This window comes from Rhamphochromis longiceps, linkage group LG17, assembly GCF_057381845.1.
Source record: "Rhamphochromis longiceps isolate RC_006_pf linkage group LG17, R_longiceps_female_GT1.1, whole genome shotgun sequence".
Taxonomy (NCBI): domain Eukaryota; kingdom Metazoa; phylum Chordata; class Actinopteri; order Cichliformes; family Cichlidae; genus Rhamphochromis; species Rhamphochromis longiceps.
This window is the reverse complement of record NC_140573.1, coordinates 7,533,546-7,677,724: the sequence shown is the minus strand read 5'-3', so window position 1 is coordinate 7,677,724 and position 144,179 is coordinate 7,533,546. Positions and strand designations below refer to the sequence as shown.

The 144,179-nt window shown below is 40.4% G+C and overlaps 4 protein-coding genes and 1 long non-coding RNA gene across 24 annotated transcripts; 2 read left to right on the top strand and 3 right to left on the bottom strand.

Annotated features, from left to right (window-relative positions):
* Window positions 1-38,422: 38,422 nt before the first annotated feature.
* On the bottom strand, window positions 38,423-48,635 carry atg4c (autophagy related 4C, cysteine peptidase). 2 transcript variants are annotated; one of them, XM_085387060.1, is made up of 10 exons: window positions 48,248-48,350; window positions 47,768-47,851; window positions 47,008-47,232; window positions 44,876-45,215; window positions 44,009-44,079; window positions 42,043-42,245; window positions 41,780-41,858; window positions 40,932-41,008; window positions 40,331-40,450; window positions 38,423-39,949 (listed from the first exon to the last, which is right to left on the bottom strand). In XM_085387060.1, exons 1-10 carry the CDS (start codon window positions 48,321-48,323, stop codon window positions 39,782-39,784), a joined length of 1,443 nt encoding a protein of 480 aa, XP_085243186.1. In that variant the 5' UTR covers window positions 48,324-48,350; the 3' UTR covers window positions 38,423-39,781. The 2 variants fall into 2 exon arrangements, with proteins under 2 accessions (XP_085243186.1, XP_085243185.1); XM_085387059.1 differs by lacking the exon at window positions 47,768-47,851 and having other exon boundaries at window positions 48,248-48,635.
* A 1,399-nt stretch (window positions 48,636-50,034) lies between these two features.
* On the top strand, window positions 50,035-102,973 carry dock7 (dedicator of cytokinesis 7). 17 transcript variants are annotated; one of them, XM_085386544.1, is made up of 52 exons: window positions 50,035-50,191; window positions 54,331-54,430; window positions 61,091-61,266; window positions 63,629-63,697; window positions 63,802-63,931; window positions 64,072-64,284; window positions 64,433-64,518; window positions 64,624-64,690; window positions 65,192-65,341; window positions 65,741-65,821; window positions 66,081-66,243; window positions 66,683-66,825; window positions 66,933-67,026; window positions 67,149-67,311; window positions 75,984-76,101; window positions 76,279-76,349; window positions 78,976-79,114; window positions 79,413-79,514; window positions 79,773-79,859; window positions 80,617-80,848; window positions 80,936-81,100; window positions 82,596-82,765; window positions 83,893-83,985; window positions 85,556-85,645; window positions 86,913-87,008; window positions 87,149-87,289; window positions 87,549-87,662; window positions 87,944-88,111; window positions 88,217-88,356; window positions 88,499-88,668; window positions 88,919-89,097; window positions 89,201-89,383; window positions 89,860-90,019; window positions 90,293-90,389; window positions 91,439-91,456; window positions 92,430-92,526; window positions 92,637-92,771; window positions 92,865-93,017; window positions 93,306-93,464; window positions 93,623-93,723; window positions 93,872-94,064; window positions 94,190-94,333; window positions 94,422-94,553; window positions 95,911-95,925; window positions 98,975-99,109; window positions 99,201-99,290; window positions 99,387-99,623; window positions 99,708-99,851; window positions 99,953-100,059; window positions 100,309-100,476; window positions 100,623-100,642; window positions 102,137-102,973. In XM_085386544.1, exons 1-51 carry the CDS (start codon window positions 50,154-50,156, stop codon window positions 100,636-100,638), a joined length of 6,432 nt encoding a protein of 2,143 aa, XP_085242670.1. In that variant the 5' UTR covers window positions 50,035-50,153; the 3' UTR covers window positions 100,639-100,642; window positions 102,137-102,973. The 17 variants fall into 17 exon arrangements, with proteins under 17 accessions (XP_085242670.1, XP_085242667.1, XP_085242664.1 ...); XM_085386541.1 differs by lacking the exon at window positions 100,623-100,642 and having other exon boundaries at window positions 89,884-90,019; XM_085386538.1 differs by lacking the exon at window positions 100,623-100,642 and having other exon boundaries at window positions 98,984-99,109.
* Window positions 55,155-56,984, top strand: LOC146649239 (uncharacterized). The gene is made up of 3 exons (XR_014908128.1): window positions 55,155-55,534; window positions 55,840-55,873; window positions 55,981-56,984. It is a non-coding gene; the product is annotated as an uncharacterized LOC146649239 (long non-coding RNA).
* angptl3 (angiopoietin-like 3) lies at window positions 68,109-72,480 on the bottom strand. Of its 2 annotated transcripts, none has more exons than XM_085386558.1 (7): window positions 71,828-72,480; window positions 71,501-71,611; window positions 71,239-71,350; window positions 71,020-71,133; window positions 70,702-70,794; window positions 69,770-70,042; window positions 68,109-69,612 (listed from the first exon to the last, which is right to left on the bottom strand). In XM_085386558.1, exons 1-7 carry the CDS (start codon window positions 72,353-72,355, stop codon window positions 69,428-69,430), a joined length of 1,416 nt encoding a protein of 471 aa, XP_085242684.1. In that variant the 5' UTR covers window positions 72,356-72,480; the 3' UTR covers window positions 68,109-69,427. The 2 variants fall into 2 exon arrangements, with proteins under 2 accessions (XP_085242684.1, XP_085242685.1); XM_085386559.1 differs by having other exon boundaries at window positions 68,113-69,612; window positions 70,702-70,797; window positions 71,828-72,374.
* A 105-nt stretch (window positions 102,974-103,078) lies between the features above and the next one.
* usp1 (ubiquitin specific peptidase 1) lies at window positions 103,079-112,980 on the bottom strand. Of its 2 annotated transcripts, none has more exons than XM_085386556.1 (9): window positions 112,628-112,980; window positions 111,908-112,148; window positions 111,435-111,579; window positions 108,692-108,793; window positions 108,126-108,307; window positions 106,950-107,674; window positions 106,489-106,647; window positions 106,139-106,340; window positions 103,079-105,916 (listed from the first exon to the last, which is right to left on the bottom strand). In XM_085386556.1, the coding sequence occupies exons 2-9, from the start codon at window positions 112,078-112,080 to the stop codon at window positions 105,118-105,120; spliced, it is 2,487 nt and encodes an 828-aa protein (XP_085242682.1). In that variant the 5' UTR covers window positions 112,081-112,148; window positions 112,628-112,980; the 3' UTR covers window positions 103,079-105,117. The 2 variants fall into 2 exon arrangements, with proteins under 2 accessions (XP_085242682.1, XP_085242683.1); XM_085386557.1 differs by having other exon boundaries at window positions 111,435-111,576.
* Between the last annotated feature and the right edge of the window lie 31,199 nt (window positions 112,981-144,179).

Genomic DNA, 144,179 nt, shown 5'->3' with positions numbered 1-144,179 from the left:
GTCAACTTTATTTGTATAGCACATTTAAACAACATAATATATATCAATATATACACACCTATGTACAAATGCATATATATACACACATTTAGACACATACAGACATGCCTACATCATTCAGTAACGTTAAGCCACAATAAATATAGACAGAACTCAAAAGCCTGTGAAAAATGGCAGGTCTTCAAGAAGAGCTGTTTGATGTGTCGCACAGACCTTTCTTGACTTGTTTTGTAAAAGCTTTATTGAAAATAACTTGTGACCTCTATATCGGCCTTATATATTCAAGCCAGAGCAATTCAGAGCCAAGCAGCTTGTTCTCACTGAGTTGTTTATTCCAGCATAAAGACACACGCATATGTAACTACTGCTGTCCGCCTGATCTAAGGTGCATGCAAAGAAGCTGGGATAAGGCGAAACATGGCTGCCTCAGAGTGAAAAAAAGACACAAAAATGAAAGCTAGATTAACGAGCTAAAAGAAGATAAAACCACAGCAGAAGAGAAGGAGATGAGAGAGTGCAAGCAAATGAGAGAAACATGAAGTAAAAGAAAGAAAGAGCAGAATGGCTCCTGTCAGCTGAGGCCCGCTGCAGTGAAACACTAACTGTAGCGACAGGCTGATGAGTCAGTGTCTCTTTAAATGGCAGCTTGTCGGGCCTTCAGCTCTGAGGTGGGCTGCCGACCTGTCAGGGCCCTCACCACATTAACCAGCTGACCCTATCATCCTTAACATTGCTCCACCGCTCAGCCGTCTGTCACTAACTCTGCCATTTGGCTTTCCAGAGATTTGCCAGAGAGGGCAGGCACAGCCACCTCTTAGTGTTGTTTATTGATTTCTGACCTGCCGCTTAATAGTTTTCCCAGTCCCCCTGAATGGCTTTTGTAAGCAATAGGGTTTGTACATCTCACAGATCAATACCTTTTATATTTACAATAAAATTGAAACGGCTTCTTGGTGGGGCTCCTAGCGCTTCGGCATTTGTCATCCTTCTGCAAGGGAAAACTATGTCATTGTCTGAATTAAAACATTTATTTCTGATTAAGAGAGTGTCCTATCTCATTAATTTTCCCCTTTCCAATACAAGGGGAATGGAATCCTATTGATTTTTGTACTTTTTACACGTCTCCACTACTGGGAAGATAATTGAGAAGTTAGCCAGAATAAATGAAGTTTCTAGTCTTGCAGGGCAGCCAATACCTTGGAAATGTGAGGTGTTTTTGTGGGAGCAGGCCTTTAATTTTGTGCCAGCAGAAGACAGGGGGACTGAACAAATTGGATTAAGGCTGGGGATGGGGTGAGTTTGGGGTTCTGGCAGGTTGGTGGGTGGGTGGCCGCTGGTGTACCAACACTGTGAGTGTGTGTGTTGAGGTGGGGTAAACTTGATATTACAGCAATAATAAGACCGAACACCCACCCCACGCGCGTGCATAAGCACATGCCGGTGTTTACGCCATGAATATGCCCCAGAAAACGCAGATTAAAGCATCTTAAGGCCATTGACGGTACGTTGCCTCCCCCAGCTTATTGTTGAGGTAGAATTGAAAGGCAGTAATCGATGTTTGAACTAGACCTTTTTAACACAGCGGGCTCATTGATTAAGCGTTATCAAATTAATGAGACTGAATTAAGTTGTGGCTGTTTTCTTGTTCAGGGCTGCAGGGAAACCTTATTGTCTGAAGACATTTGAATTTTCTCATACATTTCAAGTTGTTTTCTAATTCGACCAAATATTTACCATGTCGCTCATCTTGAAAGAGTCCAAAGAATTAAGCTGATATTAGTGAATTTGTTAATAATGAAAATGCATGCATTGTTATACGAATTGTTAAGAGGCTTATAAAAATCTTTGTGGATTTGTTTGCATACTGAGAGGGAAAACCTTCTGACAGGGCTTGATGACTTCATATGTAAGCTTTGTTGTTGTTTATGATCTCATAAAACTGTTTTGCGCCCTGTGACAAAGAGAAAGAGAGAAAAGTCACAGGGCTGAAATGTGGTTAAATGTTGCCCGCTCGCTGTGGCATAGCCACTGTGCAGATTTTGAGAAGCAGGGCCGTGTGGTCAGCTCCAGTTTGCACAAGCCCCGTGCAGCTGATATGGGGGTCGTGAGAGGGGTGACTGAACACAGCAATTGGACCTCACAAACACTGAAAGAGGCCAGCGTTGGCCTGCGTCTCATACTGCCTGATCTTGCTTCAGGGACTGAGAGAAAATGTTGTCGGACTCGGAGAGGGCATCGTCCATCATGGCCCCGGTCCGCCTGTCAGCTGCCTGAGTATGGAAGAAAAGAGAAGGTGAAAGAGAGAGAAGAGAGATAGAAGCCCAGGAGTCCACCAAGAAGGCAATTGTAAGGGAAACAGGAGGAGAGCAAGAAAGTGAAAAAAAAAAAAAAAGAGGAAGACAAGGAGACTATAGCCTCTGCAACCACTGACTCACTTGCCTGGCTTTCGGCCACAGAGCCCCCGAGCCGATTCACTCCTTTGCTTCATCCCTCCATTCTTTAGCCACACCAATTTCTGCTCTTTCTTTCCATCAAGTGTGCCCCTCTCTCCCTTCTCCATCACCACATCTTCCCATCTTTCCATCCTTTGGCCCTCTGAAGCCTTACCTCGCTCTTTCCATCCAATGATGCTTCTGTCCTTCCATCCCTCCTTCATGGACAGCTGAATGTGAGGCTGATAGGCTGTGGAGTGAGTGGGGCAGGTGCCAGCGCCCTGCAGCAGAACCATCTCTGACAGGCCACTAATTCAACCAACAGAAGAGAAACCACAACCAAACACTAAGATTATAGGTCCAAAGAGAGGGGAAGAAAAGTTTAGAAAATGTGGAAATGAACTAGGAAAGACAGGCATGGTGGTGGGTTTAAGACCTGGAGATCTTACTGTTACTCCAATGATGGACTTTTAATGAAAGTCTGAAAGAGTACAGATGAGAAGATGGATACCTGGGAAATCTGCTGTTCAGTTAAATTCAATACAAGAAGAAGCTCGATTAAATTACAAAGTTAGTGAACAAGCTTCTTTAAAGAGGAATCTAATAATGATTAGATATCTCTTTAAAAAGCATTTTAGTATATACTATGACACTCAAAAATGTATCTCATCCATAACAGTGCTTCTCCTTAAAATAACCCTTTAGGTAAAACTGCCAATGATTTTAGCTGATATGTACACAAAGACATGAAACTTTATTCTCACGGATTTCCCGATGTATAAATAAAGAAACTATGAGTGACATAAAAACACAGCATGCCTCTTCTGCAATAGGCCAGGCATTAAAAAAACACCACACCACCTCTTCCCATTTGTTTATCTGTATAAACGTACTCATGGCCGGCCAGGAACAGTGTTCAATGAACAGCTTAATTTGTGGATGCATTTCTATGCCTAAAGTAATCTAAGGAGGGATGCAGAAAGGTTGGGTACATTCATCACAAACACAAGCTTAACATAAGTGAAAAATTACAGGATTCCCAATGACCTTCCAACCAATCAGGCCTGGTAATTACACTCATTCATTACAAAGGAAGGGGGAGATGGAAGAATACAGAGATGACCCTTCAGGACAACAAAAATGTTTATAGATGGGAACAAAGAGGAAAATGCTAATGGCGCAGCTATCTGGCTGGATGGCCCTGAGACGATGCAGAATAATAATTTCCTATCACAGGCCAACTATAACCTTTGAGATTTCTACACGAGAATTTCTATTTATATGTCAGCAGCCATTGTTGCTGTAGGATGGAAGCCCGGCATTATACACCTGAAACAGATGATAATATATTCTGTTGTAATAGCATATTATTCCTAATAGAAAACAACCGATGTAGGATTTTAAAATGTGATATTCTGATATATCGCCTGGGATTTTTTTCTTTCAGAGCTCCTTAACTTTTTTTATGTGGAGTTATTTATTTAGTCATTTACTACTTGGATCAGCTGATTGCTCTTTGAGGCATTCCAAACAGGTATGTTACCAACAGGGAAATTGCAGAGTGCCTGCTGGTGGGCAAACGATGTAACGACAACACTCATAACGGGATTGAAGAGACTTTATCCTGTTTCGTCTTTACACGTTTAATTTTCATTAATCGACAGTTTTAAATGACAGTAGCAATGGATCAGCAAATAGCTAATATCAGCCCATACTAGAGCTCAACTGTGTCTGCTCACTTTTTTTAAAGGCTTTGGTTCTGGAAATAAGCTGCAAGGTGACCATAAAGGGGTTTTATTTGGATTTTGTTTTCTTTTTAATAAAGGGAAGTGGGGGGGAAAAATGCAAAGGTACAAGACTGCACACATGATTACTACTCAGCCCAAAACCCATACCCACTGACTTTATTCCTTCTTGAATTTAACTCTTTCATTATGTTAGTATTCTATAATAAATGTTTTGGAGAAAAGAAAATATATGTTGTGTTGTGTCTCTGTGTATTGTGTAGCTTATCCATATAGTTCAGCTCTTGGCTTGTAACTGCAAGCACCATTCAGGGTGTTTCTGAGGTTTCATGTTCACTAAGTGACCTGAAGTTTGCAGGTATTTCCAATGACCTCCACCAATTAGAGTTGTCACTGATTTTGTGGGTAGAGTAGTTATTTTCCCTCAACAATGCACATAAAACATGTTTTTGTTAAAACATGTCATGCTGAATTGTTGTCTCTGCCAAAGCACATACCATCATTCCACAATGTCAGCTCAAAGTAAGTCTGCCTTAGATACAACATCATGACTCATAATCAAAATTCCTATGGAGAATATGAATCTGATTTTTAATTACAGAATCATATTGTTGAGCTTTACATCAGCCAGCCAATAAACTGGCCAGGCTTTAATTATTATATTTTGTATCACTAAACTTACTACTTTGTTTCTGGATTTTTTTCTCAAATAATACCAGAGTTTGTTTTTTTCTTGGTTATTTAGGACACATTAATTAGTTTAAAGCTTTAAAACTCATTCATTAATGTGACTCATCACTCGAGCCAACAATTTTCTCAAAGCATGCATGTCTTTTGAACACATTTTGGTAAAAAAAAAAAAAAAAAAAAAAAAAAGGTCTGGGTTTTTTTATATTTCTTGTAGTAGCATGAGTAAAAATGTGCAGTATCTGTAATTTTGTGATAAAATAGCCTCTTTGCATTGGTTTGAAGATTAAACATAGCGTCAGATGGAGTTCAATTTGGGAAAAATTAGGATTACAGGATTACACCATCACTGCATTCTATGTCAAAATGACACTTTATTAAGCATCAACTTCTTGCTACCTGAGGGATGGCTAGAGTATCTGCACTCGACTAAATAAAGTATGTAATCTTGAAGTAATTGCAGTGTTTCTTGCTTTAGTGGATTATGGTTATGTGTTATGTGTCACTTCCAATTCCCCTTGAACTACATATGCATCCAGCACTCAATAGGTTTTGTGAATTTTGCTTGGCTAATAGCTAAAGCGCCCACAGCATGCTTATTTCCCACGCAGTAACAACATGGAGATTCCTGGCGGACTTTAAATCGAATCACCGTCGTGCATAAATAGCACGACGCTCCGGCGCTGAACTTTTTGATTCATTCCATTTCCCAGACGATGGTAGCTGACTGCTTTTTCTCTGATTATGCAGATGATATTACTTTCTTTTTTCTTTTTCTTTTTTTCCTTTGTTGATATGTGTTTAGGTGTCATTTGCGCCCGATGATGTTCTCATTGCTCAGTTTACCGCGCCCATAATAAGATCACCTGTGGTATGAATACATTTCCCCTACTCTGCTGGTGTATTTGGATTTGCAGGATAAATGAGTTTCTCTCAGCCTCAAAGAGTGAGAGAGACAGAAAGAGCGGGAGCGGGAGAGAGAGAACACATCAAGCACGTTCTTAGATTCACTTTAGAGCTTGACACTTCGGCGCTCGGTCAGTAAATGGCTTTTCTACAGGAGGAGGTGGGATAGGGGTTTGGGTTTGCATATGTGTGTGCGTGTGTGTGTTTTTTTGCATCAACATCTGTGGACTCTTTGAGTCTTTTGGTGTGACTGCAAGACTGTATGTGTATTTTCTCATGTATTAATGTGTGTGTGTGCCAGAGAGAAGCTGAATTTCGCAGCCACATCTACATCCATTCGCCCTCTTTGTATTCCACCCTGCTGCCAAAGCACAGGCCTCAGCTGTCATTATTCCCTGTCCATCCACAGAGAAGTTATAGTTGGCAAAAAACCCATCAGGTGGGCAGGACAACGGATAATTGAGGTGATGATCGGAGCTGTTCAAAGACAATTGATAGTGATGGAGCCAGTGGGAGCGGGGGAGCTGAGCCGGCTGCCCGGGCTCTCAGGGGGCTCGGGGAGAGCTAGAACAGAATGTGGAATAACACATAGCATAGACGCTGTTGTTTATTATTTTCCTTCTTCACATATAATGAAATATTACACCTTACACCAAATATATTTGTAATTTATTCACTGAGAAATCATGATGGGGTGTTTTTTTCTTGACAACAGCAGAGGAGTATGTAGAGGCCCCCGAACCACCTTGTGCTTTATTAATATACCAAATCCCCCTTTTGCCAAGCCTACCTCCATCGCACAGCAACATATTGAACTAGCAGAGAAAGGCATGACCTGAACATCATATTTCCACCTGCTGCAATCCTAGTGACAAGTTGCCAAACTTCAAAATCCCCCAGAAAACCCAGTTAAGGCAAAGCAAGTTGTAAAGGCGTTTTTCATAAGCCGAGGGACAAGGGGGAACAAATGGAGGTTATTACTTTCCTCCTCCATTCCAAATAGCCCCCTACTGTCTGGCTGAAATAGGCCTGGCAGAAAAAATGTCTTAATATCTCACATCCATACCTGACATCATACTCTGGATTTTTCTATTACCCACTGGCATCTTTTTTATTCTTTTTTTTCCTCCATTTTTCTTTGCCCACACGCAAATGTTATCACCCAAATGTCATCAATTGTGTACATATAAAACCAGCCCCATAATGTTAACACATCTACAGATTGGCTAGTTTCAGGAACATGTATCTTTGAAGTCCTTGGATGTCTTTGCTGAAAACTTTAGTCTCTAAACCTGAAGCATGCCGGCTTTACCTGACTTGCATGCAGGTGTCGTGTTTCTAGGAATCGATAGGTGGTTTGACTCCAAGTGTGCAATATCAATAACTCCATCGCACGTATGGTGACACTTCACACACTTAGAAAAAAAAGTCATAGACGCACACATAAATGCACACAACGCTCTTACGTTAAGCAGGCATTGTATCAATAGCTCACTCGGTTGTACGAGGAGGTGCACATGCTGTCACACACTCACGCTGTCACGCAGAGACACTGTATCGATAACTCAATATTTCAGGTGTCAGTCTTGTGTGGCGTGCCATGCCCCCTGAGTGGCGGGAGGAGAAAGGAGGTTGGCAGCAGAGGACAGGGAGGGACACTCCCTGATAAGGCCGTCACGCCTTTCAATACCTCCACTCGGCCTGTCATTAGCTTCTCTGTGAGTGTGTGTGAACTTCTGATTTGAGCTGGCATCGTCAGCAACTATCACTTGTACCTCCCTCCCCCTAATATTTACCACATACACACACCAGAATGAATACATGCATATACGCCTTGTCTTTTCAACATTCTGCAGACTCCACCTTAAAGCTAGCGTATCTAGGAGGACTACCTACACTAAAACCCAACTGCACAATCCTCCACCGGTTCCCGAGTATTGACCCAAGCTGTCACCCTGTCCGGCACCCCTGACCCCACTCAGCGACAGGGGATCTATGATGGGGACGTAGGTTCAAATGATTTTCCTATAGCTTTAGCTGTCCTGTTTTCCCAGTGAGCTGATTGCTAATGGCAACATTAGAAAGGAGCATAATGGAGATTCCAAAAACAATTTGCTCCTTGGATTTGCAAACCCCAACTGTCTGCAGAAGTTACAAAAGGGCGATGAATGATTGATTTGTTTGTCTATCCACATACAGTAATGTTAAAACAAGGGCAAGAAAGTATCAGTTGCTCGAGGACTATGGGATTCTGTAGACGTTAAAGCTTGGAGCATGTGTCTGTATTTTGTTTTGGAGCTGTCCATCTATCCTTCTATTAATCTCAGGAATCCCCTGATAAATTTGGCCTAAAGGTTCACTTGGATTGAGTATTACACAACAAGGATTTACAAGTCAAACATCAAGTTCACTCTGACCTCACAAAACATGTTTTGGCCTCAACTTAAGAACACATAGGCTTATTATAACAACTGCTTAACAGGATAAAGAACAAAGTGATAGTATTTTATATCTAAAAAGTGAAAAATTGTGACTATTGTGACATAATTACTGGACATTGTGATTCATTCACAATAGAAATGCTTTTATGATCCCAGAGGCATCAAGGTCCCAGGAATCTGGACTGTCTTTTGTCATGCTGTGTCTGCTGTTTACAATCAGAGAAAACACGGAAAACATTTTTTTAAAAAGCACTTTAACTGCTGCAATGAAAAAAAAAAAGCTGGAACTCTGAAACGGGGTCAAAAATACACCCGAAGAACAATTTTTGCTTTAAAACTCCACCGAAAACAAATGGAACACGCAGAGGCTGAAGCACAAAGCCTGTCTGATGATAATAAAACAGCCACTGCGGTCTTTTATCTTGCACCTTGAGGATTAATGCTAATGTAAGTTTCTCTCTCGGCGCAACCAATAACATCCTGCCAAATATCCTAAAAAAGGATCCCCAGAGCACCCCTGATGCACCTCCATTACAGGCCTTATAATACCTGCCTGAGATATATGTATTTATGTGGCAGGAAATAACATTAGAGTGAATTGCCATAACAACTTTATAAATCAGGCAGGCAGAGGGATGGCAGGTGCAGGAGAGAGAGGGGGAGAGGCAGTGCCAAGGTGGCAGTAATGCTGATGAGAAGAATCTGAGATGGCATTCATCACTTCTGTGGCGCTTGACATAACACTGTCAAGAAAATGGGTTAAACCCTGCTTTGCTGAACTGAAGGCAACACCCTTCCCCAGAACATGGCATTTTCACCACCTGAACAGTGATTCTAAAGACACCAGCATAACCTTTGCTGAACTTACTGGTCCTGCAGGTCGTCCCACTTCCCCATTCATCCAGTCAAACAACGACGTGTTCCCCATTAATCAAAAGTTGCAAACAGACTTCTCTGTGTCATAACTCTCACGATGGGCTTTTCTGTTGATTGATTCCTATACACACATACCGTCTGATTACCATAATGTGTTCTTGTGGTAAAAATTCTGGCAGCGGCGGCGGGTAGTGAGGGTGGGGGCTGATGAGGTGGTGATGTTGGTGAGGGGTTTTGGGGGGGTGGGGGGCTGTTTCGAAGCGAGCGAGAAGTAAATAACAAATGGCCCGGACCCCACCTCATCCGGGGTGATTTCAATCCAATGTTCCATCATTGCTAGTGGAGAGAGGCGAGTGTTTGGGGTTTGGGCTATCAATTACAGATATGTGTAGGCAGGCAGACACTATCATTTCACTGATTGTCACCAGTCCACCGCCGTGACATCAGGAAGTGATTCATCAGTCTATTTTCTGTGACATTAGGAGAAAGATGACATGCTAGGGTCTGTGAAATTATGGGGCATCCTGAAAGAAGGGCTCTTTAACATGCTTGGGGGGCAAACACATTCTAATGCAGACATTTAACCTCTCTTCAGCTGCAATTGCTCTTAAATGACTTGGACCATTCATTCATTTTAGCCAAAGAGACTGGCTGCAGATGAAACTATGAGTATTATTTGTTCACCAGCATGTCAGAAAGTTGACAACAGACTGAATCAGTGACACTGAAAACTCTGAAATATATTTCATAGTTTTTCATATTTCATATATTAGTATTAGAGCCAGACTGATATATTGGGTGGGTCGATATATCGGCTGGAATGAGATATTGGACGACATATCTGCATCGGAATCTATAATAAATGGAAATGAATTAAATGAAGACAGGAGAAACACCCTTAAATCACTTTATGAGTGTTAACGCAGCATAGTTCATTCAACTGAGGGAACAACTTCAACAACTTCCCTGTGGGCAAACATGTTGAAACATCACAAAAACAAAAAGCCAAATTGAACACAGCTTGTGACAGTTAAATTATTATTATTGGGTTTTTTAACTACATTGTCATATTATCTTAGTGACGACTCATAAATAACTACACATTTAAAATGTGAGCAGAATTTACGTTTCACAAACAGATTTGTTTCATGTTTCAAAAAATATCGGCAGGTGTTATTAGAGATTTTTAAATCACCAAATATCGGCCTTAAAAAATCCTCCTCCTATGGAGTTATCGTCATCATCATCATTATTATTATTAATATAATTATTATTAATAGTTGTAGTAGTAGTAGTAGTAGTATCATTATTGCAATAATAGTCATTATGATTAGAGCTACTACTAAATGGAACTGTTTTTGTGCAATACAAGCAAAAGTAAGGCACATGCAGAGTAATACTAAAGTTGACAACATATACTGTAATTACAGGGTAATTATAAAAAATTATAGGGTATGAATTCAAAGTAATTAAAGTAATTCCATGGTAATACTGACCAATAATTTTTTTTGAAAAGTCAAATTTAATAAATAAGATGGGACGCACAGGTTTTTATTGACTTTATATTCCCTCCAAAAATGCATAGCTGGCTGAAATTATTTGTCAGCCCTATATTATGAAAAGCAAGGATATCATTTTAATATCCATATTTGCAGATGTTTAAACCTCTGATTTCCACCACCTTGTCATTTACACTTTTAAGTTGCTTTACACAAATGATAGAATAGAATGAACAAGAACAAGGACAGACAGGAGCTCCAAATAACATAATCAGTTTTCCTTATCTGCCACGCTGTCAGTTTTTTTTCTTGATAAATCCACAAAAATGTATGAAAAAATGTAAAATAAATTCCAGAGTGCAAATAGTTAGTTTTTATCCGACCTAAAGCTATCCCCTTTAATATTTATATTGAATAGTCTAATAACCAAGTAGATAAGAACAATGTGATTTGTTCTTTGGCAGACACAGTAATCTTTTCACTGTGGTGAGCCACACAGCTGCACAGACACAAAGGAAACTGAGGAATATGTCCCATGCCTCACCCCTCACAGGTCATCCTTCCTCAGAGATTCATACCAAGTTGGTGGTAAGCACAGATGATACCAGCAGGCCAAACTTTAGTCCTCCCTATTGCAATTGTGTCTGTGAGCAGTGACTCTATCAATCTGCTGGCGGCTGGGAAGATTGCCTAATCCGGTAGCCAAGGGACTCTCATCATCAGTCTGCCTCTTCATTGTATGTGTGTGTGTGTGTGTGTTTATGTGAGTTTGTATGTGTGTGACCATCCAGAGCTTCATTGGTGGGAAATTTATGTAGTGCAGTTCTGCTTAACATTATCACCCTCATTTGTAAACACAGTCATCCATCAGGTGCCGGCCCCCCACTTATCCAAACAGATGAAGAAGGTGTATGTTCTTATAATTTGCTCTCATCTCAGAGAGAGACAGAATAATAATAATCTCTCCCTGATGTACAGTTGCCCCCTTTTCCTCCTCCTCCTTTCTTTTTTTCCATCGACTTTCATTCTCTCCTCTTTCTCTCTGGGTTGTGGATGGTGTATTAATGAAGCGGCCTAATTTGACACCCTGCCGCAGTGTAATGGATTAAAATGCAACAGTGCCATCCGTCTGCCAGCCACAAATAAAGCATGCAGTATAAATATTGTAATTCGTACCTATGATAGGAATCATGGTGCCACCTCTCGCCTATGCGATAATAATCTTAACTTGCTGATGTATTGCAGATTAGAAAACTCTGACTATGTGCATGTTTATGTGTGTGTTAGAATTTATGCTTGCTCTGCAAATAATGTCCATAAGTGAATGAACATCCACCTCTTATGGAAATATGGAACTTTTTTGTTTTCTAATCTTCTTCTGCATATCATTTATATTGAGTCATTTAATAAACACGTGCAGCAAAGTGTTTATTTGTCATTAATATTTTATTTACATGTTTATAGAATTCTTTATCAACATTTTTAAAACAATATTACTTAAAATAGGGCTCTCACAGTCTCAGTGTTGTGTGAGATTGTGTATGTTGATGCACAATTTTAATTATTTCACCTTTTTGTGTAGGACACAAGATTTTGATGATTAGTTTGGCAGAGAGTCCTGTTCTAAACACTAAAATAGCCACAAGCACATGCAATGAAATCACACTCGTTGTTGAATGGAAGAGGAAAGCAACATATAAATCTAAAATGAACCCAGAGTGTTTAGAGTGAATAGATTTTTCCACATGGAACAATGTACTTTATGTACATGGGGTTACATTTTTTTAACCAAAGAATACGATGCTTTGTACCACAGTTGTTCATCTTTTGAGTCACTCATTTAACTTGGGGATTTTTCCACGCCTGTTTACTTAGGCAAGTCTTTTCTTTTCTTTTCATCCATCATCTTCATGTTCATCATCATCACCATCCACCCTTTCTCTTTAACAGCAGGTGCCTTGACTTTAACAACTCATCTTTATAAGCCTCTCAGCCTGTCAGCACTTTAGTCACGCTCTTGCAAGGAGCTTTAGTCCTCGCTCCTGATAAGAGCCGAGCCATTGTGCTCCCCAGCTTTGTCTGCTGCCAAACATGGGTGACGCACTGAGATAGTCATCTGTAACAACTTCATGAATGGACATGACACGTGGCGAGCTGCATGGGAAAAAGATCAGGCTGGCAGTTGTGGTTAGAGATGTTGTTGCCATCTGTTCAGATTCCTAGAGACCCTCGGATATTTAGACTACCTTTTTTTTTCAAATTTCAACTTAGAAGCAATTGTAAAATAATTAAAATGTGCGGCATTGCTCTTTCAAAATCCTCAGGTCTTACAGGCTGGGTTTTTTATTGCAGTGTAGTTTGCCTTATTATCTCATAATATTCAATTCTTCTCTCATCATTAATGAATTACTGTTTATTGGACTTATTGAATGGAGTCCTTCACCAGATCTATGGTATTGGTTATGCATGGTGACCTAAAATCAGTCAGCCTCTCAGCAGTATCGTGTCAGACTGTTGTATTCAGGAGTGAACCTCTTGTATAAGCACTCTTGCAAAGAGGGCCTATCCCAACCGATGCTTTCTGAATAGCAAACATCCCAGTTTCTCCATTTGCAATGTAGATGCGCGTGTGTGTTCTTACTCTCTATTGAATTGTTTTCTTAATCGTTTCCTTTGTGCCAAGAAGTAAAGAAAACAGATTGTGTTTGAAGAGCATTGGAAGTGCCAATGACCCCCGGTCACGACAGCAACACTAGGACTGCCAGAACAGCAGATAAAGAGCCAGATGGGTCAGCTGCTCTGTCCTTCCATGATTGCTAGCACCAACATTTTCTTAAAGGAGACAAATTGTGTTTTGTTTCTTTCCTTTTAAAGAATCATTAATCTAGATAAAGAAAGAGCCCAGTGTTTTGATATAATCTTATTTATCAAAGGATTTGAATTCATTAAAGCAGTCTGACATGCTCTGACTGAAGTTTAAATGCATTAATAACACTTGTTTTAATACAACCACTGAGCTTCCCACCCTGTGAGCACGAGATGTTATTCAAATAGGATCAAGTAGCTTAGTATGCGCTTCTCTTCTCTTAAAAAAATAGTCAAATTCTCAACTTATAAATGTACCAAGTTCTAGACCAATCTAAAGGCCAAAACAGTGTGTGATTGGAAAGTAATCTAATTGCCTTTCAAACCTCCGTGGCACTTTCTATTTATTAAATCTCTTTTATAAATATGTATGCAGTGAAGTCACAACATAATAGGGGCCCTGGTGAAAAACAGGAGGCAGCAATGCAGCTGAAGGATGAGGCACAGGCCCTGCAGAAAAGAATGTTCCCCCAGCAGAAATTGGTTTAATTAATAGGACATTTTACATAATGATTACAGTGTAATTGCACCGACTAGCAGAGTGTCATTAAATATATCCTTGCTCCTTTACAACACCCTCCAGCTAAAAATAATGAGTTACATTGAAAATCACTGTGCAACAGGTTCATAAATAACATTTAAGCCCATACAAGGCAAGTACTTATAAATAATAAATATTTGCCTTTTGTAATTGAAGAAAAAATGACTGCCTTTTTTTTTTTTTTACACCGCTGCACACTGCTTTGTCCTGTTGCAGCTGTGGAAAGGAGATTTTTCCCATTTTTCCCCCTCTTGTAAGTGCTGAATAATTTATTTGCTGGCTAATAGTCAACACTGTCAACACCCGGTGGTTAAAATATACCTGTGTCCAGATAAATGCGGCAGCAGGCTACAAAGCGATTATTCCCTGCTTCCAGATATTTTGTTGGATGCAGTCCCTGTATACACTGCAGTAAATCACCGACTTCCAATTACCTTCCTCCATAAAATAAGGCACATATTCAAATCAGGCCCCCGAAGAGAGACAGGGACGAGGATAACTGAACCCGTGCCTGGGGGTGCTGACTGAATGTGTGCATTTATAAGGGTGAGTGTATGCGTGTGCATCTGCGTGGAGGGGGCCCAATTTGTTTCACTGTGTAATGCTAATTCCATTTAACTACAGAATGACACTGCTCACGATCCCCTTTAATGGCTCTTTTATTCTGGCTGGGTTTTTATGGGTTTAAAAAGTTGGCTACTGAAATATTTTCATTAGTTGTTCTTCAACAGAAGGGAAAGACAAAAGTTTCTCCTGAATATTGCCCAAACCAGAATGAATGAGTTATGATCAAGTGCCATGATTGCAGAATTATTAAAGAGGTGGTAATTGTTCTCAGGGGGTTGTTGCGCTGGAAGTGGATCTATCAATCATTTTATCTTGGAGCTTGGTGGATGTTGGCCCTGTTTAACCCTCCTGCCTTCTTGGGACCTTTTTGTGCCACTGCTATGTGTTAAATGGCTGCCATTTCCACTGTGTTCAGTGGAATATAACCAAACTTGCCACAGGATAGTTTTTACCTGTCAATGTTAATATTCCAGTGTGAATTCCTTAAATCAGCCTAAAATGGCTGAGCAGCAGAAATCCCCACACCCATCACCCTGGGGACCATTTTCTGCCCATTGACTTCCATTATAAACGCTATTTTTCAACCCCAAATTATCATCATATGATTTTATTTTTTCTTCTTTTCTTGGATGTCAATGAAGACTCAGGGCCTTGAAGTTTTAATTTTTAAATTGCAAAAAAAATGCAAAAAAAATAATGGCAGGTCAAAATGTATGTTGGTGCCAATCTTTGGTCCATCTAAAGGCCTACTTATAATGACAATCACATATTACTTCAACTGGTTTTTTGTGGAAATATTTAGTTTCGTTTTTTGGTTTTTGGGGCTTATAACACAGGGCGCTCATGTAATAACACTGGGATTTGAAGGGTTAAAACAACGAAAATATAATTAAAACTTTACATGAATATTTCAGGGAGAAGTAGTTTTACAAGGTTGGCTAATTTAAAGTGGAATAAAATATGGATATATGGTCTTTTTATGGCGTGGCTGAGAATGGTCCCTAGGGTGATGGGTGTGAGTTTTTTAAAGGATGGCAGGAGGGTTAAGTCCTTGATGCTGTTAGATAATTATTTTTCATCATCAAAAGTCAGCCTTTTTGGAATAAGTGAAAAAAACACGAGTCACTTTTGAGTTTTTTTCAAGTTTACCAAATTTAGGCTCAAATGGAAACAAAAGTTATAACTAGTAGATTTTGTCTTATGATTAGAGCTGTGAGATTAGCAACAAAATCCAATTTGTTTTCTCTGTATCCTCTATGTGAATGATATGCTGCAGGTATTTGTAAAAATGAAAAAACAAAAACAAAGATGTGCAGTTTAATTGGTGTGTTCTTGTAGGGTTATGCTTAGGCTTTATGAACTGTTCAGTAGCTCGCTTTCCATCAGAAAAGCTTTCAGGAATGGTGGTGGCTCAGGAATTTTATATAGCACCCACAGTAACACATGTAATATAGATGGAAGAGTGGGACCGAGCAGGTATATCCGTAGTTCTCTGTACAGACATGCTGTTGCTGATGAGAGAAGAAAGAAAGAGGCACACAAAAGCATGTGTTTATTTTCATCTTCCAGCAAAAAGAAGAGGTTTCCCAGTGATTTAGCCTACCCCTGTTTTCTAATCTTTTAAAGTTAGGTATAAAAGTGCATACTGTTGTGCTTACAAAACACATTAGCTTACTTAATAACTACAGCTTATGTCTAAAAAAGAAATAATAACACATAAAAAATGAATGAAAAAGTCACTGACTTTGAACACTTAAAATATGGTACACTACTTAGAACTTAGGGACACATATTGAAAGTTTTATTTAGCTATGTTAAATAACATACATTTAAAATGTAATATGTAAGGTGTAAGACCATTATTCCCAATGCACTGAAAAGAACCATTTCCCAGGCTTTTCACTTCCAGATATAAACTTCCTGATATGAAGGGTTGTCAGCTGACATTAGCTTGTTTTGAGTAGTCACTGACCAGATATCTTTACCCAGTTTATGTCATTTGATTTCTGCTCTTATAGATAATTATCTCTCACATGGGTGCTTCTCCCTTGGCCTGATTCTGCTGGAGGTATTTTCTATCAAAAAGGGGTTCTTCCTTCCCACAGCTGCCAAGTGCTTGCTTGAGATGAGTGTTGCTGTGAATTGGTGCTGTATAAATAAAACTGAGTTGAATGAAATGAACTCAATTATGTAAAATTACAGCTGTAGTTATGTAGTAAAAACTAGAATTTTTAATTTGGAACAAGACTGCAGTTGCCTGACTGAATGCGCTTAGTTAGATTAAACATTTACATTAAAGCTTCTGGGAATTTATGTAAGTCAACGCAGTGTTTTTTACAGAACCACTTTTCTGTATACGTGAACCTTTTATTTCGACGACCTCCCGCGCATCTTTTCATTACCAATCACTCTTGTCTCGGTTTCTCACCTCCACATCATGCTATCCTTCTTATTCCTATTGAACTAGCGCAGGGACTCTGATAAATGCCTGCCCAGGTATCATCATCGTACATGCAGATTCCCCTCCGACGTGATTCACTTTTGATCAGCTCCTCTCTACGCTGCTGGATAAAGAACATTTAGGATGCTTTCCTCGCTGCTCGCCTCCTTGCCTCTGACTCTAATAAATATCCCGCTTTCACTCCACTCACACACACATACACACACAACTAAATGTTACAGTTTCTTACCTATATTCTGCAGGAGACGCTATCAATGGATTGTATTTATGCAGAATGCATCAATAACTGGGGAAACTAAGAGGCCTTGTCAGGGATGGGGAGTTGTCACAGGCGCAGGGAAAATGGCGCGCGGTGCTCGTCTGAGCGGCAATCAGCCCATAATCTGAGTATACATCAGGCTTCTGTGACATGGAAATTTCCTGCTCCTCTGATCTCATTTTCAGATGCAGTAATCACAGGAAGAGGCACTCAACCTCACCGAAATGTATAAATAATTTTCATTCAAACATATTAACAGTCAAAATACCAGAATCCATCACGGCATGGGGAGAGCTTCTTAAGAAGCAATCAGGGCCTCTGCATGTGTTCTTTGTCTTTGGCAGCTTAGAGACAGGGCACAGATTACTTGAGCGAGCCCTGTTTTAGATAATGGCCTACCCCCTTGGTGCTTTTAAACTTTCCTGCCGATCCATTACGTTTACCGAACCCAGTTCCCTGCCCCTCTTTAATATCATGCTTCCTTGGGAAGAAGATCTGGACAAGGGTTTAAAGACCTTTTTATTAAGGCAGGCATGTGGGCCTCCATCCATCTTCCCCAACCAGCAGACACGTTTATGTTCCATGGACAGGTTATGTACCGCCATCTTAAAGAGCAAAAACTTGCCCTTTTTACTTCATTGAGGGAAAAGGGAATTTTGGAGACAAGCTGGTAGTTTTCAAGGTTATAAGGCCAGATTTGTCTTAAGGAGCCGACTAAAATGCTTCTTGTTGTGTGCCACCTAACCGTGTTGTCTTTTTTTCCCAGCAAATTTAAATGAAAGACAACCGTGAACCTGAATAGAGACCCCCTTTTTCTACCCAACATAGTGTCATAGGTTCAACACATTTATGTCTAAAGCTGTAAAATGGCATAAACCAGGCATAACACCATCTCATTAAAGCAGAGCAAAATATCCCCTTTTTCATGCTAGAGGAGAAAGAGGATGTTAGCGCTATTCACAGGAGGTGAAAATTAAGGCAGTTTGAGCTTGGAAGCCACCCGAGCTTGACAGGACATGGGCTGCAGTTTTATGTCACATCGTTTATCTGCAGTTTATATTTTCTATGACCGCATTGTCTCTTTCAAGAACCTTTGGAAAATACACAAGCTGTAAAAACGGCCACCTTTTTTGTCTGCATTGTACCTCACAAATGCTAATGTTTTTGTAACAGTTGCAGCCTCCTAATGATCCACACGCACTTTTGTGCAAGATATTTCTCTCCAATATTGGTTTAAATGCTTTTTCCTGAGCAGCAGATGTTGGGTCAGTGAAGGTGGAAAAAGGAGGAAAATAGGAGAGTAATGAAACATTCTGAAAATGGCATAAAGCTAGTGAGGGATGCCCTCATCATCAACGATAAAGCATACTGAACCGCGGCAAACACCCATGGATCACAACCCTTTTCATTACAACAGTAAGAGGATCCATACTTTCCATTTCTCACCATCGGCTTTAAACGTTAAAACCAAAACTTTGATGTAAAGTTCTATAATAAAAAGAATAATAATGGTTCTCTGTGTACTTACTGATTAATGGGTTGGATCTTAGCAGTGTGCAGACAGACAAGAGAATATATTTTCAGAATTCTTTCAGGTAGAATTAAACTGAAAGAGAAACACATTTCCTGAGCCTAGTTTTTTGGTAGATAAACGCTAGAGGCCAAAATCTTCCAATTGCACATTTTTAATCATTTGATTATAATTTAATCTAACACACATCATCTGAAGTTATCTAAAGCTTACTAAATATATTTTAAAATTGACTTAATACTTATATATAAATGAATATGATACAGAAAATAATGGTTTCCCTACGTGTGCAAGTAAAATAGAATAACAGTGACAGTATTAACATATAGTTTTTTGCTATAAATGCTCCTATGCTTGGATGTTTATGATGTCAGAGATGTAAGAGGATATCCTAATATGGTCATTACAGGCACAGTTTTCCTTGTGAGAACAGCCCACCTATTGTTCAAGTCCTACGGCAGCCAATGGGAAGAATATTGGAGAGGGAAAGGTGCTAGAAATGCTTGTTTCATAAGGGGAAGAACTGAGGTGCTGAATCAAGGTCTGACATGAGATAAATGAAATTATGAGAAGTGAATCATGCAAAGTGAATCTATTAGAATCCGAGAATTAAAAATATAGAGCTTGTCGTGAGTGCAAAAGATGCTTCTTTAAGTAGTAAGAAACAGGGACTGTGATGGGTGACAATCATCGAAGCCAGAGGCAGAAATTAGTGTAGGCCAACTTTTGCTATTACTATTTAATACGTTTGATTTCTGGAGCTCAGCACTGAATGGAGCACTCCGCCAACAGCAACCCCTAACTGGGCAGAAGGCCCTTATATGCTGATCCTGACGAACCACACTGTGTTTATAACATGTTTCGTAAAAGGAAATAAAGCGCCATGAAACAATTTTCCATATTATAAATCATAATAAAAACTGCCATCAACACCACCTACATGTACTGCATTGACATTAACACAATATAGCCCTTAAAAAAAGAGCTAAAAACACCTTAAAACACCAAGCAGCTCCTCCACACTATTTCATCTTCAGTCTTTCCTGGAACTTTGAATTTGTGTTCAAAATCCCAGGGACACATTTGCCTCGATGCTTTGGAAAGGACAAAGATGAAAAATGGGTGTGTGAGTACCTCACCGTGATTAGTACTCGTATTTGCAAAAGATTTACCCACATTTTTTTTGCCTCACTAATTCCATTTGTGTGTCTAATATTGTCTTTGTCTTACAGACATTGTCCACCTGCTCATGCATCTGTTTGACAGAATCACAAACAAAATGTTCAACAAATAACCAGTAATACCAAAGAGTTCTCATGTCCAAGTTTGTGCCTCTTAATGTGCAAATGTTTTTGTTTTTGTTTTTTGTTAAAGTGCACAGTGTTAACTAAACATTGCAGAATTGGTAGTCACATTTAAAATGCTAAAATGGTACAAGCCGCTTATTCTCACAAAGTGAACAAGGCTGGCTGTCATATCTGTTTTTCCTTTTCTCTTTCTTCTCTTCCTCTCCTCTCTCTGGCCCTCTAGACTTTAAGGGCAACAAGGAATTATGACTCAGTGGAGTGCAGTGGCAAAGCCCGAGAGATTCATAGACAGTCTCAATGATAAAGTCCAGTTCAGGAAAATCGCTACTAGTGCAATAACAGCAAGAGAGGGTCACAATAAAGTTTAGTTTAATGACAAGAACAAATAACTTTAACATTTGGCTGGGGCGCTGAACTCCTTCTCTAGGATCGCATCTGATATATCAGCAAGCAACTGGCCGTGACTGCTGGGCGATTGTGCTCGCCACTCTGGCACTAGTGATGCATGCGGGGTCTCGTGGCAGGTGTCCATTTTATAAAGTTATTCAGTTGGAAATGTTGGACTCTGGCTGAGGCGTAGGATGGGGCGGAGAGGCCTGGCTAGATTATTGTTACAGCACAGCTGACATCTCCCAGTATCCTCTCTGTGCTGCTACCTGGCCCTGGGACCCTACATAGCTGTTAGCCTCAGAGCATCCCACAGCCAGAGGTGATATCAAGGCTATTTCTGCAGAGCTTGGAGCGACAGGGCCACTTAGACACTAATCGCTGCACAAACGACACAGAGCAAAAGAGGAATTACAGGTGACCAGCTGTTGGTCAGTTTATTCGTCTGTAACTGTCAGCCATTAGAATTATATTAGTTCAATTCATGTTTCACATTAAATGAATTTACAGCTGAAAGTTGTTTTCTTGATTTCCTGATTAATTGTTTAGTCTATAAAATGTACCAGGTACTAGTTAAAATCCAGATTACAAAATCTGAAAGGTTTATGTGGCCTGTTTTATCCAGCCAACGGTCCTAAGACCACAAAATATTCAGATTTTGGGAACATATTTGCTACGTGCAGAAACTAGGCTAAGTTATTGAAATGTTGTGATGCGATTATGAAAACAATTTGCTAATTGTTTCATCTGTTAATAAGCCAACTCTTTTACTTTTAAAATTTAGTTACTTGAGGTAGTAACAAATTAACTAGACATGAGCAGTTTTCTACCATTAATGGGTTTTCAAATTTTTGCTTTGCAAGCTGTTCTGTCTTCTATCAGCTTGTTAACAACAAGTGTATGCATGGGTGCAATGATGAGAAAATTCTATGGATGATAACAATATTTAATTTGCAGTCACAGCAACCTTTGACAGGCTACTTAGCCCCAGTGAGTGATGAGCACTGATGGCCCCGAGGTGTTGCAGCGTGGGTCTGCGGGGCAGCTGCTGGCCTGTGGCTGGATCAGGGGTCCAGACTGGCTGCAATATTGTCAGAACCAGCAGGAGAGGCCATGCATGGACACTGCTTCGCATACTTTAAGTAATATGGCTGGTTGCTAGAAAACATGTCTATGATCAATTTAATCCAAGTATTGGAATGGACAGCAAGCTATCAAAAGTCTTTTTAAGGAACTTTTACCTGAACTCCCTCAGAGGCTATCTCTCTCTATTTGCCCTCTGAAAACCCCCCCTGTGTGCGATATGTTGTCACATTTTTAGTTTACATGGCCTGAAAAGACCCATTTGTGACAGCTATTGTTGAACGCGGGCCTCATATGCAGATCTGCTTGAAGGGCCATTATCCAAAGAGAATGTGGGAGACAAAGTGAAGACAGGCTAGTGACAAATGATCAACCTGATAATAGGCTGTAAGACACACTTACCATGCTAGCAACACGGTGCACAGAACGGACGCGCCCCCTGTCGAAAACAAACAATGTGCTTCCAATCTATCATCGTTGATCCGTGTCATCACTATCCCTCTATGGCCATGCGGGCATCAACATGACAATGCAACATGCAGGGGCGGCATTAGCACAATAGATTATTATCACAGAGAATGTGGCACAAATCTCTTATGAAGCATTATAGCTGGTGTGGAGAGTAGCAAACAAACAGATTGATGTTGTGCTCCCTCTAAGGAGGCAACTTGGCTGAGCAGAGACTGTGTGTGCACGTGTGCCTTTGCATGCATGTGCGCGTGTGTGTTCGTGTGTTAGACGGCATCGCAGGTGAAGTGTTGTGCGAATTATGTACAGGTTGGGCTAATGTCGAGCCCCCGGGTCCTGTTCTGTTGGCAAGCTGATTGGTGATTAGAGATATAATTAAGAGCAGCTTTGACACAGACACAGTCCTCCACCTCCTCAAGCTCCTTTGTCACCCCCCACCCCGAACACACACATACACACTCTGACTAGCCCCAGCCACCCAACCCGCAAAGCCCCCCGGGCCACTTCCCATCGCTGTTTATGGTGCTTCGTCCATTATCCGCCAACAAAAGGAGCCCTCAGCACACAAAAACCCCAGCCAGCTGTGTGCCTGACATGGTGGGGAATACACAGCCGCTCTCTGGCGACAATAAAAAGAAACTTGAGTTTAAACAAAAAAAGTTACACCATATTTGCTCAGACTAACTATGATGAAAGGCAATGAAGACAAGGGATCCTCATGTAGGTATCAATATAAATATTACTGGAAGGTCAATTAATATGTAAATTAACTCCTCCATTTAATTAGCTATTTAACTATTTTCCAAGGCATGGACATATTAAATCATGCTTAAAGACCCCTCTAACTAGCCTCCTGACAATAGTGCCAGGGAGTCGTGGGCTCATAAACTACCGGCTTGACCTATAAAGAGCCCCGAGTCTGCTAATTCCATCTCAGCCTAATTTTATGACTTGCATAAAATAACCATAGTGCAGCTTTGTAGCTGTAAAGAGGATATGGGTAATAAAACGGAGCTGGGGAAAGCATCAGAAATCTCCTCTTCACTAGTGTCCTCATTTATTATTCTATTATTCTTTGCAGGGTACCGGGCTCATGTGAAAGACAAATGACCTTATTATATTAAATAATTTGTGAGGATATTAACCGTTAATCACACATAAACAGCATTTAAAAGGTATTGATTTTCCAGTGCTCTCAACAGCTTGTTAAATTTACGTCCAATAACATGATAATAGATAATCAGGTGAGCGATACTCATTTAGGGGACAGAGGAAGGGTGATGGGTACTGGTGACCGTGACTCTACCATATTTCTTTATTTTGTTCTTTCATGACCTTGCAAAAGGTGTTTGACCTTGAGCTTGTCTCAGCACAGGCCTACGGTAAATGATTGACAGTCAGCAGGGGAGTTCAATTCCAGATAAAAAACTTGTGCTTTTGGCCAAAGTTTCACAGGATGCTTTTGACTTTTAACCAAAATTCTGATAGTAAAAGCATCTGCTTCTCTAAACGTATAGAGAAAAACAAATAAAAAAACAAAACATATACAAAACCATGTAGATAAATAATGTTGCTCTTCTCTACTTTTGTTGAACACAACCATTTCACCTGAATTGAATGTTAAATTTTAACAATTTTATTTTTGACCTCGAATGCTTTAACTTATAGTGTGTATAAGTTACTGCTAGATGTCAGAACATATTTGAGTCAGCCAAGAAAAAAACAATAACATTAAATCTAGACCGTAGCCTCTAACAGCCGGGCCGGTAAGCACGTTTCTACACTGTTTGTATGAAAAAGAACATTTTTTGTAAACATTACATTTTAACATATTTTAATAATATTAACACTTAGCAATAAATTAGGAAACAAAAAAGGAATATGTGTATAAATATTTTGCAGTATTCTACATTTTTAACCCTGAGAGCAGAGTAACTCTATGTTTTCTTTTTACTGTTTACTTCAGCTGTCAATGCCGGGTGAGAAGTGTGCTTGTCTGTGTACTCTTGAGGAAACTTTAAAATTTAGTGAGAAATTGATGAATTAGTGACATTCGCGTCTGTTCGATGTAAGTGATACAGAGGTGAGTTTTTAAAGATATGCTGAACTTTTCTGAGGGTAAATGCTGGTGTTTTGCCCTGTTAGCCTCTGTTAGCTGCTGTTTATTAGTGAAACTTTCTTTCAAGTTTTGCTAGAAGACATGATTACACACGATTTATGTGTTTATGTTTTTATCTATGTATTCTTGAGCAAAATATTAAATAAAATTAAAAAAAAATACCTTTAATCAGTTCATTGTAAAATCTGTTGTTACAGCTATTTTGCTAGCCCAATAATTTTCTCAAGTAATTTCAGTTAAAAGATGCCCAAAAAAAAAATTTCCACTGTGAGGATTTGCTCTTTTTTATGGAAGCCCGTTTCCGCCACTAAATAAAAACAAAAAAGCTAGTATCCATAACTCGAAATTTCGAGAAAAGTAACTCAAAATTTTGAGAAATATAACTCAAAATTTCGAGTTACTTTTCTCAAAATTTCGAGTTACCTCTGCCAATCAAAAATATACGTGAATGAGGTCGCTTTCATGTTACCCGGAAGCATATGGCGCAGAGGAACGTGAACTCAAAAACGGATCCCAACAAATTGGCGCTTTCGCCATGTGATTCAGCTAATAACACGGGGATTTCATCATTTGTGAAGCCAGGCTGAAAACACTCAGCAATCTGTGCATTCACGACTGGATGTAATACCGGTAGCTTAGCTGTAGCGTTTGTAGCTGAGGGCTTCAGCTTCCGGGTAACAAGGAAATGACGTCATTCACATAGATTACTGATTGGCAGCGCTAACTCGAAATTTCAAGTTACTTTTCTCAAAATTTTGAGTTAATAAATTGAAATTTCGAGAAAATAACTCAAAATTTTGAGTTATGGGTCCTTTTTTTTTTTAGTGGCGGAAACGGGCTTCCATAGTTTTTTACTGTCTTAGTTTTACATGACTGTGAATTTTATCTGAATGCCCCTATCCCTCCTGTGTCGAAGTAATCACAGAGTATGAGTAAAGGGACAAAAAAATGCAGACAACACGAAACATGTCTAAGGGTGAGTTAAAGCACAAAATTACACATACTGTATGTAACATGTTTTGTCCTGCTGAGCCACAGTGATGACCCTTCTGTACAGACGTATGAGAGGCAACAAACTTGGTCCTAAAAGTTGATAGCTGCTTCTAAAACAGCCCAACACTTCATCAGAGGCATCACTTTGAGTTTGCCACCGTTGACAGCTGTATTCTGATTTCCATGATTACTTTCTGATGTAGCTTTTCCATTCCCCTGCGTCTGTGTGTGTCACAGAGAGAGAGAGAGAGACAGACAGTGTGTGTATGTGATTTCTTTGTGTCTCCTGACCGCCTGCAGATACCATTTAGGTTTGAAAAGTCCTCCAAGTTGCTGTTGGGGAAGCTGACTTGCCACAATAATAAATTTGCAGCAGGTAGCAGAGAATAGCGAGTGGCATGCAAATCTGTCTTGGTGTCCCTCTGGGGCCTCGGTGCTCACTGCGGGAGAAAATGAAGCCATGCTGCTCCAAACACTGTCTCTCTTTCTCTTCTAGGCCTAAAGTTAATTTCAGTGGAGAGAGCCAAATAGGGTGTCAACTGGTCTCTTTTCTCCAGCCATATAGGCACACCGGGGCTTGTTCCAGAGATGGATATGTGAGAGGATAGACTCACACTACCTACCTGACACTGGCCCTCTTGATTCATTATGACAGGCCAATCTTTTATTAGCCTGGCCTTCGCATTCAAACCCTATCAAGAAAAAAAAGGGAAGAAGTTGAATTTTCTCTGGATGAATACAGCAGATTTATTATGCAGCGCCTCCTCCCAGCCCCCCCACATGGAGGCAGATAATTATTAGCCTCATGTTTTTGACAGATCTGGTTAGCAGGCTGTTATTTGATATCCACGTTAACTGCAGCACCTAGACTGACTGACATAACTACACGTCACAATACCACTTTGCAAATGATTATTTTAAAAGAAATATACAGTGAAGAAACTTCTTTAGTGTCCTCTCTGCGTCCCAGAAGGATGAGACTGAAAATGTACCATTTTACTATTACTAGCAGACATCAGAACAGTAAATGAATGCGAGGCTGGATGGTAGAGTAATTCAATTACTGTGTGGCAGTGCAGACCTAGTTTTATAGCTTGCTCTCTGCACTGTGAACACATCCACAGGTAAATGAACATGGCAGGCAATGGTCATCTCCCCCTGTTGTTACAAGATAGCTGTTAGGCTGCCTCAGTAATAATATAAACCAGGCCTTGGATTCCTGCAATATTTATGAGGCATAAAACAATATTTTAATTTGGTCAAAGGATTCGATTTTTTTTTTATGTCTGAGCACGTATGAGCTCATGAAAACTTCATCTCCTATAATTAACAGTCTTATAAAAATGTACTTTTAAAGAGTTTTTCAAGTCAGGACTACACAGTAAATACTCTCAGCCCGATAAATGCATGTAAATGTATTTATAACGTCTCTGCAAGTTTACAGTTTACCCCTTTGTCATATACACAGACAGCCTGTGTATCCACTTCAAACAGTTCCAGAAAAGCACATAATTGATCATCTAAGGGGGACAGCGCTCACAATAAATCGAACTCACCAAAAAAATTTGTGAATCAGCTTTGTGTCCCATCCCAGGCTTTCAAAAGCAATGCTCCTGTTAAATAAGCCCGCACTCTATATGACAGCGAGCTGGCTAGCCATAGAGTCTGTACTTGAAGTGCAACTGATTCTGAGGCTTGTCTGTGACGCTTCTGGTGGATGGATGGGCTCTGGTGTTGGGCAACAGGGGTAAACTGTATTGATCCTTATCCAGTCTCGTTTTTGTAAGCAGACGGCTTTTCACGCTGTGTTTGGGTACCTTTTTGATGGCCCTGACAGCTTCTGCAGAATGCTGTCGGAGACTATTTGACAGGCTGGACCAGGTTGGGAGGAGGGGGAATACAGGGAGAAGGACAAGAAGGAGGAGAAGGAGGAATGGAGTGAGGCAAAAAAAGGAAGGTGGAGGGTCACCTCGGTGCAGGTCGGTGACAATCGCTTTATCCTTGGAATCAATTCCCTCTGTTTACAGACCATTTCACAGTCCTTTACCTGTAACATCACTTGTGTCAGTCCCATTAATACCCCCAGATATATAATGGTTGAATTAGCATAATGGCTAAAGCTAGACTCTGGACTGTAAGCACATAGCAAATGTCAACATCTTCTCCTTACTAACCCAATTAGAGGCCATTAAGACGCCTGCTTGGCCGCAAACATCATTGAACTATGCTAAACTCCATCCTTCCAACCATTTTTTAAAATTTATTTTTTATTTTTACAGTCAATTACCTATTTGCACAGAGTCTTGAGACAACTGGTAAATCTTGCAAGACCAATTAAACTAATCTAAATAATGAAAGGTTTCAGAAAATGTTGTTTTCCAATGCACAGACAAATAGTCCCAGTATTATGTAAACGCCTTCAACCTATAGTCTCAAACTCCAAAAAAGTCGATAGATAGATAGATAGATAGATAGATAGATAGATAGATAGATAGATAGATAGATAGATAGATAGATAGATAGATAGATAGATAGATAGATAGATAGATAGATAGATAGATAGATAGATAGATAGATAGATAGATAGATAGATAGATAGATAGATAGATAGAAAGAATGTATTTATCTTCAAAGTAACTTGAACAGGAAGATTAAGAACTATTCAGTGGAAAATTAAGTCTATAAAAGCCTATAAAATAAAGAATCTGCTATTTGGACTCAGTATTTTTTTCTCCTTCTACAAGCTTATAATAATTCTTGGAATTGATTCTCTATTTTTTATTTTGTTCCACTCTAACGACTGCATGATAGTGTTGAGTCTTCCAAAATGACCACATAATTACACTTTAATTTGTGGACTATAGTGAAAAACGTTAGCCTATGAACAGAAGTGCACACTGTACTTCGAGAAGTAGAAAAGTTTTGGGCGGGGTGGGGGGTGGGTTCTCCAGAAACATAAAAATGTAAGATCATGCCACTGTTTTGATTACATTCATGCAGCAGATTCTCTCTAGTTCCATAAACAGTAGATTTGTATGCACTGCCTGCGTGATCCGTCCCTATCTTTCTCAAAACTACCTCATAACAAATTGATCATTGCCTGGCATGCGGGTCACTGATGCAGCCACCAGGCCAAGGCTCACGTCTGCATCAGGATGCAGCCCGCTGTCTGCAGCCCCGTTCAGTTCAGCTTCGCAACCAAGCCGCAATGATAAGTCACCCAGCCAGCCAGTATTGATTGGGGGTCCTCGAGCCTTAGACAAAGGCAGGGAAGGAGGTGACTGATTGTGTTTTACAGAGAACATTATCACTCCGCTCAACGCAGGAGGGCCGACAGAATTTCCTCGCCCAAGAAATGGAGACGACCACCCAGCCTGGGAGTATATGACTTGACTCAGTGAAGCGCTAAGTCCAATTTGAAAGCCAAATTGTGAGGCTTAGAACAAAGGAGCGAAAAAGAGAAATGGTCACAGTGCGCGTGGTGATTTTTCTCCCTTTAGCATTGACCAGTCCATACAATGGTACCCATTCTATAAAACCATAAAAGCATTTTAAAAAATTGCATTCCCTACGTGGTCTGCATACTCTTAGTCCACAAAGAGGACTGTGAAACCAGTGTTTGTCCAATTTGTACAAATCTATTTTTTTTTACTTGTGTTAAGTGCTTAAAGCTTGCTCATTTAGACCTGGACTTTCTCAAGCATAGGCTAAAAGGAGCTTTTACAATAACTTGTTTTTGCAAACAGGATTTAAATAACTCTGTTTGCAGATTAACTGTGGTGCAGGTTAGGAGCCGCTCAAAAGAAAAGTCATAGGCCTACTACACAGCAGAAGAATACTACTAAACTACTTAGAATATAACTGCTCTAAGATGATGCTGCTTCTTCTCCTCACCTCACCTCACCTCTCCTGTCCTGTCCTGTCCTGTCCTGTCCTGTCCTCTCCTCTCCTCTCCTCTCCTCTCCTCTCCTCTCCTCTCGATCATCTTCCGCCTAAATAAAGCTTGCACTCTCCCTGAGTAATCAAGGCAAGAGTATCAGGATCTAATTGACTCACACAAGCTCCCTTATCAGCCAGGTGCAATCTGAGGCTGCTGCCGCTTAACAAGGAATTAAACATTTTTCCATGTTGCTGCCAGCACTTTAATTGATTGATGCTAAAAGCTTGGAAAATAAAAGCCTGGTACGTTGTGAGCGTTGTGAGCGGCCCCGCTTTCCAGGTTCCTGCCGGACCCCACAGAGAGACGAGCTCTGGATTAGAAGTGGCAGTTCACATTTTCACCATCAGCCGGCCCTGTCATCTCGGCCCAAGCAAGGATGCGAGTGTAGGTGTGAGCGTGCATTAGTGTGTGTGTGTGTGTGTGTGTGTGTGTGTGTGTGTGTGTGTGTGTGTGTGTGTGTGTGTGTGTGTGTGTGTGTGTGTGTGTGTGCGAGGCATGCGTGTCTGCCACGCACAGAGAGCAGCGCCTGAAAGACACATGTACTTGAAATAAGGGAATCAATAGAACACTTAATGAACAATTAGGAGAACAGCTGTAGGCCTGTCAGACACCCATCTGCACACAGATCTGCTCTGAGAGAGCAAGAGAGAGTGAGGCCTTGCTACAACTCTCAGGCTATTGCTTCAGGGCATGTGCAACCCCCTCCTCTTTAGCCTATCTACATCCATTTACACCTTGCATCGCTCCCTCTGCTCCAAGCTGTTAAAGCCAGGCCCAATTTAGCCAAGCAGACCTCCATCTCCTTCCATCCCTCACCTCACATTAGCAGGAGAAGACGCTAAAGATATGGAAATGGCACAGGACATCCTTCAGGCTCGTGTCAGGGCAGGGGGGATCGATAAATTTGACAATCCATGGCATTTAATTAAAACGGCTGCCGGAAGCTAGGCAGTTTGTTTTTCTGTGTGGGACCCAGCCCGGCGTTTATTGCTCAAATGAATACATAAGTGTATTCATAAGCACCCTGTACATTAAATCCACCTCAGTCTTTGAGATGAGTTCATGGCGGTAGGGTGTGTGTGTGCGTGTGTGTGTGCGCGTGTGTGTGCTCGTGTGGGGGGCTTTTCAACTTTCAATGCTAAACGAGCACCCGGACAGATGAAATTAATATCTCCACCTTCCCCCCCAGTGACTTTTAACATATTCTTGATGCATAAAGAGATATCCTTCTCAACGAGGGCACTGACAAATGAACGGCGACCATAGTCAGCTCTCCTGATTTGCCTGTCTGTGACAGTGGCGACCTTATGTGCCAGTCAGGACGAAAAATAGTCAACAATAAGCGCGCGCTGACAGAGGTGTTGGATAGATAGGTTCAGCCTTCGTCTGGGTGTCTGACGTTTTTACGTGTAGATCAGCAAGTTATGACTGACAGCTCTTATGGTTAAGCAAGCGCAGGGATCGGAGGACAGCATCAGAGAATCGGCAAAGTCTGATAATTGACCTTGTACAGCCTCTCAGTCGTTCTTTATTAAAACTTCATTTAAAGAAGAACAACCCCGGGTGGCTGCTGCTGAAGACTCTTTATCTCCCACTCCCTCAGCAGCTATAATGGATTACATAGGAATCCATTATGCATTCCACACAAGAAAGAAGTAGGGCCCAAGACCTGCTTAAAACTATATTTTTAGTACTGAAAATTAATGTGTTCACACCAGCCACTGAATCATTTTAAATGTTCTTTTTTAGTATATTAGGTATATGTGTTGAAAAGACCTATATTTCAATGAGGCTGTGGGGCCAGCGGTGTGAGAGTAATGAGTGTGCTAATTTATTCATGATTTTAGCCGTATCATTATCTGTGTTGTTCCTTGTGGTTTTATTGTTTAATAGTATGTGTTGTGTGTTTTCGAGTCTATGAGGTTGTGGAACAAAAGCTCACATAAACTTCTAAACACTTAAAAAGAGACGATCTGTGTGTGTGTATTCTTTTTAAATCGCTGACTCTCTCGTGGCTTTATGCACACCTGCTCTGCACACATCATATGCTCGAGACTATATTTAGGTCAGGATTTTTTTTTATTTTTAAGACTGTGGTGCATAGAATAACTTTTACATTTATCTGCTTTCATCTGCTCAGTCATATTTCAAAAAGTTCCACAATGCATCTGTAATTTTATTAATTACAGATGCATGGTGGCTGTACTGTGCTTTCTGGACCATTTATTAGTGATGTTTACCAGAAAATGTCCAAGAGAAGCCCGTTTCTGCAACTTGGAAAAAAAAATTCTGGTCACCATCTATTTGTTTTTTCTCTACATCATTGTGTCACTTTTATTGATAGTACACTGTAAAATTTGTCCTGTGAAATTTTGCTTTGCTGCTGATTGCAAGCCACAGCAGCCACTGAAAATGATTCAGTGGCTGCTGTGAACACATTAACTTTTTTGAGCTGTTTTTGTAAGACACTGAAGGGTTTGACCGTAGACCTTTGTAATGAAATAATTAGACACATCGCAGTGAGTAAAGCACAGGTTTAATTGATATTAGCTCAGTTCTTTGTCCTGCTAAGCCTTTTCAGTAAGCTAACATGCACAACACTTAAAGTGAAATTAAAATAATAATTATTTTTATTTATAGCCACCTCTCAAAACCCTCAGGGTTACCTTACATCAGCACAGCAATATATAAACATAGACAAATCACAGAACTATAAAAACTGATCAAGGTAACAACAGACTAAAACCTTGTTACATGAAGGATATGCAAGCCCGAACAGATCGGTCTTGAGATGAGAGATCTGCTGGAAGTGCATCCAGAGTTTTGGGACAGAGCAGGTAAAGGCTGCAAGATCAGATTCATATTGGCGGAACAAGGTTGCCAAGGCCTTTGAAGGTGAGAAGGAGGATCTTGAAGGCAACGCTTGGGTGAACTGGAAGCCAATGGAGCTTTTTAAGAACAGGTGTTATTTGTTCATCTGGTTCTGGATATGATCTGGGCAGCTTCTGAACCAACTGAAGTTCATGGAGAAATTTGTGAAGAGAATTAGCTTAATCAGGTGAGTTGTGACAAGAACATTGACAAGTATGGTGGTAATATGAAGGTAAGTTAAGAACAAAGGTGCTTAATATTGCAAAGATGAAGGTAGGCCGATTGGATGTATGTTCCGTAAAGGACAGAGTACTCCTGAGGATTTTGCCCAGAATCTTAACCTGAGAGAAAGGTTTAGCAGAGTTATCAGTAGATAATGAGAAACTGTAGATTTGATGCCAGTAAGAATGAGCTCAATTTTATTACCAGTACGTTGAAGACAATTATGAATAAACCAAACTTTAATTTCATTTAAACAGTCAGAAACAAATGTGGGTGAGAGAGCAACAGGTGCTGGTTCACCGTGTCTATTTCACGCGCATGCAGAAGTGGCAGTAAGTTGCAGTAACAGCAGAGGGAGGAATTTTATTTCAAACCAACATAAAAGTAATCACGGGAAAGTGTTTAAACAGACATTATTAACTCGTTTGCATGTATATACATATTAGCTGCCTAGCTTAATCGTTTTGACGATAAAGGAATGTACTTCAAACGCTTTTTTGCTTACTACTTTGTGGCTTTAAACATATTGTCTCCCCCTGCTGGTAATGCCATTTCTGCACGTATACTTTGCAGTAATATCAGGTTGCATCACCTGCTCGTTCGTTTTGTTAACACTTTATTACACAGCCTGTGACTAAGGGCATACTTCCCCAGTAATTAAATGGATTTGCAATGTATTTTGTATGACATTAGAATGTAATAATATTTACATACAAATGCGTAAAGGTCGGTGCACTAGAATAAGTTGGTATAAGTCAGATTTTTAAAGGAAACAAAGAAATAATTGTAAGTAAGTAAATGCAAGTACCTTTAAGTAGTGCATAAGTCATTTTAAATACTTCATAATTTCATGTAGTGAAAGTAATGTAGTGGAAAAGCTAACAATAATTTCCCATCTTGCACCTTTAGTCCAGTATACTTCCTGGGGCACAGGCTGTTATGGAGTAGCTTAAAGTTGCCAGACTTCTGGGTATTTTACTAGGAATGAGACACACATTGTACTAAAAAAAATGTTGGCTTGAATAATAGAAAATCCATCGTGCACATCAACGTAATGAATATTAAATAACAATGTGAAAGAAAATAAAAATGTAAAAAAGGCAAGGTAAAGTCACTTCATAATATGGCCGCGAAAATTACAGCGTACATACAAGGTTGGACAGGAAAATACGTTTCTTTTGCCACAAATTACTAGGTAATTACACACGATTTAAAATTAGCAATGCAACTTTTGAAATTAAAAAAAGCACTACTTAAATTTACTAACAGTAATTTTTTGTTTGTTAGTTTGTTTCCTGTATAAACTTTTTACCTCCTTCTTCTAATGAAACTACTTTGAGGTATTTGTAAGTAAATATAATTCCATGGTAATTTCAAATAAAATACACTAAAATTCAATTTAATTAGAAGGAAATTACACTCTAAGTGGCCGTATTATATAGTCTTACCTTTTTCTTCTTGTGTACATTGTTGTCAGCTGTTTTACTTTATTTGTCCTTTTATTAGCCTGTAAGTCAGATGCAGCAAAACACAATGAATTTCACCAAGGTGTATTAAAGGTACTAAAGACATTAGGAAACTCACTGAGTGATGTCACCACCCTGAACTTATTGCATCTGACTCTTTCCTCTCTTTCTCGCTCTCTCACTCTCACTCACACCCACAAATGCCCACTCAGCAGACTGCAGCTTTAATATTTGCCTTGGACAATGGTCCACTCATTGTCCACTCAAGAGTTTCAAAATACAGAATGATTATCATGTGTATAATTTTTTACAATTCTAATTTCTGGGGTATTAAAAGGTTAGATTGCACCATTAGGTTGACTGTGAGCACAGGTGCTGATTAAGTTGATTCACTGAGGCAATTACCGCCAGATCCCCTTTAATTACTGTGGGTTTTATTGCAACTGCGTGATAATGGTGCACGGGGCCTGCAGGAGTTTTAGATGGAGATGAGATTGCAAAGTATCACACAAAGACACAAATCTACAGGATGGAGGATGGAGAGTCGCACACATACACGCAACAGGGGTGGGGGGTGGACTGACCTGTTCGCCCACAAAAAATGAAGAAAAAAAAGCCCAAAAGGTTAAAAAAAAACACCCTCATTTTGCTTTCTTTCCATTTTTCTCAGGATTCATCACTCTTAGTCACACACATTCACTCTACTGTATGTCATCAAGCAGAGGAGTTGGAGAATACTAACAGAACAAAACTTTAAGGCTACACTGTAGCAGAGACAGATGCTAGCTACAATCCAAAAATCTGGTAGAGCTAAGACAGATGGAGTGTGTGTGTGTGTGTGCGCGCGTGTGTGTTATGCACTCCCCTAAATTCATAGCATGTCCTGCCACACACATTTCACACGCACAGACAGCCTGACAACCTCCTAAACTCCACTCCACCCCATTCCACTCGTACACACAACACACTTGCCACCCTGCTCGACACAAGCATGCAATAAGAAACAAGTCGACAGCTACACAGCAGGCAATATCCCCTCCCTTCAGCCTCGGTGCCTGTTTCGGATGCATCTGGTTAGTAAAAGCTGACAGAGGGCTGGCCATGCCTCAAAGGAGAGCAGAATGAGGAATTTCGGCGTTCCCCCACATCACCCCTGAGATGCAGGAAACACAGGAGCGCCCCCGCTCCTCCCACCCCGAGCAGCCGCTCACACACAAACACAACTGGTGTACTCCTAAGATGCCCTGTCACCAGGAATGGAAATGGAAAGCGGCACACACATCCGTTATCTAAATGTTAACTCCAGTGCCCTTCTTGTTGTCACAGGCGGGCAAGGTTAGCCAACACTAGGTGAGAAGCTTTGCTTTGGGCCTCTGCCACAGAAACCCTTCCCTGTTGGAAGACAGGCACAGTCTGATACAAAGCCACTGCAGCTTGCTGCAATATCATGTGTACATAGTGTTACTTTGCCTCCATCATGAACACCATGGAGGTGCAGAGAAGCACAGAGAGTATTTCTACGTAGATCTTTTGTGCCACTCACTCAAGTTCTACTTTATTTGTTAATAGTTTAAAGATTTGAAAAGAAGAAATGTGTGAGCTCCTCACCAAGCTTTGTTATTTTCAAATGTTTGAATTTATGTAGTAGATTTATGCAAGCAGATTTTTTTCCCCAAAAGTTCCCTACTGACTTTGTCGCAAAGAAAATTTATGGTGCTAAAAAGGTGTCACTTCAAGGAGTTATGTCAAAAGGATTTACATTTGATTGATTCAAAGCAGAGGACTCCTGCTGACAGAGAGCGCTAAATTTGCCTCTCTACAGTATCTTCGGATGTCATAGTTGCTAAAAGACCCATACCTAAGATTTGCAATATTTGCATTTACTGTGATTTCTATTGTCCTTTTGTTAGATCCATCCATCCATCCATCATGTTTAAAGTGGAAGTGGGATTTATAATAGACTGACAAATAATTACTTAGGTCCATGTAATAATCGATAACCCAGTGTTTATAAGATTAACTTTCTGGCACTGAAATAAGTCAAAATGTGTGCAAAATTACATATTAATAATATCACGACTTTTTTCTTTTGTTTTGCATGCATAAAAGATGTTCTCTTTAATTCATTACTGTAAGTCAGTTTTAAATGATATAGAAAATAGCACTGTTGGTAGGTATGCTTTCACTCTTTGCACTGAGTGAAAGCTGGCTGTTTATGTTGTTTTTAATAATTAATCACTGACAATTTCCGATCTATTTCTGCCGAATTTGCGACATCTAACTAAAATAGAGAACGAACCTTTTTTAAAACCACTTTAGAGCCTCACCAATACAAAAAATATCAGTATTCATAATTACTAAAGCTCTCTACCCCACACGGTAACCAGTTTCTGTAATTTGAACAGTATTATACTGGAATATGCATTATAGCGGAAGATAGTTTGGAATATTTCATACAATTTCTTATGTATGAAAGAAAAACATTCCAAACTGGGAGAATTAAATAACGGTGACAAACATTTGACCTAGTATATAGTTAGGTCATGTTCACGGGGTGGAGTGCTCTTAAAACTTCTGCCCTGTTTGGTGCTGATTAATCACAGCACCATGACATCTCTTTGGCTTCAGCCCAGAAGAGATGTGTTAGACATGCAGTGCTTCAGCACTTCTCCAGGAGCTCCTGTGAACAGGATAGATTAGGGGTTGAGGGTTTAAGGAGGAGAAGGGCGGAGACAAGTGGACAGTTGCAATGGACAGACTTGTGACTCTGAATACGGTCTGATGCAGCGCAGGCGGTATTTACGCTCTGACGGCTGCGGGAGCCGGGTATATTTAGCCGCCTTGAGATATCGCGCTGAGATGAGATTTCAAAGTGAAGTACCTGTTTGAAGATGCATGGCATTCCACAAGGGTGGGCAAGGGCTACTGGGTATAAATCTAGCACCCCTGCACCTGGCGTTAAGACAGGGAGGGAGTATGACACCTAAGATTTAGAATGTCTAACACACAAGCCGTACATGTGTAAACTACAGATTCATCCATATAAATTTACACACTTACGAATGAAAAGCACCAGACACATCACTTTTCATTATTAATGTCCAGACAGCTACACAGACTGTGGATATTAGAGGTTCACCTGTGTCTTTCCCTCTTTGCTAAATGTAATTCCCATGAACGCTCCCAGTGTCATTCGTCATGGCCTGATTTTGGTTGGAGGACATCCTGGGAAAGTGAAGTTAGAAGGAAAAAAAAGAATGGCGAGCGAGAGACTTAAGATTGCTTACGACACCCACCCAGTACTGTGATCACATGGCCGTCTTGTAATTGGACAGGTTGAGCATTTTACTAACTTTTACGGTTTTGCCAAACTATATCACATCCAATGAACATGAGACAATCTTCTAGTTTATTTAGTCTCGCTTTAATTTTCTTTTGAGGAAATGGTTCAAGAATTTAATGAAAATTGTTTTAACAGCTCATCTTGCAATCATGATCCAGCTTTCTGTTCTCACATCCTAATGTTGGAGTGAGTGCCAAATCTGAAAGGTTTCCTCGTCCCTTGGGTCACTGTAGGACGAGACCTAATCAGGGGTTTACTCTAAAGTCAAGCACGATCTTAAGATATGATACCAATCCCTCCTAAGAGTTTCACACCACAGGTCATTTCCTCCTGCCGATCACACCAAAATAAAATCTTCATGGGGAGTCGCCATGTCTTTGTGTTGACCCCCCAATCCCCCTGACACACACATCCATCCATCTGCGTAACAGAGGAATAACTCATAGACTCCCCTGTTTGTGAGGAATTTGCTCGGCTGCAGATTAGATTTTCAGGAATCTGCAATATGAGTGACACTTTAGACAGCTGTGTTAAACAGTAAGGCACAGTGTATGTGATCAGCTTGCTTTGTAAAGCCACCGCTTGCTTATTGCATTTCCCCTGAGCCTCAGGGGAATATTAATCAAATATTCATACGTCCCCTGTAAATACTTGGAGAACACAGTCAGCCCTCAGACCGCTGTGCTCTGCGACACAAATGCTCTTTCATGTCTGTGAAAAAAAAAAAAAATCCCAAATGTCCCATCATCCCTCCTGCCCATTCAACCCTTCCTCTTCACCGTACAAAGATCTTTTTGCTCTTGCATATTTGATGTTCCTGCTCTGTCCAAACAGTCAGTTGCCCAGCCACTAAAAAAAAAAAAAAGAAACTTGCCACACAGATCAGACAGTGGATCTAAATGATGCCTTTATGCACTTTGCCATTGCTTCAGCATGGCAGAGAACAGATGGATTCTTCTTTCTGTCCCTCCATCCTAACCCTTGCCCTGTCTCCAACACAGAAGGGACAGTTTCCTCCTTAAAAAGCATGCCTCATCATGATACAAGAATTTGTATTGTACAGGAAAACAGTCCGGCATAGCTCAAACTAAAGGGGCAACAGACAGATTATCCATGGTAACAGAGCTTTGCACACAAGGATATTTTCTTTTCCTCCGCAGAGGAACACAATTGCTGCCAGTGTCACTGGGTCACATTTTTTCCGGTTCCTGGTTAATGGGCTGTAGAGATGGTTAGCACGTACGATTAGTTTTAATCTACTACATTTGACTGGGAGAGAAAGGAACTGAATACATTTCAACACACCACTGAGGTTTGCATGTAGCACTGATTTTTTTTTTCCTTTTTGTCCTAGGATGGCTCAGGATTCTTAAAGTGAACAAAAAACAAACTAAACAAAAGAAAGAAAAAAAGATTTCAAGTTTATTTAACTTTTTTTTGCTTGGCAGTGGTTAAACATTGTAATTTTATAAGTCAATTTATCCAAGCAGACAAAGCATGTGTTTAACAGACGGAATACTTCCTTCATCATGTATAGTTACTATGAAACTGTGTCACACCTGGTTCTTACTCACTCAGTGCTGGAGAACAGAATGAAGAAAACTGAAATATGGCAAGGTGCATGGCATGAAATGTTACAAAACCCTCTTTGTATGAAAAATATCTCTCAAAAATGTGGAAATAATGGAGTAAAGTAGTATAACAGTGCTTATAGTGTTGACTTGAATCTCTATTGTCAATCCCAAAAAACTTTTAGCAGCCTCTAGATTACAATTCCCTGAATCAGATTTAAAAGAGTCTTTTTTAACTCTTTGATTCATTTGCTGTTATAAACGTGTTAGCTATAAAGAGGTGATATCCTACAGAGAATCTTATTGTTAACATTACATTTATAACAGATAGTGCTTTGTGCTTTACAGAACATGGCACAGTTAACCCCTTAGCAAATCCTAGTCCCTTTCACTGTGATGCAAGCAGGCAAAAATGCACATAGGCAAGCAAATACACCACACCATGTTGCAAAGACAAAGAAGTTAATTATAAAAAAGATATTAACAGTGTTTTTAAAACACTCCTTCAAAGCATATGCTTCTGCAGTCTGCTGCTGAGATGCTCTTCATTCTTGTTTTTTGGCAGAGATGTTTGAAAAAATTACTTGCTCTGCCCATCTTCATAGACTGCCTAGCTTATACTAATGAAGACGTTTACCATACCTGTTAGGCTACTGCTACCTACACTTAAGAGTTCTCTAGTTGCAACCCTATGCTTTTAAAAAATAATCTAACACTGATCTTAGTTTATAATTACTACTTCGACATGGCATTCTCAGTCCTAAATTCACAAAACTGAGGTGTGAACTTGACCTGGCGATCATTATAAGCTTCTGATTTAAGGTGCAAAATCTCAAGTCCTCTGAAATCTGATGAGTTCACAAAATCTCTATCAAAAATATGATAATGGTGTAAAATGAACAGTGCTCTCCCAAATGCTCCCCTTTGCTAAAATACCATTTCAAAACACCACCAAAAAAAATGTTGGGTCACTGAATTCAGTAGAGCACAAAAAGATGTTCCAAGGCTTCCTGGCATATTATTCAACATGTTCACATTACCTACAAACATAAGTCTCACCAGTTAATTACAAATTCATCAGTAAAGTGTCCGGGATGCATAAACTGTATTCGTGTAGTTCCATAAACCTTTATATCACTTACATGAGGCTCTGGACTTTAACAAATTAGATTAATCAGAAGAGGACTTTAAAAAAGGGCTGTCAAAGCAGCACAAAGTCTCCGACGGTGGTGACCGTCCTCCGCGGGTCACGGATGAAGGGCCACTCTCTCTTTTCAGGTGTCAGGCCTGCCGACAGGTTGTAATCTCTGCCATGACCTTGCACGAAAGTGAATGCGGGGTATTTCTCCTTCGCTGATGGCTGCAGCAGCTGGAACAATAAAGCAGTGTTTCATGGCTTTGCTTTTAAAGGCTTAAGATAACAAGGCTTAGGATCTTCTTTTCGAAGATGCAAATCACATTCATTTCACTTAAACAGAAAGGTTTTTTTTTTCCAAATTTGAGGACGGATTTTGGTTTACAACAACAAAACGACTGGTGTGAGAAGTAAGAATTGAGACAGATTTATGGCTAAATGGTGCCACCTGCTGTCCAACTCAGGTTACCTGACGGATATATTTGCCAGGACAGGAAACAATGAATATACAGCAGTATTACAACAACAATAACAGCATGTAAAATAAGGAAAGAAATTGTGAGGAATTGTGTAGAGTCACAGTAACTATCAAGGTATCCTTTGCTGTGGTCTCACCTTAGACAGCTCCTGACTGATCCTCTCGTAGTCTTGAACACTTCTGGAGTAGAAACCAACGGTACAGCTCGGGTCCATCTTGCTGAAAGGCATCTTCTTTGGCGAGGGGCAATGATACGACTAGACAAAGAGAGACAAAATACATGAAAATATTCATCAAGCTGAAGGGCCAGGTGACTGCGGGGCATACATACACACCATGACAGCATCGACACCAAATAAGATGTATTCTGCGTCACATGATGAATGCAATCCTATTTATCTGCTGTCACAGCATCTGAAATTTAACACCTTGTCACACTGTATACCACGGCGTGCAAAAAGCATAAAACAAAGTTTCGGCACAGTGCTGTGTGCCGATTTGTACGTACGGGCCCTGAAATATTAAGGCTCACGGCGGCTGAGCCCGTATTTGCCGTATTTCTCTTAAGTGGCAGCTTCAGTTATCCGAGCAGCAAATAAATCAGCAGATGGGGACTCTGTAATTGGACCGAGTGCTGCTTTAAGATTCATACCCTTAAGTACTAACAGCAACTATTAAATTCACATTACCGGGCCCCCCCCCCCCCCAAGTCAGCTCGTCTGTGTAATTTCACATTACCTGAAGAGGGAAATCGCTGGTGCTGACATCCACAAAAGACTGACAGTAATGAGGGTCCATGTAAATCAAGCTGTCATCTGCAAGGACAAAACAAAAGACAAGTTATTCAAAAACATCCGATTATTACAAAAATGCGTTTCTCCCCCAATTTCTATGCAGAGCAGCTCAAAGTCACCACGCTTAGCCTACTGTTAGGCTTGTGGTGCGTCAAATATGCCTCCCAGAAGGTTGTTGCTTTTTAATATCCACCGGGGTGGATTAAATTCTACATAATCAGATGCGTTTGTACAAGCCCATCCTTTACACCCACAAAAAGAGGTTGTCATTTAATTTTTGTGTGGGGGAATTACTTTTACAAACACACAATTATATTCGACCATTTGCATATGATAAATGCCGCGCCGAGGTGCGCCTTGGCAGGGAGAATGTATTGCTTGTCATTTAGACATCATCCACCACTGTATTTCAAATTGGTAAAATGTAAATGCGTAAATATTGACTGCCAAGATGTACAACTGAAGGTTCCTCCTGGCTCCTGAAGGTGATGAAGAGTGGCTCACTTTGGGGCTCAGATGAAATTTAATGCATGCCTCCTATGGAAATCAATTACGGCTCACAACTTGGGAGGTTTACTTGTGATAAATGGGCAAGGTTTTGATGGGTCAGAGAGAATAAAGTAAGCCCTGCTTCACTTGCTTCCATCTCCACTCCTCTCCGTTTTCCTCGCGCAAACAGGAATACATTAACTCACTTTGTCTCTTCACATAAGAAGGGTATATTATGCAAAGTAATTTGCTATTCGCACCAACCTCTCTGTGCGTCTTCTTTCCCTCGTTTCCATTACTAACCTTGAAATCCCACGAAGTAGCAGGCCTGTTTGGGCTTCCCTCCGATGATGCCTATGCAGTACTCCAGACTCAAAATGCTCTAAATGGACACAGAAGGACAGAACGGAGATGCGCGGTTAAGTTTCCCACCATCCCAGTGGCAAAATCCAGTTATTTTGACTTTCTTTAATCTCCAAACATCTTCGTTCTTATTAATATGAATCTAATATTTGTTTTGTAGGGTTTTTGTTTTTTAACCACTCAAATCTAGATGCATTTTTCACCTTTGCAAAGTCAAAATACTCTGGGTTTGTCTTCTCCCCTCCGAGCCTAACAGGGACGAGGATGATTACAGCTCGGCTCTCCGGTAAGGTGGAAGCATGCACTGGATGGTCGTTCTGTGGCAGAGTAGGGGCGTCTGGTGTCTCATCAGAGGTCCGCTCTGCTCTCGGTGCCCTGTGGCAATCGACGACATCAGCGCTATATACTACAAAGGATCAATAACACATAAGGTCAGATCGAGGTCATTCAGTCTGCTGTGTTTTTCACCAAAATCTATTTGGATGAACAGTCAGCAGTAAGTAGTTGGTAAACATTGTTTTTTGTCACATTCCTGTTTTCTTTTTTTAATTTAAAAAAAAAAAGTTTTTGTTTTTTTAAATAAAAAAAAATAAAAAAACAAACCCCAAAACAAAAACAGTTTTGCCACAGAATGGTGACCTTATACAGTTATGCCACTATACTGAATTTAAAAAGGAGGGTGGCTTTTGCTTTTTCTCTTATGGTGAAGTCTCTGCCTTAGAAAGATCATTTTGTTATTTGATTATGACTTTGACTATACAACTAAACAAAACTTTTTCTTTTAAAGGGTAAACCGTGTACCATCTTCTCTTGTTATGATATCGCCCCCTGCTGCTGCCACAGTAGAGCTCATTACTTTCAAAGTAGCGTCCACGTGTTGTAGATACTTTATTTACATTCATGTAACCAGGGGAACTACATGATGGGAGAGATACTCAAAGATCACATCATCACTGTAGCTAAACTACTATCTATCAGGGGCTGGTCAGATTTTGTGGTTAAGAACACTGAGCACCTCTTTAGCCTTTTTAAAATCTACTCTACAGGCCTCAGTGCAGCATGTTAAATGTTAAAATTCATGACAGTATAGTTAAAGACTGAACAAGTATGACTGGTTTGGAAGGGTTGTCAGGTAGAAAGCCTCTTTTTTTTTTTCTAAAAAGAGGCAGCATGGCTCCGGTTTGCGGAGTCGCTCCTGAACAAACTATTTGTTTGTTCAGGTGCGTCTGTCCATTTGACAGACGAGACCAAACAGAAGGTGTCTGACCATCATGCATAACTCCACTTTTTCACAGATGACTTCTATACTATGGTCTCACGGTATGGTTTCATTTGTCAAGTGTTCATTTGAGACTATGCTTAAGGAATTTTAAGATCTTCAAAGGATCAGGTAATTTTTATGTCATGACACATACAATCTTAGAAGTAAAAATGGTTGTGCTTTCTTTATCACATGACTTTCACTTGTGTGTGTGTATGTATGTGTGTGTGTATATATATATATATATATATATATATATATATAATGCTAATCTGCTAATTGTGCTAGTTAGCATGTGGCACTTATTAAGTCTGGTGCATGCTAGTGTGTGCTATGGTAATTTTTTAAATCCCTTTTTTACTTAATAATAACTAAAAATAGTAGCAATAATTATTTTTTTAATTACTCAAACTATGAACCAGAAAAAAAATCTACTCTATTAACGAGACTGTGAATTTAAAGAGCTGTTTTATCTGTGGAATAAACTGATTGTTTAATATCTCATTCTCAAGAAAATATTTTTTAAAATGGCAAAGTTAAAAATGCTCAAGGTAATGTTCCTGGATTTCACTTTCTGTCCATATGAAACAAGAGAGGATACACAAATTCTCATAGTATGAAAAGCAGGAAACAGTCAAAGTTTGCATTTAGATAAATACATCACCAATAACTGTCTGTCTTTGACTTTAGAATCAGCTCTCAAGTTATTGAGGTTAAGAAGAGCCCGGAGTAGGAGGTTATAGTTTTGGAATGGATGTGTTTGTTGGGTAATAGACACAGCGAGACTACTGTCACTGCTTTACGCAGCTCCGATCTCACGGCAGCAAAAAGATGGCGGAAAACGCAAGGTCCGCCTGGGCGCTGTGCCCAGTCTCCTGTTTTATCAACAGCAGGCTCATCTTTCATACCTGTGCAGTCTTGGGAGACATAGGCAGTTATACACGCCAAACCAGGGTCCATCGCTTCCTCGACAGCTTTCCTAAGAGAAAGAGAAGGAAGACAAGAAGAAGAAGAAGCAGAGAGGAAATGGATGAGAAATGGAAGTTTGTATCTGGAGGTTATGCTAACCCGACATCGAGGCTTTGTTCATCATCACATTGCAAAGTTAAATAGCAAGAGATGGGTGTTTTAAACAAGTTAAAATATAAGAAGATATTTCCAGATAATTACACAGTTGTTGATAAACACATATGGTCACTAGATTGTATACATTATAATTATTTCATGATGATTAATAAAAAATTAAGTCTCCATCATTTAATGTAAACATGGTTGCATTAGATGATGATTCATTGGCACAAATGAATTTTGTGGAACAGCTATGCGGAGGCTTTATAATGGGTATAATGGGTATAATGATTTTAATACAGGCAATTTACATATGCACAATTAAACATACATTAAGCAGGTTATTATTTTTGTTTTTTTATTTTTCAGCAGTACAAATGTTTTGGTGTAGTCTCCCTCCTCGGGCTAAAATGATTTACTGACCTCAAGAAAATGTTTATTTTGTTGAATTACTTTTATTTTATGAAAAAATTTTTTTATGTCAAGACAAAGATGCATTTGTACATTTTCTTTCCTGTTACATGTTTTAAATCGTAGATATATATATAAAAAAAAAAAGGCTAACATGGCAACTAATATAAACTTCAATCAGTAACAAAACCCTGTTATTTTTGTCCTAAACAAAACTAAACCATCACATAGTCATGATTAAATCAATCAAATCAAATGGAAACAATTGTAAGTTCAGGCCAAAACGTTAAACCTACTTGAGGATGTGTGCCACCACAGCTGGTCCGTACCAGTCCCCGGCCTGTTTTCCCATTGTCAGGCCTAAGCGGACGAGTCTGTGGAGGCCCAGTGGAGTCGAAGGGCTATCTCCAAACCAAGACACCAGAGTGCGGTGGTACATTTCCTTTAAATGTGCATCTGCCTCCTCTGCAGATCCAAGGGAAAGTGCTTGGGCCTGTGGTGATGAGTTACGTACAGAGGGTCCAGGAGCACCTTGCAGGGAAGCCTCCAGAGAGGCCACCAGACGTTTGGCTGCAGTTGTAGTCCACGTCTCTGTGTCTAAAGGCTGGAGTGTCAGTGCTTCTGACCAAGTCCAGTCTTTGGACAAATATAACATGTGAGCAACAATTAACATTTCCTCTGTGAACACAAATGCTACTTAAGTTTGTTTGGAAAAAAAATCTCAGAATATTTAAATTCCAAGTTCTGTAGACTGATAGAAATTTTTCAGCATTTACCAAAATCTCAGCAAAGTGGAGGGACCTTTGTGGCTTGGGGCTTTATTGCTGCCTCAGAACCTTGACGCCTTGCAGCCATTGAGAGAACAATGACAGCAAAACTGTATCAAGGATTTTCCAGGAGACTATGCTACATGGCAATGACCCAAACCACACAAAGAGTTTAACGGAGACAATTTTTTCGCAAGCAGCTACAGCGAACGTCTAATGGTGCCAGTTGCTGATAAGAGAAGCTCTAAAAGCTACTAAATTCAAGAGATTGCTTACTTTTCCAACCCCTACTGGGGTTTCTCTGCAATCTCTCAAAAGCAGGGTAAAATAAACTACAAAATGTTACTTCAAAGGTGTTACATAAGTAATCTGCACCATTCTAGCAGGACAGAAAATAGTTAGAGAATTCATACACGACACAGTACTTGCAGTGCAAGGACAGGCTGTAGGTTTTTAAAGCCTGATATGAGAAGTAGAAAATAATAGAGTCAACTCCTTTGACCAACTCTTTATGAGGATCTTTGAACCTGATCATTCAACATATCAAACTTCCATTTAGAACATTAAGAACAAAAAGTCATTCAGACCTTGAAATTAAAGGTTTTTGCCCTAAAGACTCTGAACCATGTGTGCTTCTGTAAAGGAATAGGTGTCATTCTGTTCAATTACAAGTTTGAGTGTCCCAGTATTTCATTTTAACTGTGCCTCAGCCTTACAAACAGGGAGGGAGCTGAAGGCGGGGAGAATGGGAGTGGCCCAGTCCATAAAATGGACCAGAATAGAGTCTAAGGCATTAACTAAATGACCTTGATTCAAAGTGAATCAAAGCGAAAATTGATCAATAAATATCCTAAAGTGGCCATTAGTCATTTTATAGAGAAATATTTCATTAGTGACATATTTTAGATTTGACAGAAGAACAAGTTTTAAATATTGTTTTCTAAATGACTGCTTTAAACCGGCAGTCATTCATTATGTAGACTAGAGCTGTTGAGAGACAATGGATCTTACAAAGATATTAAGAGTTCGCTCATTTGGATGCCTTGGACCAACTAAAAACTTACAAATTAAGGAAACTCTTCAAACTTCAAACGAGTTTTTCAAAAATAAGCATTAAACAAAAAATAAATTTAAGCTTAATTAAAGTGACAAAAGATGTTATCTCACAGTTGATGTCTTTGGAAAACAAAGAGAAACACTCAGCAGTTTACACTGCAGAGATCTTAGGAGAATAGAGTTTGTCTGAAACACAAACAGGTGAAAACACCAGACTAGTACACCTAAACTGCCAGGGCTGTCATCGGGTGAGACATCAGGTACATGGTGCACAAGGTCACAAGCCTATCTCATGGATAACACATTCACACCTACAGTCAATTTAGAATCACCAATTATCCTAACATGCCTGTCTTTGTACTGTGGGAGGAACCCACACATGGACAGGGAGAACATGCTCCACACAGAAAAGCCCCACATAGCCAATGGATTCAAAGGCAGGTGCGCTAACCACTGCAACACTGTGCCGCTTGGGACCAAAGACATTTGGACAATGAACTAATTTGAATATTTAAACTTAGAATGATATATGATTTTTATTTTTCATAGATCTTGTTGTAAGGGGTTATACTGTAGCACAGCTGCAGTACCATCATTTTCCTCACCTCTTCCCAAGAAGTGCAACATAAGTCCTTGAGCCAGCATCATCTGACCAGCCCTCAGCATGCAGCCCCAGCCACAGTCAGAGGTCAGCGTGCTGCCTGGCAGAGGGGAAAACTCTTCCCTGTAGGTGAGCCAGACACGGGATGCAAAATCCCTCCGGAAAGCATCCACATCCCCCATAACAAGGTCCTCAACAGAGGCTTCAGTAGGACTCTCTTCATCTGTGGCTAAAAAAAGATAAAAAGGGATTTGCAGTTACTTTTTAATTGTGTCAATTATAATAAAATGATCATTTTAACTTTCTTATTGCCATTTCTTACTTGTGGCTCATACTAATTGGCGTAACTGCTTAGCGCAATTTATCTACAAATTCAATGGATGGATCAAAGACACAATCCTGCTATTTCACTAACCACAGATATGAGAATGATCTAAACAATATCTACTTAGATGTTGATTTGTAAAAATTACACAAGTTAATAATGGTGCTTAAGTTATTTGTTACATACTGTACGTACATATATACTGTATACAATTTTTTTCAATAAAGTTGGGTGCTGGGTCAAGTGTACATAAAATAATTAAAAGTGAGCCTATAATTGTGTGGGGTATAATGATGTGTGATTCTGTTTTTTGTTTTTGTTTCTCACACAGTTTCCCATCTTTTGGGGAACCAGTATTGTATGTGACTTTTTATTACAGGGAATTCAATCAGCATAAAAGTGTCCATTTATTAATGTACCTGCATGTGTTCATGCATACCTTCAGCCTTAAAATGGTAACATTTTCCCAGAAGCAGCACGGGAGAATTTCTACTGAATGACGTCTTTGGTTTGAGAGCCCAACCTAAGACAGAGTAAACAGACAATATGTCACAGCTTCATCGATGGCGAGATTTAACTGACACACCTATCCTAGGAAACTAATCAGTAAGTGTACTGGGTCAGTTCCGTGACTCCTGACTTCTTGTTAATAAGACGAAGAGCGTTCGCCATTGGACAAAAGTAGGCCAGTAGAGGGAAAACATACAATACAATGTGGAAAAGTTTGATGAAGAACTATTTTAAGGAGTGACTAAGCAGCATAAGACTGTGTGAGTGCGTGTTCTGTTGTACAGAACATGGACAAGTCAAAGCAACACATCAGTGACGCGTGCATTGAAAACAAAGCAGGCACTCAGGGCTAAACATTGGTGTGTGTGTGTGTGTGTGTGTGTGTGTAAGCCTGCAGCCAATTACTTACTGTACTTCACATTGTGCCACACGGACAAGAACTTTGTCTTCAATTTTTCCACCTCGTCGCTCCCTTTATTCTCCATTTGAAACAGTGAGGGAGGAAACCCATTCCCATTCAGCCTACAACCATTTTACGTGACGGACACACAGTGTTAACTAACTATGACTTCGAGGTACAAAAATGACATGACATTAAAGCTTGCAGTGAGAACATCGCTTCATTTTAGTTTCCTCCATCCGTTCGTGTTTCCCTCACAGACGCGTTGCAGCTCCGTGTTGAAACATGTCAAAAAGATCATTTAAAACACAGTTTGTCGTCCAGTAGTTGCGATATGAACTCACACTCCAAACACGAACGCCAATATTTACATTTTGAGGAAGTAGAAACAGTGAAGTCAGGTGATCTCGCGGTGCTTCCGCTGGGAACCGCGAGGGTTAGCCTGAAAAAGAAATCCAGACAACCCGACAGGGAGGCGTTAAAAGCGGTTTCCCATTATTAACTGCCTTTAACTCCACTCTGCTTTGTTTGGGTAGTTCTTTTAATAAGAACAAGCGCTCTCTGTCGTACAAATGGGCAGGGCGTGGTATAAAAAAATATTTTAATCACATCGCAACAACGGCTGATGTTCATTTTCATCGTATTTATTTATTCATTCAGTCCTTTATTTTTTATGGATCTAGTGTACCGTTACAGTAATATACAGTAGAGACTTAACCTATCAATGTTATACAGTTATCCTGATAATATTCATTTTTCTCTTTCTCTTACAGAAATTCGACTATTTAGTTTAACTCCTATTACTGTTGACACTTGTTAAGTCTTAACAGTGTTAAGACGGTTGCGACTTAATTATTTTAATAATGTTGACAAATGGTTCTCTAAATTTGCGTGTTTGATTTTACTACAGCGTACTGCAGTCTATTTAAACATTTACTGTAAACCGATTTTCAGGAAATAAAAACTTTATTGAAATTGTCATTTTTAAAAAACAAAAACTTTATTCTATTATTTCACAAAACCTGAAGACAACATTACTCAGTGGCTTCTAAAGTAATCCGTATAAAAGAAAAAGATGATAAAATGTAGTCTCTTTTCTTTTGAATGTGTTTCATTTGCATTATCTACAATTGACAAAGTCTTTATGCTATTTGTTTTCATTTCTACGGTATTATGATTATTGTTTAAGGTTGTTAAGGACGACAATGAAGTAGTTCTTTTTTCATATATATATTTTATTCTCAGTTATGTCGCACAAACTTCCAGCAAACTTCCAGTCCTTTTTAAAAAATACTCCTTTGTTTAACTCATGCATACAAATCGGCATACAAAGTAACTTTTACTCAAGTATCAAATGTTGAAGTTTAGTACAAATGTGAAGCACTATACATCAATATTTTACTTCTACTTATTTCTACTCCAATATATATTGAGAAACAAATATTTTAACTTACAACTTAATTTATAAATTATTATTATCCATTAACAAATACTGCTGCTTTACCCGTGAAGACAAAAAATGCAAGTAAAAATATTTGACATGTATAATCATGCAAAATTTACATATTTCAGCTTCTTATAGGTCCTGCACCTGGTTTTACTATAATTTCGTGATAACTGCTTTTCCCGATAATTCTCAAGTGTCTTTAGTTTTGAAAGATGTTCATGTTCGCTATTCATTAATAGTATTTTATCCGTAATCCTTCTTCCTTAACCCACCCGAGTTCTTTTTGAAATGAGAATGCGCAAGTACTTTTCATTGGGTGTGTTCTGTGGCACAGCGTTACGTTCATTACGGTAATGATCCATTCTCCTGTTTTCCCGTTTTTCCCTGTGGTCGTATTGAGTGGAAAACGGAGTCTGCCTGCTGCCTGCCTGCCTGGGAATTTGCTTAAGCACATCAGCGGCCACTGCCATGGCTGAACGCCGCGCCTTCGCCCAAAAAATTAGCAGGTAAAGACTTAACATACCGCAACGTGCTCGCAAAATGCCCACCGAGGACTTCCATGTAGGTCGCCCTCAGACCAATGCTGAGGGAACCCTATGAAGGAGGCCCAGCCGCCAGCGCAGCCTTGCTGCTCTGAGCTAGCCGCTTGTTAGCTGTGACTGCAAAGATGCTCAGACCCACCCAGACAGACAGCGACACTGCTAGCTGCTACTGTCCTTTACCAGTGAATACTAACAAAGGGGTGATATCATATTTATGTATGTCTCCGGGGTGGAGAGGAAACAGACTTTCAATAATTATAATTACCGAAATGAACGTAGCTACTGTAAATTGATAACCGTTAATTTTGGACAAGTAGCTATCTCGCTTACAGTAGCTAACGATGGGCAGCTAGGTACTACTGGCACTGGGAGAGATGTGCCTGAACTTTGTTATGTTTAAAGATTTACCTAACTGAAACGAGATTGCACATTTATTACTTGGAACAAAAGCCTCCCTCCGCTGATATCAAATACTGATATTATAATCTCTTCCCCGCCCCTCAGACAGATCAAAGTAATCTCTTTAACAAAGGGCTTTGTGCAAGCTGTCAAATGCCATCTTCCCAGTCAGTGTTCAGATAGCTGTACAGTACAGATCAACATAGACGTATTTAATCACTGTTATTGCTGATCAATTAATGTCCGAACAATGAAGGCGTTTTAAAAATTGTTGAGCAAGTATATGCATGCGTGCCTGCTGGTTGACCTGTTCTCTATGTGGTGCTGTTAGATGAGATAAGAATTTACATCTCTCTGGAGAGCGTTTCACTGTGATCCACAGTGAAGGGAAAGATGATTACATAAGACCACAGACATGCTCCTGAGTGTTGTCTATTTTAAAATCGATAATCTATTTGAAGCAAATGTGTTTTCATTATTGAACTGTAGTAAGTTCACTATCATCTTGACATTTTCCCGTAGAAGTTGTTTATGTCCCGACTGAAAGAATATGAATCTACCATATATTAACTTTCCATCGTATTATTGGGACTTCACATTATTATTAAATTACTGACAGGATGATTCTGAGATGCCTTTTGGATGGCATGCACATGAGCATGCAGAGTAATATAAGTCGCGGCCCTCATTAAGAAACCTGTGGCATTTAATGACATTTTTCTGGCTCAGTTTAAGTAGACAAAGTAGATTTGTTATTGAATTTGGCTGCTTTATATTGCAGTTGTGATATTATATCTGTATTATGGGCATAACAGGCCTCAATAAAAGTTGAAATGGTTCCCTGTTAATCTTCTCACAGCCTGTTGGAATGCTTTTTAACATGCTAAAATTATTCACGTAACAAAGGACAAGAGTTCTCTGCTGAACTTGTTTAGCTACACTCTTTCTTTTTAATGAAAGCTATTATCACATATTTTTTGGCCTTTTGAAAGGGTACAGTGAAGAGTGACAGGAAAGCAGAGGTAGAGAGAGAGGGGAAGACAGGCGGCAAAGAGCTGTGGGTCGGATTCGAATCGAGGCTTGCCACTCTCAGCCACGGGCATACGGTTGCCTGCTCATCCCAGCGACCTAAACCGGTGCCCGCTATCACATATTTTAAGTCAAATTTCCTCCTACTCAGAAGGCACAGTCCTGCCTCAGGATTGTTAAGCTATGATTCTTCTTTTGCTTCCACTTTCTATTTTGCGCCTGGGAAGAGAAGTTGTTGTTTTTACCATCTTTGTCAGATATCCTGTTTGCTTAATCAAGTTATTCCTCTGTGCAGTGACCAGTGCTAAGTAAAGGTCTGGCAGGAGGGCTCGGGGAGCAGTGTGGAATGTGTTTGTCAGTGCAGCCTTGTGCTTTTTCCCCAGCTGTGACAGCACGGCTCTGCAGAGACCTCCTGATCTCTCCCACAGAACATAATCTTGTTCATCTTAAGCTGGAAAGTTGGATCATGCTGCTTTTGTTTTGTTTTCCTGCTTAAAATGATAACTGTGACATTTTGTTTGTAGTCTTGTCTGATGCTCATGCATTACAGGAGTGGAGATGATCTTAGCCGATTTAGAAAATTGGAAAGGGATGTGACTTTTGTAATGATCTCACAGACTCAATCACAAGTGATCTGTACTCACAATTGCTGTAATTATGGGCCAGAGTCTAAAGTCACCTTCAAGCTAGTCGTTATGATACAACCTTTAGAATGAGAGTGGAGAGAAACAGACACATTAGAGAGTTTGTTGCTTATGAGGAAAAATATTACAAAAAAACATCATAACACTCTGCATTAGCAGTGTAACATAACCTTGGCCCTTTAGTTTGTAGCTTTTTTCCTTGGCATTAATTTGTTTGTGTCGCTTTGGGCCTCTTGCTGCATTGTTTTTCTGTTCAAGGCAAAAATCTTTAAGTGGTTTTGGTGGTTGCTGTGATTTAAAGGACCTTCGAATGTGCGTGGCTACAGCCACAATTGAAGACTGAGAGCTTTGTGCTGACCACTGGGGTCCAGGGATTTTTTTTTAAATTATTTTTTTTCTGCTGTGTATTGGTGTAATACACGATGCTGTCTGAGCTAACACAGTGAAGCTCAGCAGAGACAGAAGGAGAGTTAAAATACAAAAAAATGTGATCCTCTGTGTTTGTTAGTTTTACATATCCCAGTGAGTTGCTTGAAGTAGCAACTGCATTTAGGTAGTTAGTTGGACATAGCCAAAATCCTTCAGCATGCCTTTTAAAAAAAATCTTTGTATGTTATGAGATAACCCAAATGATTCAATAAAAAATCCTACATTTTTAGCTTCTCAAGGAATTTAAAGTAAATAAATATGCCATTTTTGCAATCATGCAGTTTTTTGGGTTTTTTTTAATTCACCAAACTTTGACTTTTGTCAGTACTCCATATCATTGACTGAGACAAATATCATACTGGATACTATAGTTAATCTTGTGTTACATAGCTGATATAGTGGTACCAGTGTTGTTAGTGTAAATTTTTATATACTGGAGGCAGAGCGAAGTATGTTTTCCACATAAATACGACTGGTGCTAGAATTGCATTATGAAATTGAGAAAAAGATAATGCAATCTTATTACCTAATGTTGTATAGGGGAAATGATATTTTGTGATAGATCCAACCCTCTTTATTGCACTTCGACCGCGTGGGACATTTTTTTTTAATGTAGAACACTGACTGTACCAGGGACAGTCACATACCATACATTACTGGAAAGGTCTCACTGTACAATAAACCTTTGTTGTTGTTTCTGGGACAGTCCCAGCAAAAACCTCTGAAAGGATATAAATACATTCACCACATAGTGTCATATTTGAGATTACTACTTATAATACTTCTGTGGTTGTAGCGCTGTATTTTCCCAGTGCAACCACTGTTGTTCACAGTTTTGGATGAATCAGAGCTTGCACACGAGTTCAAATGTAGCTTCTGTCATTCATCTTGGCATTATTTTGCCAAGATGGGTTAAATTGGTGGGTTAAATTTATGGGTTATTCCACTAAATCTACAATAATCCATTTCATATGTTGGAGAATATGAAAATATTCATGCTTTGTAGTTACATCACTGTCCTTGGATGTTTTTTTTATTCTTAAGCTGTATACATAGTTGAAGCTATTCGCTTGTGGCACATCACTTTGAAATTGCCGTCTGGTTGCTTGTGGACATTGCAGGGTTCGGTTGCCCAGCTGACCTTCTAATGATTTTAGTAGCAGGTCATATGTCAATCAGTGGTATTTTTCACTTTCATTAGGAGTCTCTTCAGTTGCTTGCCTGAAAGTTTATCACAGGTCTTGCCCACTTCATGCTGCTAGCAGTTATTTTGCCCATAGTTGCTTGAAGTTACCAAATATCATTCGCTTTCTGTAATCTCTGGCTGTCACGTTGCTGTGAATTGCTTGCAGTGTGTATGCAGCTTTACACAGACACATTTCCATCACTGGTTTGTTCTGTTGTTCTGTTTTAATCACACCAGTACTGGGATCCGTCATTCATGGCCGTCATTCGTCCATACTGTGAGAAATATACTGGGATGGTCTTAATATGATTCTAAATACTAATAAGCCTGCAATATCCACTTAATGGATGTCTAGAGAGACTTTTTGCATAAGCTGACTTATTTCTTGTCCTCTCTACCTGTTACTCTGTTTGCAGGACTGTGGCAGCAGAGGTTAGGAAACAGATAGCTGGACAGTATGGAGGCTCCCCACAGCTCTTCAAAAACCTCAACGTCGGAACAACAACAAGTAACACAGTGAGTAGTCTGAAAGGCCGCTGATCATTCATTGTGTTTACATGTAAACAGTTGTAGTAGTTGGTTTTCTTCAAATGAGATTGATGTTTTCTCTAATTGGGGTCAGGGGTGTTTTGCTTTGGGTTTTTGGTACATGTGAAAAGCTGCACAACTGTCTAGCAGAGTGCCATGAGGGACAACTATTGATTGTCCTGTTCACCACATTAAGCCTTTTTACACAGACATTTGAAGGTGTTGGTGTATGGAACGCCAGGACTGCCATAATGAATTAATTAAATACACCATTAAATAATTAATTAAATGTGGCAATAATTAATTAAAATTGGAATTAATTAATTAAATAAATAGTTATGACACATGTAATTAATTAATTATTGACACATTTAATTAATTATTTATGTATTTCACATTTTAATTAATTATTGACACATGTAATTAATTAATTATTGACACATTTAATTAATTATTTAATGATATATTTATTTATTTCATTTTGGCAGTCCTGACGCCTGGCTCTCGTCATGAAATAATTTTATCTGTCAGCCTCACCCATCAAACTCAGGGGGCGGGGTTAACGCTGCCCATGCAGCTTCTCTAACATTTGATTGGTTGCCGTGCAAAGTAAGTCAAAACAGGTCGATCCTAGAAAATCGATTGCTTGTGTAGACTTGGGGCAGCCAGTTATCCCAGAATGCAGATCAAATCACAAGCTGGGGCCCGTTCTTCGTACGTCGCTTACTACATCCAAGATCAAATGACACATCCAAGATCAAATCATCGCGCTAACCGTGAGCTCGCTAATCCGGTTCCCCGAACACACCTGCTGTTGACGATTAGTACAGCTGGACGCAGTAATGTGACATCACTGGGTGTCGTAAAAGGGGCCACGCATCGATAGTAGAAACATTGATCGGCAACCCTCTGATTGGTCGGCGAAAATGTCGACGGAGCGCGCTCGGCTCGGTATTTTTCGGCAGCAGAGCAAGAACTCTTGAGTGAGGGATTTCAGGAGTTTCAGAGTTTAATCAGAACGCAAGGGAACACTGCAAAGGCTGCAAAAGCAAGGAGCGAGGGCTGGCAGAAAGTTGCTGACAAATTAAACTCGTAAGTAATTTAATAATAACAATAATAATGGAGTGGATTGATATAGCGCTTTTCAAGGCACCCAAAGCGCTTTACAATGCCACTATTCAGTCACTCTCACATTCACACACTGGTGGAGGCAGCTACAGTTGTAGCCACAGCTGCCCTGGGGCAGACTGACAGAAGCCAGGCTGCCATATCGCGCCATCGGCCCCTCTGGCCAACACCAGTAGGCGGTAGGGTAGATTTATTATATTACACTATATTATCCAATATTATATTACATTATATTATAATATGTTATATTTTATCCTCTTTCACATTAGAGCCACGACAGGACCCACTAGAACATGGGAACAGGTAAAAGTGAAATATAAGAATATCCTACAGAATGGTAATATTTATCACTTATATTGCTTTTAGTCTCTTGGAAAGAGACCCTGGAATAATCTGTTTGTTTATAACAGCAACCAAGAAAAGGGCAGAGGAAAAAAAGACAGGTGGTGGTCCTGCACCCCCTCGTCAACAAGTTGGTTAAGTGAATAATACCCTCACGGGAAAATCGATATCTCTCTATGAGCACACTGTCGCGCTGAGCTAAAGGATCCTGTCTATCCCGCAATATACGCTGAATTCTGAGGACTCTCCTTATCAATCTTGCACCTTCCGCAATGGGTGGCTCGCGTATACGGACAGGACATGGCTGCGACAGGCTTCCCAAATCCACCTTCGCTTTTATAGCCGTGGTCTCTCATCTTGATTACACGAAGTAATTTACAATTGCTACTCTGAAATATGAATTAAATCTGTAATAATCACATACATGTAATAGAATGTTAATAGTACATTTCCCTTTTTTAGGAAATGACCTGTGTGAAATCAATAAATGGATCAGGTGCTGCATTGTCTTTAGTTACATTGATGTTATTTATTTATGGTGAAACAGTGGTGGAATATCGCTGTTGCTTTCGTATGATGACGCGGACATACCTGCGTGGCCGCGATCTAATCCTGTTTACATAAAGTAAACCTGCTCCCGAGCAGGTTTACGCTTACGGCTCTGTTGCTATGACAGCAAGTCCCGGATGAGCTTCGGGGAACCGACTGATCCAGGATCACGCGAAATCGTCAACAATCTAATCCGGCTAACCTACTTAGCGAGGTACGAAGAACGGGCCCCTGGTCTGGTCAGGTTGTCAACATAGAACATGTTTGCAAAAGTGCTCAGATGTTTTCAGAGATTTCACTAGCTCTGCTAACAGTTAGCATGCAGAGTGCACCGAGGGGGTTACGTTAACCGGTTTGTTTACATATTCCACTCTCCGTGTTCCACATGTTGCATTCGCAGATTCTCATTTTCACCGAACGATCGTCTCTTTCCGCCTGGTCTTGTGTCTCTGTGCTTCTGTAACATAAAGAACGAGCTGACATTTTTCTCACGAAACCAGCGATCAGCTCAACAGACCCTCAGTTTACCTGCATGCATCCTCCTCCTCATCTGTCAGCTGTTTAACACCTGCTGCTAATTCAAGAAACACGCCTAGTTACCTGGTGATAGTCACAGTTTAACTGGGCAGCCGGTGCTCGATATAACGCAATGTCAGCGCATTTTTCTGCACAAGATAAGTAAATATAGTGTTTTCCCCGAGCGCAGAGCTGCTGGAGCTCGTTTCCTTACAGAGCACTTTATAGGCGAACAGCTTTATCAGCGGCTGATGTCCAATCACCGGCACACAGCTTTCAAACCTCAGCTGAGTTTTAGCTCTCAGTGGTTAAACGCTGGACTTCATTCACTCAGGTTCTGTCTGTCGGGTCACGTTTACTTCGCTGTTTTATTTACAACTGAGCAAATCGGTTTGGCTGAGGTTAAAGTTACGTTTCATAACTGCATAGTTTCACAGACGTTTAATGGTTCACTGGCACATGTGTTAGACTGAACTATCATCTAAATATCATCTGTTTTTTAATAGTTATTCAACTGTATTCTAAGCACCAGCTGTCTGTTAGAATGTGATTTTTTTTTCTCTCTCTGTTGGCAGAGGTATAAAAATGCGCAGGAAAATCTGACATGCATGGCGAACTTCACCGACGATATTTAGGGAGGAATAAACACACATCAAACATAAATGAACCATTTGTCTGTCTCCATAATTGAGAGAATTTTCTCTTCTTATGTCAACACTCTCTCTCTCTCTTTTTTTTTTCTTTTTTTTGCTTTTTCGGTCATAATTTCCCCCAGGGATCAATAAAGTATTCTGATTCTGATTCTGATTCTGATTTACCTGTCAAAGGCTTGTTACAAACTATGAAACACATTGTGCAGACTTCTGGATGTTAGAAGAAAACTAATACTGCTCATGAAGGAGACTAAAGGCAGGAAGGTGTCCTTTAAAACTAAACATGTTAATAGGACCTCCCTGTTTATATCATAGTTTATGATATAGCACGTGTATTTCAGTAATAGCCTGCTGAGGCCACTATACGTGCTGGCCTCATATCAAATGTGAAGGCAGACTGAGTCTATGTTTGACGTTTGTTTATATCTAATCTTCCTTTTCAAACATTTAAACAGCAGCGAGTCTGCAGCTGAGGGAATACAAACTCAAATTGTCGGAACAGGTTTGCTCGTTTCTTGGATTCATTTGGTGATTTATTAAATGTATAACTGTTATTCTAATCTGCTGCTGAGTCTCTTACACTTTTCTTTATGCTGTATATTTTCACGTCTCTGGAATAGTTGGCAGTTAGATAGTCAGCTGGGAAACTTTGTGTTAACTCATGGAGCTGAGGATATTGTGGATATGCTGACCTCGCTGCGTGGTGTACAGAGCGAGGTCAGCATGATTAATATTCACAATAAAAATATTAGCCGAACATCATGAAGTCTGTATGTGTTTCATAGTGTCGAACAACCTTTGTACAGTTAAAGCCAGCAGTTACTACATGACGGAAACACCAACGTTATCTCTTTTATGTGTTTATACACAGGTCACGCTGATTACTGAACAAAAACCCAAAGATCAGATGTTAAACAGATTTATTTGCTCTCTCTCCTCCTTAAACATGTTTTTAATGTTAGTTATAATTCAGAATTGGCGACTGAAACACGTAGGACACATAAGAACATCAGGAAATAAAACATCGATAAATATAACCTCAGTAAAAGAAGTCAGCGGGGGTTACTACAGCTGTGTACCGGGGCCTGCGCTTTGTCGGTGGGATTGCTTGCGAGGCGAGCGGGTCTATCCCACGCTTTGCCGTGAGACTGGGCAGACATCTCCGAAATCATCGAAACACTTTTGCAAAGAGGCTGTATCTTGACAAACCGACCAGACACATGAAGATTAAACCACTACATTCTCGGCTAAAAAAATATTAAAACGGTATTTGGTAACACACAAACAGGGTTTTTCAAAGCTCAGTTCTGTTAGCTTCCACATGCCGGTTGTTGTGTGCTAGAAACAATGGCCACCAGGCCAAAGCAATGGTTTTGACTCGATCAGCGTTAACCCCGCCCCCTGAGTTTGATGGGTGAGGCTGACAGATAAAATTATTTCATGATGAGAGCCAGGCGCCAGGACTGCCAAAATGAAATAAATAAATATATCATTAAATAATTAATTAAATGTGTCAATAATTAATGAAATGTGTCAATAATTAATTAAAATGTGAAATACATAAATAATTAATTAAATGTGTCAATAATTAATTAATTAATTAAATGTGTCAATAATTAATTAAAATGTGAAATACATAAATAATTAATTAAATGTGTCAATAATTAATTAATTACATGTGTCATAACTATTTATTTAATTAATTAATTCCAATTTTAATTAATTATTGCCACATTTAATTAATTATTTAATGGTGTATTTAATTAATTCATTATGGCAGTCCTGGCGTTCCATATTGGTGCAGCTCCATCATTATTATCCCTTTCTGTTTTGTATCGTTATTGTTCTGACTTTGAGCTTTGAGCGTGACAATCGTTGATTGTAGAAAAGATTAGCAGGTAAGGCATGATAATATTACAATGGTAGTATTGATGTATAAACTGTTGTGCCTTCAATTCCACAACAAGGTCATGGTATCTAAAATCACATGCTGTAGGCAGTATCATGCTACCTTTATTTGGCTTAGCATCTGTGTAAAAATGGCTCATGTTTGTTAAAGGAGTAGTGTCAATTGACCCTGAGTACTCCTGAGCCGAAACACCAACACGTGGTCCCACCTTCACTACTTAATTAGGCTGCATTTGGTCTCTAATTAAAACTGTGAAAGATATTCATGTTCAAATTCCTCAAGAGGAAGAAGAACAAACATGCATGCACACACCCACACACAGACAAACACAGACACGCACAGACAGACCCTTAAAATGAAGCTGCTAAAACAGATTCTCCCTGGGTTCCACTTGTAGAAGCAGGCAAACGCTGCGTCCACACTAGCACATTTTCATTTCAGAATGTTTCAGAAGAGTCTTCATCCACATTAAAATGCTGAAAAGCATATGACACCACTTTTCACATAAAATGTTAACATAGAAACAGAGGACTGGTTGCTTAGCTATAGAAAATATTATGGTGGAAGAATACAATAAGAACAGCACTAACAGAAAGACCAGCGAGTTGTTTGTTTTTGCTAGGACGAATGGCAAGGTGGAAACTCAGAATTAATAAGCATAAAAGCTTCTAGCTTAGACAACAATGTTAGCAACACATGTGCAAATCAGAGAAGCAGACAAAGTGACTTATAATTAGCATATAAAGTAATTCTAGAGTTGATTATATTATCAGACATTTGAAACTGAAATGGAGTTGGAAGCCCTTTCAGGCAAGATATCTGTTTTAGAGGCCCTGAATGGTGTAGAGATGCGGGCATTAGAAAGAAACCCAAGTAGAGGATGCAGCCATAAGTTTTATTCAGATATATAGTGATTGGCTTATTTTGCATTGCTTTGCAGTTAACTGTAGGTCTGTGTTAGCTCCGGTTGTGTATATTTTTATCAACTCCTTCGTATGTCCATCACCAGTATTCTTTGCTTCTACAGGTCGTTGCTTTTCATCGCCACAAGTTACAAAATGAATTTCATTGACATAAACGGTGTGTGGTTACCACATTACTGCTAGTATCCTCCCCTGTGTCAGCGCAGTAAGACCCATGATGTCATTAGCCTGTGATAATCTGGCTGCTTGTATCAGCTTTGAGGATATTCTCAAATCCCACACGGGTCATTCTTACAACTGATTTTTTTTATATTATGAAATTAACAATGATCTGAAATCTAAAACAGTTCCCCTAACAGAATTGACATAAATCACCTCATATTTTAGATCTATTATTGCAGAACATGGTGCTCTATAATAGAGTGACAAATAACACCAGCTCTCCCTTTTTTCTCAATAACTGCATTTGTGAAGCATTTGCTTAAAAGTAGAGACGATTTTATTAAGACATTTGTAGACAAAGAAAAAAAAGTAGCCGAGCTGTACTGACGTGTATGCCATTAACAGCTACTTAACTTCTCCCATCCCTCTGATTTTCTCCCTGTCACACTTGCTCATCGCCCACCAGGTTCCGCTCACGGAGGCGGTGGAGCCGGTGGATTTTGAGGAGTACCTTATCACTCACCCTCCCATCGTTGAGTCAGGTCCCCTGAGAGATCTGATTGAGTTTCCCCCAGATGACATTGAGGTCATCTACACACCCAGGGAGTGTCGCACAGTGGTACAAGCTGTCCCTGAAGACGGGTAAGGCTGCCGTGGAAGAAAGATGTGGAGTGTTCTTTGTTGTTTTTTTTCTTTTCTTTTCTTCATTTAATAGCATCTGGAATTTAATGTGTTGATCTCGAGAGACTAGTAATTGTTTGTAATGCAAATAATTTGTGTTAAATGTACAAACAAATGAGCAATAAAAGACTGTAATATATAGTGGAGATTGAATAATTTAGATAAAGTTGAGAGCACATATTTCAAATTAATGTGAAATCGCAGATTTTAATGAGGAATAGTGATCTTGGTTCCATATTTCATTTTCCAAAAACAATTATCATTTACTCAACGGCAATATATTTATATGTCAAGGCACTGTCCTTAAATCATTTGCTACATTTGTATGAGGCTGCGTTATCTTACTATATCTTATTAAATGTAGTAAGATAAGCTTACCTACAGTTTAATAGAGGTGCAAAAATTAAGAATGGAAGTCAAATGCCTGTATATTAGATGTGTATGTAAACTGTTTGGTTACTAAGTTAATGAGCGCCTTGGAATCCTTCAAGCTACAGTGGGGCAAAAAAGTATTTAGTCAGCCACCGATTGTGCAAGTTCCCCCACTTAAAATGATGACAGAGGTCAGTAATTTGCACCAGAGGTACACTTCAACTGTGAGAGACAGAATGTGAAAAAAAAATCCATGAATTCACATGGTAGGATTTGTAAAGAATTTATTCGTAAATTAGGGTGGAAAATAAGTATTTGGTCACCTCAAACAAGGAAAGTCTCTGGCTCTCACAGACCTGTAACGTCTTCTGTAAGAAGCTTTTCTGTCCCCCACTCGTTACCTGTATGAATGGCACCTGTTTGAACTCATCATCTGTATAAAAGACACCTGTCCACAGCCTCAAACAGTCAGACTCCAAACTCCGCCATGGCCAAGACCAAAGAGCTTTCGAAGGACACCAGGAAAAGTATTGTAGACCTGCACCAGACTGGGAAGAGTGAATCTACAATAGGCAAGCAGCTTGGTGTGAAAAAATCAACTGTGGGAGCAATCATCAGAAAATGGAAGACATACAAGACCACTGATAATCTCCCTCGATCTGGGGCTCCACGCAAGATCTCATCCCGTGGGGTCAAAATGATCATGAGAACGGTGAGCAAAGATCCCAGAACCACACGGGGGGACCTGGTGAATGACCTGCAGAGAGCTGGGACCAAAGTAACAAAGGTCACCATCAGTAACACACTACAACGGCAGGGAATCAAATCCCGCAGTGCCAGACGTGTTCCGCTGCTGAAGCCAGTGCATGTCCAGGCCCGTCTGAAGTTTGCCAGAGAGCACATGGATGATACAGCAGAGGATTGGGAGAATGTCATGTGGTCAGATGAAACCAAAGTAGAACTTTTTGGTATAAACTCAACTCGTCGTGTTTGGACGAAGAAGAATACTGAGTTGCATCCCAAGAACACCATACCTACTGTGAAGCATGGGGGTGGAAACATCATGCTATGGGGCTGTTTTTCTGCCAAGGGGACAGGATGACTGATCCGTGTTAAGGACAGAATGAATGGGGCCATGTATCGTGAGATTTTGAGCCAAAACCTCCTTCCATCAGTGAGAACTTTGAAGATGAAACGAGGCTGGGTCTTCCAACATGACAATGATCCAAAACACACCACCCGGGCAACAAAGGAGTGGCTCCGTAAGAAGCATTTGAAAGTCCTGGAGTGGCCTAGCCAGTCTCCAGACCTCAACCCCATAGAAAATCTGTGGCGGGAGTTGAAAGTCCATGTTGCTCGGCGACAGCCCCAAAACATCACTGCTCTCGAGAAGATCTGCATGGAGGAATGGGCCAAAATACCAGCTGCTGTGTGTGCAAACCTGGTAAAGACCTATAGTAAACGTTTGACCTCTGTTATTGCCAACAAAGGTTATGTTACAAAGTATTGAGTTGTATTTTTGTTATTGACCAAATACTTATTTTCCACCCTGATTTACGAATAAATTCTTTACAAATCCTACCATGTGGATTCATGGATATTTTTTTTTCACATTCTGTCTCTCACAGTTGAAGTGTACCTCTGGTGCAAATTACTGACCTCTGTCATCATTTTAGGTGGGGGAACTTGCACAATTGGTGGCTGACTAAATACTTTTTTGCCCCACTGTATGTGGGCTTAATGTCTTTACTTAATGTACTGCTGGCTCTTAGTATTTCAGAAGAGATGGCAGAAGCATTACAAGTGTGCTTCAGCGTGTGATATACCAGAAAGATGTATTTATTTCAACACATTTAATGGTCTGCCATCCATATCAGTAAGCCTGCATTTAGAGTCTGACTCTGCTGTTAAAATAATGTTTGTTTGGTTGATTATGTTTGTCTGGCTGCAGGGACACTGATCCTCATGTTAGAGACTGCGTCAGATCCTACACAGAAGACTGGGCAGTCGTCAATAGAAAGTAAGGCTTCACCATGTGAAAATATTCTTAAAATACACATAATAATCCTGAAATAATATTAGTAAATGAATTAAAGTGTTCTAAGTAATGGCTTGTTCCTTCAGATATCATAAGCTTGGTACTGGCTTTAATCCCAACACTCTGGACAAGCAGAAGGAGCGCCAGAAAGGCCTCCCCAAACAGGTGTTTGAAGCTGATGAGATGCCAGACAGCAGCAGTTACCAGGATGACCAGGTATCCTTTTTTTTTCATTAGGAAAATAATTAACCTGAATGATGTGTGTTAATTTCAGATTGACAATATCAAGATACAGGTTTAAAACAGTCCCACAGTGTATATGCTAGTCTGTCTTTTTTGCATTGGTTGTATTGCAGGATGACTTGAAGCGACGGTCAATGTCTATCGATGACACTCCGAGGGGTAGCTGGGCCTGTAGCATTTTTGACTTGAAGAATTCCCTCCCCGATGCCCTGCTTCCTCACCTCCTTGACCGTGCCCCCAATGAGGAGATTGACCGGCATAACGAAGACCAGCGCAAGGCCAACCGCCACCGTGAACTCTTTGCTCTGCACCCCGCCCTCGATGAGGTACAGTAAGCACCTTTCCATATCCTTAAAACCTTTTCTGCTAGTCTCCATTAAATTTATAGTTTAAACAGTTTTACATAACTGATAAAATTATTGTGCAATTCAGTCTTTTTTTTTTTTAACCCCACACGTTTGTGTGAATGTGTAGGAGGAGCCCGTTGAGCGCCACTGTGTGCCTGAAGTACCTAAAGAACACTTTGGACAGAGGCTACTCGTCAAGTGCTTGTCCTTGAAGTAAGTGGTAGACGGCCTTTTTCAGAAAAGAAAAAAACGCCATGTAGCTCTTTTATTTAACTGCTGCTTTCTGCTGATCCACTCCTTTTTCTCTCCACCTTGAAGGTTTGAGATCGAAATTGAACCCATATTTGCTAGTTTGGCCTTATATGATGTCAAGGAAAAGAAAAAGGTAAGCTGTTATGCTTTACTCAGTGCCTCCTCAGCTCTGAGTTGTTGGGTCACTTCTGCAAACCGTTAAAATCGTTGGGAGGCCAAACGAATTTGATGAGTGGGCTATTAAATTTTATGTTGTGGGCCTGTTATGTTTTTGGGAATGCCGTTAAATCATACTCTGGAACTATGTATATATCTGAACAACCTTATCTAGTGCCGCTTCTTTCTGTTCCCTTTTAGCTAACAAACACTAGAGGGTAGCAGATGCCTTGATAAGTAGATCTCTCATATATAATGCCGCTTCACGGCTCCATAAATTTCTCTGGTGGCTTATTCATCACTGAGATGTTAACATGTTTGCCAGCCTCCACGAGCAAGAAGCCATGCTTTAGTAATAGAGTCATCAGAAATTACAATTAAATAATAATAGTTGTGATGGCGTAGTGCTATGATTACATTTAACAGGTGTTTTGGTCAAATAATAATTATCCGTGTGTCTGTTTCATGTGTCCTTCAGATATCAGAAAACTTTTTCTTTGACCTAAACTCTGAGCAGACAAAAGCGATGCTGCGTCCTCACATTCAGACAGCAGCCATCTCCACGCTGGCTCGCTCTGCCATATTCTCCATTACCTACCCCTCCCAGGATGTCTTCCTAGTCATCAAGGTGAAACAGTCATGCTAGAATTTCATCTCTCTTGTCAACTTTTGTTTTGTAATACGTAAAAGAGTACTAATAGCGGGTTTCCCTGAATGTTAGATATCCATGATTATGCAATGCCATCAGTATAAGGGTACTTGAGGCTTCATGTTTCTCTTACAGAAATGTCTTTGAATAAATTACAAGTAAAACCTTGACTTATTGTCCCTCTTTGATAGCACCAGAATACATTACATCAACCAAAACAAACACTGGACAGTTTTTCATTGCAGTGTTTGACTTAGTATGAAAGATAAAGCTTAATTGAAGAAACCTGCTGTCCTTTCACAATTTGACACCCATCTTCTGACCTGTTTCACTGCACGTGAGTGTAGTTACTGAAGGCTGTGTTTGCTTTGTCAACAGCTGGAAAAAGTACTGCAGCAGGGTGATATTGGAGAGTGCGCAGAGCCCTATATGGTCTTCAAAGAGTCAGACGCTGCCAAGGTACAATGAGAGTGAATTAAATGATGAATACCACGAAAGCTCAGTCTCAGATGTATTTCAGTTATATGTGATGTCATAATAAATGTTTTTATTCATTACTGTTTCTGCAACTGCAAGTACTCATTTAAAAGTACATTCCTTTTCATGGTCATCTCCTAATTTTGTTGCAGTGAATAAAAATTAAAACAAAAAGAATTCTGATTCATTGTTAATGTACCACAAACCCTGTATTTACGTTAACATTTCTATTTTTTTATAGAACAAGGAGAAGCTGGAGAAGCTTCGAGGCCAGTCAGAGCAGTTCTGCCAACGTCTGGGGCGCTACCGAATGCCCTTTGCGTGGACCGCCATCCATCTAATGAACATTGTTAACAGTGCAGGCAGCCTGGAGAGAGATACAGAGCTAGAGATGAGCCTCTCAGGTCTAACCATCTTCTTTTAATGCAAGCTTTCTAACTGTAATTGTAGACGTTGACCATGTATCTCAGAATGATATCAAAAGTTCCAGTGAGTAGGAAAAAAAACATGGCAGTGTTTTTTATGCCCACTTTCCATGTCACACATGGTCTAGTTGAAGAGACCATAACAGACATGGCAGTCGTGCATTAGGTGCATGGACATTTCAGTAAATTGGCGTGCTTTAGAAACAAACAGGGCAACATCATATTGATCCCTGCTGTGTTATTTTTACTGTGACCCTTGGTGTTTGACTACCCTTTGACCTTAGAGGTTATCTTTGATGCTGACTGGTGGCGACAGCCTTCTGTTGCTATGGCAGATTAGAACAATGTCTGCATGTTCAGAGTGGAAAATAAATGTGGGCTTTAAAATGTTGAGTTTGTTTTTGTTGTATCTTTTTAGAGAGGAAAGGCTCATGGTCTGAACGGAGGAACTCGAGCATTATGGGAAGGCGTTCTCTGGAGAGAACCACAAGTGGAGATGAATCATGTAGCCTGACAGGTTTTAGACCTGCAACACTTACCATCACCAACTTCTTTAAACAGGTCCATGTGAATGTGCTTGCTCACACGATAGTAGATTATTAGTATTAGATTACTTTTCCTTCCCTTTGTCATTTTCTCATGGTTTTTTATTCTACATGTTATTTTAGGAGGGAGACAGACTTAGTGATGAAGATTTGTATAAGTTCTTAGCTGATATGAGAAGACCGTCTTCAGTGCTGAGGAGACTCAGACCTATCACAGGTACTTAAAAGTGGAATTTATGCTTTCCTTTGACTGTCCTGATTTGAAATCTGAAAATGATTCTTTGCTCTTTCTTTAACACTCCTTTCCCCTTCCTCTGACTACTCACACACTCACCACAGCCCAGTTGAAGCTGGACATTTCTCCAGCTCCGGAGAACCCCCACTACTGCTTGACCCCTGACCTCCTGCAGGTTAAGCCTTACCCAGACAGCAGGGTGCGTCCCACCAGGGAGATCCTTGAGTTTCCTGCCAGGGACGTCTATGTGCCGAACACCATATACAGGTACAGAAAAAAACATCTGTAGTGAATGAATAATGTCTTAATGGTTGTTTATTTGTCTGTTTGACATCGAGATTACACAAAAAATGAATTTCAAACCAGTTTGTACTTAACTCAACATCTAAATACTACTTCACTCTTTAGCTCACTGGTTAAAAAATGTATTTTATTGATGGATGTGTTTATTGAGACCTGCAGTGTCTACAAGGCTGTGAGTCAACTCGCAGTCAAAAAGTGTGTTTTTATTTTAATATCTTTTCTGATTGTCCTCAATCTTAGCCTCTGACATTTGCCCTTTATTCAGTAATAATTTTAAAGACCAAAACTAACGCTGAAATTAATCAAAAATGAAGTAAAACTTAACATTTAGTCTATCCTAACCCATTGTATTTTTGTATTACTGTGAGAACTATGCTCATTTCTACATTTGAATGTGATGTAGGCAGGTTTGATGTATGGATGGGTGTGTGAATGTGAGGGTGTTCAACATTTGTTTGTATTGTACTATAAAAAATTTCAATAAAAATATATGGAAAAAAAAAACCTTAACATTTTCAAACAATAAAAACTGAAGTGAAACAAGAAATTCCAATCTGGAAACTAATTGAAGCTAAAGTGAATTAAAAACAAAAAAGGGTTATTTAAGGGTTAAAATAAATTAATAATAATTATTAATAATAATAATTAATAATAATTAGAAAATATGAAACAGCGTTGACAGGATTTATATTACTGTGCAGTATAAACTATGTAAGGAGTATTTAAAAAAATTACACCTGCCATTTTTTCTGTTGTGTTCCATCCAGAACATTTTATGTTAGCATACAATGTTGTACTGCTGAAAACTTCAAGGGATTACATGAAGTATGAATTTACTATTGTTACATGAGTCTATATCAGTAAAGATTTTCAGTTTGTTCTTTTTTTTTTCTTTGAGCAGTATATTTTGATAGACCAATATTAGGTGATTACATCCAGACGTTACCAGACAGGTGCTGACAGGGCCTGACTGTCTGCAGATGCAATTGGCCTGTGACTGATAGTTAGCCGAACTGAGTTAAGTGGAGTGGTTTTATTCCTTAGATCTCATTTTCATTAGTAGGTCAACCTTTCAACATGTCCTCTTTACTTATTTAACTCCATTTGGTTCAAGACAAAATCAAACAAAGAAATAGTACCATAGTTTTGTTTTGTTTTTATACAGGTAGATTTATTTTTGGCCTCATAAATATGATTTTAGCACACTAAGCTGCTTCTCACAGTGATGTGTTAGTATGAAAACCTTTACAGTACAGTTGGTTATTTTGTAATAATGAGCAAAAGTCAATATGACTCAATAATGTAGGAAACACACAGAAATTATCATTTTCTAGCGGTACCTGCATAAATCATATCATATCATAGTTTAAATACAGAATAAAAAAAATATAAAAGAATAAGAAAAAGAAAAATCAGTGCGCTGTCTAAAGCTTTCTAGTTTGTAGTGGACTTTTTTCAGAAGCAGGAGATGATCTTTTTACCTTGACTTGCATAACTTGCATGCTTTATGTAGTAATCTGTTGGTATTTGTCCCTTTAGCCACTTTGAACATGTAGTTCTTCCAAACATACTTTAAAATACCTTGTTTTGTTGTTGTCATAAATGTATCCAAGTTCACCTTAATGGTTGTTAAGCAGTGTGGGTTTCAAAATTGTAGTCTATTCTCAGAAACCTCATTTGCTGTTATATCACTGCAATGTATTGCTTTGCAATCAATTCTGAATTAGGTTGCTGATGTGGATCAATATGTCTGTTTTGCAAGCGATGACAAATGTTGCATAATGACAGTTCTACTTACTGTCCTTGTCTGATCAGACACAGTAGGTTAACAACCTGTGTGCCACGGTGCAACAGGTCGGCATTTGCTGACGTCTGACATTTTTTTGTTCTGCTATCTGGTGGTGAGCACTAACCAATGGCCGAATAATGTTAGGGAGGAATCTGCTCAATGATGTGGGTGAATTAAGACTGGACATATGGAAGGCCTGTGTTATGTCACTTCCCCCTCCTGTTGAACTTTTTGGATGTCCGTGTATTGGGAAAAAAGCCAATAGTATTATATAGTGTGTGGACAGGGGGCTCAGTTGGAGATATCAGCAGTTGAAGCTTGTCGAATGGAGATTTTGGTCATCTTGAGTGAGTAGGAAGAGCCTGTGGTTGGCCTCCAGTGAATGCCCTTCCTCCTCATCAAGCGCCCCTTTGGTCTCAGCCACACATGCCTTGCATTAAGGTTGGTTTCACCGCAAGCATTGAGCCACCAGCCACCTGCCAGGGAGTCAAGATAGGAAATTATATCAGCATATATCAGTCTTAGCTATGTGATTTTGTCTTGTTTAGAAAAAAATGTCTTCATCAGAGATAATTATTTATTTTATTACTATGGTGGAGAAACATTCCAAGATACTGTGACTTGGGATTGTACCTGTGGAGCTGCGTGCACAGTTGGAGTTTTGGTTGCTGTCTGTGTTTCTGTCTTTTGTGGCAAATCTCATGCCGGTGCAGTTGGCCATGGTATCAGGCAGGTCACCTGAGAAATGGCTGACACGTAGACTATAGTCCTTGGAGGGACCTTCCAGTGAGAAGCGGTATTCAGCCCAGTGTTTTTCCTCCTTCCAGTCCTCCAAATCAACGCGAAGGATGTAAACACCTTCCTGTGTAATGCTGTGAATCTTTTTTAGGCCCAGCCAGAAGTCCTCTGTGTGACAAATCAAATTTATTTTGTTTATTTGTAGGAAAAACAAATCTCAGAAACTCTGAAGTCTCAGTTCATCTTATAATGGTTTGAAAATTGTAATTAACTTCCAGCAGACTTTGGGTCAACCAGGTATTAAAAGCATGCTGTTAGTAGCATGTGGGTTGTAATCATTAGGCAGGTAGCTGTGAAAGAAGGTTGAAACTCATCTTTTGCAGATGAAGAGCCTTTTTGTTGTAAATGGGTTATGAGTGCTTGTATGAGCATACCAAGTGCTGTAGGGAAGGCTGCCAAACTGGCTGTGTGCTCGGATAATACAGGAAGTCGTTCAGGGCTGATATCTGACAATTATTGTTTCCTGTGACCAAGGCTATAGGGAGCACTTACAAATGCTCCTGCAACCAAGACACTGCTGACACAATAGATTTTCTACTTTAATAGAAAATATTTAGGAACTGTTCTGATCAGTTGATTATGGCTTTTTCTTTATATTGTGTCATCCCCTATTGTTTTCTGCTACTTTCAGTATATATTTTTTTCCTGAATATGCCATGACATTTGTGAAAAATGAATGTTTATTACGAGTAAAGACTGTCATTTTTTCTGTTAATTCTAAAAATAGAATATTTTATTTAAAAATTTAAACCATAAAGTGTACTCACTTTCTAGATCTCCAAAACCTTTTTCGTACTTTTCCCATGTCTGATCAAAATCCACCGAACCATCAACCCTGCGCTGGATGACTGTTGAACCCCCTTCTGTAAAAGAATAAAGAAATATTTCAGGGAATGTAAAAGTTTTGTCATAAATAATGTGAGTAGGTTATCAACTTTTTTTTCTTTTTTTTTTTTTTTTTTGCTCTTTCCTCAGTCATTGTAGAAATCATAAATGCCAGTGTGTTATCTAAAAAATGTCAGTGCTTGTGAATGCAGAAATGGTATTTGGACGTCTTTGATGAGAACTCAAGATTGCTTACCCACCTGAACTCATTTCACAGAAAACGTTGAACGGCTCTGATTGGTTTGGTTTGATAACGTAGACACCACTATTTGTTTCTCCTTTGTTAAACACGTCAGTGCAGTCCATGGGAAAATCTGAAAAAAATAACAGTGTAGAAAAGCCAAATTAATTCCTTAACTCTACTTTTATTTAAGTAAGTTTGGCATTTAGAAAGATATTTGAGTATATTAAGTAATTACCACTTGTTTCCAGGCCAGTTGAGTTTCCTTTCAGATATTCAAACATATCAAGAGTTTCGTAGTCAGAGTCCATTAGTTTATCAGCTGTATCTTGAAAACTCTCATAGCTGAGCTGCAGGAGATGCAAGTGAGTCACTCATTTTAAATAGTTTTATATATAGTTTAAACAGAATGTGCATTGGTAATGTAACAAATTAGATTCTCAGTGATTTCAGATATTTTCCCTTGAAAGGCAAAATATAATGATTTCTACTACAAGTACCTTTTCCTCCAGGTTTTTAATCTTTATTTTCTGGTAGTCCAGCTGATCATGTTGCTCCTTCACAGCTTTCAGAAGATTGCCAATTGTTTTATCTTGAGCTTCAATCACTTCCTAAAAAATATAATACTTTGAGTCTCATGTGTTGATGTGAAAGTTTTTCAGGAAAAATGTAAAACAAAAATTATCCTCAGTTAACTCAGTTTGTAAAATGCAGTTAAATCTGTTTAGTGGACAAACGCTGCACAAACACAGCTTATCTGCTCCTTATTCAGCGAGCATATCTTGACTGACTTGTGTTGTAAAGTTTTAGCTGCTGAAGCATCTTACCTTGAGAGATGTGATTTCACTAAGCTGATCGGCAGGGACCATGCTCTGCGACAAGCCTTTCAGTCTTTCTTCAAGGTTCCCCACCTTGCTCTGCAGTTGTGTGCGCTCCTGCAGAATGTTGTTGATCTTCGAGTTGATTTCCAGTGACAAATTCTTGATCTCCTCATTGTTGGCCTTCAAATAGCTAGTGGTCTTCTTGAGCTCTTCCTCTTCCTCTTTAATCTCCGATGTGACGACTGAGAGCTGGTAAAAAGAGCGGTCAAAAATATTGAGCTTTTGGAAGATGTCGTTGATCTGTGCCTTGGTCTTGTGGACGAACTCTCGTAAACTCTGGCCTAACTGGAGGAGGCCGTTTGCTAGTAGGCGAACATCGTCCAGCATGGCAAAGCGAGACCTGGGTTCGGGTTGGATCGGTGCTATGGTGGAAGCCTGGGAAGGCAGGGTCGGGTGTTCTTGTCTCCCCGAGGCTTCCAGGGGGGCAGCTACGGTTGAACTGGTTAGCACCAGCAACAGGAAAAATACCTTCATGATGATTTTTCTATTCCAGTCCTAGAACCCTGCTTTAGCTTTACTCGTGTTCTCCTCTACACTCTTCTCTCTGCTGCCTCTGCTGCTAAGCTAGACTTGTTTGCTGCTAAAGCAATACGAGAATGTCGAGCTGCCTCGTGTTATATACTGCCCTCTCAGTAAAGGCGGGGGGATTAGCTGATCATTAATCCCTACTATGTTTTTAGCCATGTACCCCACCTCCTCCCAAATCCCCCTTGACCCCTCCTTCTTCTGAACAAACAAATCACAGCAGTGTGCGAACGACATGTCTACCCCCCCCCCCCCACACACACACACACACACACACACACACGCACTCACACACTCGCATACACACACACTAACCATTTAACCCCAATCCCCTCTCCATACCACACCCTACCCTGCTCTCCAGCACTTTAGCTGATCAGCAGAAAGCCAACAATGACCACTGCTGTTTTGATGGATCGTCAGCCTGATCAATCTCAAACCTTATAACCCTGCACTCACTGGGCTCTGATTGATAATGCTGTGTGTAATTAATGCTCCTGGGTTTGATTTAGCATCCTGCTGAATCAGCCTCACACCAGACACACACACACTCTCTCTCTCGCTCTCTTGCTCTTCTTTCTCTTTTTGTCTGGAGATGGGATTGAGTCTGTCATCTGTGCCAGGTTTGAGCTCCTGGGTATGAATGATTTCAGAGAGTTTGGATATTATGCACTCATCATCACAGTTTTATTGCTCACTCATTTTGTCCCTTCAGATATGTCATGGCCTGTTTTTGTGTGTGGGATATACTGAGTTTTCTGATTAGCTTGCAGCTTTTAACGAATCATCCCTGTGCACTAGGATCACTCGTAAAAAACAAAAACAAAAAACAGTTTTATAGGCTTGCAGTGGAAGTAAAATATGCTGACCTTCAACTGTGGTGGATGGTGGAACTAATCAGTAAAAATGTTTTGGTGTAATATTTAACTGGAATATAAATGTTGTAATTTTGTCATAGTAACACATTGCTGCATTTAAAAAAATAAAGCAAATAGTTAAACGCTTGAAATTGTCCATAAAAACAAGTTTTTAGTTTTGTTTCTTTATTTTCTTAATTAGCGTTAGCTTAAACTGTTAAATTTACAGTTACTATGCATTAAAATACCACACAGTCGTTATAATAAGCTTGCTAGTAATTTGTGGTTTTAAGGATTTAGTAGCTCAGGTTGGAGTGATTCCTGGTCTTTTATATGAAAAGGGGAGGAAACAAACTTGGTAAGGAAAAGAAGGACTGAGTAAATGGGCCAGAAATTTACTTTATTGGCATAAAGTTCCTAACAATATTTAGCTCTCTAGACTCCATTCCAGTACAGTGATTATTGTTTTGACTAACTTGAAGATACTTGAGAGTTAACATGTAACCTCTCATGCTGGAGTTCATCATTTAACTGCAGACGGCACATCCTCGAATTTTTGTGTTGATAGTCAGCGGACTTATACCCAGACAGGCATCCATAAAGTTGTTTCACTTCTTTCTCGTACTGCATCTATTTGATAACTTGTTGGAATGTCCAAAGACGCCTATTACTGTGACTCAGGCAGATCTCAAACATGCTAGCTTAATGTTTTGATGTCAGAGACATCTGATTTCAAATTCTCACTCAAGGGATGTAGAAACATATTTTCATGTCCTTGAATATCTCACTATATGTTGGCTGGTGGGTAGGACACCACTCTTCTGTACTGGTTAATTAGCAGGTTGGGGTATTTGTGACTAAGTGGAAATTGTCTCCATGTAATGCATTTAAAGAAATGCACTTTTTAATGTTAAAACATAGATTTTTGTTAGCTTAAAAATAAATTTAAAATGGGTCTAAAAAAGTAACTCTGAATTCTTACCTTAACAAGTCTAGAACAATTATTTCACTGCATTATTGTACTACATTATCAGTCTTGAAGAATATATGAAAAATCCTTCAGAACATTGTGTGACAAAGGTAATGTTTTGGACTTGTGGAGTGTAATCTACCTCTACCAGGTCACATAGATCAAGAAGCACTTGAGAATCCTACTAAATTAATAATTCAGTTTTTAATGCTCTATAATTACTCGTACTGGGAAATTTTTCCAACAACATCTAATCTGTTTATTAGAAAGCTAATGTTTTATTTAGAGCTGATAAACGGTGCCAGTTTTCCCTTATGGAGCCCCTCATCTCAAAATAGTAACTGTGCCTAAGTGCCATCTACATTGTAAAGTTTGCTTTCACATGTGTACTTATTAACTGAAGTTGAATCGGATGAGGTGAAGTGACCAATCAGGAATGCTTCCATTTGTGCTTTTATGGGTATTTCAGCTCTGCCACAGTAATGTCATCTTGGGGTCTATTTCAGTTCAGCAGCCTGCTTCAGAACAGCCATGACAATTACTAGGACATGCTAGATGGATGTTAACAGAGGAAAAGATGGATTAGATTTTTAATCATTAGACAAAGATTCCCACGATTCCTTGTCACTTGTGGTTCCAGCTGCGGTCTCTGTGGGGTTATCCCCCACAGAATCGACTACGTCATTGCGGTTTGTCAGCTGATCCCAGGTTGCTTTACACTTCCTATTCTGGGGCTTCCTCCTCCTTCCCAACAGTTCAGTAACGAGTATACCACACACATTTTGGCAACAATGAATGGGATTGTGAAGTAAAACAAGAGATTGACCAGGTGCCTTTTATCTCATGTATATGAATTAATTGCAAAAAACGTCCAGTGTAAACCAAAGTAGTCTGGCTTATAGGGAGACTTACTTCACATGGAAGCAATTCTTGTGAAGTGGAAGTTGATAAAATTGGAAAAATAGCATCTCAAATTCGGAAAATTTTCCCCAGGGCCCTCAGCCGTTTATTCTCCACACATTATTCTGGTTTCCTTCTTTGCACGAAATTACGGACGATAATGCCACGCTCTCAGTACCCATCTTAAAATATTAGAAATCATTGCAGATAGTTAATATCCTTTTGTAGTGATTTATACAGTTCCCATTCCCCTCTTATCTAACCCATTCTGAAAAGTAAAGTCTATTTGCAATGGTTACCTTTCATGGTTACTGACAGGCCAAGCCTCCCTTAAGTACCAGTCAGAATAGGTTTAGCTGCTGTGAGAGCCTTGCCCCTTTTAATTGATCAGTTCGTGGAAACTGATGTAACAGTGTTAGGTAAGTAGGTCAAGCACTTTCAGAGACACTTGGTTATTAGAGTTAAAGGTCATTAATCCTCTTTACGTAGTCAAATGATATGGCCCTCCTTTTGGATTATTTTTCAAATCTGTATTTGAAAATGTGCTACGCAGTATTATAAAATTTGCTGAGGTGTATTAAAGTTACCACTTTATAATAGTTTACCTTGTGATGATGAGTAACACTGCTGCTTCCTAGATGTATTTTAAGGCCTGGAAAATGTAAACAATATGAATCTGTATGTTAAACGTCTCAGTTGCAAAAAGATTTTGATATAAAAGTAAATTGCTCTAAGGTTTGTGTTATGCTTCTTTACTGTGTTATTCCTGTCTTTTAATTCCAGTGTGGTTGAATCTCTGATGTGCATTCTTTTTCCTTTGTGTCTGTGCTCTTGAACATATATTTTTCAGAAATCTGCTATATGTGAACCCTCAGAGTCTGAACTTTGCCAACCGCCAAGGCTCCGCCCGCAACATCACTGTGAAAGTGCAATTTATGAACGGAGAAGATCCAAGCAATGCAATGCCGGTACACAATGATTTTCCAAAACATGAAGATTGTTGTTTTTGAATCTTAGTCAAGCTATGAATGTAATATCTGTCAGACCTTTTAGTGTCTTGGCAACTTTTATTATGCAGTTGGTAATAATTAAAAGATACATTTTTCATTATCTGATTTATTGTAAAACTGTTGTTTATTCCTCAGGTAATATTTGGGAAGTCAAGTTGTGCTGATTTCTACAAAGAGGCCTACACTGCAGTGGTGTACCACAACAGGTGTGTTTTGGTTAGGGATGGGTATCGTTTAGGTTTTATCCGATACCGGTGCCAAATCGGTACTTTTGAAACTGTGCCGGTGCTCAAACCGGTGCTTAAAGAATGGAGAACACAAAATTGGTCCAAAAACCTCTCATGTTCAGCTGTTTTTTTGTAAAAAGATAACAATGTTAGCCTTTTCTGCAGCTATAGAGGATTTATGGCATCACTCTTGGCTGGAAGCAGTGCTTAATCAATGGAAAAAAACACTAACTTTGTCCAAAAACCTCTCATGTTTAGCTGTTTTCCACTTTTTCTTTGATCATTTTAGCCTTTTTGGCCAGGGTGAAGGGAGTATCTGCCATCAAACAAGAAGACAGCCTCATGTAACTACGACCGTGTTTGCTAGTTCACCTTACATGCATTAATGTAATAACGTGGTTAGCCTACTCAACGTAAATTACACACGAACAACATTAAGCTACTCACGCAGAGAAGAACAGCTGCTGCTGCATCATCATCCGTCATCATTTCTGCTACACTGGCAGGGCTAGGGGCCAGGACTCTCCTCTTCGGGGTTTTTGGGGGATATTGCTAACTCCGGGTCCGATAACAGGCAACCCACGCACAGTAGATGCGCTCGGTGTGAGGTCTCGCAGCAAGCTATCATACGGCGCATTTCTCGGCTTTTAAAAAAAACGCTATGCGTCGCCAGGTGTTTCATCGGATTTGAGGTATTACCTCCTTTGACAGTATCACAGTATCAGCTTAAAGCACTTGTTGCAGGCTGCTGAGTTTGCACATTTTGCTGTGAAGTACAGCCAGACTTGGACCGCTTCGCCTTGGTCATTTTTAATCTGTAGCTCTGCTCTAAAAGAACGCACGTACCTGGACCCGCCTACTATCCTCGGAAACGTAAAATGATTGGCTAGAAGTGTATCACAGCTCAGGAAAAAAAAAGCACCGAAATAAAGCACCGAAATGTGTGCTGCTTTTCGGTCTGGTTACTACCGTTTATGCACCGGACACCGGTACCCATCCCTAGTTTTGGTTGAAATAAGCTACATAGTGTGCTGTTTCAAACGCATTGTCAAAAATCAACTCTACTCAGAAAAATCAGGAAAAAGGATGTTAACTTTGATCTGTATCAAAATGAGAGAAAAACATATCCTAAAAGACAAAACACAAGCAGATCAGGTAAAACATCCTCATTGTTTAGAGGACAAAAATCAAGCGTTTGGGAGAAAAAAACCCCCACTGCAAACCAAGGAATATATAGAATAGCATTTATTATTTACCAAAGTTGTAAAGAGCCTTCTTGCTGTGAGGTGACGGTGCTGATCACTGCACCAGCATGCCAGCTTACAATGGCCAGAAATTTAAATCACCACTACTTCAACATCACTGTAAAGTCTGTGCTTGTCCTACATTCAGTGCTATTTTTTTTAGAACTGGGTTAAGTTCATTTTTAGATGGTTTCAAGTGGTGTTCATTTTAATAACTAGTGTAAATTGTTGACAGTGCCTTTGTTGTTATTTATATCTGAGTGACAGTGGCACTTTGACTAGGAATTTGCTTCAAAAGAAGAAATGTCAATACAGTTTGCATTTCGCTTAGAACTAGCAAAAAATATTTTACCATGTATATCTCTAAAAATAAGAAATGCCATAAGAAAGAACTTCTTTCTCCATCTTGAATTTGCTGTTGGTTTTAATGGAGGTTGCCCTGCCAATAACCTACAATCATTTCCAATAAAAGTTTCTCCTAATGCTGTTTTTGCTCCAGGATTTTTCCTGTTCTGGTCCAGAACCAAACTGTTTCTTCCCATGAGAAATCAGTTGCCTTCTATGACCCTTTTAAGCAGTTTGGGTTGTTTCCATCCTTGAAGCTATCTTAGTAGATCTGTTGATGGGCTTACTATAGCTGTGGTTGTTTGTTTCTGAATGTTTCCTCCTGAGGGACTTGTAAGAATTCAGCTGAAGTGAATAATAATGTGTTTATATAATTTCTTTGTTTTTAGATCACTTGACCTGCTTTACTTGAGACAAATATTCCCAAGTTAAAAATTGAGGGTGGAAATGGAATATGTTTAGGTCAATTGATATAAATATTTGTAATTGTGGGGGTGAAAATGGAGCACATAAGCCTGTTAAGCCAGTTTATAAAACAACAGGCCTAATGTATTCAATATTCTTTGCAATTAACTCTCTAAAAGCCTTCTGGGAAAGCATTGAGAAAAGCCTTTGCATATTTTCTGACTGACGTGTGCTCCCTTCAGTAACATATACTGATCACCAGTATTGAAGAGGTCTTAACCAGTGAGCAGGCAGTTAGTAGAACAGCGCACTTGCACATTTGATACAGCTAAGAAACTCTTCTACTGTTCTCTATGCCTAAGTTGTGCTTGTACAGTGTGTTCAGACAGTGGAAGATCTATAGTTATAGTGGCTGTAGCCGGAACCATCAGCCAAGTGAAGCAACATCGAGATAGCGGCCTGAACTGTATGATATGCTTACACAGTTTAATCGATTGAGTGCAAGCCACTCAAAAGAGATTAGTTCTCAATTATCTGACTCTAAATGATCAGTTTGTGATACTCATGAAATTCTTTTTTTTTTTTTTTGTTTTTTTTACTAATTGATGTAGATCTCCGGACTTTCATGACGAGATTAAGATCAAACTGCCCGCCTCTCTGTCAGACCACCACCACATTCTTTTCACCTTTTACCATGTCAGCTGCCAGCAGAAGCAGAACACACCACTGGAGACCCCTGTGGGATACACGGTAAAATCATGTGATAATGCACGTGTGTATAATTTCAAATTTGTGCTCTGTTCTTTCATAGCTGTGAATTTAGACACACCCACTTCAAACCCCATTTGCAAAAAGACACAAATGAAAGAAATTTAACTGAAAATAGCACAAGTACAACATATGGAAGGGTGAAAAAAAGATTCATTTATTTAGCGAGATGTTTACACAGCCTATAAATCTTTTTCAAAACAGTCACTCACATTCTCCTAGTGAATTTAGAAGATGTATGTGTATTGTTTATCATTTATCTCTCTTTTTTTGTGTGCAGTGGATTCCCATGTTGCAGAACGGGCGTCTGCGAACGGGACACTTCTGTCTGCCCGTGTCTCTGGAAAAACCACCACAGTCCTACTCTGTTCTCTCCCCAGATGTAAGATGCATTTTTTAAGCTTATATTGAATGAAACAAGCATAATGCAGAGAGATGAGCTAAAGGAGAACTTCTAATGTTTCTATATTAAATATAACTAGTGTTCTATATATGGGATTCCCAGGATGCACTTCAGAAATCATTAGTATATAATACTGCATTATCACAAGCAAATCAGATAACCTGGCCCTTCCTTTCATTGTTTCTCTCTGTTATGTAAGGGCCACTCGGATTTACTCTCCCGTTATTGTACCTTCAGGTCCCTCTCCCGGGCATGAAGTGGGTAGACAACCACCGAGGAGTATTCAATGTAGAAGTGGTCGCTGTTTCAACCATCCACACACAGGTAATAGTACTAAGCACAACGGCTTCACAGTAGCTACAGTAGTTTTGTGCATTTTTCAGATTCATTAGTTAAATTATGTCCTAGAATGTAAAACCTTAGAATAGCAACATAACCTGTTATTTTGAAACAAAGATGGACAGATTTATTATTGTAATGTGACTCAAAATATTTCACTTAACGTTAATAGAAAAACATTATTTTCACACCTAAACTGTAATTCTTTCCCAGCACCAGTTTATTAGGTAGTGACTCTTACCTTACCAGTAATTTACTGAGGCCTACTCCATCTCTGATTTGACTGTGGTGTTGGGAGGGGCTTGACCATGGCTTCTAGGAACCCAGCTGGGACTAATGTGCTCATAAATCACTGTTCTTGGCACAGATTAGACTTGTTGGATTCTCCTGTGTACTTGTAGCAATGTTCGGCTTGCGGTTTTTACTCGGGGAGCCAACTTGCTGGTTTAGCAAAGAATACAGAGGAATAGATCCAAGCTTACTTTTGTTGACTTTCTTCCCCTTTAGCTTTTTCATCCTTGTACGCAATTGTGTTTTCTAATTCTTGCCCTCTTCTTCTCTTGGTATTTTTTTTCTATCCATTAATCTTTGTCACATTTCTTTCTTCCTTTATCTCCTTTTTACGTGATTTTCTCTGTTTGCCACTTCCACATTATGGTACTGACATTTGTTTTTGCCAAAAAACTTTCTCTCTCTTATTAACCTCATCTCTACCCCCATTCCTCCAACTCTCCATCATTAGGACCAGTACCTGGATAAGTTCTTTGCGTTGGTGCATGCCCTGGATGAGCACATGTTCCCAGTAAGGATAGGAGACATGCGAATCATGGAGAACAACCTGGAAACTGAGCTCAAGTCCAGCATTGCAGCACTAAACTCATCCCAACTTGAACCAATAGTTCGATTCCTTCACCTTCTACTTGACAAGTTGGTGTTGCTGGTAGTGCGCCCGCCCGTCATTGCTGGACAGATAGGTATGATAAAGGCCTGCAACAGATAAAAACGAAAGGCTACACTTGTAATTATGTTAACTAGCAGAAAGCTCTTCTTTTTGTCTTTAGTGAATCTTGGGCAAGCATGTTTCGAGGTGATGGCCTCCATAGTGAACCGGCTTCATAAGTACCTGGACACCAACCAGGACATGCATGGCCGCAACAGCCTGCTGTCTTCATACATCCACTATGTCTTCCGCTTGCCCAGCACCGACCCCAACTCACCCTCGCCAGGTACAGTGACTACAGTGTCCTCCCATTTTTCTTTATCCTGAATCTTCTTCTATTTTCTCCTTTTAAGTTAACCCCTTTCAACCCTTAACTCATCAAATCTTCCTGCCATAATTTTCTTAATCTATTTCTTTTCATCTTTTACTATTTTTTTCCTCCCACATCCATTTTGTCTTCTACCTGCTCAACACAGACACCAACTCATCCTTAACAGGTAGATATGGCCAGCGTCTGTACATCACAACAGATTTAGCCTTTGGATAAAAGTTACAGTTGTTTTTTTGGTGTATTGACTAGGGATGGGTATCGTTTAGGTTTTATCCGATACCAGTACCAAACCGGTACTTTTGAAACGGTGCCGGTGCTTAAACGGTGCTCGAACCGGTGCTTAAAGAATGGAGAACACAAAATTGGTCCAAAAACCTCTCATGTTCAGCTGTTTTTTTGTAAAAAGATAACAATGTTAGCCTTTTCTGCAGCTATGGGGCATATAAGGTATCACTCTTGGCTGGAAGCAGTGCTTAAACAATGAAAAAAAAACACTAACTTTGTCCAAAAACCTCTCATGTTTAACTGTTTTCCACTTTTTCTTTGATCATTTTAGCCTTTTTGGCCAGGGTGAAGGGAGTATCTGCCATCAAACAAGAAGACAGCCTCATGTAACTACGACCGTGTTTGCTAGTTCACCTTACATGCATTAATGTAATAACGTGGTTAGCCTACTCAACGTAAATTACACACGAACAACATTAAGCTACTCACGCAGAGAAGAACAGCTGCTGCTGCCATCATCATCCGTCATCATTTCTGCTACACTGGCAGGGCTAGGGGCCAGGACTCTATTCTTCGGGTTTTTGGGGGATGTTGCTAACTCCGGGTCCGATAACTGGCAACCCACCCGCAGTAGATGCGCTCGGTGTGAGGTCTCGCAGCAAGCTATCAAATACGGCGCATTTCTCGGCTTTAACAAAATGCTATACGTCGCCAGGTGTTTCCTCAGATTCGAGAAGTTACCTCCTTTGCACAGTATCAGCTTAAAGCACTTGTTGCAGGCTGCTGAGTTTGCATCTTTTGCTGTGAAGTACAGCCAGACTTGGACCGCTTCGCCTTGGGCATTTTTAACCTGTAGCTCTGCTCTAAAAGAACGTACGTACCTGGGCCCGCCTACTACGCTTGCAAAGGTAAAATGATTGGCTGGAATCCAAAGTGTATGACATTTCAGGAAAAAATAAAGCACCGAAATGTGCGCTGCTTTTCGGTCTGGTTACTACCGTTTATGTCATGGCACCGGATACCGGTACCCATCCCTAGTATTGGCTTGTATTTGGTATATACAGGTTTTTGGGGTTTTTTGCAGTGGCTTTTGTTGTTAAGCCATCCACTGCCAGAAGTGTTAATAAACTACTCTGAAATGATGGGTTAATTACTGGATAGTTAGGTGCAGTGGCTCATCGAAGTCCTATTTTCCTCATTTTCTTTCTGTTGTGTGTCACCAAAGGCCCAGGAGGGTTGGGAGGTTCGGTTCACTATGCCACCATGGCTCGCTCAGCTGTTCGACCAGCCAGCCTTAACCTCAACCGCTCCCGTAGTCTTAGCAACAGTAACCCCGACATCTCCGGTACGCCCACCTCTCCTGACGATGAGGTCCGCTCCATCATTGGCAGCAAGGTAAGGTCTTCAAGTCATAAACGACCCTTTCTCTGAGTGGTCATTCAGTTTTCTGTTAAATCTTTAACGAAGCACTAAAATTCTTACATGTGGTCCAAATGTGGCCTGAACGCACGCTCATATTTTTGGGAGCACTTTGCTCTAAATTTGGCTCATACATACTCCATGTGGATGTCAGATACTGTAGTTAATTATTTAACACTGTTGTAATGTAGGAGCTCTTGCTCTGTGATGTATTTTTAGACAGACTCGTGTAAGGTATTTGTACTGAATATGTGTATCTTAAACCACACAAGGTAGAGGCCTCCCTCTGCACAGTGACCCACAGTTTTATCAACATGTAAACTGCATGAGCGTTGTGCAAACACAAGCTTGAACATCTTATCTCTCCAACCGTTGTACGAGCAACCTGTCACACACATATACTCACTCACTCACATGCTATGCACAAATAATGCTTATTATGCATTGTGAAAAATGTACGTTGTATTTAGTTTAAAGTCAAATCAGTCAAGATTAAATATTGTTTCAATAGCCATGTCTTTTCTGAGGACTCTAACAGTAGTATAGTCTCTTCAGTCTTTTTTTGATTTCTTTGTTCCTTTTTATTTCATTTTATTCTTTTAATTGAGGTCATGTATTTTGTCTCATATAATTTGGGAGTTCCCACTTCAAACTTTTTTTTCATATAACCCCCTCAAAAAACCCAACAAATACGTGAACAGTGACTGAATGATGTAATGTGCCTTTCTAATGGTCTTGCTATATTTGTAACCATGACATGATGGATGCAGCCCCTTTTTTTGATGAGTTTCCTTTTGCTGCTAATACTTAACTAAACCATTCTTCTCTTGTCTCTTAGGGAGGGGTAGTTGTTGTTGGGGTGGGGGTTTAACGCAGAGAAGGAAAGGGAGAGAGAGAACCTTTGTGCTTTGCTCCTATGTGGTGATGATTTTTAATTTACTGACAGCTAACCGTTTTGAGGCCCTTGGCATCGTCCAGCTGTCCTGACCTCTGAACCTCTTTAACTTGTCATTATTCCTTCCCTCCTCCTTCTCCCCCCCGTGCTGCTCGCTTGTTCCCTTGCTTCCTGCCTGCCTTGTGTCCTTTGACCCTGGCCCCCCTAGGGCTTAGACCGATCCAACTCGTGGGTGAACACCATGGGCTCTAAGAGTGCCCCCTGGGGATCCAGCCCTGGGTCCGCTCCAGAAACCATGCAGGTGGTTTTATGAATGCCCCGTCCTCCACTTTGCCTCACGACAAAAACAACCTACACTTAAGGGATACTGAGATATTTGGAGTTTTGGCTTAGTTGTGTGCTTTGCTGGAATCATTAATAGCGAGGCATATCGGGTATATCAGTGCTTATCCATTCTAAGGTTTTTCATTTTTGTGTCTTTTTATTTTGTCATGCTCACACCTTTCATTAATATTTTCAGCCTATCCTTCAAGCTCTTTGCAGTGGTTTTAAGTGACCTGGCTGTGATGCGGACCACATTTTGCTTTTTTAAAAATTCAAAGTACACATATTTCTAAACCACACACAAAGTGGCTAGTATCAAAGACTCTAAAGACAAAGACATAAAAGACCAAAACTTCAGAATATTACAGTATTCTGTTATACCTCAAGTCACAACCCTCCCATTAATCCCATACGTGGGAGTCACAGCCGCCTCCATGACCCTCCAGTCATGTTAGTCTTAGGTGTCAGCCCTCTTTGCGAATCACATCTAACACATCTCTTTTTTTCTCTGCATCTGCATTAAAAGTAGCCAAAATTAAGATGTATCCAAATATAGGCCAGAGCAATCCATGGTAGCAGTTTCTCAGATATTGTTGACCTCTCTTCTGGGTTTACTGTGATCAGTCATTGCTAGCCTAAATCCAACACAATCTTTCAGAGAATAATTGGGTTGGTAGAGAAAACGAGAGTTGTGTTAGAATTCCATCAGCAGACTAGTCGTTCTTTTTTTATGCTTTTTTTTTTTATTTATCTCTCCCCCCCCCCCCCCCCCTTAAAAAAAATCCCTCTTTCCCTCTATGGATTTCCTCTGCTCTCAGCTAGTTAACCTGCATGACCCTCTCCTAACACCCCTCATTTCAACCACAGTTCATTTATTTCTGGAGCATGGTATATCTGTGAGTGTGACTGTGCATCTACGTGTGTGGTCTTTGTCTGCCTCAATTTCCATCTTAATGTGATCTTAAGTCCTCTGTCATTTTAATTTGTCATAACATATTAATTTATACAAATATAAAAATAAATGGGCATATTGTAGCCATAGAATCACACCTAGCTTACCACAGTAAATGTGCATAGACTGGCAGAGCACATTCATAATAAGCATTTAGCATAGGATGTTGTCCAGCTACCTGCAATAAAACCATCTCTGAGGTCTTGTATTTACCTGGAGGGATGCAGAATGGCTCATTATTAAGCAATGGCTACAGTGTTGCACAAAAGCATTATTAATGTTGAGACTACATTTGATTGCACTTTTGTGTAGCCATTTTGCATCTCTACCATAAGATGCTCAAACTATTGATGTATCAGCTGTTTTAGATTATGGGTACAATGCTTTTCAAGTGCTGTGGCCCTGTCCTGTGTCTGTTGTTTTGTGTCTTCATGTATGAAAATGTCCAACAGATCACAAAAGTGTGTGTGTGTGAGGGGGCTGTGTTACTCAGCACGCACGTTTTGCCTGTGTGCTGAGGAAGAAGGTGCAACCCCACTCTCTCGTTGCTCCTCCACTAACCTTGCTGTCACCGTTCCATTCATCCCACTCATAGGCCATGGAGCGCTGTGGCAATCGCATGTCTTCGCACACTGAGAGCGCCAGTTTCTTGCAAACTTTAACAGGACGGTTGCCCACAAAAAAGGTAGAGCCACTTGCACTGGGGGAGGAGCCGACCCCCAGCCACCTCTTGTCCTCCTCCTCCTCACCTGTCTTGTCTGTGGATGTGTGCCTCTGGATTGATTGATGTCGTATTTGGTTGTTGTGGAGTCTTGTTGAATGCTGTATGTCACCGATCTGCCTCTTGTTCTCAATATGAGGATATTTTGATGTGATGTGAATGTTGGTTGTAATCTGGCTAACACTGACTATTGGAAAGTCTTTTTTTATTGTCCACCGCTCAGTCACAGAGTGCAAATTGTATCTGGTTTTCATTTAAAAAAATCTGATACTGTTTGACTTTCAGTCAGGTGCTATGTTACCATAGGACATACTTACCAGTAAACATACAGACAGGTGGGCGGGTATGTTTAGTGTCGTATCGGGACAAAGTTCATAATTTTCACTTAGGTTGAAAAAATTCAATTTATAATAGAATTTTTAAGCAGGTGTAGTTTACTTGGTGTTTTATACCAAGCTGTGTGTCTGCTATAACAACCTTAAACTCTTTAATAAAATAATTCTTTCCAGTAGGCAGTACAATACAGGTTTAAAATGATGTATTTAAGACTTACCAGTCTGATGAAAAGTCAGTATGTTAGCCAGACTTGTGGTGGATTTTAGTGTTGCATAAAATACACACAACTCGAAAAATGTTATTTTTGCATAATAAGACGACCAAATGTAAAAAAAAATAAATTAATTAATTAATTAAAAAATGTTGTTCTTTGTAAAACTAGAATTATTTTTCTGTCTTTAAAAGAGAGAAATGTATTTTAGTCATATACATTAGGTCGCACTACAAAATACTGCAGTTTCCATGGTGAAAGGAGTGCATCATTTGTTAAAAGCAAAAATGTTGCACACGTCTATAACAGTTTTTTTTTTTTATTAATATCTAACTGTCTGCAATGAAGTTCATTTTCAGCTTTGGAGGAGCAGAAGCTTTACTGGGCTGTCTTGTTCTTTCATATAGAGAATCTAGTACGCGTTCTTATTTGTTCTATATTCCTGGTCACAACAGTTGATACCTGCTAGCAGGTTATGTCTGTAGCCAATCTAAAACTTCTTTTATGTCATAACCCATGAAAATAAATACATTTTGAGATCTATCTGACCAGGCGAACTAAGTATAGATTATGCTTGGTTACTTTTTCTGGTGCCTCACATTATCTCTGTCTGGCTGTACTGCTTTCCCTTTCCCTCTCTGTCCATCCCTCTTTCTTTGTCTCCGTTTTGATTTTCTGACTCAGCTCTTCCATGAAGAGTTGGCTCTCCAGTGGGTGGTGAGCAGTGGAAGTGTACGTGAGGGTGCTCTGCAACAGGCCTGGTTTTTCTTTGAACTCATGGTAAGAAAACAAAATCTGTTTAACACATGTGGGTCTGTCTGACATTGTTCTTTTTGTGTAAAAATAAAAAATAATATTAATAATGATAATAAAACTTGCCAACAGCTTATGTTTTAACCCAATGAACACCTTTACCTCAGGTGAAGAGTATTACCCACCACCTTTACTTCACTGACCGCTTAGAGTCACCCAGGAAGAACCGTTTCCCAGAACGCTTCATGGACGACATCACAGCTCTGGTCAGCACCATCGCTGGTGACATTGTGTCTCGCTTCCAAAAGGTAAATAATGACCCAGTTCTGTGTCTTGAGGTGTTTGTAAGAGGCTTGTCAGTTTGGATTGGAACAGGAATTTGCAGGATTGTTATATATGGGAAAGTTGGAAAAAGGAATCTTATGAGTTGTTAAAACTGTAAAAGAAGTTGTATGTTCATATATTTTTGTCATTTCTGGACATTATTTTGTGGCATATTAAGTTTTGGGGTGTAATTTCCAAGGCATGCCCGTGACATGTATAAAGCATGTTTTCTCATCCGTTCAGGATCTGGAGCTGGTGGAGAGGCTGAACATGAGCCTGGCCTTCTTTCTCAATGACTTGCTGTCAGTTATGGACCGAGGTTTTGTCTTCAGCCTGATTAGGGCATACTGGAAACAGGTAAATGAGTTTGTTTTTCTCGGTCTTTTGGTTTTTAATTTTTAAATTGCCATGGCTGTCAGGATCAGTATGACTGGAAAAAAGCCAGGTGAGTGCCGAAATTTCTGATTAGGCCTTCATTAAACTATTTAAAGCGTGGATCTCCTTTTTGTGCATTTCAGCTTTATTTACAGCACTATAACAGCCTAATATGTGATGACATTTCAACACTTTCCTTTACTGCACATGCTCCATTTTTGTTTGTAATATGTAAATGAGTATTTTCTGTTACCTTTTTCTAGGTGTCCACAAAGCTTTATGCTTTACAGAACCCAACCCTGGAGTCTTTGCGGCTTGATTTCTTAAGGATTGTTTGCAGTCATGAACACTACGTCACCCTCAACCTGCCCTGCAGCCTGCTCACACCACCTGCCTCTCCTTCTCCCTCTGTGTCCTCAGCAACATCGCAGGTCAATTTTTACTCTTAAAAGGCTGAAACTCTGAAAATTTCAGCGTACAGATGTTAGATTTATGTACAGTCCAACACTATTAATAGTGTCTCTTATCTCTCACAGAGCTCTGGCTTCTCCACACACGTCCAGGACCAAAAGATAGCCAACATGTTTGAGCTGTCTGTCCCCTTCAGAGAACAGCATTATCTGGCTGGACTGGTACTGTCTGAACTGTCAGTAATACTGGACCCAGACAATGAGGGGTGAGAAGATGTTTTAATTAAGAAAGATTCTAAATGTGAATGTGTTTTATTGTCTGAATCTTCCTGTGATTGAGCTAAAACATTCCATTTCGTTTCCTTTTAAATTTGTTTTGCTTCTTCTCTTTCGTATTGTGTGCTGTAGGATGTTCGGTCTGCATAAGAAAGTAGTGAGCGTTGTTCACAACCTCCTTTCCAGCCACGACTCTGATCCTCGCTATGCCGACCCTGAAGTCAAGGCCCGTGTTGCTATGCTTTACCTGCCTCTTATCAGCATTGTCATGGAGGCACTGCCTCAACTCCACGATTTTACAGGTACAGGTGACATTTTTAGTATGAAGCAGCTTAAGAGTTAGCAATGTACGAATCTTTTGATTACTTTTTTGATTTTTTTTTTTTAAACCTTTACATTAGTTTAAATATTTTCTCAGGTCTTCTTTCAATTTTGTCAAGATAATTTCCTTGTCAAAACACAAATGTATTATCTTCCTCAGTTTTTATCTTTGTCTGCTGTCTCATGTCTGATTATTTGGCAACTTATGTTCTTTCCTTTTTGTTTTATTAGAGTCACATAATCAGTGGGGTCGACCGGGCGGCCCTCAGGGGGCAGCTGTTGGCACCAGCGGAGAAGAGACAGAGGGAGAAGGTAACAGCATGATCAGTCAGACTGTCGCCATGGCAATAGCAGGCACCTCAACCGCATCTCCGATGTCCCGACCGAGCAGCTTCTTGCTCAACTCGCAGGTAATTTCCTGCAAGACACAGTGACTGTATCAATTTATCTGCAGTTAATGGAAATATCTCAGTGCCGTGTGCTGCTTCCTCCTTTTGTGTTCTCGCATTCCAGGCGAGTCGTCAGCACGGGAGCTTCTCGGCCGAGTCCAGTCGGAGCCTGCTGATCTGTCTGCTGTGGGTGCTAAAGAATGCTGATGAGCTAGTGTTACAGAAATGGTTCACAGACCTGTCAGTGTCCCAGCTCAACCGCCTTCTGGATCTCCTCTACCTCTGCGTCTCCTGCTTTGAATACAAGGTAACATCAACAATCACTGCCTAACAGTTTGAGCTAATTAAGCATTAATTACCCACCTGAGAGCGCACTGCATACTGGGGGAATCTACATTGTGGGTTACGTCCACCTCTTCTGTTTATTTTCTATATTAAAATTGGGGGCGCTCATGCGCCTGGATAATATTTCTGATTGAAACTTGGTGAAACTACAAAACTAAACTTTTGCATGTGCTCTAGTACTAACTTAACTAAAAATATTTTCACATTTACCATCTAACTTTACATTTCTTTTCAAAAGGTTCTATAATTATCTATTTCCTTCTGTGTGTTTCAAGCTCTTTATGCTATGCTGTGTGTTGGTTGTTTGCTGTGCTGTGCTTGCATATTTGCTTTTCATGCTACTAACCCGCTTTGCTTGCTTGGTGCTTCGCTGCAAGTAACTTCCCTGCTGTGTGTGTTCTCTGTCCGTCCATTCACCCTCTACCTCATGGATACAAGGCCCATGTTGTGTTCACCATGCAGGGGAAGAAGGCGTTTGAACGCATGAACAGCCTAACCTTTAAGAAATCCAAAGATATGAAGGCCAAGCTGGAGGAAGCCATACTGGGCAGCATTGGGGCCAGACAGGAAATGGTGCGACGCAGCCGGGGGCAGCTAGGTGAGATTTAAACTTCAGGCACACTCACACAGTTGCAGGTAGGAAGAAATAAATGCTGAGAAGCAAAATTTAAGGATTACACCAACACAATAATCAGTGTATTCTGCTTTTTTCCTGGACACAGGTGCATGCATACATACGTCTATTTAGCTGTGCCTTTTGAAAGTACTGTAAATATAGCTACAGCCAGTTTGTCACGTTTTTTGTGTGCAGGGAGCCTCTTTCATCACTGTTTAAAAAAGAAATGGTAAATAATGTTTCCCCATCATCTAGAGCGGAGTCCATCTGGCAGTGCTTTTGGCAGCCAGGAAAACCTTCGATGGAGAAAAGACATGACCCACTGGAGACAAAACAGCGAAAAGATGGACAAGTATGGTCTTTTGAACTGTTGAAGGGCATTTTTCTGATTACTGTTTCATGCACAAAAAAACACAACAGTTTTTTAATAATCTAAAGAGCTTGCAAAGAAAAGCGACTGGACTTCTTTAAGTTTCTTAAAGACATTCACCTCTCAGAAGTTTCTTCAGTTCTAAGACCAAATGGTGGAGAGTCCAAGGTATTTAAGCCCTAGTGGGAGTCTCCATAGTCTCCACTGCCTCGGTTGTAGGTATGCAATTGAAGAGTGAGACCACATCAAAGGACACAAGAGGTCCAGTCGCTTTTCTTTCCAAGCTTCTTAGATTACCATGACCTGGATGACTGAGGAACTACACATACATGTTTTTTAATGGCATTGTGGAACTTTATTCTCTTAGGGGCACATGCACGAGTCAGGTCTGTTTCCAATTGCATTTTAAATTTACATAAAATAGGCAAAAGTTCAACTAAAAAGCTGGTCCCATTTCTCAGTAATGCTGCAAATAAAGCACTTAAGAGAAAGACACTCTAACAAGGTAAAGGACTTAAAGTTCAAAATGAACCTCAGATAGTGGAAAACCATGAGATGGAAATGGTTTTTCTTTCATGTATGAAAAGAATCTCAAAGATTTCTCATCAGTCCAGATTTAAAGTTTGGCTTCATGGTCATATTCATTTTTTGTGGCACCACTCCATTATTGCATCTTTATTTTGATTTAACAGTAAATTGTTTACTTATACCCTTTACAGGATGCCACTGCCAAGGTTTGGACAATGTACACAGTGGATTTTAAGCAATCAATATGTGATTGCAGTGCGGACTTTTAGCTAAAGTATCTCTATCTCTTATCTAAAAGTATCTCTATAACGCGGGAGCTTAAAGCTTGAAGGTTTTGCATCTTTTTGCCAATATTTTTTGTCCAATGATGACAAAAAATATAGCATTATGTCTTTTTGTTTTACTGTTTTAATTTTAATTCCTGTTCTTTTATCATTTCTGCTCCAGCATTTGTCTTCTGTTAATTTCCATTTGTTCTCTCATGTCACTGTGTGTTAATGTAGGAGTCACAGATCAGTCAGGTATTGTATGGTCCACATTTGCTGTGTGCTCCTTTAAATTCCTCCCTGCTTTAGTGCCTCTTTTAAGGTGTACTGCCATGCATGTGGGAAGTCCGACAGGTGAAGTGGATGCAGACTGAACTGATTAGCTTGTATTTGATTCTTAGCTTTCACCAAGTCATGAACAATTTTTTGAATTAACATAATTTTGAGTGAGATACTTTAACACTTTAGCAACTAATGCAATCAGTGATTTGTTCACATTCATTTCCTTTCCATTTTAACTTAAGTTCACACATGCACATCAGAGCACCAAGAGAGTCCCCCTGATCCTGGCCCTGACCCTCAAATCCCTTGTCCCATCAGTCCCTCTGTCCTGGTAACAACAAACTCTGCATTGGGGTTGGTAGTGGTTGCAGTGGGCCTGTTCTGCTTTTTAACCAGTGTGCTTGTTTTTCTGGGGTCCTGACTGATGTTGCTCCCTGGTTGATGTTGCCGGGGGGGAAGTCAAATGTGGCAAAAGCTTTTTTTCTTATCGGTCACCTATTCAGTTCTGTATTGTTTCAGTTCAATCACGGGCATTTTAGGACATGTAGACTAACAAAATAAAAGTCACTGCGTTCTTCTTGTAGATCAGGAATAATGGGTTGCTTTTTTCTAACTTTAAATTATGCCAGTCTTTTAATGCCTTTCATATTTCCTCTAAGAAAAGAGCAGATAGGTTTAGGCTAACTGTCTCTCAGTGTAGGGCTTTCTTTGATTTTGCCAGAAAAAAACCAAATAGCGTAAACATACTGTTTTGTGTTTTAGACACAGCTGGCTGAGCATCCACACCACACATAACATGTTTTTCCTCTAAATTTTCTTCATTGTTCATGATTCTGTGCAGTGGATTAATGTGGTGACTGGAAGCTCATGCAGCGCTCAGTGGCACATCATCAACACCGCAATGTATGAGTTCAGTTTGTGATGGCGTCGTCTTGTGTCTGTGCAGGACGAGAGCAGAGCTGGAACATGAAGCTCTTATTGATGGTAATCTCGCAACAGAGGCCAATTTAATAATACTTGATACTCTGGAGATTATTGTACAGGTATGTAAGCGAAGAAGACGTATCCACACTAAATGGAAACAGGCATATATTCCCAGTCAGGCTGTGTTCAGAGGCCTATTACAGCTGCTTATAAGTCCTTTTCCCTCCAGACGGCATCAGTAACGGAATCCAAGGAGAGTATCCTGGGTGGAGTGCTGAAGGTGCTGCTCCACAGCATGGCCTGCAACCAGAGCGCCCTCTACCTTCAGCATTGTTTTGCCACACAGAGGGCCCTGGTATCTAAGGTTAGACTACTGGGCTTTCTTTATGTGTGAAGCATGCTTATTTCATCTTCCAGGCTTACATAGTAATAAATACTTCTCTCTCTGCCTGTGTAGTTTCCCGAACTACTCTTTGAGGAAGAAACAGAGCAGTGTGCTGATCTGTGTCTGCGACTGCTGAGGAGCTGCAGCAGCAGCATAAGCACGATCAGATCCCATGCCAGTGCTTCCCTCTACCTCCTCATGAGGCAAAACTTTGAGATTGGCAATGTAAGTACAGAGGTGATGGGTTGAACAAGTTAGAGCTGTGGAATGTGGCTGTACTATAACAAATAACATATTTGTTAACTTTAATTCACCTGGTTTATCTGAATACCAAACTGTGCAGTCATAGCAAACTTTAGTTCAGTTACTGATGTATGCATTATTGAAAGCAGACTTTGTGCTAATATCTTTTTAGAAATTATATGTATAGTGCTTCCTTCTCTCTTCATATGTCGGCAGAAAGCCAACAGCTTTGATAACATGTGTGTTTTTTCTTTTTGCTTGAACTTTTAGAACTTTGCAAGAGTAAAGATGCAGGTGACAATGTCTCTTTCCTCGCTGGTTGGAACATCTCAGAATTTCAATGAGGAGTTCCTCCGTCGCTCTCTAAAGACCATCCTTACCTATGCAGAGGAGGATCTGGAGCTGAGGGAGACCACGTTCCCAGATCAGGTACTGGGTTCGCTATTTAGTTGTTTTCCATCACTGCTCGAAAAGGGAAAATATCCAGATTGCTGCTGATGTGATTCTCTGGACCTTTTACTTTGCAAACATGTCATCATCCCGGAGAAGGAGCTTCTTTATCCTGAGCCGTATTTTCTTGCTTTCAGGTTCAGGACCTTGTTTTTAATCTGCACATGATCCTGTCTGACACAGTGAAGATGAAGGAACACCAGGAAGATCCTGAGATGTTGATAGATCTCATGTACAGGTGCAAAACCCATGTGCAATGGAGCGATTTCTTTTGATTACTTAAAAGAGCATTTATTCATTGTAGTTGGTTAGTTAGTCAATATCTGGTTGTGGGTGTGATTTCCTGTGTGGTCTGTGTGTGCATTTGCATTTTTGTCCACTTAAAGGATTGCGAAAGGTTACCAGACATCTCCAGACTTGCGGCTGACATGGCTCCAGAACATGGCTGGAAAGCACTCTGAGAGAAACAACCATGCTGAGGCTGCTCAGTGTCTGGTGCACAGTGCTGCCTTAGTGGCAGAATACCTAAGTATGCTGGAGGACCGCAAATATCTTCCTGTAGGCTGTGTCACCTTTCAGGTAGGAGCATTCCTGTGGTATTGTTTGTGCGCATGTCTCTCCTCTACAGAAACACATTTCTTACAATGACTGTGCATGCACCATAACCTTCATTTGTTTTTAATATGTGTGGTTATGTGCTCTAGAATATTTCTTCAAATGTGCTGGAGGAATCTGCAGTCTCTGATGATGTAGTGTCACCAGACGAGGAGGGAATCTGTTCAGGGAAATATTTCACTGAGATCGGTCTCGTGGGTCTCCTAGAGCAGGCTGCTGCCTCTTTTTCCATGGTGAGAGATGGAAACATGAACCGATGCTTATTTCTTTGTTTTGTGTTTTTTACCTGCTATTATTTAAAATAATTGTTCATCCTTCCAGGCCGGCATGTATGAGGCTGTGAATGAGGTTTATAAGGTACTGATCCCGATTCACGAAGCCAACAGGGACGCAAAGAAACTAGCCACCATACATGGTAAACTACAGGAAGCCTTTGGCAAAATTGTTCATCAGGTAAACACACACACAAAGTAGACTACTTCTTCAAATCACAACTCCCAACAGTTTGTGGTGCCAAGCTGACACTGAATTTATGCAATTAAATTCTAAGATTAATTTTTTTATATCTCAGTGTGACCTAGATTTATTGTTTTCATTGTCTAACTTCCGCTATGAGAAGATTACATTTGGGATACACAAGGTTACTTCTGTTTTCTTTTTTTCTTATGTAAATCCACCAAAGCTGTTTTTATAAATAAATTCCAGACAGTGTCAGGAGAATCGGGTCAGGAAATTGTCTGGAGCAGTCCATGTCAGATACCTTATCACTGCTGGAAATACTCCATTTGTTTTTGTTTTATTTTATGTGGCACAATGCCTGGGTAGAGGGTGCAGGAGGCAGGGCTTAAAGGAATTCTCCAGAAAGTCATGGGCTCTCTTCAAACATAGTTTTAATTGGACATTCATAGACTTTGTTCTATGGAGCTAGCAGGGCAAAAATCGTTTCATATTTATAATGCATGCTTTGCATTCTCACATGTGGCTCATGCAAAAAATTGCTTGAGTGAACACAATTTAAGACGTGTGCGGTTGAATTAGAGTTAAGTAATTACGGTATAGTATCAAGATCAGCACTTACAATGAAAAGGAGAAATTTTTTTGTCACTGTCATATGAATATATGCACAAGTACACTTTTCTCACACAGATTAACTGTCATGTTAAACAGCCAGTGTAGATGTATCAAGGCCAATTAAGAAAAAAGGATGTTAGGAGCAAAGCTTCTTATCTGCAGGACTTTCAAAATGTACATACATCAGTCTCGATATGAGTCACTACACAGAAAAACAATGGATTCCAGTTAATGTTGCGTACACACCAGCTGTCACAGACACAGCTTTGCATGATCTTATCAGTTGGCAGTTAAATCCTAGTATATTTATTTATGCCTGATACCCACCATGCTTTACTTTTCTGTGAAGTATGACCTTAAGCATGCATGACATTTTGGATTCCAGCTGTGTTTTTTTTATTTGTATTTTTTGTTAAAGGCCAGTTGTGTGGATTGTGTGACACAGACGGGTTACAGTCATCTGGTGTGCAGAGCAACTGCTCTTGCAAAGCAGACTTTTTCATAGTGACAAAAACATTCATGTGTAAAGAAAGCATCCCTGTTTTTCTGTTTGTTTGTTTTTTAAAGAATATTTCTGTCACACGCTCTGTTCTCCAGCTCGACAACTTAGTAACCTGGATTCGTTTCAAAGCGTTCATTCTCCTTATTGTAACATCCTTTGTATGTGTGTGTGTGTGCGCGTGTCGGAGGGCGTATGCGTCTTGTCGTTCACATGTCCTGTATTCTCTTTGTTACGCAGAGTACTGGCTGGGAGGTAGGTGACTAAACAGCTCCTGCTTGGCCCTGCTCATGTGGTTTATCTTTTTGTATTTTCTTTTTATTTACTCTCATCTTTTTATTTGCTAGCTGTTGGCATTCTTCTTCTTTGTTACATACATCCAAATCCATTAACATCTGCAGACAACATCAACTGTCTGCCCCTTTACCCGCTGGGGACGCTCGCTGTCTAAGCAACAACACCCTTCACCGTTTTCCTCTCTCCTCACTCTTCTTACACTGCAAGAGGAGCTTGTGTTTGTGTCTTTTTTATTTTATTTTATTCTTTACATGTGACAGTGTTGACAGGCTGTGCATGGGAGCCATGGTGTGTGACACTAATGACAAAAGTCTCAGCGAATGCATCACCTGCACAATCCACCGTTTTACCCCCTCCATTCCTCATCTTCTATGTGTCTGCTGGGTGTGTCGGTGGGCACACACACGCGCGTCAGCTGTCACACTTCATCTCATCTTCAACCACAGGGCTCGATTTCAGTGCACTGTTTTGACATGAAAGGTGTCTGTTAGCCATCCCGCTGTAGCCGTGGGGTCATTCTTGCCACACACAATTAAATGAGCCTTTTAACACGCAAGGTGCTGCAGACTTTGGGTCGAGGCTGGAACCAAATTCTCCAAAGGCATTTTGTTTTCTAAGAGGGTTCAACTCACAGTAATCTCAGGATTACTTGATTTATCCCTTTTGATTTTGATTGGTTGTTATTCTTGCCCTTTCTTTTAATAGTTTAAACTAAATCGACCCCTGACTTTTGTTTCATGCATTCTGTCCCTTTGTTAACAGTATTAACCTCTGAGTTCTCATGGTCTATTGCATGAATTGGACAGAGCACAGGAAGCGCACTGAGCGTGCATGGTGTGTTTCCGAGGGTTGTGGATTATTTGTTTTTTTTTCCCCTCACTTTTGTTTTTTTTTAATTCTTCGCTGTCTGCCTTTGCATGATCTGGATCCTCCACAATGAGTTTCTGTTCTTTCTCACAATCAGTGGAGATATTTTTACTGTTGTGTGTTAGTTTGTGTTGTTTTTAAAATTCTCTGGAGGAACCCAATCCTGATTAAAATTTGTTCTGTTTTTTTTTCCTTTTTGATTTCCCTGGTTGCCGACCCTTCCTTCTTTACTTAATTGTGTCTTGTGGTAAGTTTCTTAGTTTACAGGGTTTCCTTAATTACTGTTTAAAAACATTTTCAAATCAGTGGTTTAACTAGCAATACATGACTTGTATCTTTTTTTGATATTCCCTTAAGTTACCCTGATGCTTTATCTAAACATCTTGTGCATCAAGTTGTGTAGCATTTGCCTCAGATTTTCACATCATTTTCCTTTTTCCTGCCATACACGCACTTACACACTGGGCACTCATGGTGTACCTGCTGATTGATCTTGGGGCTTCCCTTTGGATGTTTCTTTCCAAGTAGAGGTCTAAGCAAAAAAAAAAATTGGAGTTGATGGATGTTTTTCCTGTCAACAACTTCCAAAGACGTAACGGGGTGTTTGAGGTTGAAGTAGTTTTTGCCTTGTTTTGTTTCACAAACGTTTTCCCCTCCCGCTCCGTCTTTCTTTCTTTTTTTTGTTATCTGTCTGTTTGTGACTTTAAGGCTTCTATTTAGAAAACTTTGGTGCTGCTTTGATCTGTGAACTTGAGCTGTTTTTATTCTTAACATGGGAAAAAATTGCACACATGAAGAACACAAGCACTTACAAGCTGGGTGCAAAGGAGATGTCGAGTTCATGTTGACAACAATAGATACATTTCAGACACTGCGGGGTGTTTTTCCTGGCTTAGATTGGGATTTTTCACAAAAGCACATTAAGGCAATTCATCTGCATTCCTCGTATTTGTTATAATTATATAGATTTTCCAGTGATTTCTGACCATTTTATAAACCCAAATGTCTACTGTGTTTACTTACAGTGGACCTTGTGTGTTTCTTTATTTTTGGCTTGTATACTGTTATAATAATATTTAAACAGGACCAAACTGTCAAATAATGAGAAGCTAATAATATGAAAGTAATTCCTATGACCCAAAGGTCAGGGTTCAGATTTTTTTTTTCTATGCTGGCAGCTGCAGCACAGAAGCCCCACCCACATACTTTTCAAACCTTCTGATTGCAAGAATGCAGTCAGTCAGAAGAAAGTTTGCTTGAAAAGAGAGGGCTTGAAAGGAAAAGAGCTAAACCTGGCACTTTTTTCTTGCTGATGTTTGACCTAGTTTGCTTGGTACTTTTAGCCTGACTAATCTATTAGCAGGCCAGTATCATCGCCCGATATTAGCTATTTGACAGTCGGTATTTGTATTTTAAATAACTGCTTGGTGAAAAAGAAAAATGTAAAGAAGAGATGGAAGAAACACTCTTCTATTTTATATTGCATAGTTTGTCCACCAGAGGGCACTGTGCAACTTCCCAGAGTCGGATAGAGAGCAAACAAGTAAATAAGCAACTACATATAACAAATTGTGTAGTTATTTATTTTATGGGATTTTTCTTTCTTTCAGACACATGAAACAGTCGATATATCAGAAGGTCAGATGTTTAAATGACAAAATATCAATATTTGTTTCGGCTTTAAAAATACTTGCTACCTGCCTGAGTTCTGTCAGGTCCTTAACTGCGGTGGAAAAGCTGCTGAACAACCTTTTTTTTTTTTTTAAAAAAAACAAAACAAAAAGAAAACAGGTTGTTGAAATCACATACTTTCTGTCTGAACCTTCAGTACACTCACATACAGCTTTTAGAACAGAACCAACAGATTTAATCACATACTGCATGAAACTTCTAATAGTTGTTGTTATATATGTAGCTATATAGCTACATATATATCAGATTGTAGGCATACCATTTCTTTCAGTGAACTATAATCTTTTTCTGTCATCTTTGCCTCTGTGAAGAGAGCTGTAAAATCTAATAAAGTAAAAATACACAAATGCTTACTGTTCCACAGTATATCACAGTATGCTGTAGCAGGGTGATGGTGTTCTGCCTCGTTTTTTAACCCATTCATCAATGTTTCCCTCTGCCTGTTCAGGATGGAAAGAGAATGTTTGGTACTTACTTCAGAGTTGGATTTTATGGTACGAAGTTTGGCGACTTGGATGAGCAAGAGTTTGTGTACAAAGAGCCTGCCATCACAAAGCTGGCTGAAATCTCTCACAGGCTAGAGGTAAACTATGCTGTGCTCGCGTTCTCTCTCTATGAGTCTAATTGTTTTCTGTGAAAGAGTAAAATGTTCTGTTCTTTGTCTTTTCTGGTAGGGTTTCTATGGCGAGCGATTTGGAGAGGACCAGGTAGAAGTCATTAAGGACTCCAACCCTGTGGACAAGTGCAAGCTGGACCCAAATAAGGTTTAGTGTTGATAAATGAGATGAACATATGTTAAACGGATGGAAATGGTCTTAGCTAAAAAAAAAAAAACAACCCAAAAACATTTGTCCCTCTAGGCATTCATCCAGATCACATACGTGGAGCCGTACTTTGACACTTACGAAATGAAAGACCGCATCACATACTTTGACAAGAACTACAACTTGAGACGTTTCGTCTACTGCACTCCTTTCACCCTGGATGGGCGAGCACACGGGGACCTGCACGAACAGTTCAAACGCAAGACCATCCTCACCACCTCCCACGCCTTCCCGTACATCAAGACACGGATCAACATCATCCACAAAGAGGAAGTAGGTCTACAGTCTGCCTGCTCTTCACAGGCAAATTCCACAAATGTTCAGCCTTTTCATGCAACCACTCTGTCACTCTTCCAGATTATATCCACACCGATAGAAGTGGCAATAGAGGACATGCAGAAAAAGACTCAGGAGTTGGCATTTGCCACCCACCAGGACCCTGCCGATGCCAAGATGCTGCAGATGGTCCTTCAGGGATCAGTAGGCACAACTGTAAACCAGGTAAGGTTTTGAATTTTTAGCATGCAACAACTGTTAGTTACAGCACTACTGATTCACAAAGCTGAAAGCTGATGTTTATGAGATTGTTCTGTTTTTCCAAGGGTCCTTTGGAGGTAGCTCAAGTGTTCCTGTCGGAGATCCCCAGTGACCCAAAATTGTACAGACACCACAATAAGCTTCGGCTCTGCTTTAAAGACTTCACCAAAAGGTATGGATTGTCCTTCCTCTAGGCAGAAGTTGAAACCTTCTCCTCTCACCCTGTACAAGCTGTAAAAATGATACGATACCACTGATGGTTGCTGTGTTGCTATATAACCAGACTATAGCACCCAAGTGCTATAAGTTTTCACTTCACTCACCAAATTAGTTTAGACTTTCAGTCGATCATTTTATTTGAAACAGAGAACACGTGCTGCGTATTTACATAACAGTATCGCACTATATTTCCCTGTCTAAGGTGTGAGGATGCCCTACGCAAAAACAAGAGCCTGATTGGTCCAGACCAGAAGGAGTACCAGAGGGAGCTGGAGAGGAATTATCACCGGCTGAAGGAGGCACTGCAGCCTCTCATCAACAGGAAGATCCCCCAGCTTTATAAGCCTGTACTGCAGGTCAACTCGCACAGGTAGGGCCAAGCAGGCTTTCTCTCCATGTGTATGAACGATGTGAGTGAGAGTAGAGATTAATTTCTTGGTTGTTAAGTTAAATCAGTCTTTTTAAAAAAAATTGTTTTGCTTTTGTTTTGTTTTGGCTTCTGTAAAAACGATGCAGCAAACGGACAGCTTGACAAGGTAGTTTGGACTTCTCGGAGTACGTTTTGTGTTGTGTTTTTGTTTTTGTTTTTTCGTTTGCATGTTTCTCACTGTTCAGGTTAGAGGGAAATGCTTTCAGTTTTAATTCTAAAATTAAAAATGAATTGGATTTGTAAATGTTTAAGGATACATCATACTTTTTTTCGTGCAACTTTATTTATCAGTTAAGAATTTACCTGTTGTATGAAGGGAACAACCAAGCCACACACAGACTTAGTAAAATCCGAATGAATGCAATTACCTTTTATTTATAAAGCACCAATTCACAACAAGTTGCCTAAAGGCACTTTATATTGTAAGGAAGAGACCCCACAGAACATCATTTTTTCAGTGTGTCCGTTCATTTTATAAATTATATTTTTTATCAAGGATGTCGAGCATTTGTGATTTTGTTTACAGATTTACAGATAAAAGGTGTACTGATGGAAATATACGTATATGCTTTTCAGGGCTTTAAAATTGCAGCAGCCAAAATTAGCTGCAGTTTGGCTGGGCAACTTCTTTATGTTGCCATTGGACACAAAAAAGGCTCGAGAGCACGGCGTATTATAAATTCTAAAAAACGGTGGATTTATCGAGAGGACACCGAAGTTGTCTCTCTAGTGATTCCACAGCAGTACAAGAGCATCATCTGTTGACGTAACGAGGTATAACCTCCGTACGTAAACATAACAGTGTTAGAATAGTGAACAATAATAAACAAAAACAAGGGGCAGTTTGTTCTGACAAAATTAAACATGTAGCATTTTCAAATCTACTGCAAATACTTTGAACAATCACAGGCAGTGGGCTACAGATCAAATACTACATGACATAACTCAATCATCTCCAGTCGGAAAAAACGTGTATTCCCTGATTCATTGGCAAGGGGGTCTAGCTGTTGCTGAGTGAAATTGGTTGCACTAAAAACAACTGCAGGTTGTTGCAAGCCGTCTGTGGTTTTTCATTTAAGACGCAGATGCTATTTACTCTCAGAGCTGTAGTAAATCTTGAAATAGTGCAGCGCAAACTGGAAAACGGCTAGGAACTGCCACCAATCACTTGCCAAACAGTCGCAGAATATACAACCAGTGGTTACCTGGCAGTCACTGACCACGCCCCAAGGCCTTGGTTAATGGGACATTCAAAATTAAGTCCACAGTGACTGACAGCAAAGTCTAGCAACTACAGCAACCAGAGAATACATAGTTTTCCCTCACAATATGTTGCCTGGTGGTTACTCTAGGCCTGTGAGATTGGGGTCAGCATTGATTTGTAGCATGTATGAAGCATGTGTTATATGCTTGTGCTCGTCTTGTGAGAAGGTAGAGCTACAGGAGGTCAGCTATTTTCACATACTAGGCTTTTCTAGATTTCTTCCTACTGCAGCTTTAACATTTCAGGTCAGCTTCTCGTGACAGCTCAAAATTCTTAGTATTTTATTTCTTTTCTTTTTTTTGTCCTCGTTAACATCTTTTTGTTTTTAATTTGCAGAGATTCCTTCAGCAGAATGAGTCTTCGCAAGCTTGACATTTGAAGATGAAGAGAACTACACACAAGCGCACCTGTACACCTACACAAACACTTAACCGAAACTGCAATATTAATTTATTCTCCAGTGTAAATAGGAGTGTCTCTTGAAAGTTGGTCAGTGTTTGGAAAAAAGCGTGTTTAAACAAAAGGTTGAAAAGACTTGCAGCTTGGTACGTCATTCCAGTGTCTTAATTTGTTTACAGACAAACTGTTACACAATCAGCGCAGCAAACAAGTGGAACTTCAAATTAAAGAGATACCTTGGCATTTAGAATTTCTTTTTGCTAGTCATTTCAGTAGGTAACAAGTGCTTATACTGTCCCCATGCTACCTTAAAATAACAAAAAACAAAGCTCATGTCAGCACTCACTCTTGGAACCAGTAGAAATGGCTGCAAGCTATGAAGAATGCTCCAGAGTTCTGTATTTCAGTAAAGTGCCAAAAAAAAAACCACCCTTTTTTTCTGCCAAATTCTTACAATTTTAAAAGTCAAGGTGTCTTTTTAATTATGTACGATGTGTCAAAAAAATCTGTACTCAATTTTCATGTGTGCACTTTTTTTTTTTTTTTAATGGTGTAGCATTGCATTTTACAACTTGAAAGTTTATGTAATGCAAAATGGGAGAGAAACCTTAAAACATGCAAAAAAATTGTACCAGTATTTATCATGATGCTTTATTATTGTTTTTAGTTGAGGCGCCAATGTTTTAAACTTAGGTACTTTAAACCTCATTGTATAATTTTATGTAGTTTTGTTTTATTTTAAATATTTTACTAAATAAATATTTTAATGTTCAAGTGGTCTGATGTGATGTTTCTCTGTTATTATGGACTTTGAGGTAAGTCGGCCAGAAACTAAGACGACAAAAAGCATGAAGCTGGTGTGAAGGTAAAAACTTTATTGCTTTCACTCTGAAACCCCGCTATGCCACTTCCGCATAATGAGAACTGGAATGGTACAGTTAAAAAGGACACAACAACACAGTAAGGGTGCTTTTAACCAAGCATTTCACTTTAAATAATAAACTCATCTTTGAAAGACAGGTGAAAAGGGTTTGTAATACTTAGAAAGACAGCTCATCAGACCCAAGTAAATCTCTGAAACCATCACTAGACCTGAGATGAACAAAGTTACCTTTACTGAGTTTTTAAAGCTCAATTGATGCAACCCCCAAAAAAAAAATCTATCATCTGCTATGCATGACTAATCAATAAATTGTCACAAAAGACTCAGTCCATCATAAACAGGAAACTTACCTTACCACATCAAGTTAAAATGTTTTGTGTCTAGGCTGTTAGATCAGATATGGAGCATATTAATGCAAAAGAGGAAAATCTATTTTTTTCTTCAACTATAGTATCTTAAATCTGTCATGAGACAAAACTTGATATTACATAGGTTTAATCAGAGGGATGGTGATTTGTTTTAATAGATCAAAATATAGATATGTATATACATCTCTAAATATATAGACATACATATAGATTTCAAAACCAGCAATATGCAAGTACAAAACTGAATATTCGCTGCTTGAGAACTTCCATCAGTCCGGTTTTAGTCTTAACTTTGTTATTTTATCTCTAATGAACTTTAAAAACTGTTCTCTCTCTTTTAAAAGAAGAATGGAGGTAGGTCATAAGTTAAATCATGGTCTCAGTGGGCAGTTTTTCCTCCCCATAATAACCATGAACTGTATATAATGATATTTATACTGTGCTTTTTGACCCTCCTTGCAGCATAAAACTGAACTACAGCTTAAGGAGTTTTAAATTAGAGATTCAGATCTTAAAATCCTGACTAGTGCAAACATCTCACTTGACAGTTGTACACTACATTAGAGACTGACTGTTTTCAGACCGATATTTGGTCATTTAAAAGTCTCATATTCTAATATTTATTTCAGATACACAAAACAAACAATTCTCTAACATTTGTTATATGTAGTTAATTATTGTTTATGCTCCACCCGATTCTGTTCAATGAGCCTTTCACATTTGTGGCATCCCAATCACGAGCTGCCACAGAGAATCTGCAGCACGCCCTCTGGTGGTCAGACTATACAGATATCAATCGTGCTCACATTAAATCGGTTGGGCTCTATAGTAAAATATCAAACAAGCAGTTTTCCATAACATTGTAAAATGTATATTATAAAAACCTGATAGTTCACTGATAAAATCAAATTGCGTCCTTCACTCTGACAAATCTGACATCTGAGCCTGAAACTGTTGACTGCATAAACTAGTGTCAACGAAGCATGTAGAAACTTTTTAATTATTATTAGACAGCTGAGTGTTTGTTGTAAATATCTGTTGTAACTAAATGAGTTTCTGAGAATCTGTCGGTTTCACTGTATAAATGGCATCAGTTTGAGGCTTCAGATATACAGCTAAATTGTACAGGTTTCTATATAAAAACCCTCACAAAACAAGGGATCAGTTGATGAGAAAAGCTTCAGGGTAAAAGCTTTTCTGATAAACTGAAAAAATAACATGAGAACATTTTCAAATTCGAACAGAAAACAGACTGCTGCGCCCAGGGGGGGAAGTCAGTTTTCAACATTTTTACTTGATTCAATTTTAGTTCAACGTGCTTTGCCATTTTGTAAAAAACAAACAATACAAAGTCAACATTGAAGAAAGACCAAAAAAACAAAAATACACAACCAATCATCCCTAACGTTCAAAAAAAACAAACAAAACAAACTTTGACCCCAACTGGGCGTTTCTGTTTAGAGTACCTGCACATGAGTGGATGAGAAGGCGGAAGCGCCTTGATCCCACCGTGGGGCTGTTGCAGGTTTAGTTTTCCTTGGCTGAAAAGTCACTTCAGTTTCAGTGTAAATGTGGCAGCCACAGTGTGTCTGGCACTGTTTGAAGTATTGCAAAAACTCCATCTGTCTTTTGCCTGGGAGCTCAGTTTCCTGTAAGGTCTGTCTATTTCAGTGTCCAGGTTCAGGCATCCTTCTGTAGAACAGCAGGTAAGGGGTTGATGAGCAGCACGTCTCAGGAGAACAGGCTCGCAGGAAGTCCTCCTCCTCAAACAAACGCACCTCAGAGTCATCAAACAGCAGCCATTTCCCTTCATATTCCAAGAGGCTATTTAAAGCCTTCTGCTCTTTGGTCTCTGTGCTGCCACAGGAAGCCTGCGATGTCTCCTCTACTGCCTCGGGCTCTTTTTTAAGTCCAGCTTCAGTGTTTTGGCTCAAAATGTTGATGGTTTTTCTCCTATTACAACCCTCCGTCGAACCACTGCTAGCTGCTTTCTCTGTGTGTTTACTGCTGCTGTTCCCGAGGTCATAGCTGGACACACTCCTCTGGCCTCCCAAGAGTCCGACACCCCCCTCTGACAGCTTTTTGCTCCCTGATTTGCTGCTTGCCAAACTCTCGCGCCGCTGTCCTCTCGTACTCAGGCTGAAAGACACCTCTCCATCATCGTAGTCCAGCACCGTCTCCTTCACCAGAGCACCTTCTTTGTCTTCCTTCACCTCGTCCTCCTCCTCCTTCTCTTCAGTTTTTGTGTCCTGCAGCCAGATCTTCACATCTGTTAAATCAGACATTCGGATGTAGGCAGTGTAGTGGCCACTGCTGATGGTCACACCACTATGCATGACGACAGCAAACAGCTGATAGTTTTGACCTTTAGTGGATGAGGACTGGGTACACCACTCCTCAAGGGATAAGGTCAAAGGAGTCTGTAAGGGAGTGTTCACTTTAGAAAGACCAGCATATGGGTCCAGTCTGGGAAGAGAGAACAATACAGATATAAGAGTACATTTAGAAACTAGAGATCAAAGCAGTAAAAACTCTACAGCAAAGGACTGATTCTATTTCTCCATGATGAGAATCTTTTAAGTCTAAGCATGTGGTACAGCGATCACTTTTTCAAACACTAGCTCAAATTCATTCCAGTAGAGTTTGTGTAGTGCGGCAGTGTGATAACTGAGACTTCAGTGGACTCACTCTAAACCGTTGGCAGAGAAGCGCTTTAGGTGAATAGTGATGACTTCAGGAGTCTTGTCAAACAGCAGACTCCTCTCGGCCTCTGTGTAGTGATGGCAGGTCTCACAGAAGTATTTATCCTCCCCAAAAATGCGCTCCACCGAAGCGAACTGAGATATGGCCCATTTCAGAGTCTTCAGCTCTGGTTTAGGGTCTGGTGAGACTGAAAAAAACCCCAAAAAAAACAAGATTTTTAAGATAAAAAAGGGGGAAAATAAAACCCACACCCACAAAAAAAACAACCAAAAAACAAAAAAAAACAAAACCTCCATAACTACTATTTTACAACTAATAGTTGTAAAAATTCTCACCCTCAGAGAGGTCATCGGGGCTGCTGGGCTGGTCATCAAGCACAGGGACACTGATGTCCTGGAAGTCCTCTCTCCTCTCTGTGAAGCTCTCACACTCCAGACATCGAGTCCTCAGAACCAGCCGACCTTGGAACAAACGCTCCATGAGGCTCAGGCCCGCTGAACGAACATAAAATCCACAGTTAGTAACATCTAGAACTCCATAAATAAATGTAGGCTCCTAATGCACGTCAAAGTACAAATTAAAAGTTAAAGTGAATGACCAAACATTTAGTCTGTCCCAACTTTTCTGTTTTCTTTGGGATGCTTATTCATTTAAATTCATTAATTGTGATATGGGGGCAAAAGGCAGGAGATCAGTTAGGCTTGGGGCTTAAGAGGTTAAAGTGAGTCATTTCTTTCTCAACTAAACATTTTCTTCATAATCGCTGCCTCTTACGATGATCGCAGGTCACACGTACCTTGATGTTTAGGAGCCTTGCTGTGTTCGGATGCATTTTGGCTGGGTGGCTCTTGAAGGTTTTTCTCACTTTCGTCGTGCGTCACTCCATTTTCCTGCTCTGTTTTGTTTTGTTTCTTCACAGTTGTGCAGCTGATCTTTCCCACGCTGCGGAACTTGGAGAAAATACTTGGCTGCTTTCCAGACGGCCTCAGCCAGCTCAACTTAGCTCTCTTCTTCCCCTTCCCATCTGCCTCTTTACACGTCTTCTCACCTTTCCCCTCATCGTCGCTTCCTCCTTCCCCATTTGGTTTCTTCGTCTCTTCCTCACCTGCCGCCTCCTCTCCACCTTTATTCTTGCTGCTGTCCATGGTGATTTCACTGGAGGACTTCCTTTTGGAGCGAGTAAGGGGTCTATTTCTACTCAGGTTTTCCTCTGCAGAATCTGATTTCTTAGACTTCAGGGATTTGGATTTTTTCTTGGCATTCCCCACTTCTGTGTCGCTCTTTCTTTTCCCAGCAACTTGACCATCCTCTTCCGTGGAAGCTTTGGATTCTGCGCCAGAGCTGCCGGACCCCAAATCGAGACCATTCTCGAGTTTAACTTCCGACACATCCTCCTCCTCGCCTTCTACTTTCAGCTCTTTCCTGATAGTATCACAGGCTTCCTGGATATATCCCAGGATGCACTGCAGAACTTCCTGAGCATCATGCTGGAGATAACCTTCGTACATGGGGTTCAGCTGCCTGCGACACAAAACCACAAACTTGTGTCAAACTGACAGAAAATGGCAATTTTAATGAAAGTGTTCAAAAACACAAAAGTGCCAATCTGGAGTTTAAACATGTCAGCATGCTTACTTTAAAAATGATTCGTAACCAACTCATCAGCTTGAGCTATGACTGAGCATTAATGATGACAAGTTTTTACCTTTTAAACAGCATAATAATGATCAAAGCTCCACATTCATGATCCTACATGTGCATCTAACTGCAACTAAGTGTTTAATCAATGTTATATGCACGTATACAATGTGACAATATTTGGGTGTTTAGTAACATTTAATATTCGAAAGCCATTAAGTCATCGTGCTAGAAAAAAGACAGCGTGGGAACAAACTGGTTACCTAGCAACACAAGCGTATGATCTAATAAGCAACTGGGTTACAAATATTTATTGAAACTGCCAAATCTTTACCTGAGCGTGTGCAGAATTTTGCGCGGTGGTGTGGCTAGCTCTCCATCGGTGAAGCTGTCAGGATTAAGCAGGAAGCTAGACTGCAGCTGCTCCACTGCAGTTATCAAAGTGTTGAAGCTCCCAAGAAGCTCGATGTGAGCTGGCAGAGCCTCCGACACACCGTCTGACTGCTGACAGTGTGGCTGTAGGAAAATGACACAGAGTAAAAAGGTTACTGAAATATGCTTTCGTAGCTCAGAAGACAGACACCCTCCTTTAATGCTGCTGCTTTTTTCAAAACTGTATATTTTACAATAGGAATACAGTGCACTGTGTCATAACTCTTTGAGATGAAGGCTACTGGACTTGTTTTTGGTTCATGAAGGTTTTCACCTCTTGTCCAAAAGGCTTCTTCAGTTCTGAAAACTTATGGGGAGTCCCACATAATTAACTTCAAGCTCTGAAGACTAGAGTGCACTATATTGTTCAACAACTTTAAAAAGAAGCATGCAACATCTCCCATCAGAGGAGTTAATAAGTGCTAAACTTTGGACCCACACTGTGGCTGTGATTTATTATGCACGTACCTCTTCGCTTTTCTCAGTTTCTTCCTTGGGTTTCTCCTTCTGGATGGAGAGATCGTGAAGCTTCTTTATGCCTTCTCTGAAGCCTGGGCAGTAATAAAGAACCTGCAGATGCAATCAGACATCAACACATCATTATTGTGATTTTAAACTGGATGTGATAACAAGTAATCCACACAAGTGGAAAACTCAAAGCATCTTCAAGTAATCAGGTTGTTAAATGCTGGTGATATTATGATGACACAAATAAGCGCGAAAAACGTGTCCATGACCTTCACAGTCATTTGTGCTTCAGTACTTAAAGTCCAACAGTAATTCCCATTAACCCAGTAATGGTCACAGTGAAATATAATTTCCTTTACCGGCTCAACATAATAGCAAAAATCTGTTAAAAATGACTGTCCAAATATGAAGCTAAACCGTTCTGTTTTAGTCATTAGACACACAGCTTCTTGCTTTCGCATGTTGGATGCACTTCAGAATTATTCTAATTATTACAATAAGCTCTTTAGTCATCCAAAGTAAGGTTAAAAAAAGTCCTGTTTAGAAACCTTAAAAAAAAAAAAAAAAGGATGGAGAGAAAAAGAATCTGGTTCTATACTATTCCTAACTGTGATTACAATAGACCCTGTGCACAAGAAAATGCTAACTTCCTGGTTTGAGACCGGATGTAGGGTTGTACATTTCCGGTAGCTTTACTTTGCGGTCAATCACTACTGCGAAGATATACTCCAAAATCATGTCCAAAACTCAAAAACGGAAAGATCGCGTTACTTTACAAAGAGCAGAAGGTGGGAACACTCACCACTGTTGTGTCATAAAAAAATCTAATGATCAATTTTGACGTTTAAAGAGTTTAGATCGATCAGTTGTTTACATCACTCAACACAAGCAGAACTGCATTACAAAATCAGAAGACACATCATCCACATTCAGAAGCATCTCTGTATAGTGACTGGTCTTATGATTTAAACAGGCAAATGTTCAGCATTCAAACTACAGGTGAAGAATAGTCAAACCAGATGTTTCCCCCGTTATGTCGATATCAGCTAGTCAAGTACACACCTACACAGCATGTTAACAAACCGTGAAAAAAAGCCACACAAAAAATGAATGATTGCTGGTAAGGGTTTCTGTACATTAGTATTTACGAAGGGTATGTTGTGACTTCCTTTCAAAATTACAGTGGTCCTTCGCTTTAACGCAGTTCACCTTTTCACCTCGCTGTTTCTCCTCTGTGACGTCTCTCCTGTACAGTACAGAATCGATAGCTAGCAGAGTGACTCTGAAGTGCAGTACTGTATGTCGATGAAATGTTCTGCACCGTCAAAAAATAAAATTGGCTACTTGATTTCACCTATCGCTGGTTATTTTTAGAACATAACACCCGCAATAAACGAGGGACCTCTGTTTACAGATACTGAGAAATATAAAATTTGAATCCCTTTTCTCTTTTGCTCTGAGAAGCGGGGGAAAAAATATAGACAAGTCGATGAACATCATTTACAGATATATTGGGTAAATGCCCAAGACATCTATAGAAATGTAAATCGCCGCTTGATTCATTCATTTGCTTAACTTGTTTTGGACCGTAAACAAGGCGCGAATAGGACACCGGAAACAAAGCTCCCCAAAGGAGTTTCCGCACCAGAAGTAGCATATGCTAACGTGCATATAGTCTATTAAAGCAGATAAGTGCTACTGTAATTACATATCTTCTATTAAAGCAGTGAGTACATGAAATCCTGCTCACTAAACTAACTCCATACTTCAGAAAAGTGATGTGCCATCACTTGATTCCATTAGCAACTAGTATTTAAGTGAAAACGTTGTGCTTAATTTATGCTCCTGAGATTTTGTCTGTTTCCAGAGATATTTACCTACAGAGATAGGTTTTTAACCACCAGAAATGTGCTGATTGGTTGCCAAGTGGGCCAGAACAGGGAAAGGAGTTAAAAAAAAAAAAAATAAAATAAAAATGTATGATCAGTACAGTCAGAGGTTGCAGTGAACACTGTACATTGTTTACAACACTCAGTAGTAGCCTACAGACCGGTTGAACCACTTTTTTTTAAGCACTGCCTCCATTTGACTACAGACGCTCTCTGCAGGTAGGACAGTCCAAAGCTCCCCACAGACTGCCATCACACTAATAATAATAATAATAATAATAATGGATTGCATTTATATAGCGCTTTTCAAGGCACCCAAAGCGCTTTACAATGCCACTATTCATTCACTCTCACATTCACACACTGGTGGAGGCAAGCTACGGTTGTAGCCACAGCTGCCCTGGGGCAGACTGACAGAAGCGAGGCTGCCATATCGCGCCATCGGCCCCTCTGGGCAACACCAGTAGGCGGTAGGGTAAAGTGTCTTGCCCAAGGACACAACGACCAGGACAGAGAGGCCGGGGATCGAACCGGCGACCTTCCGGTTACAGATGCGCTTCCCAACCCCCTGAGCCACGGTCGCCGCAGAACCACAATTTCCCCATCAGAAAATGTAACATTCCCGGCATCACAACAACATCCACTTCTGAGTGGGATAACACAGGTGAACAGGTTTGAGGATTCAATGCAACTTAAATCGCACAAGAACAAACCACACACACTGTGAAGTGTCTGTGCAGTTTTCAACTTTTCCTTCAGTATATTTAAACCCATCCTACCATTTGTACTAAAACACTGGAACAAGTGACATCTATTAATGCTGGAAATTAACTCCATCTGTGGTAATGGCTCACCTGTAAGATGCTGTTCAAATAGCAGGTATTGCCCAGATTGTTGAGCCCCACGAACGGCACCAAGTTCTCTCTCTTCTCGCAGGACAGGAGGAGGCTGGGCGAGGAAGGACACTGAGAAGGCCCCGGGACCACCTGATCACAGCTGCTGATCAGTTAAGAAGGAAGCAAACAGAAAGTCAGCAGCTAATAAATTGAATTTCACAAATGACATCCACCATCACACACACACTGTTTTAAAATGATTACACTGAGATTAATGTTGAAGTGTAACCCCAGCTTGATTGAGATGAAGCCTACTATTAAAATCTAAGGTATCACTCATCCACACGTGCATTATCCTGCCCTCACAACAACAGTGGAATTCCCATAACTATCTGAATGTAACTGTGGGAAAACGAGTGCTTCGGGCTGCCCAAACCAAATCAGTCTAGAAAACTATTTGTGTTTGACGCACACTGGTAGCGGAGACCTACCTTGCCTCAGGCTCCTCTGGCTCACATGTTTTGGGTTCTTCTGTCTGAGGTTCCGAGAAATCCAGAGCCCGCTTGGTTTCCTTCTTCTGGAAGAACTTCAGAGAGAGTTTACTCTTCTTCACTGGGCTCCCCGGAGCCGCTGATACCACACTTTCACCCTGCAGACCTGGCATCTTTCCTCCCGGTACCTTGAGGGCGATTTTTCTTTTAAATTCCTACTGAGACGCAACAGCGCACCTCACTGGTGAAAAATGGAAACACAATGTAATTTCAGCGGGCGCCATCAGAGTTCAACGAGAACGAACGTAGCTGCGCACTTAAGTTCACGGTCCGCTATTGTGTAGCTACACACGGACAGGTCCAGTCCAATCAATCACACACTTCTCAATAATACAGTCGAACCGGTTATTGACCGTACCACGCATTATGTAACATGTTAGCTGGCTAACGCTAACTTAAAGGTAGTACTTTGTTTCAGTCCTACCCACAAACAACCGCTCTAGCACGGCTTACGTTAGCAACTGTTTTCGCTTTAAATTACAGGGTAGCAACAAATAACTTGCTATTTTTGAGCACGTTGCGCACATTACAGCGACAAACTGGCTCGAGAAGGTGCGGTGAAGAAGTGGGAGGAGAAAACAGAAAGCACGCCGTTTGAAACTGTTCACGGCCAAAAAGGACTTCTTTGAAATCCCAGCTGAGTCGAGAAAGAAAACTTACCCGAATGCTTCATTCCAGTTTAAGTTTGATATTTTCCATTAAACATCCCGTCTCGAAATGATTTACGGAGTGTTTAACAATTCAGACGGTGCAACAGAAGTTGGCGCTTTTTCCTGCTTGAAGATTCGCTGGCCGCTACATCGCCGGCAACGCTCGGATATCGCGTCAAAACATCCGGCCAGAATGTTTAAAAAAAACGGTCACGACTAAGCTTGAAAATCATCAGGTGTTGCCGAACATTTGGAAATGCGCGTATAACTCTGGGAAATTCTATACCTGAAAAGATTTACATGCCAGATTTCAGGCTAATGTTAAGACAACTATTTCGGCTAGGCCCAACCGGCCAGCTCCAAGCGCCATTCTTGTAGTCCTTTCTCCAGCTCCTTCAAAATAAAAGTCGAGCTAAACTTGAACAGTCATTTCTCATGTCTCACCTTTTTTCCTTTTTGAAGTACTAAGATTTTAAATACAGGACATTAAAAAATTGCTTTCATGAAATGAATGTAATAAAAAGTATACAACTCATCAAGGCTTCCATGGAAGCCAAGGGCCACAGAGGTTTCAAATTTCAAGTTGAGACAAGCTGAAGCTGGTCTGTTGTATAAGAGGTATAATTTGGGAGACTGCACTATATATTTCTTGAATCCTCTTCACACTTTATATATCTGACCCAACAAAAAAATTGCGATTTACAGAACAACGGTTAACATAGAATCGGATGTTTATATAGACAATATAAAATCATTAAGTAAAAACCAATGAGTATGAACAAAAGTGGGTCCAACAGCAAAAGAAAAAGAAAAAAAGATTATTAATTACCTGAAAAAAAAAACCCCACGAGACTATAATAGTATAGTTATATAACAGTAAGTTATGAATTATGCTCAGTCATCCAGGTAAGAAAATCCCACAAAGTTGAATCTGTTGATCTGGAGGTACGTTTCAGTGGGAAAAACGTTTCATTTTCCATCAAAGTGACGTTTTCAGCTGACTGCAGGTTTCCCCAGCATTATAAGCAGTTCATTTGCATGATGACTGAAAACACCCACTAATGACTAACAATAGGCCGTTGATCAATGATCACTGAACCACTGATGCCCAATGACTGCAATCACAACACTTTAAGATAAGATAAGATAAGATAAGATAAGATAAGATAAGATAAGATAAGATAAGATAACCTTTATTAGTCCCACACGTGGGAAATTTGTTTTGTCACAGCAGGAAGTGGACAGTGCAAAAGTTATGAGGCAAAAATTAGAATACAATAAGAATAAATACAGTACACAACTGTACAGAATAGAATAAAATAAAATACTATATACAGTAGAATAAAATAAAATAAATATACAATAAGATAAAAATAGAATACAAATACAAATACTATATACAACTGAGTAAAAATACAACGATGACAGAAAGGATTATTGCACTTAGTATTATTGCATATGTATGGATGTGTGTGCTTGATCAGTTAAAGTCTTTATTATGGAGTCTGACAGCAGTGGGGAGGAAAGACCTGCGAAATCTCTCCGTCCCACACCGTGGGTGCCGCAGTCTCCCACTGAAGGAGCTGCTCAGTGCTGTCACAGTCTGCTGCATGGGGTGGGAGATGTTGTCCATCAGGGATGACAGCTTAGCCGCCGTTCTCCTGTCACTCACCACCTCCACTGGGTCCAGAGGGCATCCTAGAACAGAGCTGGCCCTTCGGATCACCCTGTTCAGTCTCTTCCTGTCCCCAGCAGAGATGCTGCCGCCCCAGCAGACCACGCCATAAAAGATAGCAGAAGCCACAACAGAGTCATAGAATTTCTTCAGGAGTGGGCCCTCCACTCCAAACGACCTGAGTCTCCGCAGCAGGTACAGCCTGCTCTGCCCTTTCCTGTAGAGGGCGTCTGAGTTATGAGTCCAGTCCAGTCTATTGTTCAGATGAACACCAAGGTACCTGTAGCTGTCCACAGCCTCAATGTCCATACCTTGGATGGTGAAGATGGTGAATGATGTATTCTTAGGCTAATACAGGGCAGGGAAGCTGAAGGATTCCTGGTTATCCCAGACCATTATGGACATGGAGGCAAGGTCATTTACATGAAAAGGGAATGACCATCTCTGAAGCAAGGACAGGGCCTTACTTCACCATTTTACAGCGCTGTTTGTGGCTATTCTCCAATTCTCTGTGAATGGTACTCATGCCACTGATGAATGGTCATGGCAGTTTGCATATTAACGCTCATAAAACTGAACTCTGGGCCTATCGGCTGTTGTGCTGTGCTCTCGTTAATGATATCAAGTCATTGTGAGACAGAACCAAAATCCTGTCACAAGGTAGAAGCTGCAATAAAAAGTGACTTTCATATATATAAGAGTCACTTTCAAGCAGGTAAAAAGTGTCTGACATTAAAAATGCCCTTTTCCAAGAGAGATCTGGAAAGCAGAAATTGCAGCAAGTTTAACATCCCAGTTCTATAAAGATATTCTAAGTGGCTAAAAAGGAATGGATTGATTATAATGTAATTACAATAATCGAGTCAAAGATACTTGCAGACAGGCATTTTTTTTTAATGTTATACAGCGACTACAGTCTATTAACAATATAAGCAAAGCTATTACGCATAAAAAACATATAGAATTGAACCAGATCTGACCTTTTTTGACGGTTGATCACTTTTTGGCACAACAGAGGAAATCTGTAGTCCTCCGAGTTAGGAAATCACTGCCACCAGACAACCGGGGTTGATTTTCTGGGATTAAGTGAGTTAGTTTAGCTTGAGTGGGGATGAGATTTTTGCACGTACCATTTAAAGTCGTAGATAACAAACCAAGAAAGTGTCCTACTAAAATCCTAAGCAAGAACATGGCAACCACCGACTTTCATTAGCCAGTTCTTCTTTTATTTTGAAAAAAGTAAACGGAAGTTCATAGTTTGCAGCTGTTAAAATGAAACTATTTTTTGTGTGGAAGCAAAGTATATTTGTGGACTTTTGTTTAATAACGAAGCTTGTCCCACACCAGCTGTTCATAATTATATTTAAGGAATCCATTTACATGTATACATAATACATAAACAGGGAGAGAAACCAAAACGCTTATTGTACAGGCACTTCCCACTTTGCACCAACAGGGGGCGACATTATCCAGCCGAACGGAGGTCGATCTGTCCAGCAGTATCATTCCCTCCTTCACCGGAGCATCTCATCGTTTGACAGTCTCCGAGGCTATCCCTCCGCGACTGTGACGGTAAGACACTGTTTACGTTTCCCCTGCTTGCAGCGTTAATTGATAAACCTAAATCTGCCCGAATAGCCGGGCCGCGAGTGCGTCTAGTTTAATCTTCTTTACAGCTTATTTGTATCAGTTGCACTGTTTTGCTTTTACAGTATTATGGAGTGCTTTGGCTGGCGTGTTTTTTTGGGTTGTTTTTTTTACGATATAGAGAGGATCGCATCACCTTAAAACCGCACAGACATGGTGTTTCGTTTCATCCATGCACGTAGTCAGTGCAGGCATTTGTCAGTACGACGCTATGAAGGCTGGACGATCCGCTGCTGCTGCTGTTGTTACAGCTGCTGCTGGTGCTGAAGAGTGGTTGCTTGGTCAGCAGCAACGTACCGATGGACACTGAGCTGCTGTGCCTCAGCTTCCAGAAAACCTCAGTGGCTTTCACGCTGATGGTGGAGGGATGTTGCTGTGAGGATGCTGATGCAGTAGTGGATGGGAGTACTTTAGGGGTGCTAAGACTTCCTGTGGGACTGTAGATGATGATGCCATCGCCATCCTTCAGTCTGATGGCTCAAAATACTCTTCAGTCTCCAGCTCTGAGGTAGCTTTAATAGCAAACCTCTTAATTAACTTATTGTAGCCTACCAGAGTCTCACACTTCACTTAAAGTGGGTTCAGTTTATCCTAAATCACTCTTGTGGTGTGACTTCATTACAGATCAAACAAGCAGCTAGTGATCTCTTTAGATTACAGAAGGAGGGCCGGGGAGGGGAGGTGTTGGATATGCTTTCTCTCTCACTCACCATTTAAATCCTAACCAGGAGACTCACATTCAGGAGGATTAGTGTGTTTCCCTTCTCTCATCACCTCCTTATAACAGAATTTTATAAAGAGGGCATTGCCAGGTCACCCACGTGTCAAGCTGCTGTATGCTGAAGGGTCAAATGTACGCAGGGCTTTATTTCCGGTATTTCAGACGCTGAATGCGATAACTGGAGAGATCTGTGCAGTGAAACGTTGGTGGCAATACTCTCTCTCACCGGAGAGACTTTCCATTTTTAGAAGGCATAAAAAAATGACTCGAGGAACAATGCTAAGGACAAAAAGCTTCTCTTTTACCTGGATGTGACACATTCAGGTACTGTTTATGAACCAAGTTTACAAGAACTTGAGCAATGAGGTGCTTGAATTATGCAAGTGGCCTTTATCAAGGTTGGCCTTGTCCCACGAGGCCCAAAGCTCTAGTGGCTGGAGCGGTACAGGTGGGTGGTGTGGCGGGCTTAAAGCCCATGAGACAAAACAGCCCCCCTCCTCCAGCCTCCAGCCTGGTTCTCTCTCAAGAACTGAGCACTGGTAGGAAAATGAAAGCATGCTGAACGACAGGCAGTGGTGAACTCCAAGAATGAGAAGCATGTCCAAGTCTGCTACACTTGTGTGCACACATGTACTCAGAAATGCGATGAAAAACAGAGACTTTTCTTTCAGCTTAGAGCAGTTGGAACAAAGAAAAACTGGAGCGCGATCTGAAAAAAGCAAAAACACAAGCATAAGTGAACAGCTACGCTTCTCACTTTTCACGTGTTTTGCATCCTGTCTGAGAGGGTTTTATAAGGATAAGCAGAAGAGAATGGATGGATATGTAAATCTGCTACACTATGACTATAACTGTTAACATCAACACTTTATTTCTCACACAGAAAGTAGTTTAATGTGTAAGCGTGTCAGTGAAAGTAAGTTAAAGCTACCCTTTATAAGTATGCATGTGTGCATAACTCTGCATGGATGGATATTTGCATATATCAGATCTGATCAGATCTCAGGCTGCACATAGGATCCCTCTCTCTCTCTCTCTCGCTCTCTCTCTCTCTCTGTGTATACTTGTGAGCATCTGAGCAAATCCCGTTTGATGTATGCCGAGGAGGTGGGTGTATCCAGCCCAGCCGCTCTGATGTTGGGAGGCAATAACTTCCATCCTACTCAGTCTGCTCTCTACTCTCACTGCTCTCCTGTTTCAGCCAGTCTGTCTGCCTCCTAGCGTAGTACTCTGCTTTCACTCACCATTATTCATCGCCATCTAAGGATATATATATATATTTACACAAACCCACAGAGGCAGACGGAGCACCTTCCTAACGGACCCGAGACTTTGCATTTGGCTGATAGAGATATAAAATATACACCACCCTGCAAAGACATAAAAGTGGGGCTCGATAGCAGTTCTTCTTAAACTGACATTTGTTGTTCCCCGCTACTACATTTTTTCCATCACAAAGGATTTCACAAGCAGCTGCTGAGGTAAGGGAAAGATAGATTTCTCTCCGTTTGACTGTTTTTCACGTGCATTTGTCCCCTGGTGCATCCTGGTCTTCCAGGTTCGGTGCTTGGCAACTTGAGAACACGTTTTTTTAGCATGTTGTGTTTGATCAACTGATTATATTTATTCTGGGCTTCTCTCTGAGCTTATGGATCTCTTAGTGTCTGTGTTGTAATCAGATGAAGCAGTCCGGGCATGCACATACATCTGTGCTAACAAATGATATCTCTTTGTTTATCATTACTCCTCCTACCTGCTGATTCTTCCTCTGAAGTGTTTTGTTAGCAAGGACAAGCATCAGTAAAACTCACTGCTGCTCCAGCTAACCTCTTTCAGCTGGAGCCTGACATGTGCACATATGTGTGGGGTTATAATATAAGCACGCTGTGGTGAAGTGCTGTAACTAGTCAGTGGCCGGTCAGAAGGAGTAAAAGCGAAGGATGGTTGTTGTTCGGAGTGATCATATATGCAACTTCTGCTTGGTTGCCTCTGCATTCAGTGTGCCTCTCTTTGCTTTTCCCTTCCCTGCCTTCTCCCTCCCTCTCTCTGCTCTCTTATGGTCTGCTTGTATTCACAGTCTTGGTCACTGCTCTGCTTGCCTGCCACAGACCATTGGCCATGGTTGGATGGCTAACCGCAGCTACACAACATTAAAAAGGCAAAAAGTTCCTATTTCGCGGGGCATGTTTGCAGGGTACCACTTTGTGTGTGTATGTGTGTGCTATATGCTGCATTTACTGACTTTTGGATTTCTACTCCGTCGCTCAGGTGAAAGGGCACGCGGTTGTTAGCACATAACACACATTGTCCTCAGAGATACAGCTGACCTGCATTTAGTCCTTGCGTGTGTATGTGTGCGTGTTCTGTGTTTGTGTTTGTGTGTGTCAGTGTGATTTCCTTGGAGGTTCAGAGAGGTGAGTCATACCAGCTCAGAGGCTGGTGGCTGTAAGAGTCATTCGGTGTAACGATGCCTTGATGTGCGATTTGCAAATTGACACTGTCTGATGGAACCGTGTATCTGTGAAATGCCAACTTTTCAGGAAATGAAAGCAAGCAGAACTGCCTTTTTAAGCTCAGTCGTCATTCATTTTTAAGGCTTTCTAGTACAGCTGGAAGCAGTTTTGTCATCTCAAGTCTAACAGAACTTTCTCCACACAGAGGGGTTTGTAGTGTTTTCAAGCTAGCCGAGAGACTGCTAAATAACATTAAAAAAAATCCAAATGTTGAATATCTAAGACGTAAAATAAAAGCATGCATATTTAACATAAACAAAACAAATACTAACAGCACACAGAACATGTTTTGTTGATATCTATAACCCGCAGTCGGATCATAGCAGCGTGGTTCTTTGATTGGGAGTGTCTGCTGAAATTCTTCAACAGCTATTTGTTGGATTCCCATGAAAACTCAGACAGACATCTATGGTACCCTGAGGAAGAATCCTGCTGGCTTTGATGATCGCCAGAGTTTCCCTATGAGGCTGTTGTGAAGCTGTGTAAAATGTAAATATAAACAAAATGCAATAATCTGCAAAACTCATAAACTCTGAGCCATTTTTGCCTCTGTAGCATCTATTTTTTTAACAGCAGTTTGTAAATGTCTGTGCTGCTGTTTAATATAAATATACAAAACCTTCCCTGAAACTGACAACATCAGGATGGGAGCATGTGTTGATCTTAAACCTCACATTTTCATGTAACCTTCAGCACTGATGGTGCCCATGTTTTCCAAAAAGAATTTCACATTTTGATTCATCTGGCCACAGAGCAGTTTTCTACTTTTTCACAGTCCATGTTAAATGACCTTTGGTCCAGAGGAGACTGTGACCTTTCCGGCCACTTGTGACTTCTACTTCTTTGCATGACAGAGGTTTAGCCTGCATGTGTGAATGGCACCATAAACTGTGTTTGCATGATCACAGAATCATGCCCGTGTTTAATGCTGTGTCACCCGAAGGCCCGAAGATCACAGGCATCCAGTATTGATTTTCAGCCTTGGCCTTTATGAAGATATTCATATTATGTACCCTAGATGATGAGAATCATGCTTACATTGATAAACATGATTCTGAAATTGTTTCGTAATGTGAAGATTGATGAGTCTCTGTCCATCTTTGCTTCTGATACACGCTGCCTCATTTTATATCCAATCATATTACTGACCTGTTGCCAGTTTAGAATCAGAATCAGAAAGGGTTTTATTGCCAAATGTTGAGCAGGTTTACAACATTAGGAAATTGCTGCGGTACTTAGTGCAAAACATACTATCAGATAACGCTTAAATAAACATAAAAATACAGATTGTGTCCAGGGGGAGAAGGGTCAGCTGTGATCTGAGCTGCACGCCCCAGTGTCCTGGAGGTGTACAGGTCCTGCAGAGATGGGAGTCTGCAGCCAATCACCTTCTCAGCAGTGCGCACAACACGCTGCAGTCTCTGTTTGTCCCTGATAGTGGCTGGAGCCACTATCAGGGACATCCCCACGGTGATGGAGGAGGTGAGGATGGACTCGATGATTGCGGTGTAGAATTGCATCATCGTCCGTGTTGGCAGGTTGAATTTCTTCAGCTGCCTCAGGAAGTACATCCTCTGCTGGGCTTTCTTGATGACGGAGGTGATGGTGGGCTCCCACTTCAGGTCCTGGGTGATGGTGGTACCCAGGAAGCGGAATGAGTCCACAGAGGTGATGAGGGTGTCAGTCAGGATGATGGGGGGGAATGGGGCTGTGTGCTTCCTGAAGTCCACAATAATCTCCACTGTCTTCTGGGCATTCAGCACCAGGTTGTTGTGGCTGCACCAGGACACCAGACGTTCAACCTCCCTCCTGTAGGCAGACTCGTCCCCGTCCGAGATGAGTCCAATAACGGTGGTGTCATCTGCAAACTTGATTAGCTTGACAGACTGGTGGGTGGAGGTGCAGCAGTTGGTGTACAGGGAGAAGAGCAGAGGAGAAAGAACACAGCCCTGAGGGGAGCCGGTGCTGATGGTCCGGGAGTCCGAGACATTCTTTCCCAGCCTCACATGCTGCTTCCTGTCCGTCAGGAAGTCAGTGATCCACCGGCAGATGGGATCAGGCACATTCATCTGGGAAAGCTTGTCTCGGAGATGGTCTGGAAGGATGGTGTTGAAGGCAGAGCTGAAGTCCACAAACAGGATCCTGGCGTAGGTTCCTGGGGAGTCCAGATGCTGCAGGTTGAAGTGTAGAGCCATGTCGATAGCATCGTCTACAGACCTGTTGGCTCTGTATGCAAACTGCAGGGGGTCCAGGAGGGGGGCCGTGAGAGTCTTGAGGTAGGAGAGAACCAGGCGCTCAAATGACTTCATGACCACAGATGTCAGAGCCACGGGTCTGTAGTCATTTAATCCAGTGATCCTTGGTTTCTTGGGGACAGGGATTATGGTAGAGGACTTGAAGCAGGCAATTCCTGCCGTGAGGAATTGAAAATGCCAGAAAACACTGGGGCCAGCTCGTTTGCACAGTGTCTGAGGGTGGCAGGTGACACACCGTCTGGGCCAGGAGCTTTTCGAGCATTCAGACTCTTAACTGCTTCCTCACATCTGCTTCATGAATATGAAGGGTATTAACTCAGTTAGCTGCAAAATGTTCCTCTAGCTTAGGTCTACTTCATTTGCCGGTCTTTTCTCACCACCTTTTCAACTTTTTTGAGACGTGTCACTGCCATCAAATACCAAACAAGATAATATTTTTCATATAAAAGCAAAATGTATCCGTTTAAACATTTGATATGTTTTCTGTGTTCTACTGTGGATAAAATATGGTTCCAGGAGATCTCAAAATCTGTACACTCTGTTTTTATTTACACGTTGCACAGCATCTCAAACTTTTTGGAATTGGGGTCGTACATTTACATTTTCTGGGGTGAACTAAAAACAGCTTGAAGGGTAAACTGGCCAAGTTTGGTCTTACAGTGGAAACCAGACGCATTAGAGACCAAGCCAGCTTAATCTGATGGAAAGTCTATTGAAGCACTAAAGCAGACACACACACACACACACACACACACACACACACACACACACACACACACACACACACACACACACACACACACACACACACACACACACAGAGAGAGACCCTGAGCCCACCCAGAATGTGTAGCCACTTCAGTGAGCATTTAGCATTGCTGCTCTTATGCAGAGCAAACACATGGAACCGTGAACAAAATCATGCTATGCTTTTCTTTCCTCAGCAACCCTGTCGTGTTGTCTGGGTCTGTGTACGTGATGGTCGTGATGATAATTATTTCAGTTTATTATTCTGAAGATAGCTTCCAAACAAAGAAGCAGCTCAAAATACTTCACACAGCACACGACACGAATCCCTCACAGCGTCATCGCAGTGATGTGTGTGCGGGTCTGGTGTGTGTAGAGCAGCGCCTGTGGAGCTGAATGGGCAGTAATGTGCATGGTGGGAGTGGAGTGTGCGTGAAGTTAGCGGGTGCCAGTAGATACCAGTCTGTGCCCTGGCTGTGTGCCCGGTGCTCCCATGTGGTTTATGTTCTCCAGAATTTCACATCCAAGTTCAAGTTCAAATTTTATTTGCCACATGCAGTGGCAGGTTGCCCTGCAGTGGAATGAACCCGCCCCCCGACCATACACACACAACACAGACATCACATGAGGATACAAGTCAGAGAACGGTAGCATTACAGAAAAAACACTGAAATGTACACTACAATGGGAAAGTACAAGAGGAAAAAAAGAGGCCTCTACTCATGCTGGGCTATAGGAGGACAGCATGAGAACAGGAAACAAAAAACTGACCAGTGACCAGCAACAGGGTTGGGTAGGGGATAAGGAGTAATCCCAGGCAACACAGCAGCCATTCTGCCACTGGGCCGACTCTCCAGCGTGGGCCCAGACCCGCCTTGTGTTCCATTGACTTTTCCGAAGACTTCACCAAACCCATAAATGTCTTTGTTGGCCCACACAGCGTGTGCGTGTTTGTGTACAAATGTGTGCATCAAGTTGATTGCTTAAAAGGATAAGGGTGTCTAATTTCATACTGTAGCAAACAATGCAATGCAAAGACAAAACAGAGCCAGGAACAAAAACAAAAAGAATCAGTTGAGTTTGTGTGAGCTGTCAAAAACACTTCCTTTTATGCGTGTTTGAGGTTAAGCCAATGCAGGGGGGCACAAAGTTGATTTTTTTATGTCCACAGTATTCAAAGTGTTTAAAAAAGATGTGCTTTCATCAAACAAGTGGCAGAGTTGTGGGTAAGGAGCTTTAGGGCTTCTTAGCACTGCTGTGGGAGGGAGAGGGACTCCTAAGCAGTCAAAGAAGCCAAAAACCCCTTGCTGAGAATACACACTGATACAGTACACAAGCACTAAGAGTTAGAACGCACACACACATGCACCAGCTGAATGAACGCCCAGGGACAGCACTACTAATCTCATTCTCTGTTGACATACTATTCCTCAGCTGTGCCACGCTTTCTGAGCGCTCTCTCGCAGCGTGTTGATATCCTGACGCTGGAGGTGTATTCCCTGCTATCAGAGTCAGCAGAAGGTAAAGTTCACAAAGGGCCAGAGGTGTGTGTATACTCTGTGCCCTCAGCATTTCTGATCTGCAAACCACAGCTGTGCACAGACTGCACTATTTTACAAAACAATAACTCTTTGCAAAAGTTTAGATGAGTTAGCACTTCAGCTGCCTTTAGTAGCAGAGTTCATCTGGAGTGCTGCTGTGAACAGATTAAGAACAAATGCATTAAAAATTCAGACGTGCCCATAAAAAAAAAGAGAAAAGAGAAAAAAAAGGATTTGAAAGTACAAATAAAATGAAAAATGTGCAACTTTATCAACTTTGAAAATGGAGACTTTTATAGAAGTCAGCACTTTGGCCGCAGACGTTCACGAATTGGCTGAGGTGGATCCAGACCATTTTTGGACACAAGCCAGCCATGAAGTCAGCGCCAAGGTAGGCAGATTTCTTTCTTTGCCCTGAAAGCACGTTTTGTGCTTAAAGGCATGTTTGCTGGTGTAGATCTGTGAGCAGTCTAACTACAGACTGAAACAATTTGCTCTATCAGTGTGGGTCTTTTGGTAAACTAATTGAAGCCGTTCAGATCAGTGTTATTCGTATCAACGTCTGTTTACAGGCGCGACTCATTGGTCACCATCACTCCATCACAGAGTATCACATCCCTGGATAAATCCACCATTAGCTGTTTTATGCTTTGCTGGGATATTGTGCAGATGCAGATTATTAGCGATTAAAGTCTGGTATTTGTATTTCCAGTGCAACTCCCTCCACACATTGAAGAGCCTCTTTTTGGTGATCAAGGCAATCTGCAACAGATTCAGTGCTTTGCAGAAAGCTGGTGATTCATCAGACATCTAACGTTTATGCTTTGCTTTCTTTTGTGCTGACAGTCATACCTGACCACCCCTTCCTATGCATGTTGTGACAGTAGCTGTGTTAAAGAGCCTGTTTTTAACTTTCCTTGTTTGATTCCTTTCTCTGTTTCTTCTTTTATATCTGTGTCATGGTGATGTCAGTTTCAAACTGAGATCTGAAAGGGTTTCAAGCTGTTGTTAAAATTTAAATAACATTATTCCTAAGATGATCTTTTTTTTGTAATATAATCTTTTCATAGATATATGGCAACAGGAATTAGTCCAGTCCTGGAAAAACAATGGGTTATGCTAGTATTGTTACTGAGCTTCACAATGGTGTGTGTGTTTTTGTAGAGTTTCCATGGTGGATGCCTGAGTGGGTGAGTTTAGCTGGACAGGGGTCACTGAGGTGGGCTGCAGTTCTTTGCTGACTGGGACTGTGGAGATCAGAGGAACAATACAGCAAGGCTTGTTCTTGTTCTTTGGTTTTCGGGGTGAGTGGGGGACACTGGCCCTGGTTTTCATTTTTCAGCAAGACGACACATTCAAAGCGTTTCACGGCACTGCTGTCCTCCACCCACCTCACCAAATACTTACCCATATTTTTAATTGTGCTGTATTTGCTAGTACGGACTGCGAACAAGCCCGGGGATAAGGTTTCTAATGTTATCAGAAAGGAAACAGAAGTTTTCAAGTCATTACAACACAGCTGGCAGCAATAAGAGCTTTCTAAACAAAATACCTTATAATGTGATCATATTATAAGTAAATGCTTAAAGCGATTATCAAACTTAGGCACTTGCATTTTAGATTCACCCCCTCAGACGTTGATGATGTACTTACCTTGTGATAAAAAGTGAAAAAACATACAGATGGATTTTCAGGTAAAGATTCAAGGTTCAAACCAGCAGGACATTTCTCAAGGACCAACAATGGCTTTGTCCATCCTTACATTGTTCCCTCCCTTAAGTATCCCCACCACTGATTCTTAATGGATTCCTGGCATTGACAGGCAGGAAAAAACAGAGTCTGTCGTGAGTGGAGTCAAGACTGCTGAAGGGAACGTGGGACTTCCTTAATGGAAATTTCATTGCCAAATACTGTGTTTTAATTGGCTGGATGCAGGAGGCAGGAACTTCCTGTTGGAGTGTTGTTAGAAGTAACCACTCCCTGTGAAAGGCCAAGGTTTTGTGTATGCATGACTTTATGCTCATGTGTGTTCTAATCAAGGAATAATGTTTTGTTGTTCAGAATATTTACTTATAAGATGTGTGGATGCACTGTGAAGTTCTTGGGAGGATTGTGTTTTTGGTGTGCACAGTAGACACTGAGATAGAGCAAAGCTTTCCATCCACTGAAGTTCAGCTGCTATTATCACGTGACACACTCTACTCTCTGAAACATGAATTGGCCTTTGATTGCATTGCATAATTTGCAGTACAGTGCTCTAGTGAAGCTGTCTGTGCAGCGCATGCACTGCTTTACCACTCAGTTTGCAATTACTGATGCCACCACATTAACCTGTAATTGGCCAGATGTGTAAAAGGGGCATGAAAGTGTGTGGCATTACTGGCATTTGCATGTTTTATATAAATGCCTTTTATACAAACCTTTTCCTTTGATTTGTATAAAAGCAGTTGCATTTACCTGTGTATGGGCAATGCTTACAAGCAAGTACCGTATATTTAAAGCTTGCTCTGAACCTTTCGAGCATGTCATGGATCTCAGTCCCACCCAATCAGCCACCTGAAGGCTGTGATTATATGTTTTCCTCAAATAGAAGTTCATTGCCGTCACTTCACAGCCTTCACTGTGCTGCACTTAATGTATGCTTACATTGAGTGATGCGACCAGTGTTTAGACTTCAATTATCAGCTGTCTGTATACTCTGCATCCACAAGTTTGTTCCATGTGAGCTTGCTAACTGAATTACATTGACTCCTACTGCTCTTGCTGACAGCATGAATGATGATGAGGGATTATGGGCAAACCACAGCTATGCAGTAGAAGAGTATATGGAAGGATACGGTTGTGGTCAAAAGTTTACATGCACTCATCATGGGCATAAATTTGATGGTAATTCTTGGCTTTTAATGATATCTTTGAACCATTCTTTTTACAAGGTGGAATAACTGTACAGCATACATCCCCACGGGATCAAAAGTATATATATATATATACAGCCTGACTAATATCTGGTTACCTTAGCAAGTTATAATTCTGTCTGGATATTTGGCAAATATTTGAATTGGTAGGTTGCATTTAAATTCGTTGGTTTTCTGACATCTTCCTAGCTTTTATGCGTAGTCCACAAATTTTCAAGAAAGGTTGAGAATGGGGCCTCGGTAAGGCCATTCCAAAAACTTTGTCCAAAACCAATTTTGAGTTGTGTTTGGGATCATTGTCACACACCAGAAACGCCTAATTTCAACCATCTAGCTGTTGTGTTCAGGTGAAGTTGAAGATTTTGTAGGTAGTCCCCATCCTTCATTATTCCATCCACTTTGTACAATGTACCAGCACACCTAACAGCAAAACTGCTTGACCGTTGGTACAGTTGGTACCAACTGGTTCTTAGGTTTGAATGGCTAACCTTCCATCTCTGAACATGCCATTGTGGCTAAGTAGCTCAATGTTTCTGTTTCTAAACATCCTAACCAGTTTCCTCTCATCTGACAGTGACAATTTGGATCTTCTTCCAGACCTTGGCACACATACAGTTGTTTAAACCGATGATCCTGGACTCTGTATTTTTTTTTATAAATAGCCGATTAAACCCTGATGAGTGTACGGAAACTTCTAACCACAACTGCACATGATTTGAATATGTGGAAGAGTATCAGAGTTTAATTTTTCCTTAGAAGATTGCAAAGTTAACTGTTGGCTGGTTCTTACATATTGCACATTCTACCCAATCGCTCAAAGTGCTTTATACAACATGCCTCATTCACCCATTCATACAAGCTATTTTTTCTATGCTTAAGTGCTTTCTGTGTAACATTCACACCCAGCCACACTCCAATGGATTCATCAGAGAGCAACTTGAGGTTAGCATCTTGCCCAGGGATATTTGGCATTCAGACTGGAGCAGCCAGGGATTCAACCACCAGCTTCCCAATTAGTAGATGACCTGTTCTACCTCCTGAGCTACAGTCACTGTGTTCATGGTTAGCTACTTTTCAAGCTCAGTATCTTTGGATTATGGACAGTTATTTGGGGAGAAAAAAAAATGAGATCCTGGAGAAAAAACAAATTTTCAAACACACACCACTGTTGCAGGCACTTTAAACCGGGCACAACTGGTATCTTCCATTTGCATAACTGCAGTGGCAGCAGACCCATGCTTCCTGTTGGCAAGAAACAGCAGCAGCAGCAGCGTGGCACTGCAGATGTCAGAGACATGTCAGTCTTCTTGTTATTTCTCAGAGTATGCGTTTGATGAATAGATCCACATCTAAGATATCTCCCTCTTTGTTACACATTATATATAGATTCCATTCATTTAAAGGTTATCTGCATTTGTGTTCTCCTGCTGCTTGTGTCTTCCACCATGCCTGCAGGTGTGTGGGCTTTTAAGTCAGTTTTTCTTTGTTTTGTCACAGAAGTTTCTGAATGTGAACGTGCAACGCCTCCAAGTGTTTGAGAGTACGCTTCTGTGAACCTTTGAGAACCGAGCGATGGTTTTTATGTCTGTCTTGTGCTCGAAATCCCCAACACTACTCTCAGGACAACCACAACACATGCTTTCTCTATCTAACGACTCATTTTTCTAATGAAAATTTTATGCCTCTTGTCTGCAAGCCAAAGAGAAAATTGTCCTTATGCCTTTTCCACCCTCTCTGTTCTCCATCTTCTTGTTCTAGCTATGCCCCACACACTGGCACACACGTACAGATTACAGATGCAGGCTCACCTCATGTTGTGTCTAATGTACATATCGCTTTCCCCTGGCGTTAAAAACTGACACGTTTGAGGTTATAGGAGTAAAGATGAAAGGCATAGATGAAACAAAGATGGGATAAAGAAGAAGTGAGATGATGGGTAGCAGGTGAGATTGAAGAGTTTTTCTGTGTAAAAGAATCCAACGTGTGTGTGTGTGTGTGTGTGTGTGTGTGTGTGTGTGTGTGTGTGTGTGTGTGTGTGTGTGTGTGTGTGTGTTCAGAACAGTTGTTTGATGTTCTTCCCACCTTCACATCCCATAATAAGTTACATGAAACTTTGGAATGCAGATCAACAGATGAATGCTTTGGTGCTGCATGCACTGTATGTGAGTTTATGGTTGTGTATGAACGTGTGAAATCACACTGCTGATGTATGTAGTGTTAATTTACACACACGCATGCATAAGCCATGAGATGTTAGAGGTGTGTTTGTGTGCGTTCATTGCGGTCAGAAAATTTCTCGTGTGAGTTTGTCGGTTTTGCAGGGTGTTTGTCCTCATTGGAGCTGCTGCATGAGTGGGATTTAATGAGCCTCAACCTTGGCCATCTCCCCCACCTTTGAGTGTGCGTTTGTGCGTTTCAGCTCCTATCAGCATTTTGCCAGAACTGCTAAAACACTTATTTCCCCCAGTCACAAAACAAGCGGATACTTTTGTTCAAAAAGTGTTTACTCAGCGTTCTCTTCTCACATAGCATTGAATGTTTGGGCCAAATGTGTCCCCACGTCTGAAGTTTTTCTGGTGGCCACATTTGACCTTGATTGACTGTGTTGACTCAAAGTAATCCAGCTTCTGGGGCTTGACCACAGGTTCACCTGTTATAGACCAGCTGTCAGGTGTTTTGTCACATTTAGGCACACCTTCCATGACCCAGGTCAAGTCTGGCTCGTGGTTTTTGGGACACATCTGGCTCACGCGTACATGCCAAAACGTCATATTAGGGCAAAATGTGTCTGCTAGTTATGGATAGTAGGGCTGCCACGATTTGTCGACTAGTCACGATTACGTCGACTATCAAAATCGTCGACGACTGATTTAATAGTCGACGCGTCGTTTGAAGCTTTGTAAGATCACAAAAGACGCAGGAATAAGTGGCAGGATTTAAGAGTGTAATAACGGACTGAAACAGAAGATGGCAGCATTGCTTGTACAAGGATGTCAGCTACCGTTAAACCCCGAAGAAGAAGAAGAAGAAGCAGCTGTGTCCCAGAATTCATAGCGCGGCCCAGCTCAGTTTCCAACAATGGCGGCAGCTAGTTAGTTTTAATGTTACTCTTATTATTCTTTCTGGGTCACAAAATAAACGTTTAACATATTTTCAGGCGAGAATGTAGCTGTGTAAACCTCAAATATCTGCTCAGTTTATCAGGACACCACATATTTTCAAAAGCGCTCCGACGTTTTCGGAGACATCTGTTACCCACTAGCTCGTTAGCGAGCCGGGGGCTAGGCTCACTAGCGCCGTGAGAACACCGGACTCCCCGCAAATCGTTTTCAAACCCACCGCCGTCTTTCGCTACTCAGGTTAAATATATATGAGTCACTTAGATAACTTAAAATGTTATTGTTTGGCTTTTTTTTTGTATTTTATTTGTTCCTGAGTAAATCAGTTTGTCTGAGATTAAAGTTATAGTTTTTACACAGCTGAATAAACGTCAAGCAGACAACTGATTATCAGAAGTGTGAGATGCTCCAGAATATACTCCAGTGTCCTGTTATATTTTAGATAGCAAGGAGTTTATTAAACTTCACCGAAACAATCTGCAAATTTCATTAAAAATTAATAAACTATCATCTTGTCTTTATGTTTAGTTAGCACAGACCTTAAACACTTAAAGCTGTAAGCTAATGATAGTTATATAAGAGCAGATGCTGCTGGTGCAATAAGCTGTAGTTTTACGTCCAATGGATGATGATCTGATTAGTCGACTAATCGCAAAAATAATCGGTGACTAGTCGACTATCAAAATAATCGTTTGTGGCAGCCCTAATGGATAGCATCATTTTAGCCACAATACAAGAGCTCCCCCTGTATTCCCACTGAATTTTGAGAAAATCAAGATTGCATACAACTTATAAAATTTAATTTAACTCTCAGGGGCGGCAAAAAAAGACCATTTAAAATTTCCATATACGCGATCAATCAATGGAAAAAAATGTGTGTTAGAGGCAAACATGGCTTCATGTATACACAGGTCGAATAGCCTGTCACATTAGCTCAGAAATAGTGGCAGTTCATAGTGAGTAACACTTTGATTCGGTGACAGGCGGCAGGATCAGGCTAACAAACACAGCAGACTTGGCAGGCAGAACATCAACAGCTGGCAGGCAACAGGTAAGAGGCAGGGAAATCGAAGCTTTAGATCAAAGGAAACCTGCTGCTGTAGTAACATTAGGCTTATCAGATATGTGTAGAAAACTGTGCTGGGAATTCTTAAGCTGCCGCTCGATGTTTGCCTTTCACAAATGTATAGATCTGCTTCTGATGAAGCACTCCCTTTCTAAGCACTGTGGAAAAAGAGGGGAAATTTAAAGGACGCGGCTGGAGTATCATTTACTGCCCTCAGTATCCCCAAATTCAACTAATGCCCCTGATATGTGGAACCTCAGCACAGACTTCAAAAAGCAAGTCAGCAGTGTGTGGCAAGGGGGAGCGGGGAAGGCACAGGTGTCACTGTGACACAATCAGGCAAGATTGCAGCACTTGAACAGGCACACCCGCCATGAATAACTCTAATCAGCAGGACTGCATCCGCAAGGGCCTTTTCTGACTGTCACTCAGGGCCAAGTGTTTGAAGCCACTTTTCATTTTTAAAGCCAGCTCCTCCAAATATACTTAGCAGTAGAGATTGAATCCAAATGACATCCTTTAAAAAATGTTTTGGCAGCAAACAAAATCAAAGGATAAAGGGATTAAGGACAGGCTAAAATTAGGGGTTAGTTAAACAGCTCTTCATGAAAGCAAATAGGTTGCCAGCAACAAATAATTACAGCTTTAATTCACTATTCGAAAGGGAAATTATTTTATTAAGCTGCAAGACAAAAATAGTGATCTGCAAGAGCGCGTTGGCGCACTCGTAGCCGTGGATGCTCAGGCACAAACCGGGCCAACTGCAGTTAGAAAGATATGAAGATCTAAAGTTCACAGACAGCTCTCTGATGAGCTGTGTGTGAACATTAGCTGTGATTATGAACAAATGATGGCCGTCACTGTGGTTTAACTGTACAGGAACAACAAAGATTCAGCCACAAAGTCACACCAAAAAGTTTGTATGGATCACATAATCTCCATAGATCTGTACAGTATAAATTCAAATTTTCCTGACATCTCACAATGTGATGCTCACTGAAACTGTAAGCATTCATTTTCCAGTGTCTTGGTAAAAAACAAAGAAATAGAAACTGAAATTCCAATTTCACTTCACCAAATCCCCCAAAACTCTCTATAAACATTCAAAAGTTTGACTAGCTGTCGTTTTCCATTTTCTTACGGCCTGCGGAATGCCAGAAGTTGCTGACACGGTGCCATTATCTCCCTGTTCTCCCCGGTAACTAAAATCCACACAGACAGCATAGCCAATCAGATAACAGATAGCCCCTGATTTCAAATCAGCGCCGCACGCCTTTCATCCTGCTGCTAGAAAGCATTTTGCTTGACAGATAGGTTCCTGCCGAGTGTTTACTGTAAGCAGCATGTGAAAAACGGACATAATGAGAAAGGAGACGGGGGGGGGGGGGGGGGGGGGGGCAGACGTATGATGTATGATATGGTGCTCCTGTTGAAGATGCAGAAACAATGAGGGGAGGGGAGGAAAGAGCAAGAAAGTAGAGGAATGGTGGAGAAAAATAGAAAGCATAGAGTGAATAGGATGAGGAAGAGGTGATGAGACGTGGGAGACAAAATCCGTCTTTCAGCTCTCCTCCCATGTCAGCTGGAAGAAGCTGGGTGGAGAGATGTTAAAGGAATGAATGGGTAAAAAAAAAAGAGTGAGAGAGATTGTCATTACTGCATTCCAGAGGCCATGTTTCCCCGTATCTCTGACTGCCTGTATGTATGCCTCCAAATCAGATATTTCCATCAGTCAGCCATGGGTTCCTGAAACACTGAGGTAGCTCATTTTTTTCCCATTTTTATCCAGCAAATCAGATCAGAGAGATAAAGGAAGGGAAGCAGGCCAAAAGACAGACTGGGGATAGACAGAGGAAGCGGATGAGAAGGCGCCAGTGACGGTTGAAAAGAGGAGGGAGAGGGAGAGGAGAATCTGCATCTTTGATATATTTGACTTCTTTAATGAGGGTTCGGGTCTCACCAGCATACTACTCGATGATGTGCCTTTCGTCACTCCACTGTCGTATTTCCTCTGTGACATTAATGAAACTCTCATCCGAGCCCGGGACCAAACCTCAGAGTAAATTGGTTTCCTCGCCACTATGATCACTGGTTGCACCGCATATTTGGAATGGATGGAGAAGACCTTCCTGTTCAAATTAAGCAGCTTGGCCAGCTGTCAGTGTGAATTAGTGTAACCATAAAATGGAATAAATGTTTCAGACTTTCATGAGCAGGGTGCAGACTGACAACCTGTAGTGTACTTGTCCAGAGAGAGGCATGGAGAATTTGCAGTTGTCCTGCACATCGTTATGCGCTTCACAAATATATGCAGTGAGCATCTGATATTTAATATTTTTTTTTATATTAGCATTTCAAGTTGCTACAATTATGTTGCATTACTACTGTTAGACTTTGTGTCTACTATTTGCCACAGTTAGCCAAATGTATGTTTCTCTAAGCACCATTTACTCAACACCAGTATTGGGGTTGTTAGAATAGTAATGTATTACATGTTACTTGTTACTTTTCTCAAAATTAATGCAGTACCTTACTTAATTTCTCTCTCTCTACTTGTTACATTACTTTCTCTTTTCTCAGTACAATGAGTAAAGCCCAAATGCTATAAACGTGAATGCCATAGTGATTCTATATAAAAACCGTGAACAGGTAGAGATGGAGGCTGTGAGCCTGACTGCTCATCACTGAAGTTCTGGTTCTGGCTGCTGGGCTGGGGTCTGCTTACACTCAGCTTTTATGTAATTTGGGGTTCTTGGCTCGCTTTGTGTTAGCATGTTGTCTGTGCAGATTCTTGCTGAAGTTTTGTTAGTAGTTTAAGTAGTATGCAGCTGTTTCTGTCCTGGATGCAGTTTGCTTTTATTTTTATTGCACAATGATAAAGCGCAATGTCCATATTCCTGTTCCCCGCGTTATTAATATATTCTTCCTACTAACTTTTAATTTTGTAATAAAGAGTGTTAGAAAAAAATATTAGAAGGATTTGAGTTTTATTAATGTTCGTTTGAGAGTAAAATCTTGTGAAAAAAGTCAAACTTCTACTTTGCCTTTAATCTCTTTTTTTTTATGTGGTCCTAATATTCTGTCATGGTCCTTTACAAGCAAGTCAAAGTATCACTGTGACTTACATTTATGATTAAATACAACAACATTTCTAAGTACATCTTCAGAGAGCTAAGCATGGTTTTACTCATTAGGCTGGTTTTGCAGTGCCATATGGAGATTTTTGGATGTGACGGACACAGCGTTGCGTTGGCACCTACTCCAGCACTTTGGGACTAAAAGAAAAATCACTGTGAGGTTAAAAAGGCAAAATGCTTTTAGAGTTTGAAAAATTAATTTAACAATAACCTTCCCTCATACATAATTAAGGCTGGAAATCAACAATTATTTTACAAAACAACACAGATTTTAAACCAAAGATATAATTAGACATATCTCTAGATAGACTTGCATTATACATTTGACATATTAGCATCAAAACTGGAAAAAACATTACAGTTATAGAACAGATGCTACTACTATCATCGCAGTTTGTGTGGCCATGCAGTTTCCCAGTAGACTGCTATAGTTGACACATGCTTTTCCAGCCTGCATCATGGCACAAAAGGAAACCAAGAGTGACCCACTGACGCTTTGTTTTTCTGTGTCATGATGCGAGCACTGTGCATTGTCTGCAGCTGACTAAGCCTCTTCAAATCTCTCATTGCAGTGCAGCACTTTGGCCACAACCCAGAGCCCCAGATTTAGCCCTAACCATTTCAACTGGGACACGCGTGCCAACTGTGGTTTAGTATGGAGAGAAGTAACTAGCCTGAATAATGAACCCAATTTGCCACCAGGAACGAGCAGATGGGTAATATTTAGCCTGTCTCTTCAGTCCGGTCCTGATGCGTCTTTATCTGAGCGTCTTGCCGTGTGTTTGTTTATTGTGTAAAGATAGAGGCTGTCTAGATAACCTGCACATCTCTATTTTTTATCTGCCCGTAGATTTATGGTTAACTTGTATCTTCTGTATATGCGTCGGTGTACACTATGCATGGGCTTGCACTCATCTGCCTTCTTTATCGACATTGAAAACATGATCCTCCTTCCCTCCCTCATCCTCCCTCTGAGCTTTAATACCATGCAGACACACACAGATAAACACACATGCATACACAAATGGATGGAGAAAGGTCTGATGAAAAAAGCACAATATTTTTCTCTCTCTTCCTGGCTCTTGGGTTATTTTTATCTTGAATGCTCGTAAGCTCGTAAGTCTTTCTTTTTACGCACCCCTCAGTGGCTTCTATCTTCCTTTCACATCGCGTGCTCTCTTTCTCCCTCTGCTTCTTTGCTCTTTCTCTCCATCCATTCATTAGGGCTGTGTGAGAGTGAAGCTGCCAGTGAGGAGATGAAAGACTCCAGAGTGGGGTTTTTATCACAGATACACATAAACACATAGGCTGTCCTACTAGTGCAGCGTGCATGCGCACTGAAATGAATGCATGCGTTTAGGTTTGTTTCTCCGGCATTCTGCCAGTGTTTTTTTTTTTTTTTTTAAATTCAAACACATCGCCCTGGTGCTGCTGGATCATTCGTCAGATTCCAAACCAATTCTGTCTGTTGGTGTGCACCTCAAAAATAACCAGGATAAGTCAGTTACCAGAAAACCGTGACAGTGAATTTTAGATTTATTTTTTAAAAAGAGTATGTGTGCCTCCCTCTGATCTCCCTGTGGGTGAGTATGCAGTTACATGCATTTAGCTTGTTGGAAATAAAGGCTCTGCATTTCGTTCTGTCACACACAAATACACAATGCCGATATTATTAGAGCTTCAACTTACAAATATTTTCAGTTGTGGTAATGTGGTTAAGTCCAAATTCCAAAAACAATTAACTTACACTGATACGAAACAAAGAAAAACAAGCAGGAAACTCTATTATCGGAATATTTCAAGTCAGGAAATGTTTGACCTTTTTATGAATGACTTTTTATTCACAATCAATTATTTTTAATAGGTGATTAATTGATCAAGTGCGTTACATTGCTACATCACCTTGTCTATAATTAAATTGCCTCTCATGACTTTAATGAAACATTTTGAACACAATGAAGGCAAATGTTGTTTTTACGTTTTGTTTTGTTTTTTACATTAAACTACATTGCAGCATTTAATTTGCCCCACAATGTGGAAATCTTGTCTTTTGTCATCTTGTATGAATTGTTGGTGGATTGGATCCAGTGTTGCTCAGCTGGGTCCTGACGTTTCCATGCGGAAGCCCAGCTGATGCTTGACATACAGCTTTATGGGGTGTTTAACATGGTGGTGAATGGGAAGGGGATAAGCTGACAGGCAGAAAGAGCCCCCCTTTGATGGGATTAGTACAGTGGCAGACAGGGACTAGTACTTTAGATTGATTAAAGTGTAATCCCGATGGATAATCATGCCTCCTAATGTGGCATGTGTGGCCAGCATCCTTCTGCAGCCCCCCATCTATATTCACAACAATATCTAAATCTCATTTGCACTCTCTGAGCTGTCACTCTGTCTGTCTTATTCATTTTTTACATTCCTTATTATGGTGTTTCTTGAATTTTGGTTCTTGATAAAGGTCAGGAGGAAGGGAGATGAGATGGCAAAGATAGGAAGTGAACACTGGCTGTGACGTCCTCCATCACTCAGCTTAGAGGATTTAAAGTACGGTATCTATCTTTACTCTACTTCAGTCTTCTGCTTTTGCGTGTGTTTTGGTCGACACAGAAGAGTTAGTGACTCCCTCACTGGGATAAATGCGCTTCTACTAGGAAAATAAAGCTTCACATATCGGAACCATGTCAATTGTAATGAGCTGTGCAAGGGACAAGTGAAAGAAAATGAAATAAAGAGGAAAAAATGTCACATACCACTCCACACACATGTCGATCACTGTAAATAACATGGACAAAAATATATATAATAAATAAATGAAATGCTAAAAACTTTAAGGTAAATGTATGTATAATTTTTTCTGAACCTATTCGAGCTGAAAAATGAAAATCTGCTACATATTATTGAACTGGTTTGCAAAGTGGAGCCCAGCATGGTTCCACGCTTTAAACTTGGTTCTTGAATCAGAACTTTTGTGTCTGTCTTTATTCTTTGTGTGTTTGGCTGTCTCAGATTTCTACAAATTCAGACTCGGACATCTACAAATTTTAGCTTTAGCTCAGAGTTCACGTTTGACCCATCTAACCGATTCGCATAGAAATGCTAGATGAATTTCATGTGTTTGCTGTTAATCTAGAGATTTAGTTGTCTTGCCACAGACCTCTAAACTGCTTGCACACGTCTCATATCGCCAGATTATCAGATTAGACTGATTTTTGAAATTTATTAAAGAGTTAAGCAGGTTCTAAGATTGTAGCTGTTAAATCCAGCTTAACAGCATAGATGTTGGAACCTTCATTCAGTTAAAAAAAAGCAGATTGGGTATTTTATTAACTTTCCAGCTGTGTCTGGTTTCTCAAATGTGAGGAAATGTGCCCGAGAACTCAGGAACAGAAGTCCTGCTGTTGTTGTTCTATAACATTACAATGAGCACACTGGTTTCTTTACAGTTGTAATAAGAATGACCGTTGAATGCTGAATTATGAAAGCCCTAATTATGAATGACATTCTGGAAAAAAGTATAGCCACATGTGAATTAATAATAGACTTTAAAAAGCCCCAAGACACAATAAATGACCATTTTACTATACAGCTCAAAATGTGCCTTTCATGTGCCTTCTGTTAGCACTGCCAGGGCGAGCTGGGAATTTCTATTAACTACAGTCACAGAAAATTCTGTCCATTTTTTTCCAGGCATCATTCCCAGTATGTGATTAATGGGAACACTGTGCATAGAGGGCACTGACAGTATGTAAGAGAGTGGTTACGCAGGCATTATCGTGATGGGGAAGAAAAGCTGTAAGCTCTGCAGAGTCTCTGTGTGATAGCAGGGAATTGGAAGTTGTCTGCAGCCCAGAAAAGGAGGAATGCTATATATATTTAACAAATCCCCAGTCTGGATGAATTTGTCTTATTTGTATGTGATATTTGTTAATTTGTTATGAGATTAAAATGTTATTACATTTTGTTTATTGGGTTTTTTCGAGCTGGTGGGGGGGTGTATTTGGCATGTTTGTCGTCTATAAAAACTACCTTGTTTATTCATACTCTCAACTATTTATTGTGCCATTTTGGGGTATTGTGAGAAAAAAGAGGCAACACAGGCATTTGTAACAAATTGGATAGTGGGGGAATAAGAAGAACAAAGAACGGTTGCACATTAGCAATTAGGAGGGGAAAAGAAAGCCTGAAAAATAATGACTCTTAGGCAACCGCGTTACAACAGTCAGGCTATTTGTTTCAGCTTCACACAGCAATCACACAAACATACTGGGCAATTTTGCAGACTTGGTCATGTTAATTCCTCCCCCTGGTTCATTTTTCTCACTTGCGCAAGCTGTACATTTTTTCTCCTTTCTTTTTTGCTCAGTGATTTCATTATATCAATGCAACTCAAGTAGTGACATCCTATCCTGGCAGACAAAGAAGGGAACAGGGAAGGAAATCAATTTTGAGAGAATAGAGAGATAAGATCCCCACTGTTATGTGGTGAGATGAGAGAACAGAGATGTGGTTGACACGAATCCTGCAGCTAGTCATAATAAAACCTTGCAGGGTTTTTTTTATGTTGTATGTAACTGACAGAATTATTGACCCATATGTTTCAATCTAAGAAAAGCATGTGAAGCCAAAAGAGCTAAAGCTAATCATTTGCTTTTTAACATGTTAGTTGTAATCAGGGTTACTCTTGGTAAGCTAACTGCATATCTAATCTCTAACTGAGCACCAAAAACCCTTTTTGCTATAGGGCGTATTCACACACATTCATAGTACATTCTCCTTATGCCTTTGATTTCTTTCAGTTAAGGGTTTTGCCAAATGACACTTCAACATGCGGTCATCGGAAGAACCAGGGATCAAACCACTAACCTCATGATTGGTAGACCGCCAGCTGAAGCTGTTCTCACAATCAGAAATTACACAGTATTATTACTAGGAAGCTGATAGATTAAATACAGTCTAACGGCTGATTCAACTGCACTGGACTTCTCATATCCACTGACGTTGAGTAATATCTGGGGCTACAGTGCATGTGTGAAAATGGCTTAAGCCATCTGTACTGTATGTTTCTGACCATCTGCTCTCTCTACAGTGGTCGAAATGTCAATGCTTTTGATGGCAAGGTGACCAGATTAAACATTTTGACTTCTCCCACATTGCTTAGTGCGTGACGTGTACAAATTAGTCACCAAGTAACAGATGGTTACTAAGTAACTGACACTAAGTAACAGCAGTAGATATGTTATTGGTTTGCCAATCCATTACATCCTGTTCTATATTTGAAATATAGGAAACTGCTGACTTGACTTTGATTGATTCTGGGAAATAGTGACAGCGTGATAGACTGGTGACTTGTCCACACTGCCACCGCCTCCCATTGGGAAAAAGCCCAAGCCCAGTGACCTTAAACAGCATGAAAGGGTGTGGATGATGGATGAGTGGATGGATCGATGTGTTATATTGCCGTACATCCTATTACCCGTGTGCCAAATAGAACAGCTGTATAGCAGATTAATGTTGCTCCCATTTCTCCATCAGTTATGCTTAATCATATTTTTATGGTTCTGCATTTTTTAAGAGGGGTAGCATGTTGTATGTTGACCTTAGCAACTCATTTTGGCCTTTGCTCCCAACCAAAAAGCTAGCAAAAACAAAACACAACAATGGATGAACTGCTTAAAACTGGTCATCTGAAGCAAGTCAGTCCCTTTAGAAGTGTTAAAATTTCCAAATAATCAGCATGGTCAATGGACAGGTTCTTGTGTATATAAGTCAAAACACTTCATCACGACCCATTCACCCAAGCACTTTTTTTCTATTTCTAAGTGCTTTCTATCTAATGTTCACCCAAGCACTCACGCAGTGAAGGCATTAGGAACAGCTCTGAGTTTAGTATCTTGCCGAAGGATACTTTGGCACACAGACTGGAGCAGCCAGGGACTGAACAATCAACCTTCCAATAAGCAGATGACCTGCTCCACCTCCTGAGCCCATGACCCCAATGGAAAACAAGCATTCTTCCAGCCTAGTTCAAAGTAAAACCATATAAGAGGTGATTTTGTTTGTAACTCACCCTTTTGGATTGTGTAAAGAGTAAAAATTAGGAACGTGGATGCATCTTAATGCTGTCTGCTTGCCCTCACCTGTGTAACTTTAACTTTAGCTTTAGCTTTAAAATCACCATCCAGCAGTGTTTATATGTACGCGACATGGGACTTATTCACCTCTTCTGATGTTTTATAAACATCAGCTGCAACTTTACAGTAACCATCAAAATAGGTTCTTAGATGGTAGCATTATCGCTCATTTAACAGCTACTTAGCTATCAGTTTACCATTTATTAATGATGTTTGCTATAGTAAAAACACCCTGTCATTTGCAGTCTGCAGGCTCTCAAACATATTAATAGATTAGCTTGGGTCTAATATTTCATGTCATTGTAAATTAAATAATGGTTCAGAAAAATAATTGGAAGATATTGCTCGGGGCGTTTAGGAGGCAGTGGGCATTTATCTTTGTTTGGCATTTTATAAGCTGACTGATCTATCAATTAGCTTCTTGCTGTTCAGCCCGATTAAAATGTGGTTAATGTGACACTGCAGCTATTTTTGGCGATAACTCATTCAAGTGTGTTTGATTTCTGCCCCTTGCGATTTGAAATTCAGCTTTTTTTGATTCTTATGTTCCCCTCGCTTCTTCGCTTCTTACCAAGTGTGAAGATCCGGTAAAGCTGCCGAACACTGTGCCCATCCCCCAAAGTCTAATAAGTTTTTATTAGTTTGCAGTGCTGTTATTTTGTAGTTACTTTTTCAACCTTAACAGACAGGTTGACATCCAGCGCATGTATTTCCCAGGTCAGTTGTCCAAAGCTGGGGGGGTTGGGGGTCACGCTTTTGTTGCCACACATGTGATAGGAGGAAAAAAAGGAGCTGAGGCAGAAAGCAGAAACAAGTCATAGGAATCAAAGCCATGCTTGCACTCATCACTCTGAAGCTAAGAGAGGAGAGGCAGGAACAAACATGGCTTTATTCCATTTACTGAAGAAAGAGACAAAGGTGGTGTGTGTGTGTGTGTGTGTGTGTGTGTGTGTGTGTGTGTGTGTGTGTGTGTGTGTGTGTGTGTGTGTGTGTGTGTGTGTGTGTGTGCAGCTATGGCCCTTTGAAGTGCTAGGGAATCCCACTGAGGTGACCAGCTCCCAGAATCCTTTGTCCGGCCTGTTTCCTGTAAGTGGTTTCATATGATCAGAAGCTTTCTGCTGCCCTCTGACAAACAGAAACCATGGAGAACATAATTCAATTCAATTCGTTTCAATTCAATTCAATTCAATTCAATTTTATTTATATAGCGCCAAATCACAACAAAAGTTGCCTCAAGGCGACATAGTTGTCAAACGTAAATGAACTGTGGGTCACTGCTGGCACTGTCATCTCATTGGATGGTTCAAGCAGTACAAAAAACAAACAGGAAATGTTTTCGAAAATTCTGTGTGTTTTTTTTTTCATGTTAATATACGGGCCGCAAATAGGGGTGACGTGGGCCACAAGTGGCCCCCGGGCCTTGAGTCTGATCTACAATATACACCTATGGTTATAATACAGCAGGTACTGTATTATAAAGCAATGACCTTAATTGACAACTGCTTTTCAACTAAGAACTGAAGCCCCGGCAGCACCAGCACATTTGTCCCTGTATCACAGCGTAATGAGCTGTGGTTTTACAGACATATTTATGGAAACTATGGAGATAAAAAAAATATATGTTCAATAAGACCCTCCCCTGGATTATGGATTTAAAATTGATTTCATATCCTGCTTTATTTTTTTTCACCTATTTAGACTTTTCTTCTGCACTCGTGGATCCCGGGAATGACTTTAAATATATTCCAAATAAAATGAAATCATTAGTGGGAGATCAAGAGATTTTGCCCATTTGAATTATCTTGATCTTTGGCAGTACAATGTAATGTGGGGCAAAACTGTGCTCCTAGCCAGCACAGAGGGTTGCCTAAACACAGCCAGGATTTCACAGAACATGCATGGCCAGTTCTTTTCCCATTTGAGTGCCTTCTGCCTTCTGCTACTCCCCATATTGGAAAACAGGATTCAAGTAAGACTTCTTTTTTTTCTATTCACCCCCTATGCTGATTTTTATTTTCTCTTTATTTTACCTCGGTGTACAATTTTTATATTTGTGTGCTTCCTCACATCCATTTCCATCTTCTTTAATGTGCATCTTTTATAAACATCAGAACTGCCTCTGAGCACTGTGTGTGTGTGTGCTGTGAGTCAGTCAGCTAGCCAGCTAGCCTCTTGTTTTCGGGTCCTCTGCGCTGCCCAAACAAAGTCTGTGTTTCAAAATGAGCTCCCTTCAGGCCAAACTATTTTGTGTTTTCTCTATTTGGGTGTTCTGGCCGCGGCTGTGTGTGAGTGCGCAGTTGAATGACCCAGTGCCCATCTGTCCTTATCTGACTGTGGCACTACTTTTATAGCCTGTTACTGTCTTAAACTGTGGTTCGATTAGCAGCTACTAGATTATGGTTCCAGTGAAAACCTGACTGCACTTTAAGTGACTCATAAAAGTCAGTTTCACCTTTTCGATATCAACAGTTCTTGTCCCTTCCTACAGATCCCCGTGCAGGTATCTGTTTTATAGACATAAAAAGTGGTTGAATCCCAGCCCACAATTTTGTAAAGAGTTTCAAGTTCCATCCAGAGAGAAATTGAGTTCATCGTCTGGTGTAAATGTGCTGTTATTTTGCCATCTGTAACAGCGTTTGTCTGTATGTGTATCACTTTGAAATCTCCTCCCTTCGTCCTGCAGTGAACCTACGAACACACACATTTCATCTCACCAGAGTGAGTCTATTTCAAGAAGATGGTAATTTGGGAAGCTCTGGAAACAAAACAATGCTGGAAGAGTAGTCTTTTTACTCTGTCTGCTCTCTCTCTCTTTTGGCTGACTAATGTGAGAGCAGAGACTGGAGGAGGCTGCTGTCTTTTACTTCAAATGGAGAAAAATACAGTATGTGGAGCACTGTGGGATTTATTAAACTTCAAAAGATGGAGCACAAAGTGTTTTCCGCAGCCTTCAAAATATGTATCTTTGCATTCACATTCTGGGTCCATCATGTGCAACTTTTGTTTCCACTAACCTTTAACCTCTGCACTTTGAGCTTGAACTTCCTGTGCTTTGTGACTGCACTTTCTGCTGTGTGTATTCTCGGGTGATTAATATGCGTGCCGGGTGTGCATGCTGTATGTACTCATGTGTTTATTTTCCAGCAGAACAGATCTATATTTATCCTGACAGTAATCAGACACTGCAAACAGTCAACTTTTCTTTTTTCTTTTCTTTTTTTTTTTTGCTTTTACTGTCTGTTTCCTACTTCTGTCTATCTGGTTATGTGTGTGCAACTTTACCAGATTTGTCCTTTTCATGAAGTAAAACTAAGTGTTTGGTCTCATCTGGTACTGGGCCAGTAAATTTTGACCTGATGCTGCTGCTTAGGGTCTAATTTAGACTTCAAAACATTTTACTAAAAGCCAAAAATCTTAACGTCACAGTGGCCCTAGAGTAGGTTGCCAGATCACCAGGAGTAGGACTGGGCGATATGACCCAAAATTCATATCTTGATATTCTTTAGCTGGATGGCGATATACGATATATATCTCGATATTTTTAAAAGCCATAAAGTAAGAACAAACAGAGAGCTCTTAGTCAAATCTGTGTCCCAAATCTCACATAGGCACTTTTATTATCATACAGCGTAGATGTACAAGAAAAAATTACTCAGAAATAAATTATCAGCATTTATTAAGTAATAATGCTCCATAAATAAAATAAATGATGTTGTTTTTGTGCATAACAAAAAGCTCACAATTGTGCAGTCAAAAAACTAAAAAGACACTGAGCATAAAAACAAAGACAGACAGATTTCGCTGCTCTGTTCTACTGCGTGACTGACAGCCTGGAGTTTGAAATCCTCTTTGTAACCGTGTCTCTTAACAGGTGCAATTTGTGGTGCTTATATGCACACAGTACGGTAATATTACATTGAAGCAGAATATACGTATCACTCCGCGAGGCTCCTCGGTAGCCGTTATGCTCCAACAATCCATCAAGCAGTCCAGCTTCGTAGCTTACCAAAGTCGTACCAAAACATTTTTTGAAAGGTTTCTGAGCGCTGTTTACCACATAAAATCAGTCAGTAAGCACAACCAGAATTCATACAT

Coding starts and splice junctions, on each gene's coding strand:
- atg4c (XM_085387060.1), bottom strand. CDS start 48,323: ATGGAGAATAAAGGGAGCGACGAGGTGGAAAAATTGAAGACAAAGTTC. Junction 47,852..48,247: donor GTGGCACAATGTGAAGTACA/GTAAGTAATTGG, acceptor ACTCTGTCTTAG/GTTGGGCTCTCAAACCAAAG. Junction 41,009..41,779: donor CTACTTCGTGGGATTTCAAG/GTTAGTAATGGA, acceptor TTGTCCTTGCAG/ATGACAGCTTGATTTACATG.
- dock7 (XM_085386537.1), top strand. CDS start 50,154: ATGGCTGAACGCCGCGCCTTCGCCCAAAAAATTAGCAG. Junction 54,431..61,090: donor GAACAACAACAAGTAACACA/GTGAGTAGTCTG, acceptor ATCGCCCACCAG/GTTCCGCTCACGGAGGCGGT. Junction 85,646..86,912: donor GACGGTTGCCCACAAAAAAG/GTAGAGCCACTT, acceptor TTTCTGACTCAG/CTCTTCCATGAAGAGTTGGC.
- angptl3 (XM_085386559.1), bottom strand. CDS start 72,355: ATGAAGGTATTTTTCCTGTTGCTGGTGCTAACCAGTTCAACCGTAGCT. Junction 71,612..71,827: donor GTGAAATCACATCTCTCAAG/GTAAGATGCTTC, acceptor TATATTTTTTAG/GAAGTGATTGAAGCTCAAGA. Junction 70,043..70,701: donor AGGTTTTGGAGATCTAGAAA/GTGAGTACACTT, acceptor TTTGTCACACAG/AGGACTTCTGGCTGGGCCTA.
- usp1 (XM_085386556.1), bottom strand. CDS start 112,080: ATGCCAGGTCTGCAGGGTGAAAGTGTGGTATCAGCGGCTCCGGGGAGC. Junction 108,308..108,691: donor AAACTGAGAAAAGCGAAGAG/GTACGTGCATAA, acceptor ATTTTCCTACAG/CCACACTGTCAGCAGTCAGA. Junction 106,341..106,488: donor CCCCGATGACCTCTCTGAGG/GTGAGAATTTTT, acceptor GGTTTTTTTCAG/TCTCACCAGACCCTAAACCA.